This window comes from Pongo pygmaeus, chromosome 3, assembly GCF_028885625.2.
Source record: "Pongo pygmaeus isolate AG05252 chromosome 3, NHGRI_mPonPyg2-v2.0_pri, whole genome shotgun sequence".
Taxonomy (NCBI): domain Eukaryota; kingdom Metazoa; phylum Chordata; class Mammalia; order Primates; family Hominidae; genus Pongo; species Pongo pygmaeus.
The window spans coordinates 171,261,784-171,405,962 of record NC_072376.2 but is presented as its reverse complement, the minus strand read 5'-3'; the positions used below and the strand labels follow the sequence as shown (position 1 = coordinate 171,405,962).

General features: G+C 37.8%; 1 protein-coding gene, 2 long non-coding RNA genes and 1 pseudogene across 12 annotated transcripts; 1 reads left to right on the top strand and 3 right to left on the bottom strand.

Annotated features, from left to right (window-relative positions):
- Nucleotides 1–892: 892 nt before the first annotated feature.
- On the bottom strand, nucleotides 893–6,753 carry LOC134739479 (uncharacterized). Its single transcript, XR_010126163.1, has 2 exons — nucleotides 6,315–6,753; nucleotides 893–1,852 (listed from the first exon to the last, which is right to left on the bottom strand). It is a non-coding gene; the product is annotated as an uncharacterized LOC134739479 (long non-coding RNA).
- A 35,790-nt stretch (nucleotides 6,754–42,543) lies between these two features.
- On the bottom strand, nucleotides 42,544–44,042 carry LOC129035195 (axin interactor, dorsalization-associated protein-like; annotated as a pseudogene).
- Nucleotides 44,043–54,543: 10,501 nt separating this feature from the next.
- On the bottom strand, nucleotides 54,544–131,164 carry TMEM144 (transmembrane protein 144). Of its 10 annotated transcripts, XR_010126161.1 has the most exons (16): nucleotides 131,017–131,138; nucleotides 120,313–120,435; nucleotides 119,113–119,281; nucleotides 116,581–116,703; nucleotides 114,470–114,569; nucleotides 112,496–112,576; nucleotides 91,987–92,068; nucleotides 89,466–89,533; nucleotides 87,323–87,441; nucleotides 84,547–84,666; nucleotides 83,357–83,454; nucleotides 80,623–80,676; nucleotides 71,316–71,524; nucleotides 60,431–60,511; nucleotides 57,722–57,805; nucleotides 54,548–54,694 (listed from the first exon to the last, which is right to left on the bottom strand). XR_010126161.1 is itself a non-coding variant. In XM_063664241.1 (14 exons), exons 4-14 carry the CDS (start codon nucleotides 119,219–119,221, stop codon nucleotides 71,441–71,443), a joined length of 1,038 nt encoding a protein of 345 aa, XP_063520311.1. In that variant the 5' UTR covers nucleotides 119,222–119,281; nucleotides 120,313–120,355; nucleotides 129,008–129,073; nucleotides 131,017–131,164; the 3' UTR covers nucleotides 69,682–71,440. The 10 variants fall into 10 exon arrangements, 8 of the variants coding, with proteins under 8 accessions (XP_063520311.1, XP_063520306.1, XP_063520310.1 ...); XM_063664241.1 differs by lacking the exons at nucleotides 54,548–54,694; nucleotides 57,722–57,805; nucleotides 60,431–60,511 and adding an exon at nucleotides 129,008–129,073 and having other exon boundaries at nucleotides 69,682–71,524; nucleotides 120,313–120,355; nucleotides 131,017–131,164; XM_063664236.1 differs by lacking the exons at nucleotides 54,548–54,694; nucleotides 57,722–57,805; nucleotides 60,431–60,511 and adding an exon at nucleotides 129,008–129,073 and having other exon boundaries at nucleotides 69,682–71,524; nucleotides 131,017–131,115.
- Nucleotides 131,165–131,224: 60 nt separating this feature from the next.
- LOC129035438 (uncharacterized) lies at nucleotides 131,225–133,616 on the top strand. The gene is made up of 2 exons (XR_008502190.2): nucleotides 131,225–131,358; nucleotides 133,370–133,616. It is a non-coding gene; the product is annotated as an uncharacterized LOC129035438 (long non-coding RNA).
- The last annotated feature ends 10,563 nt before the right edge of the window (nucleotides 133,617–144,179 follow it).

Genomic DNA, 144,179 nt, shown 5'->3' with positions numbered 1-144,179 from the left:
CTATTTGATAAGTACAGATGCTCCCTGACTTACAATGGTTTGAAAATTTTTCAGCTTTACAATGGTGCAAAACCATTGCAATCTTGATGTAATGTACAATATTCAACAAATTACAAGAGACAGTCAGTACCTTATTATAAAACAGGCTTTGTGTTAGATGATTTTGCCCAACTGTAGGCTAATGTAAGTGTTCTGAGCACATGAGGTAGGCTAGGCTAAGCTATGACCTTCAGTAGGTTAGGTGTATAAAATGCATTTTTGACATACAATACTTTAAACTTAATGATGGGTATATAGGGATATAACCCCGTCATAAGGTGAGGAGCATGTCCTAAAAAAAAAGAGGTCAGGCATGACTTCCTCATCATTCATTCAATTGCTTTTCCCTAGCTTCAGTTACCTGTTCATGAAAGCAAGCTGGTGTTGTTTGAGAACAGAGAACAAAGGCTTTTGTGGAATTGAATCCATGAATTAATTGAATCAAACAATATGCCCCAAATAAGTGATGGCAGCCTTGGTAAAAGCATGATTGAATTTGTATCGATTGCTTCATATGTAGATAAAGTCCAATGGAGGAGGAGCAAGAGCTGTACAGACACTGCCACCTCCAGCACTGCAACCTTTGTGATAGGGACAGGAGGCAGAGAAATTCTAGGCAGAAAAGGGTAGCATCCCTGCTGAGGGCCCCACCCTCAAGCCTGGAACCACTGCCCAAAGTGATAATTTTGCATCCCCATTTTCCTGCTTGAATATTCCCTTCCAAAACCACCCCTGGCCCACCCCACCCCCTATCCCGTACCCGTAAAAACCCGAGGCTCCACTGGCAGAGGGCAGAGAAGGTGTATTAGTCTGTTTTCACGCTGCTGATAAAGACATACTCAAGACTGGGCAATTTACGAAAGAAAGAAGTTTAATGGACTTACAGTTGTCTGTGGCTGGCGAGGCCTCACAATCATGGCAGAAGGCAAGGAGGAGCAAGTCATATCTTACATGGATGGCAGTGGGTAAAGAGAGAGAGAGAGCTTGTGCAGGGAAACTTCCATTTTTAAAATCATCAGATCTTGTGAGACTTATTCACTGTCACAAGAACAGCACAGAAAGACCTGCCCCCATAATTCAATTATCTCTCACTGGGTCCCTCCCACAACATGTGGGAATTATGGGAGCTACAAGATGAGATTTGGGTGGGGACACAGAGCCAAACCATATCAGAAGGGGAGAAGAGAAGAAGGAGCTGAATGTCAGAGAGAAGCAGCTTAACTTCAGAGGGACAGCTTGATGGCAGGACTTTGTAGAAGAGTCCAGCTGGAGATGGCCAGACTTCCGGGGAAGAATACCTTCCTGCTCCATCCCCTTTTCAGCTCCCCTTCCCACTCAGAGCCACTTCCATCAGCAATAAAGTCCCCCACATTTACTATCCTTCTATTTGTTCGTGTGACCTGATTTTTCCTGGATGCTGGATAAGAGCTCAGGATACAGAGGCCATCACACTGACCCTCTGTCCTTGCAAAAAGACAGAGGGTTTACTGAACTGTTAAACACTTAAGCTGTCTGCAGATGGCAAAGCTAAAAAAGCGCTGCCTGTAACACTACTTCTGGGGCTTTGGGGGTCTTGGGTATGCCCCTCTAGACACTGCTGCAGGGCCCGCACAGAGCTCCTGCTGGCACCCAGAAGCACTTGCCCCAGCTTCTGCACCCACTCAGCTGTGCCCCTCCGCCTGTGATGGGTAGAGCACAGCAGATATGAGTGAGTGAAGCCAGCCAAAGTGGCCAGCCAGCTCCAGTGTCCGCATTCCAGTTCCCACCCTTGAAGAGGTCGGAGAAAATTTCCTGTTTCAGTTGTTTGGTAATCCTAAAGAGTAAAACAGCACAAAATGAATGTTGGCTGAGAAGCAGGTGCATAACACATTTTTCAGCATTCTATGATGTAGCTAAAAATGTTCCTTTTTTTTCCCTCCCGAGACAAGATATTGCTCTGTCCCCAGGCCAAAGTGCAGTGGTATGATCATAGCTCACTGTAACCTTGAACTCCTGTGCTCATACAGTCCTCCCACTTTGGCCTCTTGAGTAGCTGGGACTACAGGCACATGCCACCATACCCAGCTAATTTTTACTTTTGTCTTTGGTAGAGATGGGGGTCTCACCGTGTTGCCCAACCTGGTCTCAAACTCCTGACCTCAAGTAATCCTCCTGCCTTAGCTTCCCAAATTGCTGGGACTACAGGTGTGAACCACCTCGTTTTTATTAATGAAGAATTTGAGGCATACAAAACTAAAGTAATTTGCCAAAAGTTATGCCTCTGGTCAGTGACAAAGCTGGAATTTGAACCTGGATCTGTCTTCAGTCTATGTATATTATTCTTTACTAAGAATGCCCACCAGCAGCCCCTTTGGAGATTTGAAAAATCCACATGCCTGGTAATATCCTTTATGAACTGGGGCAGGGAGACAATTGTTAACACTTATATATAGACTACAGATTATATATTAGTAAGATAACAATATTAAATTTCCTGGTTTTAGTAATTGTACTGTGGTTATATAAGATAATCTACTTCTTTCCTAGGAAATATACATTTAAATATATCTCTCCATATCTAGATACTCTGTATCTATATATATATGTAGAGATAGAGAGGGAAAATAATACATGAGGTAAAATATAAACAATTGGTGACTCTGGGTGTGGCGCATTGTATTTTGTACAAATGCTGACAATAATATATCGCATCTCATAGCTCTTTTACTAAATAAGGGGTTTATTTATTCTGTCCTTGAATGTGGGTGGGCATGTCTGTGGCACAAATTATGCTATATGACTTCCCAGGGTGATAATAAAAGGCAATATAGCTTCTGCCTGCTTCTCTAACATGCTCACTCTTGGAACCCAGCCACTATGCTCAGAGGAAGCTCAAGCAGCCCTATAGGAACTTTCCTGGAGAGGTCCACATGGGAAGGAACTGAGGTCCACAGCTCTCAGCACTGGAGAACCGAGTCGATGACCAGCACTGATTTGCTAGCAATAGGAGGAGCTGTCTCAGAGTTAGATACTCCAAGCCCCAGTTAAGCCACCACACCTGCAGATGCTGCATGAAGCAGAGGTGAGCCTTCTTTCTGAGACATGCCCAAGTTGCAGATAAGTGACTAAGAAATAACTGTTGTTATTTTAAGTCACTAACTTTTGGGTGTTTATTATGCAGCAGTAGATAAACACAACTCTGAATAAAATTAACATGGCAGTTCCTTGTAATATTCATTCATGCAGCTTTTTTGTAAGTTTGAGATTACGTCAAAATGAAAAGTTTAAAAAGGTCATGCCCAGAACCTGTCTCCAGAAATTTTAGTGCATGTGGGTATGTATATTTTGCTTGTTTTGTTTTGTTTTTTTGAGATGGAGTTTCGGTCTTATCACCCAGGCTGGAGTGCAATGGCATGATCTTGGCTCACTGCAGCCTCCACCTCCCAGGTTCAAGCAATTCTCCTGCCTCAGCCTCCCAAGTAGCTGGGGTTATAGGGCCCACCACCACACCCAGCCAATTTTTGTATTTTTAGTAGAGGCAGGGTTTCACTATGTTGTCCAGGCTGGTCTCGAACTCCTGACCTCAGGTGATCTGCCCCACTTCAGCTTCCCAAAGTGCTGGGATTACAGGCGTGAGCCCCCGTGCCCAGCCGGGGCACGTGTATTTTAAATCAACAAACTAAACCAAGATTCCTCAGGAGATTCTGATATATACCTTCAATTACAAATCACCAGTCTAATTGAAAAAAGCAAATTGATGGCTGTTTTAAAAATTATGTGTTTTTAATATTATGGCAAATGAAGTTATTCTAAAGTATTGTAAAAAAGTTAATAAATTAAAAACAATATATAGATGGCTGAATATTTTCTTAATTATTACCTAAAACCAATTTTTTAAATGTGATATTCCTTAAATTAAAGTTTGAAGTCATTCTACTTGGCTTTTTAGTTTCTTTCTAGACTAGGCCTTTTCTTGCCTGACTGCCATGTTTAATAGATATTAACTATCGTATACTGTTTTTTGATTAAAGTTTTCCCATGTTTCCATTATGTGCAGATTCAACTTCAAGTCTTTTTCAGTAATTTTATGGCCCTCCCTCCTCTATATGGTTTCTTCCTACCTTTTCAGTTTCATTTCTTGCCACTTATTCTTGTGAATTTAATGCTTCATTTCTACTAAACTACCTATATTCCAGAATACACTATGCTGTCTCCACACTCCTCTGTCCTCTCTCTCTATTTATGTCCTGCCAACTTTTCAATTTCCAATTAATGTTGCAAGTCTTAATCCAAATACCATCTTCTATGTGTAGCTGTTAAGAAGTTTATGCAGCCCTTTGAACTTATCTCCATTATAGCAATTATAATATTAATTTAATACTCCTCACATGTTTACTGAGTGCATATTGCATGTCTGCCAGTATTTTAGGCACTGGGGATGGGGAATTAAATAAAACATGTCAACAATTTCTGCCCTTGAGGAGCCTAATTGTATTGCAATTGTTAACATACCCTCTGTCTCCCCACTGGGGGGGTACACAACTTGAGAGCAGGGTCTCTGTCTTCATTATTTTTGTATCACCTGCACCAAGCAGTGTCTGGCCCGCAGCAGAAGCAGGATGGTTTTCCATTATTTAATGAATAACCTTATAATAGTATCCAAAGGAAAATCCTTGTTTCAAGTTTTCTCTGTAATATGAAGTAATTAAATAGTCCAATGATCTTGTGTCCTAAACCAATCATTACATTTTTTCTTTCTTTCTTAGCATTTTTATTATTTTATCACTTCTCCTGAGTAACTCAGGCATCACGCTGTTATTTCTAGGAAGAAATATAACTTCTAAGCAGAGATGGTCCCAGGAAAATTGTGAGGAAGATTTTATTTTGCCCGCCTTCAAACTCTCCTCTGTCCCAGGCAAGCCCCCTTTCAAAGACTGTATCTCTTTTCCTCCATAACCAAACTTCCTTTCAGGGAAGGCTCTGATATCATCACATCAGCTAATTATTGACACCTCAGTAAGAATATGTGAGTATATGAAATTATATTAACTTTTCCACTAGAATTTGTTTTGACCCTAGTGGACAAATGGAAAGCTATGATTCTATTAAGAGAACTTCAACTACTGGATATACATTCTTGGTGATTAGAATTCTCCCTACCTCCCTGAAATCAGGTAAATGCTCAGTGCATATGCTTATGACTTGTTACTTGTTTTTAGTGGTTACTCTGGGAAATTTCAAGTATGAGTTGGTGGTACTTAAATAAGGAACTGAAAATGTATCTACCATTCCAACCGTGAAACACACAGTCATACACACAAGATTAGAGGTTTGGACAGAGTCAGTTTGGAGCCATTTGAGAAAAGAGGCTGGGCAGTAGCCCTGGAAATAGTTACTATAAATGCTCACTTTCTAGGAAGACATACCCAGATTTGATTTGCTGAAATGATTCTGAATACCTTTCAAGCAGAAAGAGTCTTTCTTTGGACAAAGCCACTGTAAGTTTATTGTTTCAAAATTTTAGACTGTAATGTTTCTATCCAGGACAGAATTACTTGAAGAAAATGGTCATAAAGTCCTTTCAGTTCTCTCATTTACTAATGCATTTTAGCCATCAAATCTACTAAACTGTAGCTTACAGACAAAAACCATTTTAGAGCGTCTATCATATAAAACAATAGATATGAAAATCCTGCCTGTGGAGCTCTTGATACTATTGTATTTCATTTTTGTGTTGGGAATTTTTTATCTTTTGGGTTTTCTGTGTTTTATTATAAACAAGTACACTGACTTCAAATATTGAAAAGTATGTAACCACACATTTTTTTCTGGGCTTAGTGGATGCAGTCATGCTGAGAAAGTTGAGATGATGCCTGGAATTGATTCACTCAGTGCAACGGTCAGATATTCCTTGTTATTACAAGGAGGGGATTATTTCCTTATCCTGTGACTTTAAAAAGAATTGTAAATAAGCATTTAATATTCAATTATTCATTCAACTATTATGTATTGAGCACATACTGTGTATCCAGTAGACACTGAGTTAGCCTCTGGATATTCAGTGGTAAACAAAAGTCTTTTCCCTTATGGAGCTTATGTAAAAAAAGAAGCATGTATTATAAAAACTCTCACAAATAAACACATAACATAAAAGCTGTGAAAAAATAGAAGCATAAGACATGATTCTAGTGGAAGATTCTTATAATGGGATTGTATGAATACAATCAAGGAAACCTCTTGCTTAAAATCCCCAAACGACTTCTTGTTACATCTTAAATCAAGTTCAAAGCACTTACCAACACGTACAAGGTCCTCAATGGTTTTGTTGCCTCTGTCTGTCCAGTCTCGATTCCCTACCACCTTCTCCCTTGCTTCACACCCTATTCACATTGTATTCTTTCTATTCCTCAATAGTTAAAGCTTGTTTCTGCTTTAGGGCCTATGCTCTTGTGGTTCCCTTTGCTTGGAATGTTCTACTGGAGCTTTTTGGAGTTGGCTTCTTGGCAGTTAAGCCTGAGCTCAATAGCCTGTCTTCAGAAAAGCCCTTCCTTTACTATTCAATTTAAATAGCCTATTACTTCCATCTGTCTTTCTGCCATCACATTATCTGTCTGCTTGTCTTCATAGACCTTAGAGCTATTTGACATTCTTTTTCTGTGCATGTTCATTTGTTTACTTATTTATTTTCTCTCTCTCTCAATGGAAAGTAGGCCCCTCGAGATCAAGTTTAAGACTAAAACACTGAACCCAGAAACTAGAATAGTGTTTGGCATGTGAACAATTCTATTACTCTATCTAGAATGATCTGTGAGTCATGCATGCTAAATGTAGCCAAACCCAGTCCAGTGTTTTCTTGAAGTTTTTCTTCCAGCTTGAATAAATAATCAAGTAGAGGACTCAGCCTCTGAAATATGTCTATTAAGAAATTTCTTGGCTAATCACATGCACACATTTCAAGAAGATGAAATTTAGTATAGAGTCACATTATGGCTAAATCCACTTAGAAAAAGCAATCTTGAAAACAAGCAGCAGAGTTATAGCTTAGTTGAAACACATATTCAAATTGTATTTTTGAAGATAACACATATTCTCTAAAACATCTGTAAGTGGCCCATGTTCAAATTTTAGTGTTTTCCCCAGAATAGAGAAAAGAGTTACTTCAAAGCTTTCTTTTAGGATAGAGAAAAACACAAGAAAAATTCCTGGTGTTCTACTCTCAGTCTGGGCATAATTTTGTTTCTAAAAGATTAATTGGGAGAAATCTCAAGATGGCTGACTAGATGCAGCTGGGAAGTGCAGTTCTCACAGAGAAAGATGGGGATTTTGACTAAAACAACAACATTTGAACAGATCTTTGGAGACAAAATGCTGAATGTGGATGGAGATAAGATGCAGTTGATGAGGCTGAAGAGGGAGAAGCTGGGAAGCTCTCATGGGGTACCTGAACACTGGGGCTGGTTTCTGGCCCTAAATGGCTCCTGGGGAAGGGGTGAGTAAAGGGACTAGGGGACTGCTCACTCTCACTGTGGTCCTCTGAGATCCTAGCTGCAGGCAACCCCATGCCACCCATGGACATTTGAGCTGGCAGGGGATCTTCCCAGAGATTAGATAGAGATGGAGCTCCAGCAGGCGCAGACCTGGGGACCTTTGTGCACAAGACTGCTCTGGGGGAACCCAGCCATAAACACCCATCCCTCAGGGCTCTCAGTCTCCCTCTGAGAGGCTCTGGCACCAGCTAACTGCTGGGGAAAAAGCAGGGCCTGCTTCCCCACAGGATTAGGTCACGCCTGTCCTGTGGGCCCACCAGCCCACCAGCCCTTCTGAGGGTCCCTACCTGGCTGCCCCATAAGAGTGTGTACACAGTGGAGCCTCCACTGCCCATCCTGGGTGTTTGTTCCACCTGAATGTGTTTCAGCAGTCTGGGAGGGCTTTGGATCCCACAACACATCTGGAACCCAACCCTGAGTTTCCGGAGGGAGCCATGACCAGGTCCTGGTGACTTGGGGCTGTGGCCTGCATCTTGGAAGTGCCAAGCCAAGATCTATGCTCAGCACTTGAGTGGGGAGAAGCCTACACTCTCAGAAAATTGAGACTGGCGAGTTGTATGGGTTTGCAGTCTGGTATGGGTCCTAGGCATGCCTCCTTCCACAGGACTGGTCCAGTAAGATTGTGGCCCATTCCCCTATTGGACCTAGCCCTAAGGGAGCAACACAGCTAGAAACACTGAACAACACAACAAAAATTGCAGGCACTGTGCCAGTGATTGGAAGTGGCTCCTCACTGCTCAGGGGCAAGTCTGATGAGGGGGTCACCTCTTTCCCCTCCCACTGCAGAGCACAGCTTCAAATGTGAGGATACACAAAGGAGCCACATGGCTTAGCAAGAGCCTGTCTGTGCTCATTGCTCTCAAGTGCCATCTACTAAATGACAGCCCAAAAACTACACCACCAAAAAACATTTTGCTAATTTTCCTTCCTGTGAACCTAAGGACAAGAATTCAACAACAAAGACCTTGTATATAGCCTTAGTCCTCTGAAAACTTCCAGAAACAAAACCAACTGACTAAACTCAACTTATACCACAGTTAAAGGAGTGCCAGCCCTCCAAGTTGAAAAAGAATCAGCACAAGAATTCTGGCAATTCAACCACCAAAGGAGTCCACTGTCTCCCCAGAAATGGTTCTTAACTAGTTTGAAATGTCTGAAATGACAGACATGGAATTCAGAATCTGGGTAACAAGGAAGCTCATTAAGATCCAGGAAAAAGTTGAAACTCAATCCAAGGAAGCCAAGCAATCCAATAAAATAATTCAAGAGGTGAAAGATAAAATAGCAATTTTAAGAATGACCCAAACTAAACTTGAGCTGAAAAATTCACTGCAAGAATTTTTTTAGTACAATCAGAAATATTAACAGCAAAATAGACCAATCTCAGAAAATAATCTCAGAGTTTGAAGACTGGTTCTTCTAATAAATTTAGACAAAAATTAGGATAAAATAATTAAGAAAAATGAAAAAAACCTCAGAAATATGGGATTATGTAAAGAGACCAAACCCATGACTCATTGGCATTACTGAGACAGAATAAACAACTTAGAGAATATATTTGAGGAAACAGTCTACAAAAATTTTCCTTATCTCACGAGAGGTTGAAATTAACATCCAGAAAATACAAAGAACCTCAGTCAGATTCTATATAAGATGACTATTCTCAAGGCACATAATCATCAGATTCAGCAAAGTCAATATCAAAAAACAGAACAAAACAAAAAAGCCTTAAAATCAGCTAGGGAAAAGGGGCAGGACTTATAGAAGGAACCCCATCAGTTTAGCAGCAGACCTATCAGCAGAAACTTTACAAGCCAGAAGAGATTGGGGGCCTATTTTCAGCATCGCTAAAGAAAAGAAATTCCAACCAAGAATTTCATATCCTGCCAAACTAAGCTTTATAAGTGAAGGAGATATAAAATCTTTCTCAGACAAGCAAATGCTGATGGAATATTTTTCAGCTAGACCAGCCTTACAAGACATCCTTAAGGGAGTGCTAAACATGGAATTGAAAGAATAACACCTGCTACCCCAGAAAACACATTTAAGCACATAGCTTACAGGCACAATAAAGTAACTACACAATCAAGTCTACGTAACAACCAGATGATGATAGTATCAAAATCACACACTAGTATAACCTAGAATGTAAACGGGCTAAACTCAAGTTGGATGAAAAGACAAGATCCAATGATCTGTTATCTTCAAGAAACCCATTTCACATGTAATAACACCCACAGGCTCAAATTTAAAGGATGGAAAAAAAATCTACCATGCAAATGGGAAACAAAAAAGAGCAAGAGTTACTACCCTTGTATCAGATAAAACAGACTTTAAGCCAATAAAAATTAAGAAGGACAATGAAGGGCATTACATAATGATAAAGGCTACAATCCAACAAGAAGCCTTAATTAACTGAAATATGTACACACCCAACATTAAAGCACCCAGATTGATAAAACAAGTTTTTCTTGGCATACAAAAAGACTTAGAAAAACCACACAATAATAGTGGGAGACTTCAACACCCCACTGACTACATTAGACAGATCACTGAGGCAGAGAGCTAACAAATACTTTACTTAAACTTGACACTTGATCAATTGGATCTAACAGACATTTGCAGAACACTCCACCCAAAAACCACAGAATATATATTATTCTCATCTGCACATGGAAAATATTCTAAGATCAACCACATGCTTGGTCATAAAGCAAGTCTCAATACATTCAGAAAACTCAAAATTATACCAAGCACATTCTTGGATCACAGTGCAATAAAAATAGAAATCAATATCAAGATCCCTCAAAACTACAAAAATACATGGAAATTAATTTACTCCTGAATAATTCCTGGGTGAACATCAAATTTAAGGCAGAAATAAAAAATTATTTGAGATTAATTAAAATGGGGACGCAACTTAGCAAAATCTCTGGGATGCAGCCAAAGCAGTGCTACAAGGAAAGTTTATAACCCTAAATGCCTTCATTGAGAAGTTAGAAAGATATCAAATTAGCAATCTAACTTTGCATCTAAAGGAGGTAGAAAAAAGAGAACAAACTAACCCCAAAACTAGCAGAAGAAAAGAAATAACTATAATTAGAGGAGAGCTTAATGAAATTGAGATGCCAAAATTCATACAAAAGATTAATGAAACCAAGAGTTGGTTCTCCAAAAAATAAATAAATAAATAAGATTGATAAACCCCTAGCTGGATTAACAAACAAAACAGAGAAGATACAAATAAACACAATCAGAAATGACAAAAGCAGTATTACAACTGGTCTCACAGAAATACAAAAGGTCCTCAGAGACTACTGTGAACAATAATATGCACACAAATTAGAATATCTGGAGGAAATGGACAAATTCCTAGAAGCATGCAATCTCCCAAGATTGAATCAGGAAGAGATTGAAACCCTGAATAGACCATCATCAACTTCTGAAACTGAACTGGTAATAAAGAATCTACCAACCAAAAAAACCCCTGCACCAGATGGATTCACAGCCAAATTCTACTAAAAGTACAAAGAAAAACTGATACGAATCTTACTAAAACTATTCCAAAAAATTGAAGTGGAGGACTCCTTCCCAACTCATTCTGTGAGGCTAATATTATCCTGACACCAAAACCAGGCAGAGATCAACCAAAAAAAATAACAAAAAAACAAAAAAAAACTACAGCCTATATTAATGATGAACATAGATGCACAAGTCCTCAACAAAATAGTAGGAAACCAAATTTAGCAGCACACCAAAAAGTTAATATATCATGTTCAAGTAGGCTTTATTGATGGGATGCAAGGCTAGTTCAACAAACATGATTCAATAAATGTGATTCACTACATAAACATAATTAAAAGCAAAAACCATATGATCATCTCAATAGATGCAGAAAAAGCTTTTGCTAAAATGCAACATTGATTCCTGATGTAAAAAAAAAAAAAACCAGTAACAGAAAAGACATTGAAACAACATACCTCAAAATAAGAGCCATCTATGACAAACCCACAGCCAGCATCACACTGAATGGGCAAAAGCTCCAACGATTCCACTTGAGAACTGGAACAAGACAAGAATGCCCACTCTGACAACTTCTATTCAACATAGTATTGGAAGTCCTAGTCAGAGCAATAGGGCAAGATAAATAAATGGCATCCAAATAGGAAAAGAAGTCAAACTACCTCTTTTGTGGTGATGACATGATTCTATACCTAGAAAATCCTCAAGACTCAGCCAAAAGTCTCCTAAAACTGATAAATGATTTTAGTAAGATTTCAGGGTACAAAATTAATGTACGAAAATCAGTAGCATTTCTATACAACAACAATGTCCAGGCGGTGAGTGAAATCAAGAACACAATCCTACTTACAATAATCACAAAGAAAATGGAATACTTAAGAATACAGCTAACCAATGAAGTGAAAGATCTCAACAAGGAGGACTACAAAACATGCTGAAAGAAATCATAGACAACACAAATAAATGGAAAAACATTCTGTGCTCCTGGATTGGACAAATCAATATTTTTAAAATGGCCATACTGCCCAAAGCAGTATTATTTAATGCTGTTACAGATTTAATGCTATTCCTATCAAACTACCAATGCCATTCTTCACAGAATTAGGAACAACTATTCTAAAATTCATATGGAACCAAAAAAGAGCCCAAAGCAATCCTAAGCAAAAAGAACAAAGCTAGAGGTATCATACTACCCAGCTTCAAACTACACTATAAGTCTACACTAACCAAAACAGCATGATACTAGTACAAAAACAGACGCATAGACCAATGGAACAGAAGAGAAAACTCAGAAATAAAGCTGCACACCTATAACCATATGACCTTTGACAAAGCCAACAAAAACAAGTAATGAGGAAAGAACTCCCTACTCAATAAATGGTGCTAGGATAACTGGCTGCTATAGGCAGAAGATTGACAATGGACCCCTACATTTCACCATATACAAAAATTTCCTCAAAATGGAAAATGGATCAAAGATTTAAACGTAAGACTTCAAACTATAAAAATCCTAGAAAACTCAGACTTGAAGTGGCAAATCAAAAAAAAAAAAAGATGAAAAGAAAAATTATAGAAGACAAATTAGAAAATACTCTTTCTGACATTGGTCTTGGCAAATAATTTTTGTCTAAGTCCCCAAAAGCAATTGTAACAAAATCAGAAATAGACAAATAGGAACTAATCAAACTAAACGGCTTCTGCATAGCAAAATAAATGATCAACAGAATAAACAAAATAACATGGGAGAAGTTATTGGCAAACTATGCATCCAACAAAGGCCTGATATCCAGAATCTATAGGGAACTTAATCAATAAGCAAAAAATAACCTCATTAAAAATGGGCAAAGATGTATGGCATTATTTCTGAGGCCTCTGTTCTGTTCCATTGGTCTATATATCTGTTTTGGTACCAGTACCATGCTGTTTTGGTTACTGTAGCCTTGTAGTATAGTTTGAAATCAGGTAGCATGATGCTTCCAGCTTTGTTCTTTTTGCTTAGTATTGTCTTGGCTATATGAGCTCTTTTTTGGTTTCATATAAAATGTAAGGTTTTTTTTTCTAATTCTGTGAAGAAAGTCAATGGTAGCTTGATGGGGATAGCATTGAATCTATAAATCACTTTGGGCAGTATGGCCATTTTCATGATATTGATTCTTCCTATCCATGAGCATGGAATGTTTTTCCATTTGTTTGTGTCTTCTCTTATTTCCTTGAGCAGTGGTTTGTAGTTCTCCTTGAAGATGTCCTTCATATCCCTTGTAACTTGTATTCCTAGGTATTTTATCCTCTTTGTAGCAATTGTGAATGGGAGTTTGCTCATGATTTGGCTCTCTGTTTGTGTATTATTTGTGTATAGGAATGCTTGTGATTTTTGTGCATTGATTTTGTATCCTGAAACTTTGCTGAAGTTGCTTATCAGCTTAAGGAGATTTTGGGCTGAGATAATGGGGTTTTCTAAATATACAATCATGTCATCTGCAAACAGAGGCAATTTGACTTCCTCTCTTCCTATTTGAATAAGCTCTATTTCTTTCTTTTGCCTGATTGCCATGGCCAGAACTTCCAATACTATGTTGAATAGGAGTGGTGAGAGAGGGCATCCTTGTCTTGTGCTAGTTTTCAAAGGGAATGCTTCCAGGTTTGCCCATTCAGTATGATATTGGCTGTGGGTTTGTCATAAATAGCTCTTATTATTTTGAGATACATTCCATCAATACTTAGTTTATTGAGAGTTTTTAGCATGAAGCGCTGTTGAATTTTATCAAAGTCCTTTTCTGCATCTATTGAGATAATCGTGGTTTTTGTCATCGGTTCTGTTTATGTGATGAATTACGATCTTTGACAAACCTGACAAAAACAAGCAATGGGGAAAGGATTCCCTATTTAATAAATGGTGATCAGAAAACTGGCTAGCTATATGCAGAAAACTGAAACTGGACCCCTTCCTTACACCTTATACACAAATTAATTCAAGATGGATTAAAGACATAAACGTAAGACCTAATACTGCAAAAACCCTAGAGGAAAACCTAGGCACTACCATTCAGGACATAGGTATGGGCAAAGTCTTCATGACTAAAACACCGAAAGCAATGGCAACAAAAGCCAAAATTTACAAATGGGATCTAATTAAACTAAAGAGCTTCTGCACAGCAAAGAAACTATCATCAGAGTGAATAGGCAACATACAGAATGGGAGAAAATTTTTGCAATCTATCCATGTGACAAAGGGCTGATATCCAGAATCTTCAAAGAACATAAACAGATTTACAAGGAAAAAAACAACCCCATCAAAAACTGGGCAAAGGATATGAACAGATACTTCTCAAAAAAAGACATTTATGTGGCCAACAAACATGAAAAAAAGCTCATCATCACTGGTCATCAGAGAAATGCAAATAAAAACCACAATAAGATACCATCTCATGTCAGTTAGAATGGCGATCACTAAAAAGTCAGGAAACAACAGATGCTGGAGAGGATGTGGAGAAATAGGACCACTTTTACACTGTTGATGGGAGTATAAATTAGTTCAACCATTATGGAAGACAGTGTGGCAATTCCTCAAGGATCTAGAACCAGAAATACCATTTGACCCAGTGATCCCATTACTGGGCATATACCCAAAGGATTATAAATCATTTTATAAAGACACATGCACAAGTATGTTTATTGCAGCGCTATTCACAATAGTAAAGACTTGGAACCAACCCAAATGCCTATCAATCATAGACTGGATAAAGAAAATGTGGCACATATACACCATGGAATACTATGCAACAATAAAAAAGGATGAGTTCCTGTCCTTTGCAGGGACTTGGATGAAGCTGGAAACCATCGTTCTTAGCAAACTAACACAAGAACAGAAAACCAAACACCACATGTTCTCACTCATAAATGGGAGTTGAACAATGAGAACACATGGACACAGGGAGGGGAACATCACACACTGGGGCTTGTCATTGGGTGGGGGTCTAGGGGAGGGATAGCATTAGGAGAAATATCTAATGTAGGTGATGGGTTGATGGGTGCAGCAAACCACCATGGCACGTGTATACCTATGTAACAAACCTGCACATTCTGCACACATATCCCAGAACTTAAAGTACAATAAAAAAAAAAATGGGCAAGGAACATGAACAGACACTTTTCAAAAGAAGGCATACAAATGGCCAACCAACATATGAAAAAATGCTTCACATCACTAATCATCACAGAAATGCAAATCAAAAACACAATGAGATGCCATCTCATACCAGTCAGAATGGCTATTATTAAAAAGTAAAAAAAGAAGAAAAAAATCATATTTGGTGAGGCTGCAGAGAAAAGAGAATGCTTATACACTGTTGGTGGGAATGTAAATTAGTGCAGCCACTGCGGAAAGCAATCTGGAGATTTCCAAAGAACTTAAAACAGAGCTACAATTTGACCCAGTGATCTTATTACTAGGTATATACACAAAGGAAAATAAATCATTCTATCAAAAGGACACAATCACTCATATGTTGTACTATTCACAATAGCAAAGATGGAATCAACTTAGGTGCACATCAGTGGGTATATTGGATAAAGATAATGTGGCACATATATACTGGGGAGTACTACACAGCCATAAAAAAGAATAAAATTGGCCGGGTGCAGGTGGCTCACGCCTGTAATCCCAGCACTTTGGGAGGCCGAGGAGGGCAGATCATGAGGTCAGGAGATAGAGACCATCCTGGCTAACACAGTGAAACCCTGTCTCTACTAAAAATACAAAAAAAATTAGCCACACCTGGTGGTAGGCGCCTGTAGTCCCAGCTATTCGAGAGGCTGAGGCAGGAGAATGGCATGAACCCGAGAGGCGGAGCTTGCAGTGAGCCAAAATCATGCCACTGCACTCCAGTCTGGGTGACAGAGTGAAACTCTGTCTCAAAAAAAAAAAAAAAAAGAACAACAAAAAAATAAAATCGTACCTTTGCAGCAATATAGATGCAGCTGGAGGTCATTATCCTGAGCAAACTAATGCAGGAACAGAAAAGCAAATACCACATATTCTCACTTCCAAGTGAGCCAAACACTGAGCACACATAGGCATGTGCTCAATGCAACAATGGACACTGCAGACTACTAGAGGCAGGAAGGAGGGAGGGGAGAGTGGGTTGAGAAACTACCTATTGGGTACTGTGCTCACTACCTGGATGACAGGATCTGTACCCCAAACCCTGGCATTATACAATATATCCATGTAATAAACCTGCACATGTACTCCTTGTATCTAAAATAAAAGTTGAAATTTTTAAAAAAGATTACTTAATTCTTTAAGTAATGGTTAATATTAAGCAAAACAAAAACACTGTCATTTTACTTTCCAAGGCATTTTTGTTGGTGGTTTTCTTAATTTAGTATTTTATAAAGAGTGCTAAACCATATTTGTTAATATTTTTATTGAATGTCAGCAGATCTGCAATAGATCTGTAACTGGTTGGTGTCAATACAAAGAAAATAATTTTGGAACAGTAATCTTCTGTTCCTTGTACGTGCTAATAGCTTTATTTCATCCTAGTATGGCAGTTTTAGAATATTAGAAAAGAGATAGTTGACTCTTACAAAGAATAAATAACACTTCATCAGAATAGAAAATGAGAAGGGAAACCCTCTATAATTCAAAACCTCAGTACTGTATTAACTTACTGCACACATATGACTAACTGGTAGAAGGAACTCTTAGCACCATGATGGTCTAACTTATTTACTCTTTCTCTTTTTTGAAGGGGAAAATAATGATGACCACTTGATATCATGTGGAACAAAACCTTTCACTGGCCCCCTTCCTTGGGTGTCTATACCTTAGAGAGTTCTCTGCCCATCTGTGATGGCCATACTTCTCAGCTTCAGACAACGTAATGCCAGGGGAGAATCTCAGTGGAGTCCCATTAAGCACCCAGTGGCCCTGCAATTGGCACCTTCATTCATCACATTCTGTGGTTGCCTGCTTTGTCTTGATCAGCTGCCATTGTGAGACTGGGAAGACAAGGTTCTGTGGTGATGAAGCAGCTTTGCATGGGGTCACTTTTGTGTTGACTGAGGAGGATGGAGAGGAGGATGAAATAAAGTGCTGAAACATGAAAAGACGCTGAAGCAATTCTCCATGAGAAATATATTTTCAAGTTATTAGAGATTCCAGCAACTGGGCTTATTTGCAATAGCTTTTTATTTACCAAAGACCTTGGTTATATAATAAAAAGAAATTATTTTGTATACCAAAAGAGCATATCTGCATTCTAACTGCAAATATGTTTGACATTGACAGATATATTTTAACCTCCTCTTGCAAGTAAGATTGTACCAGTAACAACTGAGGGCATATTAATGGGAAGTGAGGTGTAATGGATTCTCTCTCCATCTTCTCTGGGTAGCATCCATCTCCTCCCTGCAAAGTGACAAGTTAAGGTCATCTTAAACAGTGCCTTATTGCAAATAATTTCATTTCATTAAATTACCAGAGAGATGCTGAAACTGCTTTTTGTTTCTTCTTTAGTGTATAGAAAACAAATCAGTGTCAGAATACTTTTTGTTGCTATGACAGACTGAGCAGATGTGAGAAATCCTTCTCAATTTCAACATATAAATTTAGAAAGAAAATATTACAACAAAAGCAACAAACCCTGAAATATATACTTGAACTCCCCAAAAAAGTGGAATCATTGGACAAATAAATGAAGAGGAAATTAAAACTCAGGGCAATGAATAACATGGGATGTAAGGGCCTGACAAGGCAATAAGGATTAGTAGTGGGCGCTATGTCTGCAGGTAAACAACATGAAGGAACACATGACTTGAATGAGCATCAGGTAAAGCAATAAATGGAAGAGTTTGCATAAATGTTGCAGGCAAAAAATATCTGACAGACCATAGGGGTAACAACTAGGCAACATATGAAAGAACAGGTAAGTCTGGAAACAAACTAAAGAGGAAACTTTAAGAATAGTAAAATTTACAGAAACTGAAGTTTTAACAATGTGACTAAAAGATTGATCAGAAGAAATCAATGAAGAATAATTACTGAATTGGAAGATTAAAGAGAAAAACACCAAGAGATAAATCAGAGATGAAAAATATGAAACATCCATAGAGAATAAAATAAAAGAATTCCATTGATAAATGCTGATAAAATTCCAGGGGAAAAGAAAAAAAGAGAATTAGGTCAAGGGAGGTGCTAAAAGAGATAATGGCTCAGATCATCCCAGAACTGAAGATGGGTCTCAGGTTGAAGGAGTATATCAAGACCTAATGGGAAAAGCAAAAAAAAATTATACCTAGAAAACCCAAAGCAGCATTGCAGAATATCAAACAAACAAACAAACAAATCAAAACAAAACTTAGTTTAAACCAGACAGAAAAAACCAGAAAACCTATACAGGCATGAAAATTAGACTGGCAGCTGATTTCTCAGTAGCTATACTGAATATTACAAAACAGTGAAACAGTAGTTTCTATGTTCTGAAGCAAAATCACTATCAACCTATAATTCTATGCAGCTAAACTATAACCTGAGAATTAAGGTAAAATTAAGATATTTTTGGTCATATGAAGACTAAGAGGATATGTTTCAGAGGCATAAGTCACATTAATTTAGGTGTTAGCCTCTTGTTGGTGCTAATATCTTTGTTTGCAAGTTTTAATATTGAGAGATGCTGAATAACAAAAGAGTGGATGGAGATGTATTTGGTGGACTGGGGCTGACCATCCATTTCTCTCTCCTTCTGGTGTGACTTCCTGAATGAGAATTGTATAGGAGCATAAAACCACGGTTCCCAGGCTCCTTGTAGTGAAATTCCAGCATGATTCAGAAACAATCAGATGTGCTCACGCAGGATCAGGATATGCTGGTTTTGCTCCTTTTGGCAAGCAAAGTTATAGAACATTCTTCCTCTTTCTGGAATTTTGGCAGAGGCCTCAGGGACCATGTGGTACTTTTACATGCATATTGAAAGGCAGGGTGGAGAGCATCTATTTTTTTTTTTTTTAATGTAGATTGGAACAATTTGGCTTAGATCTTGAGACACTGATAGCAGAATTACAGTTTTTCTGATTATGGTGGTTCCTTGTGTATGGTCCTTTCCTTATTGTAGTGACAAATTATAGCTGTGAAAGGGTGGTTCTGAAACAAGTGACTTCCTGATTATAGAAGAAGTAGCCACTTTTTGTAACCCAGTTCTGAAGTGTGGCCATAAAATATGCTGCAGTGCCTTGCCCAGATTCCTTTCATTTGGCCAGTACGCCCATGCCCCAGGGGCTATTAGTGTTGGCTACTAACAGCTCATAACTGCTCTTCCTCTCTGAAGAAATGCCCTGAGATGATGGTATGCAGATCACCTGGAAAGTTATGCACCATCCTCCAGGGACAGCCCTCAGCTAATGTCTGAATGACAAGAGGGTATAAAAAGCCAGTCTTCTTATCTCAAGGGTAACCAACTCTGTGGGGGTGACTTGTGCTTAGAGCTCTCTTGTAAGATCACGTTGAAAACAGTCTCCAGCTGAAACTTTATTTTCACTTCATTTGTGTTTCCCTCCCCTAAGCTGCTTTCTTTCCTTTCCTTCTCCACTCCCTGAATAAATTTTGAACAAGAATCCTTTTCTCAGGCTCTGCGTCTAGGGAACCACATCTTGGATAGTTGTGCCAGGAGTGGGCCTATGAAACAGACCATAAAGGTAGGATTTGACTCCTCTCAGCTGGATTGCAAAAAGGATCCAGTTACTGGTGGTAGGTGGAATATTAATAGTGACTAGAATGTTGGACCAGTAAGATTGCTAAGACTTTCCCCTGTGGTGAGCTGGGATGGGATACAGATGAAAGAAGATACACGAGACAGTATAATTTCTTGAGCATTTGAGAAGATTGGGGAAATCATAACTATAAGGACTATGGAGTTGGATGTCTGCTGCTAATCACAAATGATTTGTTGAAAAGAGAAAATGACAGGCTTACATATATTAACAACTTAAAGTTTAGAGTGATATTCAAAGGACCTTTTTGAAAGTATTTCACGAAACTCTCATCTTCCACAGCCAGAGGGCCAACAGAGCTGATGATTTAGGCCCAGGACTTAATTGTAGAAGTGGAAGAGGCTTCAAGGGAGGCTGAATTTTCAGTCTTGGTTAAGTCTCCCATGCTGAAGTGAGGACACTGCTAGGGGAGGAGTGGAACCCTGAAACTTGAGACCTAAGGTGATGCATTTGAGAACCTTGAATCCAGCTTCCCTTAAATCTTTTGCAGAGTGGTTCATTCTCTCATGTTCCAGAATAGAAGTCTCAAAAACAATGCTTGTCAAAAAGCAATCTGCCCTCATATTCACCACTGACCAACAAAACGATAGCAAGTCAAATCTCAGCTTATCTTGATGAGGGATGTGTTGGGGCTGTCAAAGGAGGAAATATAGGACAAAGGAACTGCAGAACATGGTTACCTTGTGTTGGATGAGACTGTCTTGAGGGCTCCTGCTAAACAAAGGAAAGTTTGTCAATAGGGAGCATTCTATGTGACACAGTTTTTAACACTCAGGCATGAGCAGTGGTAATACTTTCTAGATTGGCACCCAGAAGCCTGTAAAGTATGACCTGCAATCAAAGAAGAGGCAAAGAGCTGTTGTGGCCAATTGAGAAGGAAGGGATAGGTTCAGAGAATTGGGAATGCTAATATTTTCTTCAGGAAGACCTAGAGGACATTCTGCTCACCAAGTCAGTAAGAATCTGTGAAGTGGGACATGAGGATCATTGGTTACATCAGTAATGGCTGTTTTCTCTGTTAGAGAGAATGGTTGGAGCTGTTATAGAAAGAACTAGGCTCCTGATTTGCAATGCAAATGGTAGAATTCTAGAATAGCAGAGGATAGGCACTAAACCATCAGATGAAATGAGGAGCACCTGAAATATATTTTAGTATTCTTTTGATAATTACTGAGTACAGTAGGAAAAGGGAAAATCACAAGTCACACTTGTCTATTAAAATACAAAAATATTAAACAGAAATATTAATACATTGAATCTAGCAATATATATATAAATCAATGTGTGTGTATGTATGTGTACATATACATATGCACAACAAATTGAGCTTATTCCCCAAGAAGGTGTTTAACACTAGAAAATTAATGTAATTTGCCACACTAAAAGAATAAAAAAGTAAAATCATGTCATTATTTCTGGTACAGAAAAAGAATTTATAAAATACAAGAAGTATTTAAGATTAAAAAGGAACAGCAAAACCTCAAACAAAAATCAAGTACAAAGTGAAATTCCTTAATCTGTTAAAGGTAAACACCATAAATAATGGTGACATATCGAAAGCATTCCTTTTAACAACAGGAAAAAGACAACAGTAACTGCTAACGTCACTTTGTTTAACATTTCCCTGGAATTTCTATTCAGTGCAATAAAAAAAAAAAAAAACAGGGATTAAAAATGAAAAATATTATGTACTGATGATATGTGTGTGTAGTTAGAAAATCCCAAAGGTTTGTAGCTCTATTTTAGAAATTATGAGCTGGTCAATTTTCTTGGATGCAAAATAAATGTACCAAAAGCAATTGCATTTCTATATAGCAGCAACAAACAGGTGGTAAAGGTAAAAAATATGGCTCAATACAAGCGTAGAAAGAAAGTGCAAGCAATCATAGGGAGGTCTGAAAACTTCCAGACACAGCCCTAGGGTCCTTTTTCAGTTGCACAGCATATGTCAGCTTCAGATAATGAACCACCAAGATATGCACAGGCTATCCTAGTTTTAGGGGAGCCCAGGAAAAAAATATGTAGAGAGGTCTTTCATATACTCCGAGTCACACAGCTAAAGCCAGGCTGTAAAATTGGTCAAACTAGGTGCAAACCAGTAATTTATATATTTTTAAACTAAGTAAGCAAGTTAGTAGAGTCCTTCCAAAAGAGTTTCAGATTTTAAACAGCATAATATAAATCGTTAACTAGTATACCTAATCCTACTTTGGCCAAGGGTCATACCAGACTTCCATGCATCCCTGCAGATAAGCATAATGCTTTCAGTCCAGCTGCATGATAACCCTATTTTCACCAAGTGTTACATCTATTTTATATGAAAACATCTGAAACAAAAGTTACACATTAACCTTTGTTCCTTCTGCATGTTGGATAGAGAAATATTTATTACAGTACTCTCTGAGCTTGCCTGTATTTTTTTTGTTTTGTTTTGTTTGGTTTGGTTTTGTGAGACAGAGTTTCCCTCTTGTCATCTAGGCTGGAGTGCAATGGTGTGATCTTGGCTCACTGAAACCTCCACCTCCCAGGTTCAAGCAATTCTCCTGCCTCAGCCTCCCAAGTAGCTGGGATTACAGTTCTACATTGCCATGCCTGGCTAATTTTTTGTATTTTTAGTAGAGATGGGGTTTCACCATGTTGGGCAGGCTGGTCTCAAACTCCTGACCTCAGGTGATCCCCCTGCCTTGGCCTCCCAAAGTGCTGGGATTACAGGCATGAGCCACCATGCCTGCCGGGTCTGACCTGCAGACTCTGGTGGAGCAACGGATGAAAAAATGTACGCAGACACAGATTTTTTGCCTGGGCCTGTGGCTAGGGGACCAGGCTGCTCACAGACACTGAGGAGGGTGCCACACTGAGGAGGGTACCATAAAGAGTCACAGCAGCCACAGCCCTGACAAGCCAGTGCTGTGGGCTTTTATTTAGTACAGATTTAATGACAAAAGCTTTGAGTCAACACAACTTGTGGGTAATTAACATGGTCATGCCCTCCCCCACCACCCCACCATTCCCCAGAGAGCAGTCCTGTGTGTGGATGATTAAAGGCCAGGTTCCAAGGCCTAAGCAAACTAACTTATCTAAATCAATTCCCTTGCACTTCCTTGTTATCTACCCTGAGAGAATTCAGCTGCCTTCAGCCAAATCCTCTTTTGAAGCTTTTGCAAAGCCTCCTGGCCTTCCAATAAGGTTGGCATCTTTTTCCTATAATTTCTCTCACCAGCCTGGCTGATCTTCTACATCTACCCCTTTTCTGTTTTTGTTTTTTTTTTTTTTTGCATCAGGTTTTGTTAATTGAAGAGCACAGGTGTGTGCAGCAACAGGTTTGTCTGGCGCAGAAGTCACTGCTCATGTTCTGGCTTTGCATCCTAGAATTAGTAAATAACATAAGACAAACATGAGTATAATCAGTAACATTCTTTTCCAATCAAGGAGTGACCCCCCCAGGAGTGGGGGTTTATCCAAGAGAGATGTTCTCACACATCCTTCCATATGGCTGTTTGTTGGGTGTGTAGATCTACGGCATTTAGGGATTCCAAAATTTTAGTTTTAAGTTGCCTTACATCTGCTGTTAAATTATCATATAAGGTTCCCCAGAGGTGTTGTTTCACCTCATCCCAACTATGTATCAATTGAGTCCAAGGTAGAGAAGTGACACAGATATGCTTATGCTCCCAGTCACAGTTTAATTGCTGTCAAAATGCCAATGCATCTTGTCGCTCCCCCACGTATTCCAAGGAAGCCTTGAGGGCTTGCAGACGTGCAAGAATCTTTTGATCTCTACCCTGCTGTAAGAGAAGTTCATTAGACACATTTCTGGCCAAATTATCTGCAAAAGTAGCTGTTTGTACTGATTCAGTAATAGATGGCTATAGCAACACTAGCAGTTGCTAGGATGACTATGGCTGAGACTATAAAGGCTGTCAGTGTGACTGAATCTTTTGTGTCTGATCTGGGATAGGGCATGTTCTAAGGTGGCAAGGGCAGAGGAACCTTGCCAATTGCATGTTAAATTGACTGGTAGGAAAGCCTCAGATTGTCTCCTCAATACCATGACACTAGTAATATTTAAATTAGATATATTATAATTAGTGATACAAGAGGCGAACCAAACCTGTCCATGCATTCAGGTCACAAACGAGGAATTTTGGGGTGTAATAGAAATATTGGCTCCCATAAGGAAAACACATGGATGGGTAGTGTAAATCAGGCACTGATCAGTGTGATTATGAAAAAAGGTCATAGTATTATTGTGACTGGATTATGATATGTCCCATGCCAGGTGTTAAGGGAGGTGCCAAGATGTCCCAGGTGCCATAAAGTGTCCTGGGGTGGCATGGACCTTACATGGGGTCTGGGATATCCCATTCCCCTATTGGCCCAAATTATAGGGGGATGGGACATGGCTATGAAACTGTCATTGATGCCATGATAGACATGGACATCAGTACAATCGCCCTGCAAATGGCTGTGAGGGCTCCAGTCTAAGATGTTATAATTGCCTAACTTGGGGCTATGGGCTTGTCCCTGTGACAGACCTCCCAGCTAAAGTGGAGTCCATTACTTTCCTGACTTTATTCTTTAGCACAGGGAGGAATGTTTGAGAAAGTGGCATTAATTGCATTGCCCTGTTTGAGGCTACCTGCAACTAAGACTGTCAAGGCATTTCCTTTGCCATGATGTAGCCATAATTGTGTTTGGGCAGGTACACAGTAAGGGTTAGAACCTTTATAACTAACACACAGTGGGAAGATAGTGGAGTGACATGTACTGTTACCTGGCACCTTAGTGTGCCATTAATGAGGGACCCCACTGGGGGTAAATCTATCCCTCCCAGCCAAGCAGTTATGTTATTAGAGGCTTGGAAGGGGGTATCTGCCTAAGTAACAGGGCAGAAAAAAGGAGGATTTAGAAGATGGGCTTAATAGAGTGTAGCAGGTACAGGTTGCAGGCAAAGTGAGAGAATAAAAAAGGTCCTACAAGAGTTGCGATGTACAACAGAAAGCATAGCAAGGAACAAATTATCTGGGGTGAATGGTGTCTGTGTCCGGAGCAGGATTCGCTCAGCCTCCTAAGTCATCTTCTTCAGCATCCCCCAGGTGATGTTTGGGGCTTGTGTCATCCGTGGAAGCCACATTTTCCGGGGCTGTGGGTCTTGTAGGGTTAACTCCTTCATTTCTGGTACCGGATTGGGTCCTAGCCACGCCATGGTATGGTTTGATGCATTGTGCTGGAATCCAAAGAGGACCTGAGGAGTTGTGAACACAAGCATATCCTCTTCCCCATTTTAGCAAATCATTTGGACCGCACCATACATTACTATTTACATCTTTCCATAAAACTGCAGGTTTTATGTCTTGAGAAGTTTTAGCAAAGTGCTTTTCTATGGCTGATTTAAATGTATCATCTAAATTTTTAAAATTAAGGATAAATAAGGCTTGTGCTAGTAGTGTTGCAGGATCCTTACTCATATACTCATATTCCCCCTTTTTTGTTTTCTGAGCATATTTTTAAGAGTGGAGTGGGCACGTTCTAATATGGCCTGTCCTTGGGGACTATACGGGATGCCTCCGGAATGTTGGATGTTTCATGTGTGACAAAATTGTTGAAATTGTGAGCTGGCATAAGCCAGATCATTATCGGTTTTAATTTTATGGGCTGCCTCATAAACGCACAAGTTAAGAGAAGATGTTTAATAACATATCAAGTGGACTCTCCAGGAAAAGCATGTGTGCTAATTAGGTAAGAATTGGTATCAATGGATACATGTACATATCTTAGTTTTCCAAATTCAGGGATGTGTGTAACATCTGTTTGCCATAACTGATTAGGTTCTAGTCCTCTAGGGTTAACACCTGTTGAAGGAGGGGCTGTGCCTGTGAGCTGGCAATCTGAGCATTGCAGAATAATTTGTTTAGCTAGTCTTTGGGTAAGTTGAAATTGTTTAGTTAAGTTTCTCCAACTTTGGTGGAAAAATTGATGCTACTGGGTGGCTTGGTCAAGTAGTGACATCATAATTTTCAGGCCTGCTTGATTCTTGCCATGAACTAGTAGGCAAGGCAGTGAGCTGTGGGCTCAAATGTGTGTAATAAAAATAGGATGTGTATATTGATCTATCAATTGATGAAGTAGCAGAAAAAGTACACACAGGGTGGGCTCAAGAGTGGACTTAATGAGGGCTGGTTTAAGGTTCTGCAATAAATAAACAGAGTAAGCAGGGTCACTAACAATGTTGATAGGCTGAGCGGAAAAGGTTTCCAGAGCCAATATTAAGACTCCAACCTCAGCTCTCTGAGGGCTAGTAAATCCAGAACAAATGAGGGAATTATGTGGTTTCCACCAGATAGCCGCTTTTCCATGTTTACCAGAGCCATCAGTAAAAAGCGTTAAAGTGTTTGGTAGGGGAGAGTGAACTTCTTTTGTAGGCACAACTACAGGAGTATGAGATAAGAACTGAAGTAGTTTATCAGCAGGAAGGGCGTGCTCTATATGGCCTGTGTAATCAGAGAGTGCTATCTGAAAATCTAGAGATAGGGACAATACTGCTTCAAATTGCTTTTTGCTTAAAGGAATTCTGATGACATCAGGGTCATAACCTAGCAACTGATTGCATCATCTGTGGCCTGAATAGATGACTTTACTAACTAGCTGGATATAGGGAGATAGAGTTTTAGTCCCTGTATGTGAGCAAATAACCCATTCTAGGAAGTGTAGCCCTGGGGCCTCAATCCTATTAATCCTGTTGGGGAATGTTTAGTAGGAAAAACAAACAATTGAACTGAATATTTTGGGTCTATGAAATCTAGTTGCCTCTGAGAAATAGCTTGCTCTATTTCCTCAATTTCTCTTTTTGCTGCAGGAGTTAAATACCTGGGAAAGTCTAGGGCTGTATTGCCCTTTAGGATAGAAAACAGATTTCGCAACTTATCAGTATTTATGCCCAAGGTGGGATGAAGTCAGTTAATATCTCCTAGTAATTTTTGATAATAATTTAAGGTATGTAAGTTGCTAGTATTTAATGTTTTGAGGTCTTACTGACTGGCAATATCTTAGTATGTATCCAAGATATTGCCAAGGAGAGGACATTTGTACTTTTTCAGGTGCTATGATTAAACCTCTTAACTGTATATTCTTTATGACAGAGGCATACAAACTTAAAAGTACTGGCTTTGTTGGGGCTGCCAGTAAAATATCATCCATCAAATGAATAATCTTGCAATTAGAAAATTCTTTTCTACTGGGGAGCAAAGCCTGGTTTACATGATACAGACACATGGTAGGACTGTTTAGCATTCCTTGAGGAAGCACTTTCCAATGAAATTGGTGAGCTGGCCTTTCATTATTGATAGCTGGTATTGTAAATGCAAATTTTTCTCTGTCCTGTGCAAGGGGAATAGTATAAAAGCAGTCTTTTAAGTCAATAATGACTATAGGCCAATCTTGAGGAATCATCATGGGGGAAGGGAGGCCCTGTTGAAGGGTCTCCCCAGGTTGCAAATTAGCCCATAAGTCATGCAAAAGTCTCCACTTGCCAGACCTTTTGGGAATGATGAAAATGGGCTAATTCCAAGGGCTGTTTGATGGTTCTATATGGCCAGCTTTTAATTGCTCCTCAACTAATTCATGGCCTCGTCATTTCTATCCCTTTAAAGGCTACTGTTCTACCCAAATTGGATCTTGAGAGAATTAGGTCAGGGTTAGGGGAAGGATAATAACAGTGGCCATTATTAGAAAGAGGTCTGCAGAATGACCTCAGTTAACCCTCTTGTAAATGGGCTAGTGGCTCCAGTTTCTCTAATGCTTTTTCTTATCTCTTTATAAGTGTCAGAACAAATGGGTTCATATACATGATTGCCTTGTGATCTTGCATTTCCAGGCAGGCCAAGAGCTCCCCTTCTAATGCCGCTTGCCTAAGACAGGATCCCATTGCTATAGCATATCCCTTGCCTTTTTTCCAGTTTATTGGAGAAGGGTGCTCAGGCAAAACCTTTGTTTCCTGTTTGCTATTTTTGCCTGGTAATCGCTGGGCTGAGGGAGAAGGAGGAGGCGGTAAGGTAGGTGATGGTTTTTTCTCCCTTCCCTTTTTAGGTTCTTCCACCCAGAGCAGGACCAAAGCAGCCCTAACTAAAGCCCATAACGTTAGAGATGTTACTGGGACCCATTGCTCTTGTGCATGATGTTGTTTAACATTTCTCCCCACTTGTTCCCAGAGCTCTATGTCTAGCATGCCTTCTTCTGGGAACCATGGATTAGGGGAAACAACAGTTTGCATTGGGTCACTTAATTGAGCCTACAAAACCAAGGCTCCACTAGCTTTAAGCAGCTGTTTCAATACTTTTATCTGTTGAGCTGATAACTGTTGTCCCATGATGAAACCCTAGCCTGAACAATTCCCTCTAACTTGGAAATCCTGAGCAGGCACCAATGACTTACTGACTGCGCAGTCTCTTCACCTTTGTTTTCGAGGATTCCGTCGCGATCCACTGCAGCATCCCTCACACAGGGCATCACCTGCTAGGTCTGCCCCACAGTCCCTGGCTGAGTGACAGATTAAAAAATCTATGCAAACACAGGTTTTTTGCCTGGGGCTGCGGCTAGGGGACCAGGCCGCTCACAGACACTGAGGAGGGTGCCATAAAGAGTCACAGCAGCCACAGCCCCGACAAGCCAGCTCTGCGGGCATTTATTTAGTACAGATTTAATGACAAAGGCTTTGAGTTAACACAAGTTGTGAGTAATTCACATGGTCGCACCCTCTCCCACCCCACACAAGAGAGCAATCCTGTGCATGATGATTAAAGGCCAGGTTCTGAGGCCTACGCAAACTAACTTAACTAGATCAATTCCCTTACACTTCCTTGTTATCTACTTTGAGAGAATTCAGCTGCCTTCAGCCAAATTCTCTTTTGAAGCTTTTGCAAAACCTTCCACTGTTCTAAGAAGGTTGGCATCTTTTTCTTATAATTTCTCCTACCACCCTGACTGATCTCTTACACATGCCTGGCTGCTTGCCTCTATTTTTAAAAACTCTTCAAAGTAAACAATTAAATGATTGGCAGAATTCTGTTGTGGTTGTTATTTATATGTGTGAAAGTTTGTCTTTTTATATAGAAATATATATATATAAACTATATAAGAAACAATGCATTTGTAATTTTAAAATTATTTTTAAATAAAATATAATCACCATGCATATATAATAAACTCAGTTCATTTTTGACCTTTAATTATAGGCCAAGTACAATTAAGTTGATTTGTTTTTAAAGATTCCCCAACTTCTCTCTAGGTGTCCCTAAAGTGGATTGCAACACATGTCATCCACTTCGGCCCTAGCTGGAGCTCCACACCAGGGAGCCCCCACCAGGAACAAAGCTGGGACATGCCCCACATCAGGCACACACTGACAAAACCAGAAGCAGGGGGCAGGGCAGGGCAGAGTGAAGGCACCACAGGGGACCAAGAAGGGCTCTCCTTGGGGAAGGCCCAGGACCACCTGTTGGGGAGGGAGACTGCAGTCATTTCTTATTCCTCAGTGTCCACCTTGCAACGAGGATAGCCATGAGTCAGCAGCTCCCTGGAAAGAGCAATGTATTTAAAAAAGGAAAGTGAAGCCCACAGAGGGAAAACAAGGGTTTTTTGAGCAAAGGGGGTCTTCTGAAGGTAACTTATTATTTTTTTCCTTCCAACTGTGTGTCACCTATGACCTTTTCTGATGGAGATGTATTTTCTTTTTCCAAGCCTAAGCTTCCTTATGTGCTGTGCGTGCTTCCTACCCACCCACCCTGAGCAGCCTGGCTGGGCAGGACTGGGTCTCCATGGGGACTGTCACCCTGGCCCTGGAGGTGCAGCTGCTGGCTGCAGCCTCAGCAGGCTGGGGTGGGAGGCAGGAGAAAGCAGAGCTGGGAAGCCCTCCACCCCTGCCTGGCCCCTGGAGTCGCTGACTTGCTTCGTCCCATGTCCCATCCACCGCCAGGGCTGCTGACTGCTTAGCCAACAGCTCACTCCGTTGCTCGCCTGCTCTCTTCCCCACTCTTCCGACGCCAGCTCCTGCCCCTGGAACCAGAGAGGACAGGCCCAGGGCAGTGAAATAGCACATTCAGGAACTCTAGGGCACCCAGGCCTCCACCCACTTGCCTCCTGAGGCCTCAGTGGGGAGGAGCAGGCAGGCGCCGGCCCCAAAGGCACAGATGAAGCCACTAGTTTCAGCCCAGAAACCTGGAGAGGGGAACAGCCTGGGGTGGGAGGAACCAATCTTCAGTGCAGCCAACCCCAAGTCTGAATCCTTAAGTGAAGGACCAAACCAGCCTTCAGTGTGACTGTGATCAGGACTGAGGGGTGGACAAGGTGGCCCAAGTGTGGCTCCCAGACCCTGAGGCCCCACGGCCTCCCAGGTACCCGTCATGATGACCCTCCGGTGGCAGTGACCCCATCACTGTACAAGACATTTTCTCCTGCTGAGCAGAAGGCATCATCCCTTGCAACTATGTCTTCTCACAATGTCTTTCTCCTGGTACCAAAAAGAACCCTGTACCTCCTCCTCCTCCTCCCTCCTGCCAGTGCAGTGGCCTTGGTCTTGGAGAAGTTCTGGCCCCCGGGGTGGGGCTCTCCTTTCCCTCCCCCAGCCCCGCTATCGTCACTGGCCCTCTGCGAGGTTTGATACTTGAATGCCCCCTGCCCTGTGCCCTGGGCCTGGGCAAAGCTAGGAGGAGGAAACAGCACAACTCACAGTTTGAGCTGGGGGGTAGTCTTGGCAAGGCTCCTGTCTGCACATGTCCCTAACCTTCTCAAAAGAGGTGCATAGCCTCTCAGGTGACTTGGAAACTCCTGGACAAATTCCATTCTAACTTATTTTGACATGTATACAAACCAACTGTTTAGAGAGTCCACTTGTGCAAAGCCCTACTGTGTTCTTATGTTCCTATTTAAAGGAGAAGTTTACTTAGCAATAATTATAAATAAGTGAATATTCTTTAGTGAGGTGAAAAATAAAAAAGATTCCCCAACTTGTATTTCTTCCTCTGAATATGTAACTATATATTTTCAAAATATGATACCTTAACAGGAATCATGGTTACCAGCAAGAGTTTCATTATGTGACAAAAATACATGGACACATAGAGGGGAACAACATACACTGGGGACTTTCAGAGGGTGGAGGATGGGAGGAGGGAGAGGATCAGGAAAAAAAAACTAATGGGTACTAGGCTTAATATCTGGATGATGAAATAATTGGTACAACAAACCCTCATGACACCAGTTTGCCTGTGTAACCAGCCTGCACTTGTACTCCTGAACTTAAAAGTTTAAAAAAAGAGTTCTGGAGGCCGAGGTGGGTGGATCATGAGGTCAGGAATTCAGGACCAGCTTGGCCAACATGGTGAAACCCCGTGTCTACTAAAAATACAAAAAAAGTAGGTGTCACTCCAGCCTGGGTGACAAAGCAAGACTCCATCTCACAAAAAAAAAAAAAAAAAAAGAGTTCCATTATAATTTACACTAGTCAATTTACTGGAAAAGTAAAAATATGGTAAGAATGCTGAGATTATCAGTAGTTTCTATTTTCTAGTTATATTTTAGTTGCTTCCAAAGAAACTAAAATTTTACTCAAAAAGTTGTATTTCTATGATCTTAGGAAATCACAGTGGTTATTCATTGCTTTTTCATTCTAATCCATTGTATTATAAAAATGTAACTGCATAGTCTTTAGCTTAGATATTTGACTTTATGTACAGTCATGCATCACAGAGGGACATTTTGATCAATGATAGACTGCATATATTATGAGGGTCCTATAAGATTAGATTATTGTATTTTTACTTTATCTTTTCTATGTTTAGACACACAAAAATTTACCATTGTGTTACAATTGCCTACAGTATTCAGTACAGTAATATGATGTACAGGTCCTTGTAGCCTAGGACCAATAGGCTATATACCATTTGTGAAAGTACAACTTATGATGTTTCTATAATGACAAAATCATCTAACCATGCATTTCTTTTTTTTTTTTTTGAGACGGAGTCTTGCTCTGTCACCCAGGCTGGAGTGCAGTGGTGTGATCTCGGCTGACTGCAAGCTCTGCCTCCCGGGTTCATGCCATTCTCCTGCCTCAGCCTCCCGAGTAGCTAGGACTACAGGCGCCCGCCACCACGCCCAGCTAATTTTTTGTATTTTTAGTAGAGACGGGGTTTCACCGTTAGCCAGGATGGTCTCAATCTCCTGACCTTGTGATCCACCCGCCTCGGCCTCCCAAAGTGCCGAGATTACAGGTGTGAGCCACTGCGCCCGGCCGCATTTCTTAGAATGCATCCCTGTCATTAAGCAATGGATGCCATGTATCTTAAAAGAAATATATTACTTAATTCCTACCAAAAGTTACAGATAGTCTCCAACTTAAGACCTCACCTTAGTTTGGCCAGATCTATCTATTCCAATATTCTGAGTATCCTATTTAAAAAAAAAAAATCAATGAAGTATCTTTGAAAGAATTTTTTTACTAAAGCATCAAGTAAATCTCCAGTCCTTCCATGGCATCTTCCTAACAGTATATCAAAAAATAACCTTTCATAATATTAGGAAAATTTTGTTCTTGGACTAATTTCAGGAGAACTTGTATCTTTCTTAGGAAATTAAGTCCTGCATTAATGTACTACTACTTTTTTTTTTTAAGGTAGTGAAATGAACAAGTGGAGTGAAATGATTTGACCTGGTGCTTCAGTACCAGGGCAGTAAGGAGAATACTACTTGGGCTAAGGTCATCACTTAGCTCTCTGAGATGCACAGCAGGATAGGGTTGCTGTATTCCATGACAGCTAGCACGGCACCTTTTGTGGAGTGGGTAGTCAACACTGTTTCTTCCTATCTAATACAGAGAAATGTTCAGGACTAACATTGGTCTCAAATGAATCAATGTGTTTGATCATTTATGATTGGGACGTATTTCATTTTATGCCAAGAATGCAGTAACATGTTAAAAATACAAAATTATTATTATTTGAGTTATCTAGTTTGATCTGTGTATTTTAATCGGTTTTCAAAGCCAGTGCCTTTCTCTGTGTGGACAAGATTTCAGAGTTTATCATGCACAAAGTTTCTTCTAAAAGCTGAATATAATTTTAGACCTTAAAGATTTCAACATATGGAAACAAATTAGGCATCTTCAACACGCTTGTGAGACCTTAGTAGATCCACATCTAAATTGGTACAGTGTTTTGATATCTTTATCCTTCTTGATTGAATTAAGACTATTTTCTACTAAGCCTGAAAAAACCTGGAGGGAATGAAAGTAGCAAGTTTGTACAATGACTTTAACAGAACTTAGTAGTTAAAATGTGCTTTATCATTTAATGTTTAATCTTAAAATGTAATAACAGTAGAAAACTTGGCTATGTGATAGAATATGAGAAACTTTAGCAAAATGTTTACTATTACTTCACAGTAAATACTGTGCTGCAAATCATTAAGGGTCCTCCTTGCCTGCAAATCACACTACCACCACCATCATCACTGCCAAAATGATAAAACCCAATGCTTAACTCTTGCTGCTTCCATTGATCAGTGGAAAATAAAAGTGAAATATTCTTTATACCAGCTGTCTTATGTTTCTGTTCCTTGAAAAATTGTGTTCCATAAATTTTCAGAATCTCCGGGACAAGATCAGAATTTTTTCTTAAAATTCTATATACAATTCTTTTTCTTTAATTTTTTTTTTTTTTTTGAGACAAGAGTTTTGCTCTTGTTGCCCAGGCTGGAGCACAGTGGCACGATCTCGGCTCACTGCAACCTCTGCTGCCTGGGTTCAAGTGATTCTACTGCCTCAGCCTCCGAAGTAGCTGGGATTACAGGCACCCGCCACCACACCCAACTATTTTTTTGTATTTTTAGTAGAGACAGGGTTTCATCATGTTGACCAGGCTGATCTCGAACTCCTGACCTCAGGTGATCCACCTGCCTTGGCCTCCCAAAGTTCAGGGATTACAGGCGTAAGCCGCTGCGCCTGGCCTCTTTAAATTCTATTGTAGATTGAAAGCAAAATTTATGAACTTCCCTTAAAAAAAAAGGCCACACTATTCCAAAAGGAAGACTTTAAAATGTTTCAATTTTATAAAACTTCTGATATTCGAACTTTTAAACGTGTTTAATTTTCATAATATCCAGCAGCTATGAAAGATACAGTATGATAAGGACTGCAATACATTCACTCCACTGGTTCTGCCATTAAAAAATGGAAACCAATTAAGCATAAACTTTCCAGTTGTTTATGTTTATTATGGGTAATTCAACATAAGACCTTATCCCACATAAAATTATTCAATGTAACTAAACTAAACATTTTGATTGACACATATCACATACACATGCATAGAAGGCATAAAAGGCCACCCCGTACCCTAAAATCTATGTGTGTGCCTGTGCAATTGTCTGTTTGTTGTCTCATAGGTATGAGTATCTCTTTTCTCACTAGCAGCTTTGATTACAAACTGCGTTAAGCCAATTTGATCATTCAGAATTTTGACATTATTTTAACATATATTGGTAACCTCCATCAGTTAAATGGTCATTGTGGGCCACAGTTGCCATTAATCTTGCTTACAGGTGAGATATAACGACACCTGTTATCTCAGGTTTACATATTATGTCACATATGTAAACATTTATTACCAAACAGGCAAAAAATGTCACAGAACTTTTCATCTCGTTGAAGTCCCAGCTTACTGTCATTCTAGGCATTCTGTCAAGCACCATAAATGAAAAGTTCATTTAAGATAGTTATTACAATATGCCAGCAGCATCATTTAGCCAAACTTAAGTCAGAGCAGGCAACATAATCTTTTGAAAATGGCTACGCAAAAGACTTAATCTTTAGGTCTAAAAAATAACTCTGAAGGGTATTGACTGTTAGCCTACCTCCATAGTTCTCTTTTCTTCTTATAATAATTAAGGTGCCTGTGTAACATTTCTAATTGACTCACATGTTAAACACCACTTACTTAAGCAATGGATAAAAAAGTCTTACATCCTTATGTTAAATAACAAACCTTTTAATACTTCAGAGAAACAAGGCTTAAACACTCATAGTAACCATTTCTGGAATGTGAGCTTCTAATTAGAGGTTTTCAAATGCTAACTACTCTGAATCTAAATGAAAACTTACTGCATATTTGTATCACATTGTCTATTCTTAGATATTTTAAAGTTTCATACAATAAAAGTCACTTATAAAAGATTATTATGAATGATAACTACCAAAGTCAGAAATCATTTTATATTTTAGTAAGCAAGGCAAAAAGTAATCTTACGACATGTTGTCATTGCAGTTAATATTATATTAATACAGATTAGAAATGCATGTGTTCACATAAAATAAACCAAAATGTCATTTCCTTAACTCTGATGCAACAATTATTTTGAATTCCAGATACATTCCAAGTTCATGTCTAATAAAATTAACTTTTTATTATGAAAATGATCACCAAGCCTCGGTCATTGTGGTCTCAAAATTTCATCTGGTGATTCTAAACTTGGAGTTAGGGGGAAACAAAACATAATGTGAAGTGATTACAGCAATTAAACTAATTAACATGTCCATCATCTCACATAGTTATCTGTGTATGTGAGGTGAGAACATTTAAGATCTATGCTCTTAGCAAATTTTGAGGGTATACAATAAAGTTTTATTAACTGTAGTCACCATGCTGTACATTAGATTTCTAGAGCTTATGCTGATTCCATAAGATTAGAATATTATATTTTTGTGGTATCTTTTCTCTGTTTTGATATGTTGAGATACACAAATACTTCCCATTGGATGACAATAGCCTACAGTATTCAGTACAGTGACATGCTATGCCAGTTTATAGCTTAGGAGCAACAGGCTATACCATGCAGCCTAGGTGTGTAGTAGGCCATATCATCTGAATTAATGTAAGTACACTCTATGATGTTCATGCAATGACAAAATCACGTACAATGCATTTCTCAGAAAGTATTTATACATTGCTTTTGTATTGTGGCTTGTGACTAATACTGCAATGAACATGAAAGTGCAGCTATCTCCTTGAAATACTAATGTCTTTTCCTTTGGATATATATCCAGACATGAGGTTGCTGAATCATATGGTAATTGTATTTTTAATTTTTTAAGGAACCTCCATACTGTTTTCTGTAATGGCTGTACTAGTTTACATTCTCACTAGCAGTGTTCAAGAGTTGCCTCTTCTCCACACACCTGACTCCTTAGCAGTTTGAAATAATCATTCCTGCTCATGCCTCTTCTGCAGCTGTCTCACCTCCACATGAATAGACCTGGCACTACCTCTCACCAACACTTGTTGTCTCTTGTCCAAATAGTAGCCAATCTAACAAGTGTGAGATGACACGTCATTGTGGTTTTGATTTGCATTTTCCTAATGATTAGTGATGTTGAGCTTTTTTTTTTCTTTTTTTTTTTGACAGAGTTTCGCTCTTGTTGCCCAGGCTAGAGAGCAATGGTGTGATCTCGGCTCACCGCAACCTCCACCTCTTGGTTTCAAGTGATTCTCCTGCCTCAGCCTCACGAGTAGCTGGGATTACAGGCATGCACCACCACACCTGGCTAATTTTGTATTTTTCGTAGAGGCGAGGTTTCTCCATGTTGGTCAGGCTGGTCTTGAACTCCCTACCTCAGGTGATCTGCCTGCCTTGGCCTCCCAAATCGTTGGGATTACAGGCATGAACCACTACACCTGGCCGAGCATTTTTCTTAAAAATATATCTGTTGGTGAGAATTCATCTATTTCTTATGTTTCCATAGTCTTTTTTGGTCTCCATTCCAAAATGTCTTATTTTATCATTAGTTATTTTTTCTCCTTCCTTATATCTTCTCCCTGAATTTGAGTTTCTAGAAGACAGGGCTTAAATGTTACTTGTATTTCCTTCTCACTCAGAGCTCAAGAATAGGCTTTGCCCACTAAACATGTTCAACAAAAAACTGGTAATTTATATTGATAGAGCACACAGGTATGCGTCAAAGAAGGGAATGGTTCTTTCTCCATGCATGAAAGTGTGCAGTCCCGTCTGCCTTCACAAATTCATACCATTTGGCCATTTCTTTCTGACAAATCTCATTTTAAACCCAAAATGTAGAGTTGTATCTGTCACATAGTAAACTTGCAATAAATGACTATTAAATATTTGGAAAAATAAACTCTGGAACAGTCATGTGTCACTTAATGAGGATGATACTTTCTGAGACAAGCATCATTAGGTGATTTTTGTCATTGTGTCAACATCACAGGGCGTATATACACAAATCCAGATGTACTACACACCTAGGCTACCTGGTAGCCAATATTGTTCGTAGGCTATAAACCTGCACAGCATGCTACTGTACTGAATACTGTAGGCAGTTGTCACACAATGGGAAGTATTTGTGTATCTAAACATATCAAAACATAGAAAAGGTACATTAAAAATACGGTATTCTAATCTTATGGGACTAGTGTTGTATATGTGGTCCATCATTGACTAAACCTTCATTATGCGAAGTTGATTATGTGAAGTCTTCATTGACTAAAACTTCATGGACTAAAATACAGCATTTAACTGTATTTATTATTTTTCATCTTTACCCAATATTTGGAACTATTTAAAAATATGTTTCCTCTTGTATTTCAAATATACCCACAGGAAGTCTATATAAATCCTGAATGAAAGAATAGGTTTAAGAATAAAACATAGTTAATAAATAAAAATACTCTTTAGGAGGCTCTATGGGTCTGAAGTGTAGATTTTTGGGTAAGTAAAATTTTGATATACTGTTACATTTCCAAAAATAGTTAGGAGAGTACATAGAAATCTGTATGCCCTTTACCCAAATGCCTCAGTTATTAATATTATGTCATATTTACATGCATACTCTCAGTAATATACAATATTCTTTTTTTGTTTTTGTTTTTGAGACGTAGTCTTGGTCTTGTCACCCAGGCTGGAGTGCAGAGTCATGGTCTTGGCTCACTCTAACCTCCGCCTCCTGGATTCAAGCGATTCTCCTGCCTCAGCCTCCCAAGTAGCTGGGATTACAGGTGCCCACCACCATGCCTGACTAATTTTTTGTATTTTTAGTAGAGACATGGTTTCACCATGTCAGCCAGGTTGGTCTCAAACTCCTGACCTGAGGTGATCTGTGCATCTCGGCCTCCCAAAGTGCTGGGATAACAGACGTGAACCATTGTGCCTAGACAGCAATATACAATATTCTGTTTTCATTAAACTTTCACCCATTGGTGTTTCTCATCTGAATCAATTATTACTATGAAAATTGCCCAATGGCAATTTGTTAATTTGGGTAATTCTAATTTTATCATTCTTTCTATATTTATTAGTAGAGCTCTAAGATAAAGCATTTTTTCTTTGTTATTTATATCAGTATGGATTCATTGATTTTTATTTTATTTGATGAGTTCTGATTCATTTATGTTCTTATTTAATTTTATTCTCAAATTGGCTTAATTCGGCCAGTTAAACTCTCTCCAAACTTTCTTCTGGATCCTTTTCACAGGTCCCCATCATTCCTGAGAATTTCCTTATTTCTTGGCACAAGTTGGCCAAGGTTAATCTTGTACTTTTCCTGCCCCAACTCTGGATCGGCCGTTTCTTTAAGAATACTTGGTTCCTTTTTAGTGGATAATCATATTTAGAAATTGTTTTGTGGATATTAATCAGTCGTCCATTCAAAAATCTTACATTTATTTTAGCATTGCTGTACATGATTTATCTCACATTTACTCTGCTTGCACATTTCTTAATGAGAGACAACCTCTAAGAAAAACTTAAAAATATTCTATGTAGTTATTAAAATTTAAAATAATTGGTAAAATAAGAATATTTTATATTTAAAAGTCTTATAGATTCTGATTAGCTTAATAATACTCATTTTTGTGTGTGTGTATCATGGCTAACTTATTGAGGGGGAAAATGGTATCTTTTTTTCCCAAAAAATTCAGGCCATTGTACATTTAGAAAATAAAGATATAGGATAGTTAAATATATAATTTTTGCTTTTAATGTCATTGCTAGTTCCAATTTATTCTACATTAGTAAATGCAAAACAATTTACCGACTTAATAAAAATATACCTTCGATAATGAAAATTGACAGGTAAGATTTGCTTATTCCATTTATATTTGTTGCTCAAGCATCTGTTTTCATCGATGTGTTTCTATGGGAGACTAATGCCTTGGAATTTTTGAAAAGTGTAATTATGCTAATATGATTCATGGCACCTTTGACATCTGTTTAGACATATGAAAAGTAGATTCACTTTTCCAGTGAGTATTTTTGGCAAGGGTAAAATTTTCCCCAAAATGTATTTTCAAACGTAGTCAGCTAACTCCTGACTTTGATAGAACACAGAGTACAAGTGAAAATCTTTCTGACTTTTTTCGCTGCAGGGATACTCTAAACTAAGTGCAGGCCACTTGATTCTCCCTAACTTCAACCCAGCCACAAACTCTGGGACAATCATGGGCTATGAGTCCTAGAGGAGTGTCGCAGTGGCTCATGATTGCATCAGCCTTCCCGCTAACATGGGCCTGACCAATTTCTCCCAATTACTGGACTTCTTTCTTAAAAGCAGGAACCTGCTAGGTCTGTTAATGGACATTTCTCTTATCCCCAGAGCTGAATATCTTCTTTAATTCTTCTATCATTGTAACTTATACACATTTAAATAAACTTAAGACTAAAGCATGTTTTAAAATTATTTGGCAGATTTCAGCATAAAAGCTATAATAGCTCTGAACTTCAGAGCCAGTATGAAAGCTTCATGATATGGATATATGTGAAAGAAAATTCATCAATAACTGTGTATTTTGGTGGGAGGCTCACAAATAAAGTATAGTCCAATTTCCTCACATTATAGATTTACAGATGAAGTGGAGAGGTGGCTTTATTTATGTAACTTACTCACTCTTATTTTGAATGAAGTCTAAAGTAACCCGCAAATTCAAAATCAAGACATGACTTTGCTTCCTCTGACGCTAGTTGTCCTACTGTGTAACATTTCACCTTCCAATTCCACCTTTTCTTCTCTTCCAAATGGAAGAGAAGAACAGTGGAAAAACAGTCCACTATTCTCTGTTCACATATCTTCTGATCAATAGCTAATTAATTTTAATGACATTCTTAATAATCTTGCTTGCCAATAATACCATTTTCTGGATTTTAGAATACTAATTAAAAAGGAATTCTACTTAAATCATTTAAATTTTCTAGAACCTAAGAAGTATTGTGGGGGTTGCGAGTTAGCTTAAGCTTTGCTTTCACACTCCTTGATAGATTGCAATTAAAGTAATAATTTATAGGTTATTTAAAAATTTAGTGTAACTCTAATTTAATATATAAAAGCTCTGAAGACCATGTACCTACCTTTAAAAAAACTGAACTGAGCATAGTATTCAGGTAGCTATGGAACTTTTTTTTTTTTTTTAAATGTTGAGGGAAATCCAAATAAGTCACATGCATTCTGTTTTTTTTAAATACCTCCTTTTGTCTTAATAACTTAGGTCATATAAAATAAAAAATTTTAGAAATAAAGCAATTGATGGAAATGTTTGAAAAGGGAAAATATAGGAATTGCACATAGTATTACTGACAAAATATTTGAAGATCCTAAGTTTTTACTGAAGCAATACAAATGATTTATAATGAACTTGGTCTTAGAATAATTAAAAGGTATAATATATTTTTCTAATATCCAGGAGTTCAACATGATTTAAAAGGGTATTTTAAATGACATTAAAGTTTAAAATGTAGAATTTCTTTCAGTCTTATTCCCCTCCCCAAATACTAAGCGAGTACATATCTCTAATTTCTAGCCAGGGGACGATTGCTTATCCTCTGACTTTGCCCCAGCCTCATCCCATACAGCTGCCTAATTATTGCCAAATCTAATTTTTGTGAAACGCTCCCACAATGACTACTGATAGCTCCACTGGCCTGTCTAAATGTTGACAAACTGCTAGCTTATTATTCAAATTACTGAGAATAAAATGAAAAGAAACACTTCTTTTCATACAACAACATGTCTTCCAACAGTTTTCAAACATTAGAACTACTTATGTATGGCGTTTATATCTATCTTCAGAGATGTTTTTGCAGAAAGTTAATTGTTTGGGCTAGTTATAATAAAATGTCAAAAAGGAACATTGTGTTAAATGTGTTGTCCAGAAAAATCTTGAATATCCTGATACCTTAGTAGACAAGTCAAGACTTTTTGTGCAAAAAGTCAGGATGGAACAATAACGCTTGTAGACACTGCCCATATTTATTAGAAGCAAAAGAAAAAATTAGAATTTAGTGGCCCATGCCTAAACATGATTGGCAATTTTAATATCATAGACAACCTAAGTATTTTTGTTTTTTTTTTCAATTTAAGCTTCTTTAATATTGGTGAAAAGTATTTGTAGTTCATATAAACCTTACTTACGTGAAGGATAGCAGATGCTTCATATAAATTATCACTTTGATATACATATCTTGTGGTTTATGAGAAAAGAGAAAAAATAATACATCGGTTTTGCTACCTTTTTTTAAGGGATTGTTTTATAGGTCTTGTCAGCAACATCAAACAAAAGGTACTGAGTACTCCACAGGGTACACAAGCACCTTAGAAAAATTACATGACATGGAGAAAATGTGCTTCTTGCTCCTTGAAGAGCTTACAGTCTAGGGATTTGACAACTCACAGTCTTAGGAACTGAGTGAACAACAAAGTAAGGCAAATTCTTCATCCCCTGGAGCTATTGTGGACTGTATCATTTTAGAGTTTGGAATTAATCCAATCAAGATGAGAGACAAGACTAAATTTGGCCGAGAATTCGTTCAGGCTCACATAGTTTTTATTAACATCCGTCTAGTAAACAGGTCCACCTAACAGACAACTGAAAGGAAAGACTAAATCTCTTGAAGTGCAAGGGCTAAAACAACTTAATTGTGGTTACTTATTTTAAAAAGCAAACATACTGAATGGTATGACTAGGGTGATTACACTAGTTTAAAAATAGGCCAGGTACTGACACTGCATTCCCCTCATGCATTTCTCATTTAAAATAGTGAATATTAAAATATGCGGGCTTTACATCTAACCCACAGAAAGCCCACCACAAATGTTCTGTGTATCAAATATCCACCTCATGTGTACTATGAAAGTTTTATTTATGCCCCATTAAGTCAAAAGTAAATAGTCAAATTATAGTAAGCTAATGACCTGCATATTTTCATATGGATGAATGTCAGTATATCTAAATAGGAAATAAATGGTGATCCTATCTACCTATATAAAAACATAGAATATCTTTCCAGATTTTGCATATTCCTCACTATAAGAAGAGGTATGCAGGTTTTAAGGTTCCATAATCAGTTGCCAGAAAAACAGCAGTTATGCCTGCAGTATCTTGTTAGCATCTGACTCAATTATTTTTAGATTACATTGTTTAGAAGACATTGTAAACCCATCTAAAAATTTGTAATTATTTTGAGATGGTTCCAATGTTAAACCTAGAATCATCATCAGAAAGAGTAACGATGTGATGTAGAAGAACAGCTAATCAACATGACTAAAAATATGCTCATTTTCAGAAAAACAATCTGGTCATCTGGAAACAATCACGCTACAACCTAGGGAACACTCCCATGTGGGATACTGATCTGGCCAAGGCACACTTTCTAGGCAGGAAAACTATCAGATCAGGGTGAATTTAGGCCACTTCAGAGGAGCTGCCTATAAACATCCAGACAGAGCTTTTTAGGCAGCAGATCTGGTCCAATTCCTCTCAAAGCAGTTTGACACTACCCTACCCACATCAACCCAAAGCTGAAGTTAAGTCAAAAGAGCATACTGGAGCAAAAGTGAACAGATTTGTAAACTCTAGCACATTCTTATTGCTGTATTAAGTCTGAAGATGAGCACATCCTACCCACAACAGTATTGTTCCAGGAAGCAGGGTAGGAGTAGTGGTAAATTAGAAAATAGACTATTCATTGCACAATTAATAGAAAAGTAAAAACATGTTTCAAAATCTACAATAAACCTGTATCCAAAGGAGTCCTATACGTCAGTGATGTGCTGGACTTTGAATTCTGTGGTACAGCTTTGCATTGAACTCCCTCCGGCCTACTGGTCTGGGTACGGCTTGCTTCCTGCCTGTTGAAGGGTTAATACGCTACACAGAGCTATGATGGTTTCTACTGAGTGGTAAAATTCACAGACGTTCCAGGTTCATCATGTCAGAATCATTCCTTGTGCAAAGTTTGATGTAGATAAATATAAAGTGGTTTCTTGGTCAATAATTGCAGTTTCTTTCTTTTAAAGTCAGTGGGTTTCTTGTATAGTTCTATTACAATTGGCCCAGGTTTAATTTCATCCATCTCCATGAAAGCAAAACACTTGGTGCTGGTAAACCTTTTTTGAGGCTTGTAGTGTTTGAATTCAAAGAAGATAGCTGCACCTTTGGTTAATTTTTCAACATGCTTCTGGAGTTCAATGTCCACATTAAAATGAACATATGTATCTTCTTTTCTTGAAGCCACAGGAGTATCTTGCACAGGAGTTAAGTCTATGCCATTCAGATCCTTTACCCTGTTATATAGGGATTGATGCACTGCCCAGCGTCTTTCAAACCAATTTTCTCAATTCTGATAGTGAGTAATGTCATTCCTGGTTCCAATGGCAACCTTGGCATCTAAAGTATTAGAAACTCTAGCAGGAAAAGAATCAGGAGACCCTGCTCCAGCACCACCTTCTTCTTCATCTTCTTCAAATTCCAAATTCTCTTCTTTACCCGGTGCCAAAATTCTTCTTAATGGGACAGGCTGAACATCAAATGGGAATTCTTTATTATATGTAAGAATATTCTTTAGGATTGGTTCTAGCTTCTTCAGGTCCTCCAGTTTAAATTCTTCTTGAGACTGTGTGGACTGTAAAGCTGCACTTCGCAATTCCAAGCATGTTGCAATTTTGCCTATGGTTTTCTTTTGTTCTTCTGTGAATTCAGAATTATTGTGTTGAGCTTGGGGCTCTTTTTGTAGATGTCTTGCTAATATCTGATACTCATCTATCGCCTCTACTAGCTGTCCCCAAAAGTCGAAGTCGGCGCCTCTCCTAAAACTGGCACCCCAGTGCTGCAGCAGACTCCGGGTCATCTCCGACATGGCCGGTCCTCACCCCATCCCCTCCAGCCCCTACCCCAGCAAGGCCGGGTTCTAGGGCGCCATCCTTTCCGGGCCTGACCCCGACATTAACAGGGCCAGGAGGAACTGCTACAGCCACCACCACCACCTGCCGAGGAGCCGCCCAAGCCCATTGTCAAGGCTATCTTGGGTGGTAACGGCTTCCCTCTATAGACCCAACCAAGTAGCTTTGGCTTCCAGTGCAAAAACTCGTATCTGTGGATCAAGTCCTTTGAAGAACCGTCATGGTTTTTAGTGCTATTATCTATGCACTATTCTACTTTCAAATAGTCATGATGGAAAGTTTAATAACGAAACATTTCACATGTTCACACACTATGACTAAAGGATATTATCACAATATATATTACTAATTTTTATATCTATATCTGCATCTGCATCATTATCTAGGATATCTATAATACATTTTTAATACCTGTATTCTTAGTATGCATTTCTGGGCAAAGGCAGATTATTACTACTTAAAGCAATAACCACATCAGTTCCTCTTTGCAGTTCTTTCCCTTTCTCATCACATTGCCATAGAAGGACAGGCCTGTATGGGCAAAGAGTTTTTTTTTTTTTTTTTTACCATGGGAAGGGAACCTCAAAAATTGAAACCCTGAAGGCTATATGGGAGCAGGACATCTCCCCCTCCCCTCCAGAAAGACAAAGAGAAACCCTATCTCCCTAATGTAAACAAATGCTTTTGGAAAGAGAAAGGGAAGGTGTCTGATTTCTTGCCCATTGGAATAGAAAGAAATGCCTTGGGGTTGGGAAGGGAGATAAAATAAGCATTTCAGAGTTTCTAATCCAGAGTTTTATATTTATATGTAATCAAATGAAAATTTGGTATTTTTTCCCTCCAGAGAATCATAGAATGTTAAATTTCCATAGGTCTTTAGAAATTACCTTTGCTTTCAAACAGCTTCAAGCGTTGCCCAGGTGGGAAGAACATGTTTGGGATTGGAAGGAAGGTCCAACAGACAGGATTCTAGGCCTCTTACACTGCACTTGCAACTAATACATCTGTATTTTTATCTGCTGAAAAGAATTGAAAGCCACACATTTACTCCCCAACCCCAGGTCCATGGACCAGTACCAGTCCATGGCTGTTAGGAACCGGGCTGCACAGCAGGAGGTGAGTGGTAGGTGATCCAGTGAAGCTTCACCTGTATTTATAGCCAGTCCCCATTGCTCACATTACCGCTTGAGCTCTGCCTCCTGTCAGATCAGCGGTGGCATTAGAGTCTCATAGGAGGGAAAACCCTACTGTGAACCGCGCATGTGAGGGATCTAGGTTGCGTGCTCCTTATGAGAATCTAATGCTTGATGATCTTTCACTGTCTCCCATTACCCCCAGGTAAACAAGCTCAGGGCTCCCATTGATTCTATATTATGGTGAGTTGTATAATTATTTCATTATATATTACATATATATAATAATCATAGAAACAATAATAATAGTAATAATAGAAACAAAGAAACAAAGTACACGACAAATGTAATGCACTTGAATCATCCCCAAACCACCCCCGCCCGCCACATCCCCAGATTGTAGAAAAATTGTCTTCCACAAAAGTAATCCTTGGTGCCAAAAAGTTTGGAAACTGTTGCCCTAGATGAGAAATCAGCCTAAAACCTCTGTGGCAGTTGGAACTAATGTGATACAAAGGGGCACACTGTCTATATACTGTGGCTTTCCCCATCATTTACACAAGACATTTTCATTTCTGAAAGCCAGCTTCCTCCTTTACAAGTTAGTTCTTGCCGAACATAACTTACAGGACTGTTGTGAGGATTAAATAACATAAGGTAGATGAATGCTTTCTGTAAAAAACATACAAACAACCAACCACTGTATTAACATTGCAGGATATTACTAATAGCAAAAATCTGAAGATTGAAACTCAGGTCTGTTTTTGCTGTATCTTTTTCTCTTCACTTCTCTTTCAGTTTCTCATGTAGTAAGCTTTGTGACTTTAGATTTTACTCTCCTAAAAATGTCCCTTGATTAGGGTCATCTCAGGTGACAGGATAGAAACAATTTCTGTTCTTTAGGGCAAGTTTGGTGATTACAAATCCTGGAATAATTCTCAGCCCTAAAAAAAATTTGTTTTAGGCCATTGTGCTTCACTTTGTCATTTACCTGGTGAATGTATTATTCTATTCATCCATTCCTGTTTGAGAACTCTATATTCCAGTTCTTACTGAATTTGAAGGAAAAGTAGATTGAATTTCAACCTGCGTGGGCCTTTTTGTGACATTCAGGGATCCATTAAACATGACCTGGATCAACATGAGTGAAGTTTAAATGAGTAAGTCATTTTTGGATTACTGGTGACACCAACCTTATTCTCAGGATTGAAAACAAAATGGCTCTCTCATTCTTCCAACCTACCATCACACCCCTTTATTTCATTAGTAAATTCACTGGAAGAAAAATGTTATAGAATCCTTGAGTTGGATTTTCCTGTATGGTTCCCTAATTCTAATGAAAGGGACTCAAGATCCAGAGTTGCTAAGTGATTTTACCAAGACTGTGCTCTTTTAATCAAAATGGGGTTTAGATAAAATAACCTAGATAATTTTAAATCAGTGTTTTCGAAACACAACCTGTTGCTACTTTGGCAGAATGTTCCTTCCAGGATAGTGTAATTAGTTGATATTATCTTTCCAAATTCCCAGTACTAATAACAGAAAGTTTTATCGAATAAAAAAATGAGTTATGTGTATTTCAAAACACAAAAAATTACTGTGACTTAAAATTCAACAATATTTTAGGATGCATCATAGAGAGTATCCTCCAATGGCTTTGCATGAAGAAAAATTTCATACTTCTGTAGGTGTGAGTGGCTGCTCCTCTGCTGATTCTCATTTCTTGGGTTCCACTAAAGTCATTGTTTGCCACATATCACTAGTTTGATCAATTCCTGTTGGGCAGATTTGGTCCTAATTATTCTGTTCTCAGTATCCTTGCCTAGTGTAATCCACCCCCAGCCTGAGGCATTTGCACCTTAAGTACTGACAGTGGGAGACTGAAGCCTATTCAGTTGGGAGCTCTCCCAGCCACTTTCAAAGATCTTGCTTCTTTTTGGAGGCTTATTCTGCTGCTAGGTCAGTTATCTTCTGTTCATAGAGTTTCTTGCCTCTATGCCAGCCACTGATTTTTTTTTTTTTGAGACAGCGTTTCGCTCTTATCACCCAGGCTGGAGTGCCATGGCACGATCTCGGCTCACCACAACCCCCACCTCCCGGGTTCAAGTGATTCTCCTGCCTTGGCCCCCTGAATAGCTGGGATTACAGGTATATGCCACCATGCCTGGCTAATTTGTATTTTTAGTAGATACAGAGTTTATCCATGTTGGTCAGGCTGGTCTCGAACTCCCAACCTCAGGTGATCTGCCTGCCTTGGCCTCACAAAGTGCTGGGATTATGGGCGTGAGCTACCGGGCTTGGCCCTGGATTCTTAATTATTAATTAATACAACAAAGGCTTTAAAAAGAAGATGTTCCCATTTAGAAACTGAAGAAATCCAAAGGCATGGTTTGGGTGTCGGAGCTGGTGGCAAAGGTGTTTTAGCAGCTGCAGAAGTGGGAGGAAATAGTAAGAGAGACCATTATTAGTTACAGCTTGGAAGAATGTTTCCACATGAAAATGATAAATGTTTTTTACCTGTGACTTTGAAATGTAAAAAATGCCTTTCCTTTGGTGCCTTAGTCATTTCCATGTCTCTCTCCTTGTCTTTTCTTAATAGAAGTAACGAAGGAGCAGGAACAAAGCATTACACATATACTATGAATATAAATATATCTGAATCCTTTCCTGCAGCTCCTACAAAACTCCTTTAATATACTTTTCTCTATCTTCATAACCCTGTAATCAGTGGGAATATTTCCACATGCTGTCAAAATTTCAGAGATTCTTCTCTTAGGCTGACAAAGTAGTAGCAGCTGCAGAGAGATGGACAGTTTTAGTAGTAACTGACATCAGTAGGAAGACTATCATGAGATGGTAGACAAAATTTGACTTTTATTTCTTTGAGGGTAGAGTAGGGATATAGCCAAAGATAAATTCATGGCAAGGGAAAATAAAATTAATGAACTAACATTTATTGAATAATTACTAACAGCCAGGTAATGTGAAGTAGATATTTTTATAAATTCTTGACCATGTCATCAAAGAGTGCACCAAAAACCACAAAGGGAGAGAGATAAGTCTGCCTTTTGAGAGCTACACAACACGACTGAAAAAATTATCCTAAAAAAGAATAGGACTACAAGACTTGGTTGTAAAATAATTGAAAGTTATATGCCTTTATTCTGAGCAAACTATCACAAGGACAGAAAACCAAACACCGCAGGTTCTCACTCATAGGTGGGAATTGAACAATGAGAACACTTGGACACAGGGTGGGGAATGTCACACACAGGGGCCTGTTGTGGGATGGGGGGAGGGGGAGGGATAGCATTAGGAGATATACCTAATGTGAATGATGAGTTAATAGGTGAAGCACACCAACATGGCACATGTATACATATGTAACAAACCTGCACGTTGTGCACATGTACCCTAGAACTTAAAGTATAATTTAAAAAATAATAATTAAAAGAATTTAAAAAAAGAAAAGCTGAGGAATTTCAAACTACTGTTAATTAAAATTGTAATCATTTCCTAAATAGGCATAAATAAAAAGGATGTTCTTGATGTTAAAGAAAAAAAGAAAGTTATATGCCTTTCTTCAAATATTGTGTCCATAAATAGGGAAGCTCATAAAAGTAGGGGCTTAGAGAAAGACAAAACATGGAGGCAAATATCGAGAATGCCCATCTAATACTCTTAAGCAGGAGCCCTCCAGACTGACCGGAGTATTATGTCCATATGACAAATGTAGCTATGTGGAGAAAGCTAGAGTTACGTTATACACCTAAATAAATAACCAACTTTCCTTGTTCAAATTCCTCACTCAGCAAGAACCTTTCTGTTCAGTTGACTTTCCATGTAGCTCACCTTTAGGGAGAGATTGCAGCAGACAAGTTCACATGGAAGAAAGCTCTCCTTAAAATTAATGGATAGCATGGTGACTGCAGGTAATAATACTGTATTACATACTTGAAATTTGATAAGATAGTAGATCTTAAATGTTCTCAACACACACACACACCGGTAATCATGTGACGTGACACATATGTTATTAGGTTGGTGCAAAAGTAGTTGTGGTTTTGCCATTACTTTTGATTAATGGCATTAAGTACATTGCAAATTACAGTTACGTTGAAGGTCTTGAACATGACTGCACAGTGCCTTGTGTTACTTCTAATAATGATGCTTCCAGTGTTCAACTAGATCCTCAGCTGTAACTTTTTCATGTCAAAGACAGAGAACAGTAAGATTTAGTAAATTGTCAAAGCAACATTCTAAATTGAGTCCAAGGATCATTTGCATTCTCACTAGTTAGTTCCTCAGGAGTTAGAAACATCATCACAACATGGAATATTTCAATGGTTTTGCCTATTAATTAGCTTGATGGCAGTAATCATTTCACAATGTGTACATATATCAAAACAGTACTATGTATATCTTAAATATATATAATTTTTATTTGTCAATGATATATCAATAAAGCTGGAAAAGATTAATTTTAAAAGGGGAAAAAACCTTAACCTACAACAATGTATACTTGTCTACTGTGTTTTGATAGCTTGATTCTGGATTGTTGAGGCCAGTCTACTCTGGGGCCCTGGTGATTTTTCCTTTCTGAGCTTTCAGGACTGAAGATCAGAACTTGAGTATAGCAGAATCATTGAGGTCAAAGCCACTTGTGGATACGTAAGGGGGAAGCTGGTGAGGATTGACCTGGTGACGACCTCCTTTGTCTTATTTCACTCTTTCTTTGAACTTCCATAGGTATGATTTTCTCCATTTTACAGGCAAAGAAGATACTGAAACTTGGAAATATAATATGGCAAAGTCTACCCAGATAACAAGTGGCAGAGCTGGAGTTTAACCAATGTCTATAAAATATGAGAGCTTATTCTTTCAGTCACTACACTGTGCACCCTTCCGTAAATGGTACTGAGGTATCCAGAAGCAGGAAACAGCTTTATGTCACTACAAAGTATTATTCAGTGTGGCCAACTTTGTCATATATTATTAATCCTTATTGAGTGTAACAAAAGCTCAGTTAGTATATATTATAAACAAATCGAAATGAATATTCATCAGAGAAAATATAATATAAAAAATCCTAAACAATACACACAGAGATGCTATGGCTTCATGCTTAATCCTAATACATGCAGCAAAGATAGAACGTTGCTTAGAATAACCATTAAGTTGTGCTACTTACGTTTATATTTTCTAGGATAATGAAGTAAGTAAAGCCTTTCTCCTAAGTATACTTGATTAGAGCAGTGAGCACATACTAATGAGTGCTCTATGCTACAGCACATTAATTTACATAATAATGCTTTTATTTGCATTATTTCCCTTGTTACTCCAAATAACCCTGGGTGCTAGGCAGGGTTGGTATTTTTCATTTTCATTTTACTTTGTAAAAACTGTTTCAAAGTATCAGAAACGGTTCTCAGACCTTTTAAAGAATCCCGGATGTGGAATATGGCACAAGGCAGTCTGAAAAATTGTTTTGAGTACTGACAAGTACATTGTCTTTCTTCTATTGCAACTTTAACATGCATCTGACATTATTTTTATCATTCCAGCTGTTGCTTTTGCTTTGTTCCTGCAATGCAGTTAACCCAATTTGGGATCTGGCCTTTTGTCTTCTGGGATCGCAGCTTAAGCACTCATCTTCTGCCTGTTTATATGAAAAGTCTCTGGGACTTTCCCATTCTCCTTTTTGTTCTTTTCAGCTGTCTGGCAAATACCGCACCTTCATAATAGATGAAGAACCCAAGGCTGAAAGAGGTTAATTAAATTATCTAGTGCCACGCTACTAATAGGTGAGAGGATTGAGACTTTAGCTTTTGTTTCTCTGACACAGAACCCTGTGTTCTTCTCATTAACTACACTGCAAATTATAGTGGTGTCCAAGGTCTTAAACATGACTGTCTGCACGGTGCCTTGTATTAGTTCTAATAATGATGCTTCCAGAGTTCAACGAAATCCTCAGCTGTAACTTCTTCGTGTCAAAGACAGAGAACAGTAAGATTTAGTACATCATCAAAGCAACATTGTAAATTGAGTCCAAGGATCATTTGCTTTCTCACTAGTTAGTTCCTTAGGAGTTTGAAACATCACCACAACATGGAGTAGTTCAAGGTTTTTGCCTAATGCAGATGAACTCAGAACATGCAGCGTAGGCAACCCTACTGCTAAAGGAAGATGTACTTACAGTGAAACAAGGTGTCTGCAAATAAGTGCTGTTAATTAATTTCCCCGACACTTAATTTTTCTTTTTCTTTTTGTAAGTCTTTTAAGTGTTTAAAATTTTAGCAGTACTGCTTTTGGAATTATATATTAAAGAAACATAGTTCTCTTTTCAAATATTTTTTCTACTCTGAAGAAGTTTGATCCCCATTCGATTTTCCTTGTGATTGCCTTCATGTTGAGTCAAGTTTGCAGATTAGTTTTGTGCTTTGGAAAACTATAGAGTAAAAGGGTCAGTCAATATATTCTGATCACTAAACACACATTTCACATGAGAAAGTGACATAACCTTAATAAAACAATCCTCTGAGAGCAAAGCTTTGAAATATTTATCAAACACAACTTTCATAAATCCTGCAGAGAAAAACTGCTTGAGCAGGACAGATACCACAAAGCACTGCTGCTATTTGCCTCACCCAGTAGAAGTTAAAGGCAATTCTTTGTAAAAAGCTGTCAGTCTTTTAGACTTATGTTCTGTGAAGAAAAATGCTGTAGCGAATGATCTAATCGCTAGTTCTATTCATGTGTGTGTTGACTTTCTTTCTCTTTTTTTTTTTTTTCTTTTGAGACAGGGTCTGTCTCTGTTCCCTAGGCTAGAGTGCAGTGGCACAGTCATGGCTTACTGTAGCCTTGACCTCCTGGGCTCATGTGATCCTCCTGTCTCAGCCTCCTGAGTAGCTGAGACTACAGGTGTGTGCCATCATGCCCGGCTAATTTAAAAAATTTTTTGGAGAGACAGAGTTGGTTTGCCCTTTATTAAAGGCATTTTGGGCAATAGCATATATGATTTTATTAAGTACAATAGATATTATGTATCCATAATGCCTATATGCCAAGAGCAATACATGGGTAAAAGCATAGATTTTGGAGCCAGACTAGCTGGCTTTGGGCTTTATTAGCTATATGTGCCTAGTCAACTTACCTTTTTGTGCCTCAATTTTTAATCTGTAAAATGGAGAAAATGAAAGTAGCTATGTCATAGGCTTATTGTGAAGATTGTATTAATAAGAGAAAAGCATATGAGACACACCCTGGCACATTGTAAGCACTCAAAATGTTCATTACTATTATAGTGAATGTGCCAGGTTCATATCATCACAGCAATTAAAAAATAACAAAGACATGTTGAGTATATCCTATATGTACTCTGAGCTGGCCTCACACGATGTAGTTTGTCCGTTGATTGTGTTGTTTTTTTCCTCTTGCTTATAGATTTAGTAGGCCAGGAATGAAGCCAAGGCCTCCCATTTCCTGAAACAGATAAATTGCTTGGAGCTGTGCTGTCAAATATGGTAACCACTGGCCACACATGGCTCTGAAAAATAAAGTTTATATGAACTAAAATGGAATAAAATTTAAAAATTCAGTTCCCCAGTCACAGTGGCCACAATTTCAGTGCTCAATAGTCACTTGTGGCTAGGGACTACCATATTTGATGATACAAAACACTTCCAACTTTGTAGAAGGTTCTGACAGCAGATTTGGTACTGGGTTTTCTCTTTCATCCCAACATATACCTAGTATAATTAGCTTCTAACTTTCAAACGAGATATGTTTTGAAAGTTCATTTGTAAGTTGGTAGGAGCTTTGAATAAACCTCCTTATGAACAAATTATATTAAGATTATGGCAACATGAAGCATATGAAGAGAAAATGACTAATAAGCATAAGAAAATGTTCAATCTCATTAGACATGGAAATTACAGCAATGAGATTAGTTTTGCTTTTCCAACTGGAAAGATTAAAATAACTATCAGGTACAATGCTGGTGACTGTGCAGTGAAGCAAGTGCTTGTGGGTGTTTAAGTTGGTAACACTTAACTGTAAATCAACTCGACAATACATATTAAAAGTCTTAAAATTGTTTGTATTCTTTGACTCTGTAGTTCATCCTCCAAAACTCTAATATAAGAAAAGAATTAGAGATGCTTACAAGATTTGGTACAAAGCTACTCATGACAGCATTATAGATCATGATGACTGGAAACAATCTAAGTGTCTTATGACTGGGAAAGTGCATTACTCTGCTCTCACGTTGCTATAAAGAAACACCTTAAGCTGCTAAGGTTAATTTGTACAGAAGAAAAAAAGAAATACCTGAGACTGGGTAATTCATAAAGAAAAGAGGTTTACTTGGTTCATGGTTCTGCAGGGTGTACAAGAACCATAGCAGCATCTGCTTCTGGGGAGCCTCGGAGAGCTTTTACTCATGGCCGAAGGCGAAGTGGAAGCAGACCCATCTGACATGGCTGGAGCAGGAGCAAGAGAGAGAAGTGGGAGGTGCTACATACTTTTAAACAACTTTTAAAAGTGTGAGTTCTCACTGCACACTTTAAAAGTGATAGAGCGATATTGTATGTAGTACCAAGCAGGGATGGTGCTAAACCATTCACTAGAATTCTGCCCCCATGATCCAATCACCTCCTACCAGGTCTCCCTCCAACATGGAAGATTACAATTGAATGTAAGATTTGGTGGGGACACAGATGCAAATGACATAAGAAAGGATTAGGGCAATTATGACTTTGATATATTGAAATGCTGTATATCCAACAAAACATTTTGTAGCATGTTTTATAATATAGAAAATATTTATATAAAAATAAAGATATATTGAATACTGTATAGTATGATTAAATAACTAAAATATACTTAGGAAATGCTTGAAAACAAACTAAAATGTTAATAATGATAGGCTCAGTTTGGGGGATGATATGTGGTAGCTTTCTTTTTAATACTCATTTACACTTTCAAATTGTCTATAGTATGCCTGTGCTGCTTCTATTATCAGAAAACAAATGAACAGAATTACAAGAATGCACCAAAACCATTGAGTGCAGGTTATTGATAAATGGTGAATCTAAATAGTGAATCTACTATCAATATGACTAATCAGATAAAAGAAAACATTCCATAACTATTTATTGAACATATAATCTATACTATGTCCTGCATAAGATACTTAGGTTAAAAAATGAATTAAGTATTGCATAAAATAAATTAATCATAAAAATTAATCTGCTTAGGATTTTCAAATCACATACAGACATATCCTACCAGGTTATTATATAGAAATAAATGCATCACGAATTGTAATTGCTTACAACAAACATTTATTTTTGTTCATGTTACACGCCCTTTAAGTGTGGCTGTGGCTGTACTCCATGTCCTCTTCACTTGGGGATGTAGGGGTAGAAAGTGGATGATCTCTTTCCTCTTCATCGTAACGGTCACGGCGAACACCTCTGTAACAAAAGGCAGGTTAACAAGAAAAAGCATGACAAATTTATTTGAGTGTAGCTTTGCATGACACGGGAGCCTTCAGAATGAAGACCCAGAGATACAGGGAAAACTATCTATTTTTATGCTTAGTTTCAAAGAAGTGTGGACAGTTGTGTAGAAATGTGATTGAACACAGGGGTACAATCTAACGCGAAGAGACAAAGTGGGGAAATTCAGCAAGGCCCATCTGTTTAGATTCTTCTTGGTCTCTTTGTGCAGCATTTCTTCCTTCCTGGTATGGGGTGGGACCCCTCAGGAATAAGGGATTTAATTTCTTTATGGCCAGCTTTTACATAGAAAGGCTGGGAAAGATTGGAGTAATATTTTTACTGCAGCCTTTACTCCGATTTTTATGGCTGGCTTTGGGGAAAAGGGGTTCTGGTTTCTATGACCTGCCTTGGTGAAGAGGAATTCTAGTTTCTATGGCTTGCCTCAGGGGAGACGGAAGGGTGAGAGACGGAAAGGCAGGGGAGGATGAGAGAGAAACTTTGCCTCTGAGTCCTTCATTTTGGGGTATCATTTTCTGAGCCCAAACAGGGACCAAGGCTAAAGGAGTAGCCCTTATCAAAAACATTGCTGATCTTCCTGGTGGAGGGAAAACAGAGACAGGGGAACCCATAATGGCTCGTATAATTTATGCTACAACTAGACTTCATTTACGTTCCATCAATCAAAGCAAGTCATATGGCTAAACTTCATAGTGGGGTAGGAAGGACAAAATTCCTGCAGGAGTGGCCAGAAGTGGAGGTGATTGGTATGGAGGAACATTGATTGCTTTGATGTTAATGCACTCTGCCACACACATTCCTGGACATTTTAATTCTATAGATAAGGTCCATGGAAGCTGTACTTGTAACAGCTCTCTAGAATCTTGATGAGTCCGATGAAGGGACCCCATGCCTGGGAATCAATACATTAAAATATAAAAAAATTAATACAGTCTATGGCATTGACATATAAATAGAGCGACTGTAGGTCCTGATCAGCTAAGGCTTACTTGTTGGTCCAATATAATTATCAAGAGTACTCCCCTTTGTTCTCAAGAGTATCCCAGTTCATGTGATAAAGAATATAGTCACCCTAAGAATAAGTCATCCTTTATGAAAGTAGGGAATATGGACACAGTTTTCACATGGACTTAGCTCATTATATTCAGCATTCCCCTAGGCCAATCATATAAACATGATCTCTTTGGCTCTGATGGATGGTATTCCAGAGAAACGCTCGTCCTGATCTTTTACAATTCACTGACAAACTTTTTCTAGGAGTCTGTAGAGGGAGCTCACATCTGCTAAAAAAGACAGCTCTTTTTGTCCTTTTAATTATGTATTAAAGGCAAAACAGTTGTTGTGCCTCTTTATTGGACTGTTTCCCACCAGGTACCTCTCTACTCACCTGTTCCTGCAGAATAAATATATGTTTTACCCCACTGATGTCAGGGTTGACAACCACACTTGAGTTGATCCATGAAAGATAAATGAGTGGAAATAATGGTGCCTCTTTAGAACAGGCATTTCAAGCATTATCACATGGTTCTGCCTTCTCTCTTTTCCCTCTACCTCAAGAATAGAATGTGTCAAATGAAAGTTGCTCCCTCAACACTGGTACCAGAATGAAGATGTGGAACAAGGTGTAACTAAACCTCAAAGGACATGTAACCTAAGGAACACATGGACTTTTTGAGTAAACTGCTGTGATTCTGGGATTACTTGATAATGTAGCATAATTTAGCCTCTGTATTGAAGATCTAGTTGGAATGAATCTTTCTAGACTAAGTAATATAATGTAAAAATTCAAGAAGCAAACCTACAGGGAATACAAAAGCAAATTTAAAAATTCAGGAAATATTAACTGACAGATGAAATTGAAAAAAGTTTGGTTTAAAGCATGTGAAAAAGACAATGAACAAAGTTAAAAGGTATGTACTAAGTTTAATAATCTAAGAACACTTAATATAACCTTACTTCTAAGCTTCCATTAAACATTTGTAGAAATTTATCTTAGTGCACAAAAGCTGCTTCAATAAATTTAAATAAATAAAAATATATTAATTATATGAAAAATAGAAATTATAAAATTAAAAATTTAAAATCTCCAGCCACCTGGAATTTTTTTAAAGCTATCTTAATTATTCTTGTGTAAAGCAGTATATTAAAACTAATAATGCAGAATATCTAGAAAACGAAAACAAACTCTATACACCAAAACTAATAACTTGTCTAAAATTATATTTGTAGAAAAATTAATAGATCTAAGTACTCACATTTACTAAAATATGGAATATTGAATTAAGTACTTAACCCAGGTAGATGAAAAATAAAAAAAGAAGTCCCAAGACCAATAGAGAAAATCAATGAAAAAGTTGGTTCTTTGAAAGATCAATAATATCGATAGGTGGCTAGCCATGTTAATTATGAAAAAGAGGACACAATATTCAAAATAAAAGAGAGGATAATTCCAGAGCCTATAGACATTACAAGGATACCAAGGAATATAATTTGAACAACTCTTATGACCACAAATTTGATAACCTTGATGAAATAGCTAATTCCCTGAAAGATATAACCTGCCACAACTCACACAAGAAATAGTTATGAATATTTGAATATCTATTTGATATATTTGAATATGTTATTTATGTATTTAATAGGCCTGAATAGGCCTGTATATATATTAAAGAAATTGAATTAATAAATAATAACTTTCCAAAACAGAAAGCACCAGGCCTAAGAGAAAACACTGGTGAATTTTACCAAACATTTAAGGTAGAAATCATACCAATTCTCTACAATATCTTTTAGAATACAGAAGCAGGAGGAATAGTTCTTAACTCATTCTATGAGGCCAGCATTGCCCTAATACCAAAATCTGAAGAAGAAATTACAAGAACAGAAAATTACAGGTCAATATCTTTCATGAACATAGATGCAATAATCCTCAACACAATGTTAACAAATTGAATCCAACAATGTATAAAAAGAATTACATACCACAACTAAGTGGGATTTATCCCAGATATGCAAGGCTGGTTCAACCCATGAAGATCAATTAATGTAATCTATCACATTGACAGGCTAAAAGAGAAAAATCACAAAATCATATCAACAGATGAAAGCATTTGACAAAATCCCAAACCCATTCATGATAAAAACTCTCAGTAAGCTAGGAATCAAGGGGAGCTTCATAAACTTGATAAAGGATATTCACAGAAACCCTACAGCGCACATAATAGTTATGAGAAACAAATTTTTCTGCTGAGATCAGGAACAAAGATATCATTTTTCAGCACTGCTTTTCAACAAAGCTAGACCTATGGGAAGGTCTAGCTAATGAAATAACACAAGACAAGGAAATAAACAGTATGCTGATTAGAGAGGAAGAAATAAAACTCTTTGTTTGCAATGATATGATCACCTATGCAGAAAATCCAAAAGACTCAACAAAAACAAACTCCTGGAATTAATGATTATAGCAAGGTTGCAGGATATAAAAATCAATATTCAAAAGTCAATCACTTTCCTATATACCAGCAATAAACAAGTGGAATTTGAAATTATAAAACAATAAAATTTATATTAGCACCTTCCCCCATGCCCCAGAAAGTGAAATATTTAGCTATAAATCTAACAAAATATGTATAAAATCTATATGAGGAAAACTACAAAACTCTGAAGAAATAAAAATCAAATAAATAAGAGATATTCCATGTTCATCAGCAGGAAGATCAATAATATTAAGGTGTCAGTTCTTAACTTGATCTATAGATTCAATGCAGTCTCAGCCCAGATCCCAGCAATTTATTTTGTGGATATTGATAAATGGATTCTAAAGTTTATATGGACAGGCAAAAGACCCAGAATAGTCAATGCAATAAAGAAGGAAAGAACAAAGTTGGAGGACTGACACTACCTTACATCAAGACTTACTAGAAAGCTATAGTAATCAAGACAGTGTGGTACTGGCAAAATAGTAAGCAAATAGATCAATGGAACAGAATAGAGACCCCCAAATAGACCCACTTAAATGTAGTCCAATGATCTTTGGCAAAGGAACAAAGTCAATACCATGGTGAAAAGATCATCTTTTCAACAAATCGTGCTGGAACAACTAGATATCCTTAAAATAATTGAATCTAGACACAGACCTTACCCTTCACAAATATTAACTCAAAATGGATCATAGACTATTTTGCAAATGTAAAATGCAAAACTAAAGCTCCTAGCAGATAACATAGGAGAAATCCAAATGACCTGGCATTTGGTGATGACTTTTTAGAAACAACACCAAAGGTATGAACCATGAAAGGAGCAATTGACAAGCTGGACTTTATTATAATTAAAAATTTCTGCAAAATTTTTCAAAGACACTGTCAAGAGAATGAAAGGACAAATCAAAGACTGGAAGAATATTTGCAATGGACATAATTGACAAAGAACGGCTATCCAAAGTATATAAAGAAATATTAAAACTCAAGAAGAAAACAAACAACACAATTAAAATATGGGCCAAACACCTGAACAAACACCGTACCAAATAAGATATACAGACTGCAAATAAGCATATGAAAAGATGTGCCACAGCAAATGTTATCACGGAAAAGCAAATAAAGAGAGCAATGTGATGTATCACCACACACCTATTAAAATGGCCAAAATCCACAACACTGACAACACTAGATCCCGGTGAGGATGTGGAGTAACAGGAACTCTCATTCATTGTTGGTGGGAATACAAAATGGAATAGCCACTTTGGAAGATAGTTTGGCAGTTTCTTACAGAACTAAACATACTCTTACCATGTGATCTAGCAATCACACTACATGATATTTACCCAAATGAGTTGAAAACTTATGTTCACACAAAAACCTGCACTTGGATGTGTATTGCAGATGTATTCATAATTGCTAAAAATGTCCTTTAATAAGTGAGTGGATAAATAAACTGTGGTATAATGGGATATTATTCAGCACTTATAAAAAGAGCTATCAAGTCCTAAAAAGACATGGAAAAAACTTAAATGCATATTACCAAGTGAAAAAAGGCAATCTGCAAAGACTACATACTATTTGATTCCAATGATATGACATTCTGGAAAAAACAAAGCTATAACAAGATAGTGATGGGTGGTTTCCCGGGGTGAGGGGGTGTGTGGCGGGGGAGGAGATGAATAGGTAGAGCACAGAGGATTTTTAGGGCAGTGAAACTACTCTCTGTATAATGGTGGATACATGTCATTATAACTTTGCCCAAACGTATAGAATGTACCACATCTAAGAGTGAACCCTAATGTAAACTATGGACTTTGGGGGATTAGGATTTGGTAGTGTAGGTTCACCAATTGTAACAAATGTAACACTCTGGTGAGAGATGTTGACAAAGGGGGAGGCTACACATATGTGAGGATGAAAGTATATGGGAAATCTCTGTACCTTCTGTTCAATTTTGCTGTGAACCTAAAACTGCTCTAAAAAATAGTCTTTCAAAAAATGGGAGTAATTACAGTACTGAGTCTCAAGTATCAAACGAGATACTGAAGTGGTCATGATGTATATGCTGTAAAATAACAGAGAAATGTTGGTATGGGTATTGGAACTTCATGATTTTCTCTGGGATAAGTGTTGCAAGCAAAAGAGATAGGATTGAGGTGACCAGATCCCTTTTACCAGGAAGACCTTCCCCGCCAGATGTGAATATTCTTACCTCTGAACCCTACAGCCTATTTTACACACTTTTCCAACTCATTTGCATGAAAGACATCTCTCTTCCTGTGATATCATTAGACTGAAAGACAGGGAAGAGGATTTTTTAGCATTAACCACGATGTGCCAAGGACTGCGATGACTTTTAAATATATTACCTTAGAAAATATCCCCATATTTCTGTTAGAAAAATTTGTATATGACTTTGAAATGGAAAGAAAAAGAGATGATGTTGGGTGTCCTTTCTAGTGCACTCTGCAGTTTATCTGATTCTGTTGGGGCCTGTGCCTTTCATGGTCTTTGAGCTGTCTTATAGCTCTGTAAGTTGCAGAAAACTGACATTAACACAAATGATACTTATCTTTAGAGATGCAAATAAAGTGCATCTGGTGGAGATGTAGTTGATTATTGCCCAATGATTATTGATCAGTTTTGCTGATAAGGTATTTATAAATTTATATCAGTTTTCCTTTGCCTATATATGTTAATTCTTCGAATTCTCACCTTCGACTGGATCTTCCTGGTTTCCTCATTAGCTAAGGAGTTAAATAAAACCTTTCACATGCAGTAAAAAAAGAAATGATTAAAACAGAAATATAAAAATTAGATAAACAGTAGCACTGACAAATGAAATCAAGAACTGGTATTTTAAAATAATAGTAATAATAGAAAACTATGTGGTAGTATAATGAAAAAACTAACAAAAATGTGGAAAGATATTGAGTACTTTTGAATAGGAAGACTCAGTAGTTGAAAGATGTCAGCTGTCCCTAAGTTAAATTTGCAAATTCAGATGTTGTCCTATCAAAAAACCAACAGATGTTCAGTTGCTCTTATGTTTGTCTGTTTGAAATTTTAATTGTCTTATTTTAAATTCACTGGAAAAGCAAACAAGTAATAGCCTAGAATAACCTGTAATAGAAGAATAATGATAGTGGAAGAGGTAAACAATTTTTAGACAGTATTAAGACACAATAGGAGCCGAATACAGTGACTTGCACCTGTAATCCTAGCTACTCAGGACGCTGAGTTGATTGCTTGAGGCCAGAAGTTCAAGAGCAGCCTTGGCAACAAAGAGAGACCCTAATCTCTTAAAATAAAAATTAGCCATGTGTGGTGGTGTGTGCCTACAGTCCCAGTTACTTGGGAGGTAGAGGCAGGAGCATCACTTGAACCCAGAAGTTCAAGGCTGCAGTGAGCTATGGTAATGCCACTGTACTTTAGATTGGGGTGACAGAGCAAGACGCCTCTTAAAAAAAGAGAGAAAGAGACAGAATATTTATAACTGTATCATCTTAGCACAAAAAATTACACAGTCCAGAAACTGATTCAAGTACCTATAATAATTTGAAATACATTAAAAACATTTTTTACAACACTGAAGAAAAGCAGAGTTATTCAATAAATGGTGCTTGGTTAACTGACTAGGAGTTTGGAAAAATAATAAAGGTAAACTTTTATTCCTTATTCTAAAATTAACTCCACATAGATTAAATATTTAAATATAAAACATGAAAATAAAAGTATTAGAACAAAATAATAGAGATTAAAAACATAATTATCTCGAGAGTGTGATCAAAACCTGTCTGTTAAAAAGGAACATTTGATACATTTTACCATATAAGAACTAAATGCATGGTAACCATCAATGGAACCAAAATAAAAAACAAACTGGGAGAATATTTACAAAAAATCGTATCAGAGGTAAAGGAATAACTCTTCTTAATATACAAATTAAGTATAATTTGTATATTATACAATTTGTAAGTTTAATATACAAATTGTAAGTATACATTCCAGAACTTCCTAGAAAAAAATATTGAGGTGACCCAAAAAGTTACAAAAAAAGGAAATACAAGGACCTGATACACATAGGAAGAACTGATGATTCTGATCACAAATTAACATACAGACACACTTAGGTGCTCAGAAGCCATTTAAATCACATCACTTTGGGAAATAATTTTTAAAAATCATTTTAGCAAGTGTGTGGAGAATCTGTTAGCAGAACAAAAATTTAGTTACAACTTTTTGCAGGGCATTATGGCAATAACTATCAAAATTTAAAATGTGTATCATTTTGTGATACACATTTTAATTCTAACAAGTTACCTTGTAAATATATACACATGTGTATAAAATATATATGCAAAGATATTAATGGCAGCATTTAATTTATTTTATTTTTTAAATTGACAAATATTGCACATATTCATGGGGCACATGGTGATGTTTCAATACACATATAATATATAAGCATTTTTAATTTTAGTAACAAAATATAGAAAACAATCTCTAAGACCAAGCATGTGTGTGTGTGTAAGAAAGATAGAAATTGAGAGAGATGGGAAGAGAATGAGTGTGGTGTTTAATTTTTAGTTTTATACTTTTGTTTTTTCATTGTTTTTAAAACAAACTTGTTTTACTGATAAACAATAAACAAACCTACTTTAAAAATCTATGTCCATTCCAGAGATAATTTGGATGGAGAATATAAATTGATGATAAAAAATTAAAAAGAGCTAGCATCTTGTTCTCTAAGGAACTTTCTTTTAACATAGTTTTGAACTTCAATCAATATGAATGCATTTTTGTTGATGTGCTTTTCTGTATCATGGGCAAGTGAATTGCATAAGAATAGGCCATTTAGGCCCTGCTGGATTTCCCATAGCCTTTTCTGAAAAGTTTGCCTGAATGAATAGTAAGCCAAACAGCGGGGGCTGCAGAACCCAGGAAAATCACATAAAGGTTAAGGAAAATGACATTTTCTTCCTTTTATTTACGATCTTGAATCATCTTTTCAGGAGGATAAATCAGTCTTACAAAGCATCGAAGATAAGCGATGATTAGGTATTTAGAATTTTTGCAATAGCCATAGAAAAGGTACATATTTACTTAAAATAGTATAGCATGTAGAGTCTTTGGTGTTTGCAAAAAAAATCCCTCATATGAAAGTGTCCCATACCAAGTTGCTTTCCCGTCTCTCTACTCCTCATAAAATACACACAAAATATATTAAAATATATTGTGAGATTTCGTTTTATATATTTCCTGACCTCATATTTAATATGTCACATTCCCATATTAAAGTTGATGGTTTTATTACCAATACAGCACATACATAATATGATTTTGAATTTTAGACCTGAGATCCTCAATAAGAAGCATCATGAGTAAGATGATATAAGTGAGGTGACAGGATTCTAAATGACCTTTAGTGTAAAAATAGAGAGAAATAAAAATTCTGCAAAATATCTCAGCTTATGATTTGAGCACGTTAGACATGTCCAATTTTCCTTTTTTGTGGAATTTGTCTCGTAGTGATTTTCCATTAGGCATTTCAGAGCTGAAATAAACAACAGGCTCGTGTGCTATCCCACTTTATGTCAAACCTTTACCGTAGTGAAACATCATTCTGTGCTCAGGAAATAGGAACGCATCTTCCTCAATTCAGTCTACAAGTGATGGCAAATGCTGTAAGAATCCATATTCAGTGAGCATCCAATTACAACAAATGATTGACATAGTAGGCTATTGGGAAAACATTTCTGCCTCGTGCTTGCAAAAAGTCTTCAAAAATAACAGGGCAAATAGTTCCAGGTCTCTGTGACCTAAAAAGTCTAACGAAGCCAAAGAATTACTAGAGCATCTTAGAGAAACCTGAGGCCATTCAGCCTAATGATTTAGTGATGATGTCTTTGTTTTTAGGTCAGAGAAAAATGTGGCTTCTAGCTTAATATTTATTCAGCAGCACTCATTAATGTTGGTAGCACTGGCTGTGAGCCTTCTTCTATGTCCTGAATATTCTAGGGCAAGAACAGACTCTTCTGTTTAAATAAGTCTAAAAATTGAATTGTTTTGTGATGTCTTCAACTTCTAGGAAATTATAAAGTCCAAATATAATAATAAAGTAAAAGAGTGATGAAAACTCAGTGACTGAAAAGCAGATGTCACATTGACAATTAGACTGATAGCATGGGAAATAGAAGGTAGGTTTCTTTTTTTATAGTTCAGCTTTTAAGAATCTATAAATGGCAAAATATGGTCATTTGAGAGCAGAGATACAGGAGAGAGAAAAGAAGGGAAGGAGGGAAGGAGAGGGAGAGAGAGAGAGCCCAAACTTAAAAAAAGTTTACTTTATAACATAGACCACCACAGACTATCATAATTAACCCTATACTTCCCTCTGGTGGTCAAATTTGAAAACGTATTTACAGATGATTAAATGAAAGATTAATATACAGTAATAACTAAAGGTAAGACAACCAGATACCTCATTTTGTGTGAAGATTCCATTTTAACCAACTACCTGACTCCAACATTTCCCCTAGTTATTAAAGTTGAATGACTCTTCTGTGGAGAGGTCCCAATTGTCATAAACTTTCCTAACTTGTGGCAGAGACTGTACATAGCAAGTTGTATTGCATGGTACTAATTATATACGTAGGATGTGGATATTCATTTATGCTATAATTTATGCAAAAATAATAGGAAAGAATATTTTCCTGGATTTCTTAAACTACTTAAATTTTAAGAAAGTAGTCTATGAATTATTTCATGCTGTATTGTGTCATGCACGTTAAAATAAAAATTTTAGGAACATAGAGACATATATTATTAAGATTAAGATTCTAAAATCAGAATATCAGATTTTAGAATCTTAATCCAGCAACCAAACCTGGTGTTTTTGGGTGGTTACTGTTTGTGAATGTCAGATACATCTTACAGGTACTGATATTTTTTTTTCCTTAAGGGAGCAATGTATAATTCATTACAGCTTTAATGAATTTAATATTTTAAATTTCAAAATTGCTTAGAATATTAATTTTTCTATTTAGAGAAAAACCAAAGCCTGCACCAACATGTTTTTCTTGGCTGTTTAGTTTTAATGTCATCCCTGATAATTTCATATGGGAGCCAATATAATTTATTTTTGTGAATGTACTCCTTGGGCCTCAAAGAAAAAAAAACAAGAAAAAAAGAAAAATGTAAGTAATTTTATTTGGCTCCTTTTTTTATTGTAACTATAAAATATTCTTTTAACTGAGGAAGATGTGACAGGAATTACAAGTTTTACTTTTGTTCTTTCTGACAACTAAAGAGTATTTAAAAGGGTTTCCCATTACACTTTTTAAGTTTTATCCACTGTATTAATTGGATGTGCGCTATTATGAAAATGATTGCAGAGTGAAAGTGTAAATTGTCTTGAATTTGAATGTCTTTTAATTAAGCAGTTTCTCAAACTGCTTCTTTCAGTGTGAAACCTAAATAGGAGACACAAGATAATTTTAGCACCAAATGAGGCCTTTAGGATTTAGCTTACTTGCATTCATTCAGTAAATGTTCATTGTACTTCTTTTGCAAAAATGTTGTATTGGCTACCTAAATCAGTGAAGGGAAACTACAAAGGTAAATCAGAAATGCACTGTGAGATCAAGAAGCCCATAGCTCTGAGGAGAGATAAAAGTGTTTAAAATAATGAGAGTGTGAAGTGGAGAAATGGGCTAGTATTGTAGGAGACAAGAGGAGGAGAAGCTTAATCAAGGAAATGACATCATAAGCTGAATGTAGGCTCCTTTTTAGGGGTAGCGTAGAGCCCTGTCTCTGTAGTTCTTTCTCTATCCCCCATGCCTCACACATGGTTGACATTTCATGAATATTAAATGATTACAGTAGAAAATCCGGACTCAAAGTTCTGATTTTGTCACATACTTGCAGCATGGCTAAAAATAAGGCACTACAATTTATTAAGGCTCAGTTCCCTTACCTACAAAATAATATGGATTTTAAAATGAATATCAAATGCATTTACACATGTAAAATGCTTAACTTGAACACCTTTATAACACACATGATACTGTTGAATTAAGGTAAGTGGATGTGGATTTTATTAGTCCATATGTGAGTAGGGAACCCACACAAAAAAGTGTGGACCTATTTTGAGAGTCACATGTTAAAATGAGACTTTTCCTATTTTATCAGTATTGGGGGCCTCAATTTAAAGGGTTGTAAGTGCCCACACTTAGGATTTCAAAAAAGAGAGTGCCAGACCACCTTATCAGTTTGCAAACGGGTGACTCTATTCAATGTTTGGTGGGTCCCATCCCACTATGTACTTCAGGAGTGGGATACAAATATATAAGGTGAACCTTGAGGCAACTTGGGATACTATTAAATTATACCACTAGAATGTGTCCATAGTAACAAAGTTTTATGTTTGCATAAATTTAGAATTCCTTTAGTTGAAAACAACCATTTTACAAATATGAGGAAGTTAAAATACCTCACAAAGTGATGTTACCTACCAGAGGCAAGGCCAGGAGGACCATCAAAATTTTTTGGCTCTCAGATCAGTAATCTCATTACCATATCCAATGCATCTGTTTGCAAATTTGAAACCTTCTAAGACTCTAAGAGTGGGAATAATATGAGAAAACACCAAGTTTGTTTCTTTGTATAAATCCAGAACAAAAGTTGTATTCTTTCTAATGTACCCAAAGAAGAGGAAAAACAGGGGTAGCAATGAGATAAATAAGTGATATGTGGAGTTTGAAACTTTCTAAGTTTCTATAAGATGTAAAAATATTACATTTACATTGAAAATTATTATTTAAAAAGTCATGTAACTCTGTATTTCCATTGCTAATGTAACAAATTATCACAAATTTAGTGGCTTAAAACAACAGAAATGTTGTTTCTTATAGTTCTGTAGGTTAAGAGCCTGTCATGGGCTACTGGCAAGGCTGTGCCTTTCTGGAGGCTGTAGGGGTGAATCTGTTTCCTTGTCTTTTCCAGCTCCTAGAAGCTGCCCACATTTCTTGGCCTGTGTTCCCTTCCCTCATCTTGAAAGTCAACAATGCATGGGTTTAGTCCTTCTCATAGGACATCACTCTGACCTCCGCTTCCATCATCTTATCTCCTTCTCAACTCTGATTCTTCTCTTCCACTTTCAAGGACCCTTGAGATTACAGTGTGACCACCTGGATAATCCAGGGTCTTCCCATCTCAAGGTCCTTATTGACACATGCAAGTCCCTCTTGCCAAGTGAGGTGAACACTTCTTTTTGTGTATGTGATGAATACTATATATATATAATATATATATATAAAATATAATACATATATTATATATAATGCCACATATTATATAGTATATATTATATATAATATATATAATGCTATACATTATATATAATATATAATGCTATACATTATATATAATATATAATGCTATACATTATATAGTATATATAATATATAATATAGTATATATAATATATAATATAGTATATATATTATATAGTATATATTATATAGTATATAATATATATTATACAGTATATATAATATATTATATATAGCATTATATAGTATATAATAATTATACATAATGCTATATATTATATATACTATATACTATATAGTACATATACTATATAGTATTATATAATACTATATATTATATATTATATATATTATATATAATACTATGTAATATATAGTTTATGTATTATATATAATACATAAACTATATATTATATATATTTTATATAATAGTATATATAATATATAATATATAAACTATATATACACACTAGTCTATTTTATCATTTACTACCATAAAATATACATAATCTATTATATATAATATACGTAAATCTATTATACATATACATAATCTATTAAAATACACATAAATCTATTATACATATACATAATCTATTAAAATATACATAATCTATTATACATAATATACATAAATATACATAAATCTATTACAAAATCTCCTGTTGCTATTTTGGTGAGCTCTAGCATTGCAACTATCCACTTAAAGCACCATGTGGTGCTAATCATCTTCAGGTGAGCCAACTGTCTCTCCAGTCAATTGCCTCTGGTGGTTATGATCTCTTGCGGTTCTTGTATATTTTTCATCATTTTTTATTGTAATAAAATTAAACCTTATAAACCTTAGGTAACACCATGGGACCCATACAAAGCTCGACTAGTGATGCTGGAAGTGCTCCCAAGAAGCAGAGAAAAATCATGACATTATTAGAAAAAGTTGAATTGCCTGATATGTACCACAGATTGAGGTCTGCAGATGCAGTTGCCCAACGTTTCAGAAGATTCTTCTTGTAATCACATGATGAAAACTTATGGTACCGATAAATATAGTATAATACTGTAAATGTATTTTCTCTTCCTTATAATTTTCTTAACAATATTTTCTTTTCTCTAGATTACCATAAAAATATACTGTATAATACATATAACATACAAAATATGTGTTAACTGTTTATGTTACAGGTAAGGTTTCTGGTCAACAGTAGACTATTAGTAGCTAAATTCCTTTTTTTTAAGATAAATATGTATTTATAGAAAGTATTTATTATTTTGGTTACTAAAAATTTACCTAAATGTTATGCTATGCACATGGTTCTACAACTTGCCTTCTTGCAATGTGTTTTTTAGCTCTATCAATATTGAGACATATAAGTCTAGTAGTTAGTAACTCTGAATATAAATAAATCAGTATATCAGGAATAAAAGGAGATTTTGTAGTTCGGATTAATAGATGCTGTACTATTACTCCTTTAAAATTTATTAGTATTTTCTGTTCCTATGGTAGAAAATTTCCATAATCTGATACCAGCCTTATTGGCTGCTACTTCTACTGAATGTAGTTCTGTCTCTGTACACAAGATGGCAGGATCTCTTTAGTACAGATGGGGTTGCCATTTGATAGAAAGCCATGCCAGGAAAATGTAAAATAAACACTAGAATTTAGCCATACTAGATGAGGAGAAATAAAACCTAAAAACCTCAAGACAGTTAGGCATTCACTTCCTAAGGCGAGCAAACAAAATGCAGATTTGGCAATTGCACATTTAGACTAGCCTCTAAATAATAAGTTGCTTTTTGGTAACCATTTTGAAAAAGCTTGTCTGGTACCAGAAACTATATACTATATAGAGGTCTGTGTGTGTGTGTGTGTGTGTGTGTGTATACACACATATATAAATGTGTATATATATACATATATAAATGTGTATATATATATATACAAAGTATATATATATAGAGAGAGAGAGATAAATTATATAGAGGTAATAAGACTGATTTTTCATTTTTCTTCTGAAACTGCTTTACTTCAGATTTAAAATTTTGCATATAAATTGGAAATCCCAACTAAAGAATAATTAAAAGTTATCCAATATAAAATTCTAAAATATATTTAAATAAGAAAGATAGCTTTTGTATCACAATTTATTCAAAGTTTATCAGCATAATTTAATGACATTTCAGGTTAAAATTAAAATGAGTATAAGAAGTTATAATCAAATATTTATTTGTATTAGCAATTCAATAAACAAACAGAAGCTCCATCACTTTTAAGTAGTATTCATTTAGAGGAGTTATAATTGTTTGGATGGGAAGGTAGTGAGCTTAGTAGCTCTTACATGGTATTCTGCAATCTACAAAAACTTTTTTCCCCTTCAAACAACACATAATAATAAAAGCTAACAATTATATAGTGTTTGCCAAGTAGCAGATACTCATCAACATACTTTACAGATTTGAACTAATTTCAACCACACAATAACCATGTGAGGTAGATGCCATCATAAACTCCATTTTGTAAATGAGGGGCCTGACACAGAGGGCTTAGGAACTTGTCCAAAGCCACACAAATAAAATGAAGCAGAGGTGGGATTTAACCCATGCACACTGACTTCAGAGTATACACACAAATAAAAAGCTGTTTTGTTTCTCTTACATAGCAAAGTAATAAACAGTACTATCAGGTGGGAATGGGTAAAATTTGCATTTGAATACGGGTTTTGTTATTTCAAAGTTTTGGAAACAATTGCAACAAACATTGTACTAGCAGTTCTGTTTCAGTTTTTTTTTTTCTTACAAATTTAAATTAAATTTCCTTTTTAGAGATGGGACCTTGCTATGTTGCCCAGGCTGGCAGATTTGCACTCTTGGGCTAAGTGACCCTCCTGCTTCAGCCTCCCCAGCAGCTGGGATTACAGTAGTGTGCCACCCTGCTTGGCTTAATTTCAGTTTTCTTAAAACAAAAAACAAACAAAAAAAAACCTAGCATGCCTGTCATTTTATTTTGCCTACTGGAAACTACCAGTTAAAACAAGAAGAAAACAGGAAAACCTCCAGTTAAGAGGGTTTTAGAAAAGTGTATTTCAGAAAAAAAAAATTGTACATTCAAAAGAGTGGTTGTTTCCTTTAAATTGTTACTGACAACCTACAATCTCACTTTAGCAACATATCTGTGTGTATTTATGTACGTGAATATACTTGTGTATGTATGTATTATGTTATGCACATATCCTCAATGATGAGATTTTTGTTCTCTTAGAATGGACTTTATCTGGCGATAATCAAAAGCATTACGAGCTAAAATGGGTAGATGATGTAGAGTTGGGCGATATTAACTTGAAATAAACATAAGTTTTGGCTAAAAATAATAAAATGGCCTTTTTAACATTTAGTTACCAAGTATGCATTTACTTTATGAAACAAAGGATCCAAATATCTTTGGAATCTAATTCCATTAGAAGGTAAGGCTCTCCCTCCTCACCCAAGGTATTTCTGCCTCACTTCACTGGGGTAATAGGTGAGAAATTTGGACTGTAACTTCTTTGTATATGGACTCTATACTGTGTTCTAGATTATGCAACACTAGGTACATACTGTGGTAAAAAGCGCATCCTCATATGTAATGCTATAATAATGTAGACATTTTAGTCACCCAGTAAAGTACTACCTTCATAAACAGTTCATCAGAAGAAATTTTCATTTTTATACTTGAATGAAACTCAATCTTCCTTCATTCTCACATTTTTGGGGAAAAAAATCATTTACCCACTCCAACAGTGGCTGAGATCCATTTGCTGTATGAAAATGCACTCTTTTCTCAGCATAATCTCTCTGCTGTCGGATAGACGCATTCTCTTAACTACTGCTGCCACCTGCTGGTCTTGTCATTGTTAGATTTTAGAAAAAGCAGTGCATAAGGCTCCAGTCAAGATGATGCAAAATGCAAGTATCATTAATAGGTAGTTTTGTAGACCCTGAATAAGAAAAAAGAATAACAGTGATGAATAAAGCCTGAATCAATTACACAAAATGGACAGACTCTCAAGATTGCTAGGGACCTGACTAACCATCTGCTCTACCCACCTGTACTCTTTTTTGCTACCCCTTCCAAGTAATCAGGTTCTCACAAAATCCTGCAGAGCCTTATGAATTCACCCATTAGGTAAATAAATGTGGGCACCCACTAAGCTTCAACATGTACCTTTATGCAAACAATCATATATTATGGGAGACAGGAAGTAATCACAGAAAAGAATGTTATTACGTGAGAGGGGTGTTAATAATAAAGCAAACCACCATGGTTGTTTGAGAGTGTGTTACAGGAATCTTAATGATGCTGGTTTGGAGGGTGGGAAGTGGAGCTTCTAACTACAAGTATCAGTGAATTGGCCAGGGGAATAGGGCAGCAAGTAGACATTCCAGGTAGAAGGAATTTTATGTGCACAGTCCTGTTGTAAGAAAAAGCAAAATATTTCCCAGGGACTGAAAGGAGGTCAGTGTGACTGGAGCAATCAAAGTTAAGTGGAGCAAGATGAGGTCGGAAGACCATGGACCTGAGCACTTGTTATGCTTTGGGTCCTATTTTTTTTTCTTTTTTTTTTTTTGGAGACAGAGTCTCGCTCCATCGCCCAGGCTGGAGTTCAGTGGCGCGATCTTGGCTCACTGCAACCTCTGCCTCCTGGTTCAGGTGATTCTCCTGTCTCAGCCTCCCAAGTAGCTAGGATTACAGGCATGCACCACCACGCCCAGTGAATTTTTGTATTTTTAGTAGAGGCAGGGTTTTACCATGTTGGCCAGGCTGGTCTTGAACTCCTGACCTCAAGTGATCTGCCCACCTCTGCCTCTCAAATTTGGGTCCTGTTTTTCCAAGCAAAGAGGAATACATTAAAAAAACAGGCAGCTGGCTGTGTTAAAATTTCAGACTTGCATTGTGTAAAGCTCACACTTTTCTGCAGGATGGCAGACAGATTGGAGGGGCCAGAATGGATGCAAGGAGACCAATTAGGAGGTGACTGTAGTCTTCCAGGGAAAAGATGATGAAGGGCAGATGGAGAGATGGAGATGGATCTGAAGGGTTAGGAAGAAACGCAGAGAGCGTGTGAAGAATGACTTAGTTGGACTTGCCCAGTTATGTATGGGGTCACTGGTCTTAAAGATGGGAACTACTGAGAACCACTTCTCTGTGTTGCCCAGCCCATCTTTGAATTAACAAAGAAATATCTTCCTGTGTTAAGTAGAAATATTTCATTTCCTATAAGTTCCATCACTAGGAGTACAGATAGATCGATTTTAATATCTCTCCCACAAGATAAATCCTCAATCATTGAAAAATAACTCTCATATATCCCCGGAGGCATCTCTTTTCCTGGTCAGTGTTTTAGCTCTTTGACCATTTTTCATATGGAATGGTTTCAAGCTTCCTTACTGCCCTGGCTGCTCCCCTCTGAATGACTGCCATTTTGTCTATATCCTTCTTTATGTTTAAAGAGTCTCATTTTTTTTTTTTTTTTTTTTAGTGAAAGTACAGAGACTTGTTGCAAAGTGAAAAGTACACACTCAAGAAAGGGGAGTGTGGACATACTCAAGAGAGAATCATACAAGGGGGTTGGGGTTCCTATTTTCATGGTTTCTTTAACTGAGAGGTGGAATATTCATGAAGATTCCTAGAAAAAGGTAACAATTTCTCAGAACTGTGGTGTCACTCATTTTTACACCAAATATGGGTGTTCCCGGAACTGTCATGGTGCTGGTGGGTGTGTAATTTGTATGTTAATGAGTGTATAATGAGATCCTAGGTGAAACCTAGGGCAAATCCAGTGCCATGTTGGGTTCAGTTGGTCTTAGCCAGCTTGATCCACACCCTGTTTTTCAGGGTCTTATCAGCCCATGGCCTCTGCAGCTATTTCAAGTTTCCTTTTGCTAGTCATGTGAAACTGCTGCCTGGGATTTTCCTAATCTGTGACCACCCTGTGTTATTCCTGTCTCATCCCCACCACTTAAAGATTTCCATCCCTTATCCTTAAGGCTTGATGTGGGAGGAAGTCAGTCTTCTGTATCTACTTCCTGCTGATTAAGGATACTGGCTCTGCCAATGAGGGCATGGCAATCTCTGGCTGCCTGGTCTAAGGGTCTCAAGGGTAGGTCATCGGGAGAGTCTGAATCCAAGGCAGAAGACTCCAGTATTCTAAGGGAAGGTTTGAACATTACAAAGTAAAACAAGACTAGCACCTCTCTAATTTTAGATATATCTAAAATTACAATCAGATAATCTAATTTAATAATACTATTTAATAATACTATTAGATCCTTTTTAAAAGGAAAAATAACAATGGTTTATGGGTAAGTCATTGTAGAAGACACATAAGGGTTCTGGAAAAAGAAAAAAGGAATGGAGAGGAGGCAACTCTAGGCAGCAGTTGGTATCCTGCCGGCTTCAAATCTGCAGGGAATAGGGCTGGTGGCCTCCCTCTCTGGTGAAAATTCTGGCCACTGGGGTCCGACAGGTTAATAGCCTCACACTACCCAAATTTGGGCAAAACTTCAGGAAAGGTAGTGGTAATAGAATGCTGTGTTTCTGGTGCAAGAGTTGACTGACTTGTTGTGGGGAGTGGGTTCACAAAAGCAGGACCCTGGGCTGTTAGAGGCTAACCCTCAGGGCTAATCTGGATTCATGAGTATCTTGCCTAATGTTCATTCAAGGACTCAGTGAAGAACATGCACCAAAACTTGGGTTCCTACAGCCAGGCCATGCAAAGTGTAGGCTTAGGGAGACTCATTTCCCCCTGCATAGATGCAAGGGGTCAGAGGGTAGAGGGTGGTTCTGTCTTTGCTGCCTTGCAGCCAGGTCAGCTTTGAGGGAAACCCAGAAAGGGAAGTTCTAACTGGGCTCCCACAGGAAACAGGGTCGGGGCAGGATAGACAGGTTGACAGTAGGAACACGTGGCTCTCCTGGCTCCACAATGAAATTCTCACTTCAAAGAGTGGACTTTTGTCTGGTTTCATTTTGCCTACTTCCCTCACACTTCCTTAAAGGTCTTGTGTTTCCAGTTTACTGGAAGAATGCAGAGATCAGAGGTAAATTTGTGTAGTAAATCTGAACAGAACAGAAACAAAGTCCAGGATGGAGGGAATGTGAAAACGGTCAAGGAAAGTTCTTTTGTATTATTAGTTTATAAGATTAATGCTAGCTAATACATAACATATATATATATATCTATGTTATGTATTAATTAACAAAATCAAATAACTATGTTACTAACTAAATAATATTCCCTGTCTTCAATTTAAAGAATCAGAGTAGATTAATTTGCCTCTGTTTGATGACCAGAGATAGGTCTTTGTAAGTTAGGTTGGGGCCAGTTGAATTGTCTGATTCAGTGTGACCCTTAGCACTGACAGAAGCCACTCTAATCCCAAATTCTACAAGTAGAAGTACCCAAAAACCTTGCCAAGTGCAGAACAGCTTATTTAAACACACACACACACACACACACACACACACACACCTGGCAGTAGGCTTTGGATTTCCCAGCACCTTTTTTTTCTTAGTTTTTAAGACTGCAATTCTTACCTAGATGCTGGTACTAATGCAGAATAGTATTCCATAAATATTTGCTCAAACAATAAATACACTAAGGTGATTTCCACATATACTTTGTGAATTTGAAATTGATGCAATTACTTAAATTAAAAAATGGGTCTTCAATTACAAGCACTCTACAATCTAATTATGTGAATACATTGCTAAGTGCTATTTTATTACCTATGTAGACAGAAGAATAATGTTCTCAGGGAACGAAAAATTTTTTTCCCCTTCAATGTTAAGATTTTGCCAAAACTGCCCAGTCTCCTAGAGAAAAAGACTGATTATAGTTGGGCAACAGCAATGGTTTTCCTTCATCAAAGGTGGATGTTAACTCTTGGAAAGAGCACACTAACATTCTTCCCAAAGCAGAAAGTTTTTTAACTTGGATTTCTGAGGTAGCTACTAAGATAATAGATCATCTCATTCTTCACTGAGGAGTAGCTTACTGACCTATACATTGTTGTGGTAATAACTGCCTGTGTTGACATCACTGTAGACATACTGACTAAAGTGTGTTGGTAAAAATATAATTTATATCTAGCTTAAAGATGTAATAATCTAAAACGAATTTCCCAATGAGTAACAGATATCAGATATAAAAGAATATCAGGGCCGGGCACGGTGGCTCATGCCTGTAATCCCAGCACTTTGGGAGGTCAAGGCGGGCAGATCACAAGGTCAGGAGTTCGAGACAAGCCTGGCCAACACTATGAAACCCCGTCTCTACTAAAAATACAAAAATTAGCCAGGTGTGGTGGTGGGCGCCTGTAATCCCAGCTACTTGGGAGGCTGAGGCAGTCGCTTGAATCCGGGAGGTGGAGGTTGCAGTGAGCCAAGATTCCATCACTCCACTCCAGCCTGGGCAACAGAGCAAGAGACTCCGTCTCAAAAACAAACAAACAAACAAACAAAAAACAAAAAAGAGTATCAGAAGTACGAAAACCTCCAACTGATGCACTGATGGCATTAAAACTAAATGGAATCATTAAAGTCCTTCACACAAAAGGTGCTTGGTGCTCAGCTTTATTCCTCACAGCTGTAGGTTGTAGACTTTTAAATATGTGTCTTCAAGGACTGCTTTAAGATATATAACTGACAGTACCTATGAGTCCTGCAGATAACAGGTTTGCTTTTGTTTTCTTCTTTAGAGTTTAGGGGGTTTTGTCTTGTTTCTACAAAAATACTTTAAAAATTATTCTTATGAGATTTAGGCTTTAGTGTTTAGTTGATGATGCTTTTCTAAACTGATTGGCATGTAGGTATTTAAAATTTTTCTTTAAATCAGCTGTCAAGAGGCAATTACGTGTCTGCATTGAATAAGTACCACTGGACATCCATTAAATTTTTTTTGTAGACGACATATAAGATTTTTGGTTTATTTATTTAGTTAGTTATTTTGAGACAGAGTCTAGCTCTGTCACCCAGGCCGGAGTGCAATCTTGGCTCACTGCAATCTCCACTTTCCAGGTTCAAGCCTTCTTCCCATCTCAGCCTCCCAAACAGCTGGGAGAAGAGGCACGCATCGCCACAGCAGGTTAATTTTTGTATTTTTGTAGAGACAGGGTTTTGCCATGTCGCCCTGGCTGGTCTTGAACTCCTGAGCTCAAGTGATCTGGCCACCTTAGCTTCCCAAAATGCTGGGACTACAGGCATAAGCCACCATGCCTGGCCCCAGGTTTTTTTTTTTTAAAAAAACTTTGCTTTCAGCTTGGCCCTCTCTCTTCTTTTAATACTTGTAATCTTATCTTAGTCATTTTTTAAAATAGAAAAGAGCAAACAGTCATTTTCTTAAGTTTAGAAATCCTTATTTTATAAGAAAACTGGCCTAGCTAATCTAAATTGCACATTTCAGAAATATGGTACATGTGCTGTCATGCTTTTTTTTTGCCTATTTTTACACAAATAATTAGCCAAACTTTAGAACCTACTCTAAAAATTCTAGAAAGAGCTTCACTGGGATTTTACAGGAATTATACTGAAGGTAATTGGAGAGAACTGCCTAATTATAACAGCGAGATGTTCCATCAGAAATGTGACAAGTCTCCCATATTTGTTCTGATCTTCTATGTCCTCTAGTACATGTTTGTAACAAAGTAAAATACAGTATTTTAAAAATCTGGCACATTACTTGTTAATTCTTTAATTAGATTTATGTAATTTTCGTGGTTATTATTAATAGCATTTATTTTCCTCATTTTAACTGGTTGTTGGTGATATATTGGAAGGCAATTGATTTCATATTTATTTTATATCTCAAGCCTTACTAAATGATCTTATTGGATCTTAAGTTTTTCATCTGATTCTTTTAAATTTAAATTTAAATTTTTAATTTTTGTCACCAATAAATTGAAATCACAATGTGTACATTTTTTAAAAATGTAATCTGCAAATGATAATTTTCTCATTTCTTTTCCTATATTTATTCATTTCATTTCTTATTCTTGTGTTTCCAAACTAGCTAGATCTATAGGAAATATTGTGTAATAGTATGGAGAAATCCTTGACTTCCAATATACAGAGAATTCTTATGTTTCATGAAACTCAGGTATACAATTGCTATTTTGTTTTGATAGACATACTGTACCACTAAAACTTCCTTTTATTTCTAGCTTATTAAGAGGTTAGTATAGTATTATTTTGTCCTTTTCATATTTGATATGGTAGAGTAAATGAGATTAATTAATTTACATATTATGAACGATCCTTGCATTCCTGAATTAAACCTATTGGGTCATAGTATATTAATCTTAAAAGTTACTTTTCTATTCAGTCTGAGGTGTCTTTTTAAAGATGTCTTTACCAAAAACAAAACAAAACACTCCTCACTGTTTTTCAGTACTCCTTTAAATAAAGGACTCTAAAGAATTAATACTAGGCTTTTTGGTTAGGGATTCTCTCTTTGAACAGGGTTCTTATATGTAGTTAAGAGGATTTTCAATTCAGTATTATTATTGCAGTCATGACCAAAATAATTTTCAAATGCTTTAATATAAATCTATACTTGGTTTGTACTTCTTCATACCTATAATTACTAATAAACTATGATCACTAATTTGTAATTTTCTAAGGCTTCAGCATCTTACATGAGATAATAACCAATTCTTTAATATAAATAAATCATATTTTGTGAGGTAGATGAAATATATGCAGAGAGATTTACAACATATTTTGGGCACAGAGTTATTTTTTGTAGAAAAGAACTCCAACTACAATAACTGAGAAATGTTCACGAAAGTAACTTACAGGTTTATAAATGTTTCAAGTTGTTCTTGTGTATTTAAAAAAATAAAAATTCTGATCATAGTCCACATATTTTTGAAACAAGTTTATTATTTTTTAAATCTGAGAATGTTACTTGTATTATCAAATAATGGATTTTAAATCAAAATATTTCATTTACAATGATTGAAATGATGTTTTACATCTAAAATTGAATAATCATTTTAAAGATCAGGTAGAAGTACATTCACTTTATGGTTCTTAGAGATTAGCAACATCAATCTCCTTAGAACCAGGAATTATTTGCTACTACAACTGCATATTAAGACAAGTCTTTGATGACTTGACGGAGGAGGGGTCTTTGGATCAATATTGTCTTTAATAAAAATTCTTAATAAAGAGTATTTGCATATCTTCCTCAACTGAAGACTTTTTCTACAAGTAAAGGTAACTGGGAAAAGTTCCAAAGCAATTTTTTAAAAAAAGATTAAACATTTTAAAATCTTTAAATTGTTAGGGAGACAGGGTCTTACTGTGTTGCCCAGGCTAGACTTGAACTCCTAGGCTCAAGTGATCCTCCTGCATAGTTGGACTACAGGTAGATGCCACCATGCCTGGCTAGAAAGGGAGAAGTTCTCTGATTTTGTGAGTTTTCTTATTCTTTCTTTCTTTTTCTTTTTCTTTTTTGAAGAGACAGGGTTTCACTCAGCTGTCCAGATTGGAGTGTAGTGGTATGATCATGGCTTGCTGCAGCCTTGACCTCCTGAACCCAAGCAATCCTCCCTCCTTAGCCTTCTGAGTGGCTGTGACTACAAGTGTTCCTCACCACACCTGGCTAATTTTTAAATTGTTTTTGTAGAGATAGGGGTTTTGCTATGTTGCCTAGGCTGGTCTCAAACTCCTGGGCTCAAGCAATCCTCCCGCAAGTGCTGGGATTACAGGTGTGAGCCACTGCTCCTAACTTGTTTTATTTTGCTATCGACAGTTTGGGCTAGGTTATATGACCCTCACCCCCAAAAATTAACTGATCATTTATTGTCTTCTTGGTAGTGTTTTTAGCACTTTACTCATATTCTCACAGCTCTCTTGGTTGGTTATCTCCATTTTCAGATAGGGACTATACACACAGAGAGGTTAAGAAACTTGGCCAAGGTCACACAGCTAGTATGTGACAGAGCCAGGATTTGAACCCAGTTGGACTCTTGAGACTATACCTTTTGTTGTCGTTGTTATTGCCCAGGCTGGCATAAAACTCCTGGGCTCAAGTGATGCTGCGATGCTGCTGCCTCAGCCTGCTGAGTAGCTGGGACTATAGATGCATGCCCCCATGTTCGGCAAAGTGATTTTTAAAGAAAACGCAGACACACACACACACACACACACACACACACACACTCTCTCTCTTACTAGAACTATTTGATGAATGCAATTTTAAATTCCCATCATTTACATTTGAAAAGGAAATGGCAATAACCTCCTGTTACCATGCTGTTTTCCTACAAAATTGCTGGTTTGACATGGAGGCCTTTGGGAGACATAGGAACCAATATAAACATCTATTCCCAAAGACGATTTACCTCAGGGGATACTTTAACCCTTAGGATAAAAAAAAAAAATCTTTCATCTTGTTTATCATATTTTAAACAAATTTCCCTCTCTCATATTTCATTGGGTTATTTAAAATCACTTCAGGGAAATTTAAGTCAACGACAGCATTTTTCCATTGGAGATGGGGTGGAGAGAGACACGATGTTACATTATAGTTATCACAGCTCTAGTATTTTCTTTCCTAATTAGGTATTATCACATTCTGAACGTTTTATCTGTCAAATCCATTCATGGGTTGTTGGCCCTGGACCTAGGCACCACAGGCAGTTTTCAGAAAACAATGCAAACATTAAATACTTTAGCCACCTGGATGCATTCCCATTTTCTTTTCTTTTTTGAGATGGAGTCTAGCTCTGTTGCCCAGACTGGAGGGCAGTGGTATGATCTTGGCTCACTGCAACCTCCGCCTCCCGGGTTCAAGCAATTCTCTGCTTCAGCCTCCCAAGTAGCTGGGATTACAGGCGCAAACCACCACACCCGGCTAATTTTTTGTATTTTTAGTAGAGACGGGGTTTCACCATCTTGGCCAGGCTGGTCTTGAACTCCTAACCTCATGATCCACCTGCCTCAGCCTGCCAAAGTGCCAGGATTACAAGCGTAAGCCACCATGCCCGGCCTACCCCATTCCCATTTTCTAAGTCTGCCCTTTCTTGTACATACCTTTATTTCCTTAAACATGAAGACACCCCACATTGCAGCTATAAATCCTGGACCCTTAAATAAAAATATAAATTTTAATTAAATTGGATATTTACCTATGACTAGATTCTATATAAATATAGTAAGTTAGAGACAATATAAACATTTTCAGGGAAAACTACCCATAATGTCAACCCTAACTCCACACTAAGCTAAACTTTAGGTGATATTAAGTAAAAAAATGAAGACTTTTTTTCATTTTCTTTTCTTCGTGGTCTTCATTTTTATTATTTTGATGATGCTATAATATTTTGTGCCACATAATACTTTAATATATTTGGTATAAATTATTTTTATAAGCACATAGCTTATTTTTTCCATTGGCCTAGTTCCTTAGGATACTAGAAATGGGATTAATAAGAAAAAGTGTGCACAAGCGTCTAACTTTCTTTGGCATGAGATAATCCCGTAACTGAAGAAATTTTGGCATATTCTTTTTGGCCTAACAAATAATGTACATGTGGAAGTAGCTTGTGCTTTAAAAAAATTTTTAACTGATATTACTACAGAGCAATCAAATCTGGCTAACATTAAACACCAATGAATGCTAAAAAACGGTTTATGGGAAGATTAAAATAAACATGTAAGGAAAAACAATAGGGGTTTCTAGGCAGCAGACAAAGAAAAGAATGAAATAATATAGGACAGAGGAAATGAGAAGAAATAGGTGAAAAAAAGGAATGATTCTGCAATTTATAAACTTTAAGCTATTCAAGTTTGGTGGTAATTCTTCTTAGCTGAGAAGGAAGAAAATTGGAATGTGGGTTAAGTGTGGTCTTTGTGGAGAAGGTATATTGTATCAACATTTTTATGATTGCTCTTCAATCTCCGAGAAACTCTGGAAGAGTTTCAAATAGATTCCAAAATGTTTTTCCCCTACCACTACTCCAACTGTCTAAAGGACTGAGTCAATGAAGTTTGATTCCACTCTTGGTATGTAAGTGAAGCAAAAAAATTTACACTCCTCTCTGTTTATCAGTATCTGGAAAGTCAACATCAAAAGAGCCAGAGAAATAGGTCAAAGGAACTGCCTTTTATCAATGATGTAAGTTCCTAAGCCTCAAAATCCAAATCAAACAAGAAGCATATGGGTCTTTTAGGCAACCCACGCTGACTTTCAGCAGAATGAGAGGAAACAATAGAACAGAGGATACCATATTAATGTTATGCCAATCACTCAAGAATTTTTAATCTGAAAATCCATTTCCCTTCAGAGAACATGGTACAGGACAATACCACAAGGTATCATTGACCTTTGAAGATTCTTGTCTGATTGTTTTCTAAATATGAGTTTAGGCATGGCCTAAGAGTTATCGTGAGTAGTGTGGTTATAGAAAGTGTGCTTTGGTAAAAGTAATGCAAGCATAGGTCAAAGTATGTACTGACTGTTTGATTCAGGCCAAGGAGAGCCAAATAGGAAGGACATCTTCATAGGAGATACAACAGTTTTGGTAATTTGGATTGTATATTTTCCTTTTGTAAACTAATGTAAGTTAGGTGTAAATCAGCCTTTGAAAACAAAGTGAACTCGCTCCTATCTTGAGATTAAGCAGATTCAGTTTAGAATTATCAAGGAAGACATGGAGCAGAGGTAACAGCTCCTGCTAGATGACTTTTTTCTTTCTTTCTTTTTTTTGGCTTTTTAATGGAATGTTATTTGCTAATAAACAAAGTGGATACTACTTTCAAGGAACTCAGTCTAGTTACCACTGGATATATAACTATGGGAATATGTATACCTGAGAAGAACAGCACTGCTGGGATATTTAAAATGTATTCTGATAAAATTGATTGACCATATTCATAATTGTTGAAACTAGGTGATAGGTTCGTTTGACATTTTAAGTTTAAAAAAGTTTAAAAAATCTAGCCCTACCAAAAAAATGAAATAATGAAGAATGTAACATTGTTGAGGGTAGGGACTAAATCTTTTCTGTGTGTAGATAAGGTTGTCCTTGGATAAAGTGACTAAAATAAAACCAAGCAAGGGCCTGGTAGCAATAGGGACCTACTCCCTCACCAACTCCAAATACCTGTCCTTCCCAGATAACAGGCACCAAGCACACAAGGTAAGAAAGTTACACCTGGTGAGTGAGAAGGCTCTGCTTCCATTACAGTTTTTCAAGAATAATCTCTGTGATGGGCAGGTCGCCAAAAGCCACAGTGACCACTTTCACTGATCCTCTGCCCACACTCACCTACTTCAGTGGTTTATTTCCTTTGAATTAGGCTTTCACTTTGTCCTCAGTCTTTATTCTAACTCAAAACAAGAAACAATGGTAGAAAAACCAACTCTCTGTCTACTATAAAAGTTTTGTGAAGGATATTGTTTATTTGTTTTTCAATGTTCCCTTTAAGAGGTCCCATATTTATAAACTTTTACATAAGGAGAGAATAATAGTTATCAATAGCAAATTACAATGTTGCTAAAATTACGTTAAACCAATCAAACCAAAAACTGAAAGGATATTAAAGATTAAGGAGTGACAGCCCTGCTAAAATGAGGTGAGAAATGTTCCTTAGCAATCAAGCACATGAAGATTCAAGAGGGTCAGTTTATCTATCTGAATCCATTAATTGCACTCCTAAAAAATCAAACTCTATGACAGTCTTTAGCGATGCCCTAACAGTGCTTCAGAAAAATTGGGTTTACATTTATAAAATGAAAATTTGGAAAAACAGTTCAGCTACTTACAGCAGTGATTATTGGAAAACTGACCACAGCACTCAGAGAGTGATTTGCTATGAACCAACAGCAGGTAGCTATAGCCCAAAGTACTCCTGACAGGAATCCTGAAATACAAAGACAACACACATTTGCAGACCATGTTCCCCTCCTGAAGAACTCACACTGAGCTACAACAGGAATATCAAAGTGCACATATAAATGCATTCCGATCAATGTTGTTGGCCAATATAGAATTTTGAGCTGTGTTTTATTGTTATTTTAGAACCAAGTAATTTCTCTACTCTTGTCTGCTATGGGTAGAGTGACCAATGCTTTCACATTATCAGCATTAAAGTACCCATAGTAGTAAAACAGGTAGAGACTGGGTGATGAAAAGGGGACTAGGGGACATGCTGAACCCGAACATTCTCTGCAAATACCATTTTCCGTAAACCATAGATATTAATAAAGTGGATCAGAGTGATGCTACGGCTAAGAAAAAAAAAAACCTGTAGTATTTAAGTAAAAATACCAGCTAAAACTTTCACAGTACTTTAGCTAGGCATTCAGTAAAGTATTCTAGCATTTTCTACATGGTGGCATTCTTTAGCATAAATCTGTTAGGCATTCAGAACAAGTCTCTGACTTATGCTTTATTTTTGCCTTTAAAAAATTTTACTTGTGGACCTACATTCCAAATTGAATTATAATAAACTCTTAAATGAGATTTTTAAAAAAGATCAATGCCTAATGAATTAAGTCCAAAAGCATGTATGTTTAACATATGTCTTTTTTGAAGTCATCACGATCTCTTCTTACATTTTGTAGAAACTGTTTACCCAAGTTACTGCATATTCCTATTTGTTGATATATGAACCTTTAGATAGTGAAAAAGAAATAGTAAAGAATGATGATCAATACAGAAGATGTTTGGCACAGGAAAATATCTTAATAGATTTATTGTTTAAGTTTTAGGTTCTATAATAATGGCCAACATTTCATATTCAGTTTCAAGGATTTAAAGTACTTCATATTTGGTGGTGAACTGGGCAAAAGTAATTAGGGGGAATGAACATGCACACACACACACACACACACACACACCCCACATATACAACACAGAGGATGGCTTTGTTTCCAGAAGAAACTTATTCAAGTTAAATGAGTTGTAGATGACACTTTCATATAGTAAGAAGATCTGTAGTACATATTCTTACCTGGTAGGACTGCTTCAGGATATAGTTTAGGACTGTTTTTCATGGCTATGCAGTAGGCCAGAAAGTAGACAGTACTTGTAAGAAAGATGCCACTGAAGTGCGCAAAAACATAGTCTAAATCTGAAAATAGAGATTAAAAACTCTCAAACACCATTTTAATCATTCCAGATATATTTAGATTTCTGAAAATAAACTCACCAGAATTAACCTTAAAGGCAAATAAACCATTAATTAGGCAGAGCGCGGTGGCTCACACCTGTAATCCTAGCACTTTGGGAGGCCAAGGTGGGTGGATCACAAGGTCAGGAGATCGAGACTGTCCTGGCTAACACGGTGAAACCCTGCCTTTACTAAAAATACAAAAAATTAGCCAGGTGTGGTGGCGGGCGCCTGTAGTCCCAGCTACTTGGGAGGCTGAGGCAGGAGAATGGTGTGAATCCGGGAGGCGGAGCTTGCAGTGAGCAGAGATCATGCCACTGCACTCCAGCCTGGGCAACAGAGTGAGACTCTGTCTCAAAAAAAAAAAAAAACCCATTAATTATATTTAATCATCCTAGTTTTCTACATGCTGTTCATATAGAATTTTAATTAATATATTTAAAATCTAGATACATTAAGTAGTAAATTAGTTACTATAATCAAAACTAAAGGCTAGTTTTTATGATCATCTGATAAAGCTAAATAAGAAACAATGAATTATGTAACTATGATGTTAATACCTCCCTTTTAAAAATAGGCATTCAGGCCTAATTTTACTAATGACAATAGCAATTATAGCAAATCCTCAGGTTGACCACAGTGAGAATGTGAATGAAAAAAATTGGAGGTGCTAATTTTATAGGATCCATTGATCAATCTGGAGACCAGCATCTCTGTTGCAGATGACAGCTGTACAGAGGGCTGTTCAGGAAGTTAATCCAGAGAGGGCTTTATTCAATTGTTGATTATAAAACTAAGTACATGGGGGAGTTAATATCACATGATGGTGGCCCAGTCTCAGAAAAATCCCAACTCCACTGACTGTTTAAGCAGATGGGACTGTGGCCACACAGATGGGTGCACTACAGGTTCTTGGCTGGGAAAGCCGTGTTGGACTCAATGTTTCTGTCCCCTAAAATTTTGACAAAGATGAGTGGCCATGTTTAGGAAGAAAAGTTTGACAGAGAGTTTGTCTGTTGCTCTAAGTCTTAAATCCTATTTCTGGATCATGTAAGGGCAATACATCTGTATATGGACCACCACAAAAGAAAGCAAAATATAGTGATTAAAAGTATGGACCACCTGGGTGCAAATCCTCATTTCAATACTCACTAACTTTGGGACTTGGACAAATCATCTCATGTCTCTGTCTTAATTTTCTCAATTGTAAAACAAAGAAAGGGTATTAGTTGCTATGAGAATTAACTGAATATTTGTAAAATACTTAGGACAGAGCACATACTACATATGTGTTGTTAAATAAATGAAATAAAAAATAATCCCCCCTAATTATTTTTGAATAAACTGGGATAAAGTGTTCCCATCACATTACATTCAGAGTTGTCACAAGCAAGATCCCTAAGAAGCCATTGTTCTCTTTGTGTAGAGATTGGTAAGGACACTGTTTATTATGTCCCTGTACCAAGAACATCTGTGCTCCTGAACAATTAGTTGTTTTTATCTTGTGCTCATTGAATCATGAAACTGATCTGATTTCCCTTGTGCCTACAAGGACTCTAAGAGCCAAATTTATGCCTCCTTTCTAGCAAATATACAAATGTAGTATAAAGTTTTTAGATTCGTTTCTGGTTCCTTTTATATACCCACTCTTGTTTTTCTTTCTTTAGTGAGACCTTGTTTTAATTTATTCTATGTTATTCTATTTTTATTAATTTTTATCTTTTTGTAAAAATGCAAAAAAGTATTTGTATAAAATTTTAACAAAAGAAAGACAGAAGTCAGTAAAAGGTTTGAGTAATATACATGGAGCTAACTATAAAAAGGAAGATGGAAATTATGGCATCTACTCAGTCTATCCATTCTGTTAAAGTTGAGTTCAAATCTCAACTTCTTTAACAATCTTTCCCTCACGACTTTTGCCCTCCAAATTCTCCTTTATCTGAACAGAGGTCACATTAATTTTCTATGCCATCTGATTTAGAACTTTATTTTATGAATGATCTTATTATCTTATCATTTCATGGGTGTAAGCCATGCTTCAACATAATTAGTAGATCCCCAAAGTAAACACTCTTTCATCTCCTTTTGAACCTGTACAAGGCTATTGCATATAGTATTAAGTTTACTCCTGGGAGATTAATTCTATCAATGGAAACTGAGATATTAACAGGAAACATTACATTGGGCCTTCCAGTGCATGACTCTGTGCTTGAAAAATAATATCCTCTGATCAAGTAGGCTATACATTAACCTTTACCTGATTTTAAAGTACTATGTACTACACTTTAGCCTTTTTAAAAGAGCAGAAGTATACATATTTTCCCGGAGATCATCTAACTGGAAAATAATTTCCAAATCTTACTGGAAAGTCAGAAACCATGTGTTGAGATCCAAGTAGTTGAAAAGAGTCCTGACTAAATTTGGTTGCATTTGTATGTTAAAGATCATATGAAAATACTCAATCCTTTATTATTTTTGGTGTTCAATGCCTTTCTAATTCGCCACTTACAGGGACAAAGAAAGATTGAATCGATTCATCAATATTTACTATTATCACAATTCTTTTTATATTCATAAAAATAGATATTAATAAAGTAAGATAACTTTTTATTCTCACCATATTGGCTTGCCCCTGCATATATACTATCATTTCTTTTGCTGTGGTCCTTGATATAGATGATTGGCACAAATGTAGATCCATAGAGTACTCCAGATATCACTGCAAGACTGCAGCCCCTTACAAAACAAATAAATCACTATTAATCTTGGCCCAAAGCAGTATTTGTGACAAATGCACAAATGGAATCATAAACATGCTTCAAAAGGCAAATCACAAACAAGCAAAAAGCATCCATTTATCTCAAGCTCTGTGACTGGCGGAAGTCACAGAAATACCCTGCAGTATTAAAGTGGCATCAGGACTAGGAGGACAGTTTCAGTCCACCAGTGTCTAATTTTAGAAGTACATGATTTATAGAAATTAAAATGGATTATAATTATAAGTTGTCATTACACAGATGAGAATATTGCTACAGTTATATTGTACAGTCTACATAAATAAACTTGGCATTCTAATTAAATTGAGATATCTATATACTGACACCATGCTTTATGCTTTTTTAAAAATTTTAACAGGCCATGCTATCCAGCCCAGAACTAGGACAGACTAAGTACTAAATGCATGTTTGTTGAAAACAACTGTTGAAATCCATGAACGTGCCTATGCCTTAGTTGACAATGCCATAGTCAAGAGGAAGTGCTGATTTAATTAAATAATCTGGGTATTTCAGACAAAACATTCCTTTTTATAAAAATAAAATGTTTCATTTTCAGCACTGGAGTCAGGCGGACTCCTCAGACTTGGGCCATATCTGCATGAAGCAAGCATTTCCAATGATTGTAGGGGGAGGTGATTCATATTTTGGAACAGTTCCTTGAAGTTAACACAAAGGACAATGACAGAAAACAGAAAACAGGCCAGGCGTGGTGGCTTTCGCCTATAATCCCAGGACTTTGCCACTGCACTCCAGCCCAGGCGACAGAATGAGACCTTGTCTCTAAAAAAAACAAAAAAATCACACAAAAAAACTCGCCAAACAGAAAACAGTTTTAGGCAAAAACAATTCCCTCCAAAGCTTAAAAACTAACTTAGTCAATTTAAATAGTACTATAAGTAACATGAGCCTGTAGAAACTCACAAGACCACCTTGGCAACATGTTCTACTCATCCTGGAAATCCCTGTGTCACATGAGGTCTGGACTTCATAGCTGTGGAGCGTCCCAAACTCAGACAAGACTAATAGACTAGGCCTAGCTAATTACAAGACAACTAACAATATTTTTCTTAACAAACATCTTAATGAAGGGGAGGCTTTGTGAAAAAAAATTTGAAAAAATTTTTTGTTTGAAAGATTGGTTTTATTCTGATGCAAAACCAGCAACATATTTATTTCTTCCAAAGGTTGTTTGTTATTCTTTCATTCATTCAAATTATTCAAATATTTATTGAATATCTACTATGTGTCAGGTGCTGCTCTTTCCCCCATAAAGATAGTATACACACTATCAAAAAGAAGGCTTTATATTCTTGAGTCAAAAGGTGTCAGCACATGAAGTTTAAAGCAGCCATCAAATGTAAAATGCAAGCTATATACTAGTATGTATTTTCATATTTATTTGGAAGTCCAAAAAACAAAACAGAACAACAACAACAAAAAACACCCTGAAGTAGAGGGGCTGATGTTGAGCCCAACTCTCTGAGTTCTTACGGAGATAGAGGGAGTAGGACCCACACGGGCACAGAATGTTCCACTATATTTGACAATGAATGTCTGGAATTATATAACTGTCTAAACACAGGAGTGTGGGGATTCCTAGCGCAGGGTGGGCATCCTGGGTGGTGCAGTGCTAGACAAGTTTATTGCCTAATCTGACTGTGACTGCTGAGGGCAGGTTGGTCACAATACTACCTCTTTTACTTTAGCTACACAAGTCATGCAAAATTAGGTTGCTTTTATTATCTACTTATCATTTGGAGATAAATGCAATGATTTAGTAATTACTCAAAGCAGTTGAGCTCAAGGGCATCTGTACCTAGAATTCAGCAGGGGACAAAAAAACCTCGCCGCATGGAGATAGAAGTCAAAGTTTGCATTACTATTTTCTTCTTGAACTCAGATGAACATTACTTCATGCTGGTAATCCCCGCTTTAACCAAATATAAAACAGAGTAATAGAGCAAAGAAGTAACCTCTCCTTACACTATGCGGTGGTGTACTGTAGAAAGTTTATCCACCCAGGAACAGGGGTCTTGGGTTGTGTTGATCACCTATTGAAAACATTGGCCCAAATTAAAACAAAAAGAGCATTCAATTGATAATCACACTGGTGACAATATTTCTAGTGCTTTCCTCTTCTCTTTCAAACATGCTTTAAAATATAATAAACATGTCACCTATGCATTCTGATATCTCTAAACTCAACTGTTTCTAATTGTTTCCTCTTTCATTTAGGATGACTTGGCAGTTGGCAAGTCCTCCATTTCAAATTCTCACATTTAATATGTGGCTATTGTGATACACCCATAAAAACTAATAAAACTTATTATCTCGTGTTTCATTTGCATATTTTAATGGTCTGTATAATCTGTAAGGAAATTAGACTCTCCTCCTATGGAATGCTTAAGATCAATGAGCATTTCTTATACTGATTTTTTTTACTAAATTAGTTAATAAAACATTCTAAGCCATGTTTCAATATTAGGCTGATATTCTAAGTCAGGAAAAATTATGAGCAAATTCATATTTCTACTATGGAATTACAGTATCCCTCCCTTATCTGTAGTTTCACTTTCTGTGGTTTCAGTTACCCACTGTCAACAGTAGTCCAAAGATATTAAATGAAAAATTCTGGAAATGAATAATTCATAAGTTTTCAGTTGCACACTGTTCTGAATAGTGTGATGAAACCCTGCATCATCCTTCTCCATCTCACCTGGAATGTGAATGATCCCTATGTCCAGCCTATCCATATTGTATACACTGCCTGCCCCCGAGTCACTTAGTAGCTGTCTTAGTGATCAGATACAAAGACATACTATATATAGGTTTGGTACTATCTGTGGTTTCAGGCATTCCTTGGGTGTCTTGGAACATATCCCCTGTGGATAAGGGGGGTATATTATAATACTGTCTCTTAGCTGAAGTGTTTTTTTTTTTTTTTGAAATGGAGTTTCGTTCTTGTTGCCCAGGCTGGAGTGCAGTGGTGTGATCTTGACTCACTGCAACCTCCTCCTCCCAGGTTCAAGTAATTCTCCTGCCTCAGCCTCCCAAGTAGCTGGGATTACAGGTGTGTGCCACCATACTCAGCTCATTTTTTTTTTTTTTTGTATTTTTAGTAAAGATAGAGTTTCACCATGTTGGACAGGCTGGTCTTAAACTCCTGACCTCAGGTGATCTGCCCACCTTGACCTCCCACAGTGCTGGGATTACGGGCATGAGCCACCACGCCTGGCCAACTGAAGTGTTCTTGATGTTATAATCCTATTGTTTTTGTAAGAGACAAGAAAGTGGATTTGAATTCCTTGTCATGTGCTAAGTCAAGTTTTCCTTTGGCAATAACGGTTTCTTTCACCATAAGGAGCTCATGATGCATGGTTGCATACCCATCAATCATGCTGTTTATGGATCTTTAAACTTATTGCCTAGAAAAATCTCAGGTAGTTAGCCTGCTGTGTATCTTTTACCAAGCTGCATTTATTTTATTATTTTGTTCCATTGTTTTGGAGGATGGTTGGGCAGGAGGCATCTGGATCCCTGAAGCAGGCAAGGAACTCTTTCCCAAAGCCAACTCCTCCCTTCTCCCTGAAACACTTCCCTGATTAGAGATGCCTGTGGATTAATAAGCCTCTTCTCTTTACACTTAAGCTAATTACTATTCAACTTTAGTGTCAATTTAACTAAGGTTTTAGTTGATAAAAGTTTTGATAGGGGAAGAAGTAAAGGAGAAAAGATTAATTTTGAAGTAAGGGGTAGATAAGCACCCTGCCAAGGGGCAATACCCCACTGGGGGTGAGAAGCGCTGGATTCAGAGGGCAGCTGGATAGCACTGGCCTAGGGCAGACAGGAGAGATTTCTTGAGATGAGAAGGATTAGGGCCTGGGTTCATGGCAATGAGGCTTTGCCCTGAAGTCACTTTTGTATATGTAGCTACTGACACTTGTGCTTTATCAGGTCCCTTTTAAAAGTTGCTCCTATTTCACTCAGATTTACTATTCCAGACTGATTTAGATTCTTCAAGGTCAAAACAGTGACTCCTATGATATTTTCTGTTTTTCACTTCGGGTGGAATGGGATACCAGTTCCTATTCTCATACGACTTCACTTACCTTTCTTGGCCTCCTATGGTCTATTCTCCCCTGGACCAACTTCAAAACCTCCTTCCTCCACCTTTCTAAAGTTATTTTCACATTCCTCTACAGTATTTAGGGTTCCTCTATTGTAGGTATCTTTAAATCATTACAAAACATGGGGTTATATATATATCACCTAGTAGAGATCTGTTAATCAAAATAAATAAACCCATGTGCTTGCTGAGAAGCTCAACTGCGGAAATATTGATTGATTGCTACGTACACCTAGCCATAATAAATAAGCTAAGATATTTTACATAGCCAGGAGTGATGAGCAAACACCACTTTTTCATCTGTGTTTAAAATTTATGTATTTTCCATTTATCTTAATTTTATGTTTCAAATCAAGTTGTCTCTCATACTATACTCACATGCTCTGTTATTAATGGAGTGGTATCCATGGAACACGTGTTATTTGGTATTTCACTTTTGATGAACAAAAATATGAAAGCACTGTAAGGAAAATAAATTTTAGTGATATTTATCATAATACTGGTTTATATCAAGCTGCTTGATTTTTAAGAAAAAAAACACACACCTTAAATAATCAGATCCTAATGATATGATGATTACTTTCAAATTGCCCCTTCAGTGGTCCTGCCGTTTTGCCAGAACTCCTATTCTCTTAGATGTTTCTCGTTTTCCTTAATTACAACAGGCTAAAGGCTAAACTCAAAAGCTTTCCTTCCACATCAGATCTTTCCCTTAACTTTGAAATCACATTGTAAAAGAAACACAAATGAAAACTACATTGAAATAATATTTCTTAGCTATTATATTGACTAACTTCAAAAGCTGAACATCCTCAGTTGGACAAACGCTAGGGGACAGATACTCTTAGACACTGCTGATAGAAGTGCAGAACTGTATAACTCACACAGAGGAGAATCTGGGGTGATCTACTGAGGCCACCGGTGTGTCCCCTCCTGACCTTACCAATCCTGCCAGAGGCCCATTCACACAGGTACACTCAAACTCAGGTGAGGTGGCCTACATGGTCATGCAATGGAATACTATGCAGCTGTAAAAATGGAATAATGATGATCTCTATGCTCTGATATGGAAAGATCTCCAGGATACAGTTTAAGAGATAAAAACATACATTTAAGTCTAGTGACATTTTTCCCTTTAACATCTCTCTCATAATACACTATTGATGTCCTGTATCTTTGCAACAAATGCCTCACTTACTCTTGGCTTTTAAGCCATGCAAATTTGTTAAAATGTGTCAAAAGATTAAATTAACTTGAGAAAATGAACAACGTTGGGATACTTTTAACATCTCTTTTGAAATACTTTAAAAATACATTTGCATGGTTCAACATTTCAAACAAAATAAGAAGCTTTCAAAGCATATATGAAACTGAAATAGGGTAGGTAGCTAGGTACAGAAGAGTGTCTATCATATGCTATCTTTTGTGTAAAAATTAAAATGCTCTAGTTAGGTTTCCTTGTTCAATGTCTTACTTGCTTTAAAACATGAATAGTTTCATATTCCTTTCCATATGAGATTTAACTTTCCTTTTTGATTTTTATGGCTCTCTGCATTATGTTCCACCCAACCTATCTCAACATAAATCCTTGTACTGGCTTCTATGCCTGACCACTCCCTGCTCCAAGCTCTCTACCAACCCCCCTCCCCAATTTTTCACAATGACTTGCACTTGCTTCTCTTTCTTCCCTAGCTGGACACCCTACATACTCTTTGTCCTAAAGAAGAGTTGAAGTGTTGAATGTGGTTTAAAAAAAAAGCTTCCCCTTGGGCCAGTCCTCACTGAATCTTCCTCTTTGAATCCCCACAACACTAAGAATACTGTAACTAACACTAAGAATAGTGTAACTAAGAATAGTTACCACACAATCTAGACCATTTGCCACAATGTAATCTTTTTTTCTCTAAAGACTTTCTAATTCAATAGAAGCCAATGTTGGGGTCAGAAAATGATACCCCAAATTATGGCACTTCGGTGTGCTGAGTACTTTGAACTATAGGAGATTGGAAGGCCTTAGAAGCAGCCTCAGAAGGAAAGTCTCTCTCTGACTTCCTTACGCCTTGATGGCTTCCACTCACCTTTCTCCCACAAAGCAGGCCACAGAAATTAGAATTCCTCTTCTCCAAGACGAGTCATGGACACTAGAATCTCTCTTCCTCAAAGCCAGCCATGAAACCTAGATCAATTACTCCAACAACCCCCAACCCTCCACGTTCTGTGTAGGAGCTGGCTATAAAGAAATTCTCTGACCTGCCTTGTCTAGATCATAAGACCCTCATTCCAGAGGGGTCCTGCTGTATATCAAGGAAGAAGAAATACTATACAAAGAGACCAAGAAGAATCCGAACAGGTGGGTTTTGCTATGTTTCTCCCCTCAGTCTATTACCATTAGATCATACCCTTTGTGTAATTACATTTCTACATGGCTGTCAAATCTTCAAATCTAAGCAGAAAAACAGATGTTTTTTCCCTGGGTCTTTGGGTCTTCAGGTTCCCATGTCATGCAGAACTTTGATTAAATTTGTTATGTTTTTGTCTTGTCAACCTGTCTTTTATTACAGGAGTGTCAGCCATGACCCTTATGATAGGGAAGAAAGTTATCACACCTTTCCAGCCCTACAGTGGAAACCACATCTTATATCTCCTTCAGGGTCCTCAAGATATTTAACATGTAGTAAAATTGAATGCATAAAGCCTAATTATATGAGCAAATTTAAATGAGTTACATATGTGTGTGTTTTATATATATTATATATATATTTACACACATATATTTGTGTAAATATGTGTGTATTTCTGTGTGTGCATATATATATATTTGTAAGGTTAATATTAGACATCAATTGGCATTTTGTTCTCAAAATTATACAACGAAAATCCTCTACTCTGTATAGACCTGTGTGTTTTTCTAATAAACAATACAGAATGATATGTTAGAAAATACTTGAAAGCTACAGATAGGATGGGTGGGACCAAGATGGCCAACTAGCAACAGCAGCAATCAGAAGCTCACATCAAAAAGAATGATAATTAGTGTGTGAATCCTTCACTGGCAACCAAGGTATCCAGATTCTCTCATCAGAACTGACTAGGTGGCTGACGTAATAACGGTCAGGAAGGAAAAGCAGTGTGGTCTAGTGGCCCACCTGAGAGCCACACAGGGCTGCAGGGCCCCTACCCCACAGCCAAGGGAATTGGTGAGTGAGCATGCTACCCAGCTGGGGAAACCATGCTTTTTCCACAGAACTTGCAACCTACAGATTGGAAGATCCCACTTGCAAACCTACGCCACTGGGGCCTAGGGTCCCAACACTAGAGCCATGCAGATTCTCAACAGCCTCTCTGCTGGAATCTGCCTCAGCCTGCTGAGCTCCCGAAGGGAGGGGTGACCAGTACCCCAGCTGTAGCTGCCTGCTGCCTAAGCCGTCTGAGCTCCTTGGGGAAGGGGCAGCAGCCCGCACTGGGGCTCATTACTATCCAACACGCTAAGCTGCCTGGGTGAGGGAAGGGTAGCATCCAGCTCTATAGCTCCAGGCCATGCTTTTCCATTGCTGGAGCCAGGGAGGCTGGAGAGCTTGGTCCCCAAGAAGTGTTCCCCAAAGCCCAACACACTGGCTGTGGCAGACTGTGGCAAGAGCACCTCTTCGGGCCTGACCCTGACCCATCCTTTCTCACTGGGCGGGGCCTCCCTGCAGGAACTCCAACAACTCTAGCCTGAGGCTCAGGGACAGAACCTGAGCCTCCCTGGGCCTTCCTTAGGGGGAGGGTTGGCCATAGTCTCTGCAGACCAGCAGTTAGCCTTTCCTCCAGTAGTTCTGAGGAATCTGGATAGACTAGATGAGTGGGTTTCCCCCCAGCGAAGCTCAGCCCCTCCAAAAGGGACAGTCAAAGTGCTTCCTTAAATGGGTCCTGTTCCCCATGCCACCCAACTGGGTGAGATCCTCTGACAGGGGTTGTCAGACACCCTATACAGGAATGATCCTACTGGCATCAGGTTGGTGCCCCTTGGGGCCAGAGATCCCAGATGAAGGAGAAGGCACCCATCTTTGCTGTTCTTCAGCCTCCTTGAGTGACATCTCTAAGCGGAGCGAACCAGATGAATAGGGCCTGAAGTGTACTCCCAGCAAACCACAGCAGCCCTACAGAAGAGTGACCTTGAGAGAAGAGAGACAGACCTTCTCATATTGTTTTATACTCAGAAAAGGAAAGAGAAGCAAAACTAAAGGCAGGTAGCCCAGCGCCTAGGAACCAGACCCGAAACCAAGGAACCAGACCTGAAACCAGGCCTGGGCCTGCCTGACCTAAGCCTGGTAGTTAGAGATCGACCCCTGGCCTAACCCGTTATGTTATCTATAGATTCCAGACATTGTACAGAAAGGCTCTGTAAAAATTCCTGTCCTGTTCTGTTTGGTTCTGATTACCGGTGCATGCAGCCCCCAGTCACATACCCCCTGCTTGCTCAATCGATCACGACCCTCTCACGCGGACCCCCTTAGAGTTGTGAGCCCTTAAAAGGGACAGGAATTGCTCACTCGGGGAGCTCAGCTCTTAAGACAGGGGTCTTGCCCGATGCTCCTGGCCGAATAAATCACTTCCTTCTTTAACTCAGTGTCTGAGGAGTTTGTCTGCGTCTCATCCTGCTATATTTCTTGGTTCCCTGACCGGGAAGCGAGATGATTGGCAGATGGTTGATGCAGCTCCTTAGGTGGCTTAAGCCTGCCCTGTGGAACATCCCTGCGAGGGACTCCGACCAGCCCAAGCGACACAGATCCTGAGAGTGCTCCCGGGTAGGCATTTGCCCCGGTGGGACGCCTCACCAGAGCAGTGTGTGGCAGGCCCCCGTGGAGGATCAGCGCAGTGGCTGAATACCGGGAAGGAACTGGTACTTGGAGTCCAGACATCTGAAACTTGGTAAGACTAGTCTTTGGAACTTGCCTACTCCATCCATTTGAGTGGAAGTGTGGCCTGATCACCCACGGTGTGTCTTTATCGGCACTTTGGTTTAGTTTTGGTTTTGGTTTTGACTTGGTTTGAATTGCTTGATAGCACCAGTCTTGGGAACTTGCCCACTCCATTTGAGTGGAAGTGTGGCCTGATCACCCATGGCGTGCCTTTATCGGCACTCTGATTTTGGTTTTGGTTTTGACTTGGTTTGATTGCTTAACAGGACTGGTCTTGGGAACTTGCCTACCCCATTTGAGTGGAAGCATGGTCTGATTACCCACGGTGTGCCTGTACTGGCAGTTTGGTTTTTCTTTTTGGCTTGACTTGGATTGCTTGATACTTTGGTTTTGGTTTTGACCTGGCTTGGATTTCTGGGTACTCTGATTTTGGTTTTGATTTTGGTCTGGTGTAAACTGCAAAAGTGTGTGTGTGCCCTTTTTACCCGTTCTTTGTTTTGTGGTGTGCGTGTGGTGTGAGAGTGGTGTTTTGCCTCGAAGAAGCATAGGTCAGGCACAAATAAGCCCACTCTACTAGGAAATACATTGAAAAATTTCAAGAAAGGATTTAAAGGAGACTATGGAGTACTATGACACCAGGAAAACTTAAAACTTTGTGTAAAGTAGACTGGCCAGCATTAAATGTAGGCTGGCCATCACAAGGAAGCCTGGACAGATCTCTTGTTTCAAAGGTATAGCCCAAGGTAAGATGTAAAGCCAGGGCACCCAGACCAGTTTCTGTACATAGACGCTTGGTTACAGCTGGTTTTAGAGCTCTCCACAGTGGTTGAGAGAACTGCAGAATAAGCGAGAAGAGAGAGAGGAAGAGACAGAGGCAAAAGGAAAGTCAAAGAGAGAGAGACAAAGTCAAAGAGATAAAGAAAGAGAGAAAGAGAGATATATACAAGTAGTTAAGAAAAAAAAAAGTGTACCTTATTCCTTTAAAAGCCAAAGTAAATTTAAAACCTGTAATTGATAATTGAAAGTATTCTCTGTAACCCTATAATGCTCCAATACCACTTCATTGTCGGTTTAAACAAGGGCATATCCTGAAAGCACTGAGGGCTTCCTACCAAAAATCCTTAACCTAGTAACCCGTGGATGGCCCAAATGTATTCAGTCTGTAGCGGCAACTGCTTTGTTAACAGAAAAAAAAAAAAAATAATAACTTTTAGAAGAAACCTCATTGTGAGCATACCTCACTAGTTCAGTTCAGAACTATTCTAAATCAAAAAAGTAAAAAAGTAGCTTACTAACTCAAAAATCTTAAGGTATGAGGCTATTCCGTTAGGAAAAAAAAAAAGTCATCTATACCAATTCTAAATTAATTTGGACAAAACAAGGTCTTATTAATAGCAAAGGATAATTAAAATCCCAAACTTAACAAGGTTTTCAAGAAAAGTAAAGTTTGCTAAAAGTTAACAGTGTAACATGTATTATACTAACTTCTATTCTTGTGGCCTCAGACAGCCTAGCCCACAGACATAAAAGAAGTTCACTTTAGAAAAGAACAGTTATCATCTTCAAAAAAAAAAGAAAAAGAAAAGAAAAAAAGGGGGAGCGGAATTTATGTAAAAAGAGTATTATATGGCAAATTCTTGCCCTGAAATAAATTAACTGGTTGTTTACAGAAAAAAATATTTTTAATAAGTCAGAAAGTTAAAGCATGTCAAAGAATTGTCTGCGAAAGTTGTGAAAGAGAAAAATGTTATAAAAAGGAATTTATGCAAGAAATGTTGTATAATTTAAAAGTAACTAGGCCTCCTGAATGTAAAACTAAAAAAAAAAAAAAAAAAAAAAAAAAAAAACCAGTTTATGTGCAAGGTGTATAAAGAAAATAAAATATACTTTTGATAAAAGAATTATGAGGCATAAAAATATAAATTTTTACCTACATTAAAAAGTTAAAAATATGTACATTTTGTTTTAAAGGTTTAATCAAGTTTTAAAATGTTAATTAGAAAGAAAATTCTGTGTGTAAACATTGGCTAAAGTTAAAGAGGTATCAACCAGTTTTCCTGTAAACTGGACATTAAAATAAAAGCATAGCAGGCTTTTCTTAAAGCACCAACCTGCTCTTTAGCAAAAATTATAAAAGGTTAAAAAGAGTCTATAAAATCTTACCTTATGCTCAAACATTAAAAATTGGATAAATATGTCTACAAGATTTTATTAAAATTAAGTTTAACATTAATAACACACTAATATAAAGGTAAAATTTAGCTTATCTGGTATAAAAATCATACATTCATTTTACTAGAGGATCATAGAAGTTAAAGACTTAAAACAAACTTTAGCAATTAAGACAGGATACCAAGATGCAAATGCCTGGTTAAAATGGATCAAATATTCCATCTGCACGTTAAACAAAAGCAATTGTTATGCTTGTGCACATGGCAGGCCAGAGGCCCAGATTGTCCCCCACTCCACTAAGGTGGTCCTCCAGTCGACCAGGCATAGGCTGCATGGTAGCTCTTTTCCAGGATTCTATAGCCTGGAGTAATAAGTCATGCCAAGCTCTCTCTGCTATATCCCGAAGTCCCGCACCCTGTGGGTCAGCCCCCGAGGGCCATCCAGCTTCCGTCTCCCAACACTAAATTCACTTTGTGTCTCTCACAACAGGGAGGAAACTTAGCATTCCTTAGAGACCTGAAAGGATGTGATGAGCTTAAGAATTTTCAAGAGCTTATCAATCAGTCAGCCCTTGTTCATCCCCGAGCGTATGTGTGGTGGTATTGAGGTGGACCTTTACTGGGCACTCTGCTGAATAACTAGAGTGGCACTTGTGCTTTAGTCTATTTGGCTATCCCTTTCACCCTGGCATTTCATCAGCCAGAAGGAGAAAAAAATAAGACATCATAAAGCGAGAGAAGCCCCTTATAGGTCTTTCAACTCTCACATCTATTTAGATGAAATTGGAGCCCCACAAGGAATACCAGATCAATTTAAAGCATAAAATCAAATACCTACAGGATTTAAGTCAATATTTTAGTGGGTGACAGTTAATAAAAATGTAGATTAGATAAACTACATCTATTACAACCAACAGCAACAAGCTTTTCATGAGTTAAAAGAAAAACTCATGTCGGCCCCAGCCCTGGGGCTAACTGAGCTGACAAAACCCTTTACACCCTACGTGTCAGAAAAAAAAAAAAAAATGGCAGTTGGAGTTTTAACCCAGACTGTAGGGCCCTGGCCAAGGCCAGTGGCCTATCTCTAAAAAAAACAACTAGACGGAGTTTCCAAAAATTGGCCCCCATGTCTAAGGGCCCTAGCAGCAATGGCCCTGTTAGCACAAGAAGCAGATAAGCTAACTCTTAGGCAAAACCTAAACATAAAGTCCCCCCATGCTGTGGTGACTTTAATAAATACCAAAGGACATTATTAGCCAACGAATGCTAGACTAACTGGATATCAGAGCTTGCTCTGTGAAAATCCCTGCATAACCATTGAAGTTTACAACACCCTAAACCCTGCCACCTTGCTCCCGGTATTAGAGAGCCCAGTTGAACATAACTGTGTAGAGGTATTAGACTCAGTTTATTCTAGTACGCCCAACCTCCAAGACCACCCTTAAACATCAGTAGACTGGGAGCTCTACGTAGATGAGAGCAGCTTTGCCAACCCCTGCAAAGTGACTCTGAAGAAGACAAGCCCTGCTCCAGTCACACCCAGAAGCTGACTGGTCCACGCACGGCCGAAGCATGAGGAAACTCATCGCAGGACTCATTTTCCTTAAAATTTGGACTTGTACAGTAAGGACTTCAACTGACCTTCCTCAGACCGAAGGCTGTTCCTAGTGTATACATCAAGTCACTGAGGTAGTACGAAAGGTTGCTACGGTCTTATTATTTTACAGTTATTATAAGTGTACTAGAACTCTAAAAAAACTTATTTGTATAATGTTATTCTATACAAGGTATGTAGCCCAGGAAATGACCAACCTGATGTGTGTTATGACTCATCTGAGCCTCCCATGACCACAGTTTTAAAAATAAGATTAAAAACTGAAGACTGGTGGAGGCTCACAAATGATACAAGTAAAGTGTTAGCCAAAACAGAAAAAAAAGAGGTGCCCAAACAAGTCACCTTAAAATTTGATGCCTGTGCTGTCATTAATAATAATAAGTTAAAAATAAGATGTAGTTCTAATTAAGAAAGAGGCTATATGACAGAAAATAAGTACATTTATCATAAATTAAGACTGTGTAAAAATAAATGTAGATACTGGTCTTGTGTCATTTAGGCTACTGAAATAAAAAATGAAAAAAAAATCCTGTCCACCTTCAAAAAAGAGAAAAGTGGCCTTTCCTGTACCAGTAATCAGTGTAACCCCTTAGAACTAGTAATAACCAACCCCCTTAATCCTCGCTGGAATAAAGGGGAACGTGTAACCCTAAAAATTGATAAGGCTGTACTGGATCTTCAAGTAAATATTATAGTTTGAAGAAAAGTTTATAAATACACTCCTGAGCCAGTATTTCAAACCTTCTATGATGAACTGAATGTGCCAGTACCAGAAATTCCAGGAAAAACAAGAAATTTGTTTTTGCAATTAGCCAAGCATGTAGCTCAGTCTCTCAATGTTTCTTCATGTTATATATGTGGAGAAACTGTAATAGATCAATGGCCATAGGAAGCCCGAGAATTAGTACTGACAGACCCAGTTCCTGATAAATTCCTGGCTCAAAAAAAATCACCCTGATAACTTCTAAGACCTAAAAGCCTCAATCATTAGACAATACTGTATAGCAAGAGTGAAGAAAGCCTTCACCCTTCCTATAGAAAGACTCAGCTGCCTTAGGCAAAAACTGTATAATAGTACTACAAAAACAGCCACCTAGTAAAGTTCAAAACATACTAAGAAAAATCCATTTAGTAAATTCCTAAAGTTGCAGACCATTTAGGCCCACCCAGAATCCCTCTGGGACTGGACAGCCCCCACTAGGTTATACTAGATATGCAGACATAAAGCCTATGCTAAGCTACCTGACCGGTGGACAGGTAGTTGTGTTATAGACACTATTAAACCATCTTTCTTCCTAATGCCCATAAAAACAGAGGAACTCCTAAGCTTCCCTGTCTATGCTTCCCGTGAAAAGCAAAGCATAGCCATAGATAATTAAAAAGATGATAAATGGCCTCCTGAAAAAATTATACAATACTATAGACCTGCCACTTAGGCACAAGACGGCTCGTGAGGATACCAGATCCCCATTTACACGCTCAACTGAATCATACGGTTGCAAGCTGTCTTGAAGATCATCATTAATAAACCTGGTAAAACCTTGACTGTTCTGGCCCGGCAAGAAACTCAGATGAGAAATGCTATCTATCAAAATAGATTGACTGTCAACTACTTGCTAGAAGCTGAAAGAGAAGTTTGCAGAAAATTTAACCTTACTAATTGCTGTCTACACATAGATGATCAAGGGCAAGTAGTTGAAGACATACTTAAAGATATAACGAAACAGGCACATATGCCCATGCAAGTGTGGCATAGATTTGATCCTGAGGCCATGTTTAGAAATTAGTTCCCAGCACTAAGAGGATTTAAAACTCTTATAATAGAAGTTATAATAGTAATAAGAACCTGCTTACTGCTCCCTTGTTTGCTACCTGTACTCCTAAATGATAAAAAGCTTCATTGCTACCTTAGTTCACCAAAATGCTTCAGCACAAATGTACTATATGAATCACTATCAATCGATTGCACAGGAAGACATAAGTAGCGAAAATAAGAGTGAGAACTCCCACTAATAAAAAGTGAGTCTCAAAGGGAGGAAATGAGAGAAGAGAGGCAGACCCTCTCATATTGTTTTATATTGTCTTATACTCAGGAAAGGAAAGAGAAGTGAAACTAAAGGCAGGTAGCCCGGCGCCTAGGAACCAGACCAGAAACCAAGGAACCAGAACTGAAACAAGGCCTGGGCCTGCCTGACCTAAGCCTGGTAGTTAAAGATCAATCCCTGGCCTAACTGGTTATGTTATCTATAGATTCCAGACATTGTATGGAAAGGCATTATAAAAATCCCTGTCCTGTTCTATTTCGTTCTGATTACCAGTACATGCAGCCCCCAGTCACATACCTCTGCTTGCTCAATGGATCACGACCCTCTCATACAGACCACCTTAAAGTTGTGAGCCCTTAAAAGGGACAGGAATTGCTCACTAGGGGAGCTCGGCTCTTAAGACAGGAGTCTTGCCCGATGCTCCCAGCCAAATAAACCACTTCCTTCTTTAACTGGGTGTCTGAGGAGTTTTGTCTGCGGCAAATCCTGCTACAACCTTACCACTGAAAGAAAAACAAACAGAAAGCAACAACAATAGCATCAACAACAAAAAAATGTCCCCACAAAAACCCCATTCAAGGGTCAGCAGCCTCAAAGATTGAAACTAGTCAAACTCATGAAGATGAGAAAGAATTGACGAAAAAATGCTGAAAACCCGAAAGGCCAGAGTGCCTCTTCCCCTCCAAATGATCACAGCGCCTCTCCAGCAAGGGTGCAGAATTGGATGAACTGACAGAAGTGGGCTTCAGAAGACGAATAATAAAAAAATCTGCCGAGATAAAGGAGCATGTTCTAACCCAATGCAAAGAAGCTAAGAACCTTGATAAAAGGTTAGAGGAGCTACTAAGAAGAATAACCACTTTAGAGAGAAACATAAATTACCTGATGGAGCTGAAAAACATTGCATGAGAACTTCGTGAAGCATACACAAGTATCAGCAGCCAAATCAAACAAGCAAAAGAAAGGATAGCAGAGTTTGAAGACCACCTTGCTGAAATAAAGCATGCAGACAAGATTAGAGGAAAAAAGAATGAAAAAGAATGAACAAAGTCTCTAAGAAATATAACACTACGTAAAAAGACCAAGCCTATGATTGATTGGAGTACCTGAAAGAGACGGGGAGAATGGAAACAAGCTGGAAAACACACTTCAGGATATTATCCAGGAGAACCTCCCTAATCTAGCAAGACAGGGCAACATGCAAATTTAGGAAATACACAGCACACCACTAAGATACTCCATGAGAAATCAACCCCAAAACACATAATCATCAGATTCTCTGAGGTCGAAATGAAGGAAAAAATGTTAAGGGCAGCCAAGAGAAAGGCCAGGTCACCTACAAAGGGAAGCCCATCAGAGTAACAGTGGATCTCTCAGAAGAAACTCTACAAGCCAGAAGAGACTGGGGGCCAATATTCAACATTCTTAAAGAAAAGTATTTTCAATCCAGAATTTCATATCCAGACAAACTAAGCTTCAAAGTGAAGGAGAAATAAAATCCTTTCCAGACAAGCAAATGCTGAGGGATTTCATTACCACCAGGCCTGCTTTGCAAGAACTCCTGAAAGAAGCACTATATATGGAAAAGAAAAACTGGTACTAGCCACTGCAAAAAACACACCAAAATATAAAGACCAATGACACTATGAAGCAACTGCATCAACAAATGTGCAAAATAACCAGATAGCATCAGGACGACAGGATCAAATTCACATATAACAATATTAACCTTAAATGTAAATGGGATAAATGCCCCAAATAAAAGACACAGACTAGCAAATTGGATAGAGTCAAGACCTATCAGTGTGCTGTATTCAGGAGACCCATCTCACGTGCAAAGACACACATAGGCTCAAAATAAAGAGATGGAGGAAAATTTACCAAGCAAATGGAAAGCAAAAAACAGCAGGGATTGCAATCCTTGTCTCTGACAAAACAGACTTTAAGCCTAAAAAGATCAAAAAAGACAAAGAAGGGGATTACATAATGGTAAAGGGAACAATTCAACAAGAAGAGCTAACTATTCTAAATATATATGCACCCAATACGGGAGCACCCAGATTCATAAAACAAGTTCTTAGAGACCTACAAAGAGACTTAGACTCCCACACAATAATAGTGGGAGACATTCACACCCCACTGTCAATATTAGACAGATCAACAAGACAGAAAATTAACAGGATATTAACAGGGATATTCAGGACTTGAACTCAGCTCTGGATCAAGTGGTTCTAATAGACATCTGCAGAACTCTCTACCCTAAATCAACAGAATATACATTCTTCTCAGTGCCACATGGCATTTATTTGAAAATTGATCACATAATTGGAAGTAAAACACTCCTCAGCAAATGCAAAAGAAGTGAAATCATAAACAGTCTCTTAGACCACAGTGCAATCAATTAGAACTCAGGATGAAGAAACTCACTCAAAACCACACGATTACATGGAAATTGAACAACCTGCTTCTGAATGACTCCTGGGTAAAAAATGAAATTAAGGCAGAAATAAAGAAGTTCTTTGAAACCAATGAGGACAAAGAGACAATGTACCAGAATTTCTGGGACACAGCTAAAGCAGTGTTAAGAGGGAAATTTATAGTACTAAATGCCTACATCAGAAAACTAGAAAGATCTCCAATTGACACCCTAACATCACAATTAAAAGAGCAAGAGAGGCAAGAGCAAACTAATCCAAAAGTTAGCAGAAGACAAGAAATAACTACAATCAGAGCAGAAATGAAGGAGATAGAGACACACACACAAAAAAACCCTCCAAAAAATCAATGAATCCAGGAGCTGTTTTTTTTGAAAAAATTAACAAAATACATAGACTGCTAGCTAGACTAATGAAGAAGAAAGAGAGAAGAATCAAACAGACACAATAAAAAATGATAAAGGAGATATCACCATTGACCCCACAGAAATACAAACTACCATCAGAGAATACTATAAACACCTCTATGCAGGTTGGGTGCAGTGGCTCACACCTGTAATCCCTGCACTTTGCGGGGCTGAGTGGAGTGGATTACTTGAGGTCAGGAGTTTGAGACCAGCCTGGCCAACATGGTGAAACCCCATTGCTACTAAAAATACAAAAATTAGCCAGGCGTGGTTGCAGGTGCCTGTAATCCCAGCTACTCAGGAGGCTGAGGCAGGAGAATCATCTAACCCAGGAGGCAGAGGTTGCAGTGAGCTGAGATTGCACCGCTGCACTCCAGCCTGGGCAACAGAGTGAGACATCGTCTCAAAACAAAACAGAACAAACAAAAAACCCCACCTCTATGCAAATAAACCAGAAAATCTAGAAGAAATTGATAAATTCCTGGACTCATACACCCTCCCAAGACTAAACTAGGAAGAAGTTTAATCCCTGAATAAACCAATACCAAGTTCTGAAATTGAGGCAGTAATTAATAGCCTACCAACCAAAAAAAAAAAAAAAAAATTCCCAGGACCAGACGGATTCACAGTCTAATTCTACTAGAGGTACAAAGAGGAGCTGGTACCAATATTTCTGAAACTACTCCAAACAATTGAAACAGAAGGACTCTTCACTAACTCATTTTATGAAGCCAGCATCATTGTGATACTAAAACTGGGAAGAGACACAATGAAAAAAGAAAACTTCAGGCCACTATCTCTGATGAATATTGATGTGAAAATCCTCAGTACTGGCAAACTGAATCTGAATACTGGCAAACTGAATCTGAATACTGGCAAACTGAATCCAGCAGCACATCAAAAAACTTATGCACCATGATCAAGTCAGCTTCATCCCTGGAATGCAAGGCTGGTTCAACATATGCAAATCAATATATGTCATCCATCACATAAACAGAACCAAAGACAAAAACCACATAATTATCTCAATAGATTCAGAAAAGATCTTTGATAAAATTCAACATCCTTTCATGTTAAAAACTTTCAATAGACTAGGTATTGATGGAACATACCTCAAAATAATAAGAGCTATTTATGACAAACCCACAGCCAATATCATATTGAATGGTCAAAAGCTGGAAGCATTCCCTTTGAAAACTGGGAAGGATTTCTTTGAACAAGACAAGGATGCCCTCTCTCATCACTCCTATTCAACATAGTATTGGAAGTTCCGGCCAGGGCAATCAGGCAAGAGAGAGAAATAAAGGGTATTCAAATAGGAAGAGAGGAAGTCAAATTGTCTCTGTTTCCAGATGACATGACTTTATAGTTAGAAAATCCCATCATCTCAGCCTCAAAAATCCTTAAACTGATAAGCAACTTCAGCAAAGTCTCAGGATACAAAAATCAATGTGCAAAAATCACAAACACTCCTTTACATCAACAATAGACAAGCAGGGAGCCAAATCATGAATAAACTCCCATTCACAATCACTATGAAGAGAATAAGATACCAGGGAATACAGCTAACAAGGGATGTGAGGGACTTCCTTCAAGGAGAACTGCAAACCCCTGCTCAAGGAAATAAGAGAGGACACAAACAAATGGAAAAACATTCCATCCTCATGGATAGGAAGAATTGATATCATGAAAATGCCCATACTGCCCAAAGTAATTTATAGATTCAATGCTATTCCCATCAAACTACCACTGACATTCTTCACAGAATTAGAAAAAACTACTTTAAATTTCATATGGAATCAAAGAAGACTCCATATGGCCAAGACAATCCTAAGCCAAAAAGAACAAAGCTAGAGGCATCACACTACCTGACTTCAAACTATACTACAAGGCTACAGTAACCAAAACAGCATGGTACTGGTACCAAAACAGATATGTAGACTAATGGAACAGAACAGAGAACACAGAAACAACACCACACATCTACAACCATCTGATCTTTGACAAACGTGACAAAAACAAGCAATGGGGAATGGATCTCCTATTCAATAAATGGTGTTGGCAAAACTGGCTAGCCATATGCAGAAAATGGAAACTAGACCCCTTCCTCACACCTTATACAAAAATTAACTCAAGATGGATTAAAGACTTAAATGTAAAACCCAAAACCATAAAAACCCTAGAAGAAAATCTAGGCAATACCATTCAGGACATAGGCATGGGCAAAGACTTCATGACGAAGATGCCAAAAGCAATTGCAACAAAAGCCAAAATTGACAAGTGGGATCTAATTAAACTAAAGAGCTTCTGCAAAGCAAAAGAAACTATCATCAGAATGAACAGGAAACCTACAGAATGGGATAAATTTTTTGCAATCTGTCTGTCTGACAAAGGTTTAATATCCAGAATGTACAAGGAACTTAAACAAATTTACAAGAGAAAAACAAACAACTCCATCAAAAAGTGGGCAAAGGATATGAACAGACACTTCCCCAAAGAAGACATCTGCATGACCAACAAACATGAAAAAAGCTCAACATCACTGATCATTAGAGAAATGCAAATCAAAACCACAATGAGATACCATCTCAGGCCAGTCAGAATGGTGATTATTAAAAAAACAGAAACAATAGATGCTGGCGAGGCTGTGGAGAAATAGGAATGCTTTTACACTGTTTGTGGAATATAAATTAGTTCAACCATTGTGGAAGACAGTATGGTGATTCCTCAAGGATCTAGAACCAGAAATACCATTTGACCCAGAATCCCGTTGCTGGGTATATACCCAAAGGAATATAAATCATTCTACTATAAAGACACATGCACATGTATGCTTATTGCAGCACTATTTACAATAGCAAAGTCATGAAACCAACCCAAATGCCCATCAATGATAGACTGGATAAAGAAAGTGTGGTACATATACACCACGGAATACTTTGCAGCCATAAAGAGGAATGAGGTCATGTTCTTTGCAGAGACATGTATGTGGCTGGAAGCCATCATCCTCAGCAAACTAACATGGGAACAGAAAACCAAACACTGCATGTTCTCACTCATAAGTTGGAGTTAAACAGTGAGAATATGTGGACACAGGCAGGGGAACAACACACACCACGGCTTGTTGGGGGGTGGTGGGCAAGGGGAGGGAACTTAAAGGATGGGTCAATAGGTGCAGCAAACCACCATGGTACACGTGTACCTATGTAACAATCCTGCACGTGTATCCTGGAACTTAAAGTAAAAAAAATAAAAAATAAATGAATAAATAAATAAAAGGACACTATAGATAAGGCTCTTGATTGTTTTACTTCAAACAAGTGTACAACCCTCCAACAAATCACTCCCTGAGACTTGACAGTTTTCATCTAAAAAATGGGGATATACACTCATCACAGAGCTGTGATGAAAATCAAATGAGAATGCATACACAATTCTCAGTGTACTTCTGGCACAAAATAAAATCTGAAAACATGTTAGTAAAGAGAAAGCCTTAATTACCAAATGGATAGGTGACAGGGTGCTGAGCATGAAAAAGAAATTAGGCCTACACAATGATTTTGAGCCTGTGCAACTAATGCTAGTCATAAGAATAGGTAAATCAGAAAGAAGAGTCCCAGTCAGTTAGATCAAGGGAGTGGGTGGCAGTAAGTAAGGAGAAGGTAATCAAATTTATTTTATGTATATGAACATAAAACTGAATAAATCACAAGGTGTTTTGGGCTACAGACTTAAAATAACTTGGTGCAGTACATCAAATACAAAGTTCCATGATAAGGTCTATGAATGCCATCAAAGGCATAGGTAACTTAAAAGGAAACTTGATGTTTTACCCAAAGATTCTTCTTTACATTTTCAAGCTTTCCAGCTTCCCTAGATTTGCAATCCCATACATGACATACTTAGTAAAAACTGTGTGTGTGCATGTGCAGTTAGGCCAACAACTGAAGTCAACAAACATTTACTAAGCATCAATTATGTGTGAAACACTATATATGAAAGTTTGATGGTGATGGTGGGAGGACTGGTGTATATAGAAAATAATGGGCCTTATCCTTCAGGAAATCATAGTTCAGGAATAAAGAGGACTGTATAAATAATACAAAGTAGACTCTGATCGTTTCAATAATGGAAGAAGCATAAAAAGTTTTGGTAGTTTAGGGGAAGATTCTAACTAGAGAGAAGAAAATCAAGAAAACATCACACGGGATGGAACAATCTCAAATGATATTAAATGATGGTCAAGGAGGCTGAGGAAAAGGCCTTCAAGGCTGAGGGAGATGTCTGGAGTATGGTGTAATCCTGGGTGAATGAATGCACAATACAGGAAGAAAGGTAAAACATGTATAGAAACACTGGCTGGATAGATGTACTGTAAGGGACAAACCAGATTAAGAACACAGGTTTATTCTGAATTCAGTGGGGAACATTCAAAGGTTTTTAAACAGGACAGTGACATGCCCTGATGTAGGGCAGATGTAAGCTATCCATACTGGCAAAAGGGAATAATGGAACCAGGGAAACTAGATGTGAGATTTTTTTACAATCACATGTATACAAGTGGGTAAGTAGGATGGGACCGAGGGAAAGCAGAGGAAGAACTTGTGAAACATTCAAAAATTTTTTTACAGGAATAGACATAGCATATAAAGGGAAAAAAATAAAGATGACAGGTTTTGAATTTGAATGACTGTGGCCTTCTATGGAGAGAGAGAACTCAGGAAGAGGAACCAGTTTGCAGGGAAGGGTCCAGTAAGAAAAGTAATTCTGACTGGGAAATGTTGAGGACAAAGAGAAAGGAACAAATGGTTTAGTGTTTTCAAAGTGCTGATCAGCATCATTCCCTTCCGTGTGTTATCTCAGATAAGACTGAAAGGAGGTACCTGTAGAGCATGTGTAGAGATGTGTAGCTTGGCCCGTAGTTTAGAAATAAGGGCTGTGGCTTGAGGAAAGGTGACAGCTAGAGACAATGATTTGGGTTTCCTCACAATGTAAAATAATAGATGAAGCTGTGGAGTAAACATAACCTTCCAGGGAAGGCATGTTAAATGAGAAGACAAAAGAAGGGAGAGCAGGTCCTTAAAGATAATCCAAATCATATTATTATTTGAATTGAAAAGGACATCGATCTTGTTATATAGACCTCTGGCTCCTGGATCTTTAAGAAAGCAAATGTTTAACAGAGTGTTCTGAATATTGTTTCTTGGTGTCAGCTCTGCTCTCACCCTTACATACTCTCTCCTGAACCATGGAGCATGGAAGACTGAAAATTACATTTCCCAAACTTTATTGGCAGCTAGGTTCTGCCAGGGGGAGGCACTTGCATCATTTGAGAAGATGGGAGAAGACATTATGTTTTGGTGGTGCCTCCAGTAGTTTCAGCAGGAGCAGTCGGTCAGGCAGAGGCAATTCAGCAGTACTGTGTGGGCTTCAGGGTTATGGGTGACACCACCTTTCTTCTTTTGCTCAATTGGGTCTTGTAAACAATTCCCTGTGTTAAATCCTCTCCTATTTAAAATACCTGGAGAGGTTTTGTATATAGACTGATAGACACTTTGTATATCATATAAAGAAAATGTAAGACTAGAAATTAACCAACCTTTAAAAATTAGACTATACAGAGGATAGAAGCAATAATTTTAATTTTAAAAAGAAAAGCAATATCCTAAACGAATGCAACTCTGTTTCAAGTGTCTTTACATGGACCATGAAGCTCCAAGTTTATTCAGTGAATACCCTTCAGAACGAACTGATTTAACTAAGTTAAAATAATGAAATGACATATTCCAGAAATTCCTCTTAGCAGAGAAACATAGAAGGAAGCCTAGATGCACTACAGGAAGAGTTCTTGAATTTCCCTGCTACAGACCAAGTTCAAATTGAGCTACAGGGTTCCTCAGGTGCACTGCCTACTGTAACACAAAGTTGGGCAACAAATACCCAACAGGGAAACAGTAATTGAACCTCAATGTTATTAATAAAATAATTGTAATGGCAACTAATATGTAGAGCATCAACCATGTAATTAGCACTATATGAAGCACTGAACATATTTTATTTCATTTAACCCTCAAAATACTTTATGAGGTTGGTGCTATTATTATCCCTCTTTACAAATGAAGAAACCAAAGTTTGGAGAACTGAAGTTATTTGCCCATGGCCACACAGGTGGAAGTGGTAGAACATGAATAACTGATTTGCAATTTTAGAGAATGTACTTTTTCTAAACAAAGAAGAAATACGGAGGAAAACAATGCCTAATAGACTGGGTAAACTGGCCTTCAATTGTCATTAAGTCAAAACTAAGCCATGCTATGTTACAATTTTGGTGTGTAAAGAAATTGTTTTTGAGAGAGCTATTCAGAGCTAGAATTCTGTGTGAATTATACAAAATACATAAAATTGCCTCTAACCAAAAAAAGTCAGGAATCTGCTATTTTAGAATAATTTGTTATCTTTTTCTCCAATTGGCCTGGGACTACTCTCTAAGGCAACATTTCAATGACAAAGAGATTGTTTCTGAATGTGGCTGGGGAAAAGCCGTCATTGCTGAAGGAAGGCAAATATACTGTTCTTTCCCTGAAGAATAAAAAAGTACTAAAATCTTTCTAGGCAGTACTATCCATTATGTGAAGAACTGACAGGGAATATAAATGGAATCCAGAGGGGAAAGAAGACTGAATTTAAGGTGACCCAGTTCCTGTTAAGTTTTATGGACTGAACACTGCCATATAGAGATTCAAAGTCATTTTCACCCTTATTCGTAGAGTGTATACAGCTAGACACAGATGCAACCAAACATGGGCATTCAAAAGAGTATGTGTTCTCACAGGTGAAAGAGGAGCTGTCCAGCTAGGTTGAGAAGAGTGAGTGAGGAGACAGGGAAGTGGAAACTAGGTGAGATAGGAAGTGAGTAGTACATAGAAGAGAGAATCAGTGGCTACTCCAGGGGCATCAGGAAGCCAGCAGAACGCTTTTTTTGAATAGCATGTTTTAGTTTGCAAAATATATGATTCTCATTGATAAGCTATGTGTTATGATTTTCTACATATTATAGATGATAAAACTAAGCTTAAGAGCAGTTAAATGATTTTCCAGGCTCTCACAGTTTTGGAGAGCTAAAGCTGGGGCTCCTGCCCCCAAATGTGGCACTTTTTGTCCTCTAAAACCAGTCATTGTAAATGAAGAATCTGAGGAACAAGCATGTGGATTTTATGAAATGTAGGTTTAAAAAATGTAAACATATCAGGATCCTTAAAAAAGCACTCTCCATGTTTTGAAGAACAGCAAAATCACTAGAAATGACTGTGTACCTTACTACTGATAGCCCAGCTCCAATGTAATTTAGCAGCGGATTTGATACTTCTTCTGCATCCAGTCCAAACCAGCCAAACCTGAAAATCCAGAAAGTCACATCAAATTAAATATTGTTAAGATGTTTCACCATAATGTTTAAGAGCATGGACTCAGGGCCAGATTCCTGGGTTCAAATGCTAGCTCTCTCACTTATTAGCTGTGACTTTGGGAAAGTTAATTATCTTCACTGTGCCTCAATTTCCAATTTTTTTAAATTTAAATTTTTTTTTTTTTTTGAGATGGAGGCTTGCTCTGTCACCCAGGCTGGAGTACAGTGGTATAATCTTGGCTCATTGCAACCTCTCTCCTGAATTCAACCTATTCTCTTGCCTCAGCCTCCCAAGTAGCTGGGACTATAGGTGCCTGTTACCATGGCTGGCTAATTTTTATATTTTTAGTAGAGACAGGGTTTCACTGGTCTTGAATTCCTGAAATCAAGCGATCCACCCACCTCGATCTCCCAAAGTGCTGAGATTATAGGCGTTAGCCAATGTGCCCAGCCTCCCATGTTTAAAATGGGATAATAATTATACATACCTTATAAGTTTGTTACAAAGATTAAATGAGTTAGTACACATAAAAGTTCTTGTGAGTGTCTCTTTCCTAAGACTAAAAAAGAAGTAGGTAAAAGTAGTTCACCTGACTTATGGAAGGTTAATTAATTGGTTACAATATTGTATAGTGTTTGGAGTAGACTTTTAAAAAACTTCTAGGTTAAATATCCCTACTCTGTCATCACCACAATTTTTTTTTTTCCCGCCTGACATTGCCGTGATCATTACCAAGAATCACTGAGAACCATCCAGGGGCAAGAGGAAAGGAGAAAAGAAGGAAAAGAAAAAGAAAATAGCAGGAGGTGGGGAATGGGGAAAGGATGGGAGAGAATGTATTGGAAGTTAGTAAGTTGGTTTGTTTTGTTGTTTTGAGGTGGTTATAATGCTTTGAGTGGAAAGGGAGTCCAAAAAGGTAAAGTGAGAATAACACCCTACATTGTACTCATTTTCCGAAAATTGATTTGAATGTTAATCTTACTGCTGACCAAGGGCACCAGTCTGATAGAACTTTGTGTAATGATGGGACTGTTCTGTATCTTCACTGCACAAAAGAGTAGCCTCTCCCCATATTAGCTACTGAGCACATCAAATGTGGCTAGTGCAACCAAGAAACTGGAGGTTTAATTTTATCAACTTTTAATTAATTTAAATTTAAATATACATGGCCTCCTGTGGCTTCTGGCTACACTACTGGACAACACAACGCTAGAGCTGGGACTGGCAAACTTTTTCTCAAAGGCCAGATCATAAATAATTTAGGCTTTGAGGGTCAGTTATTCCCTTGCTGCTCAACTCTGCCACTGTAACATAAAAATAGCCATAGACAATCCTTAAATAGATGGGTTTGGCTGTGTTCTGATAAAACGTTATTTATAGAAATGGCTGGGAAACCAGACCGTGCTTTGCCAACCCTGCTCTAGAGGGAAGAATATGTGCTCTGGAACTAGAAGACCTGGGTTTGAATCCTAGCTTCTTAGTTCTGTGACCTACAGTAAATTACTTAATCTCTTTGTATATCTACTCTCTTATAAGATAGTGCTTACCTCACGTATTTGTGAAAGTGAGATGAGAATGATGCATAGAACATGTCCAGCAAATTGTCACACAATAGAAAGGGACAATAAACATCAGTTTCCTTTTTCTCTCTCTACCTCTGTTTCCCAGATTTAATGCTACACTATATCTTGATCAAATATCTAGATCACTTATTAAGAATTTAGGGCAAATAGCAATAGAAGGTGGCATATTTGATGTGTATGTTTTACCAGCTATAAACTCTGTGAGAATAAGAATCATATTATTCCTCTCGGTAAGCACTTGCCTTACATAGAATATGGATGCAGGAAATCTTAGTTGAACTAGTTTGACTTGAATTACCTTGAGCTTGCCCAGCCAGTTAAGGCATTAAATGATCCCCAGATTAAGATTCCAAGGCCTAAACCAATGGTTTTGATAATTGGGACAACAGCAATGTTCCCTGTAGATGTAATATACAGAAGAAACATGTTATTTCCATATAGAAAATAATTTATAAATAGAATTAGTTTTTATTCTAACTTCAACTGAAGTGCATGGGATTTGGACAAATTTAGTAAAGCACAGTTCCTTATTTTTTAAGTAAAATAACCACATTTTTGGCATTAAATTTATGATTATGACTGCTAAAAGAACTAGGCTTAGGAAAAAAAGTCTACAAAGAAAAATGTTGAATTCCTAATTGTACAGAGGTTTCTCACCCTTAGCATAGCTCTCTATTCTGTGATTCTTCATGGAAGCTGTCAGTGATAAATTATCAGTGACCATCCTCTTAGACTTGAACTAGGGCCAAATACTGGCAGAAGTATTTGGCCATAAAACAGGCCCAGAATTTGCTCTTCCATGATTGCTGATTTGTCTTCTGGATTTCTACATTCATTCTCTTATGTTTTGAGGGTCACTGAGGGCCAAATCCATAATTTTTTTTTTTTTTTTGTCTCAAGTCCTACAGTCTCTTCTTAAAAGGTTACCTCTTTAGGATTCCATGATGTCTTCACCTTTTGATTCTCCTCCTGTTTTTCTCTTTAGCTCTTTCTCTGGCTACTATTTTTCATCATTCCTTCTGGAATAAGGTACCCCCTAAAGATTTTCCCTTGAACATATTTGTCCCCTTGCTTTATTGTCTTTTGGGTACTTGACCTAATTTCATGGTTTCAGCTACCAGCTAAAGGTGCGTGTTCCCAGTGCTACAGTTCTAACCTGGACCTACTTTAGGGTTTTAATATTATTCTCCAGACCGTCAAGAAGAAATCTCCAACCAGATGTTCTCTATGGTGGAAACATCAGGATGTTCATGCGCAGAAAGTGCCAAGCTGAACCCATCATTTTCTCTTTCAAACATGTTCTTTTTCCTATTTCCACACATGTGTCAATACCACCACCCTACTAATCATCTATAATTAAATCTCTACATTATCATTGGCTCCTCCCATTCTGCTCTGTCCTATATGCTATCAGTTGCTCCAACCTATAGCATCCACATCTGCAACATATCTCAAATTGGACTCTTTCCCCACTGACACCCAGTGGAATCTGCTGGGTGAACAGAAATGCTCTGGTGGCTATAAAGAGCTGCAGGATGGATGGATGCTTAGTCTGTTGCTCTCCCCTTGTTAGATATGACAAGCAATCATACTGAGGTATAAGTGAGGTATAATAATGTAAATCCTGGTGACAATTTAAAAGCTAACTCTTTTATCTTCTAACTTATGAACTTCACTAAATCATTTAACTCCTCAGAAACTCAAATTAAGTGGGTAATAAATAAATTTTCAATTTTTTAAATAAAGTTTTAACATTTTAACATTTATTTGCTTTTAATGCAAATTATTTCTAAAGATCATTGATACTTGGAATTCTCTTTGTTGAAGAAAAAAAGACCTCCTGGGGTGTATTTATATTAATTGAAGGGAAGCATTTCTTGATTGACCAAGCCAAGGTATGAATTCTAATTATATAATTTCAGGTACTGATAAGGCAACAGAAAGATTTTTGTTTGCTTTGCTTTTCTGTTAACCAGCCCTTTTGAAATGACAGTATCTTCGCATTGGCCTAATTAAGTCCTAAAAATGATATTAGTAGATATTACTATTTAATTTTTAATTTAATTTAATTTTCTGATAAACATGCTAGAAAAAAGGGCCAGAACACATTAAAATAATATATGAGCTATGCTTGAATAGATGGAGAATAATTAAAATGTTTTTACTATAATAATTTTCTACCAGGAACTTAAAAATAAATCATTAAGAGGAATAAATTAGGTGGAACAAATCAGGTAAGGCACCAAAAATATTCATTCAGCATGTGAAGGCAAGAAACTAGTTAATTTCTAGTATCTATGACAAAGGGTTATTCAGAATCACTGTTTGAGCTATTTCCTCCTATTGTGAACGAGTATTATTTTTATCATTATGTTACATAATAAAAGTATAAGTTATACCAGACATTACCTGTTGCCCAAATGCAGCCCCCAAGCATTGCAAAAGGCCAAAACTTTGGGCAATGTAATATCAGGTTGACCACCAAGGCAACCAACCATATGGCAGCACAAAGGACCCACTGGAGAAACATTCCTAGAAATAAACAAACTCAGTGTTATTGGTTTAAATTGAATTGAGTAAATTTGTGCTCAGGAATATCTATGAGGTGATATTACAGGAATGGCCACAATTTATTAAATGCCATATGCCATGGACTTTGCACATTTCATTCTTATGACTACCCTGCAACATAATTAACCCTAGCTCAAAGACAGAGAAAATGAATCTGCAATTAAGCAACCTGTCCAAACAGCTAGTAGTTTGTTGAGCTGGAATTTAAACCCAGGTTGACTCCAAGGCTTAGACACAGTGTGCTCTGGCTTAACATTCTTTTTTTCTCCTATTAGACAAATCAAGAATTTTCTGCCAAAGAGTGATGGCAAGACCGAGTGTATATTCTCATTCAGATGCCACACTGAGTACTCTTGCTTCCCAAAGTACGGCAGTAAGTACTTCGGAATAGCACAACAGTAATTTAATCCTTCAGGGACCATTTATGCCACCTCTGGGATAAAAATAAAGTCATTTATGGTCACACATAGGCCTCATACAGTTAGAGTTCAAAGCCTGTGATGAGTCGGGCATTATAAACCTGAGAATTAGCTATCTAGGTCAAGGTTACTCTACTTTCTATACTTTGAGTTGCCATTTTCCAGTTATCTGAAGATAACCTGGTGATGAGGTGTATCTGTACCTTTTTGAGGCTTCTGCATCATTAAGGATTTAGAGATTAAAAGGATGAGGAAATTGTTGACACTGAAAGAAATACTGAGGCAGTTAAAACTCAATGTATTACTTCTGGCACTAACTTTGGAAGATTGTTGCCCCTCTTGGATTCAATCTCATGATGGAGGAGAGAGAAAAAATGGCTGCTAATCTCCATGACAAAAGAGTAGAATCAGCCAGGCGTGGTGGCTCAGGCCTATAATCCTAGCACTTTGGGAGGCCGAAGTAGGTGGACTGCCTGAGCTCAGGAGTTCGAGACCAGCCTGTGAGACTCCATCTCTACTAAAAATATAAGAAATTAGCCGGGTGTGGTAGTGTGTGCCTGTAGTTCCAGCTACTTGGCAGGCTGAGACATGAGAATCACTTGAACCCTAAAGGCAGAGGTTGCTGTGAGCCAAGATTATGATACTTCACTCCATCCTTGGTGAAAGAGTGATCTCCCCCAAAAAACGAAAAATAAAAAATAAAAAGAGTAGAATCACAGAGATGAAAAGAAAGTTCATTTTATAAGTTGTTTACTTTACAAATGAGAAACTGAAAACAGCAGAGCTGGTAATATTTGCCCAGGATCACAAAGCTAATAGTGGAAGACTAAAAGCTAGATCCTCTACCCATTTTTTTATTCTTCAGGTAGTTCCCATTCTTGTCCTAACTCCAGAGGAAAAGAGAAGAAAGGCTCTGGAGGAAAACAGTTTGTAATCCTATTTTCTAAGTGCACGAAGTCAAAGAATTGGGGAAATAACACAAATGCTGTCAGGTGATAAATACTACCAAGGAAGTAATTCCCAACATGTGTTCACCATAAATCTCAATTCCTTCTCCTGGCTTCAATATGGAAGTCAGGCAAATACAAATAACTCTTGCTTCTCCTTCCCCAAAATTCACATTAGTCAGTTCTGCTATAATGTAACATGTGCATTCCTTGAAATCACTGCACTATGCAAAATCATGCAGTAAAAACTACAGAGCATAATGGGAAAAAGGGGCTAGGAGAACAACACTCAACCTAATTAAAATAGTAGTAGTTTTAACTGGTTAACTGGTTAATTACATGAATGCTGTAATAAATAGGGCATTTTAATTGAAAAAGACCAGAAGTTTGCTCCTGGAAGTGGGCATCCAAAGGGTTGCAGCTTACGAGTTACTGTGAAGGTGTTGGGCGAGGAGTTGGGACAGGAGATGTGGTTGGGTGGAATACATCATAACCACATGTGATGAACTTAGGGAGCTGGTTGATATTTGAAGATTGTGTGTGTGTGTGCGTGCATTGTGTGTATTATCACACATCTTTATTCATCTAGGTGCAGCTTTCTGTGCCTATCTAGAGGTTTCTCAGGGACAAAATTGCACATAAGCAAGCCAAAAATCTGTTATGCTTATGTTGTTCTCTAATATATCAATCATGTTGAAGATTCATGTTTTCAAAACAAGTGTTATTAGTAGAACTGACTATAAATTCCTTCAATTCATATAATGGCCCAAGAGCTTTCCTGACTGTACCCTCCCTAGCTTTACCATGAAACAACCTTAATGATTCTCCTATTCCGACTTTCAGACAAACTGGTATGAGCACTGTCAAATGACTAATTTTAAGCTCTATTCACTAGGTAGCAAGATCAACATGACTTATTTTTGTAGCTACACTTTTAAAAGACCAAAAAAGGAACTTCATTTTAAAAAATAATATAACATTAAAAATCAAGGAAAAATAATTACCATCACCAGTATCAAATTTTTTAAGTGGCACAAAATTTGAGCCAAACAAAAGGATAGCTACAAAACAGGAGATGTAACCAAAGGTGAGGTCTGCTCCATTATTGCTCATGATTCCAGTCTTGATGAGTCAGCTGGTTCAGTTTAGACTTGATGTACTTTTCAGGAGCTTCTGAAATAAAAGAAAAAATGAAACAATTGAGATGTGAATCTGTGACCAAATTGTGATTAACGTATTATATTTATTGAATTTTTCAAAAGCATGCTAAGACTTTTTGCGGATAGGATATTACACAACTATATATAATGTTTGTACTTCACGTTAATTTATTCTATCAACAAATATTTTTGATCACTAGCCTACAATTTAAAAAGAACAAGCCCTGAAGACAAATTTTTAGTACATTACAAAAAAAAATTCTCCTGTGTAGGTTCCATCACTGCAGAAAGTTTTAGTGGATAACACTGCTAAACTTATTTAACAGCTTTAGCTTCTCTATGAAGAAAGGACTAAAACCACAAATAACCAAGAATTAGACATTTTTTCATAAAGTTACCATTCGGAAAAGGCCACTGAATACAATTCAGATTTTTAGTTTCCCGAGATACATGAGAAAAAAGCACCACGAAAGTAATTTTTATCACAGGAGGTACAGCGTCTTTCCACAATGCCACCTTGGATTCATATTTTGCACACTGGCCCTTTGGAATAAGCCCTCTGGAATAGAAGCAGAATAATCCAGTGGTTTCTTTTTTCCTGCAAATTAATGTTATAGTAATAACTTCTTGTATATATGTATTGAATAAAGTACACCTGAAATCACCTTCCCTTGTTATTTTATTTCACAATGACAAATATTTAAAGATCCATGTATTGTTCCTTATGTGTTCTTGCAGAGAATATTAAATATACAACAACCTACAAAATATGTTATTTACCATTATTAAAGATAGTTTAAATGAAAACAAGGATCACTTCAAAACTGGTCAATAAACTTTAGTAAAGAAAATGTGTATTTGAAATTGTGTGGACTTTCTTAAAACAAAAACACATTGCTATTAAGAAAACATCCTCTATAGGAATGTGGTTGAGGAAGACACACTGAGGCACATTTCAACATTGACACAATAACACTATTCAATAAAAATAATAATTGTTCTACTGTTAGGCTCAAAGAGAGGTTCAGCCCTGCAGTGACTTACATGGGTTATGGCTCAAGGGTCAGCTGAAGCTTGCTGCTTGCTGCTAAGATAACAGAAGTGCCAAGATAACAGAGGTGCAACAGGTCAGAGATGCAGGAAGTGTCTTGAAAAGCTAACCTATGACTAAAAAGACATATGACTGGGTGATAGCTAACACATCATTTTCTCCCCATTTTAAGTAACAACAAGCAAAGCAAAACAAAACCTTTATGTGTACATTGATAAGAAGAGAATGTCTAACCTTCAAGAGTGGCAAATTATTTTATTGAGAAGGCTCCACAAAAGCCCTACACCTCTGAAACGGAGAGAATAATTTGACGTGCTAGTTAGAGTGCATGAGCTGCATTTCGACTACTGAATAAACATCAATCAGTTATTACCTATAGATAAATGAAGTTTATTGCATGCAGCTCTTGTACATTTCAGAGCATATGATCTTATTTCATTTTGAATTGGCAATAACTTACTGTCTTTAAAAAGGCTCTACCGCTCTCTAAAACAATGAAATTTTTATGGAAGAGAAAAGCAGTATCACTCCATTCAGCACATTTTTCCCAATTCTTCCTGCACAAAACCTAAAAAGTCTCAAACATTATTTTAATGTTTTCTTTTCAGTGTTCGCTGATATTTTGTCAAACTATATTAATTCATTTTTATTTTATTACTTTTGTTTCCTTTATTAGTAAATACTTCTCCTTTACATTTTTCCTAGTAATTTAAACTTCTACGCAGACTTTGAAAAAATTCGTATTTGGTATGTTCTGATCAATACTGCTTGCTCCATTCCAACTAAAATTTCATTTTTAGTTTCATGTTGATTTCCCCAAATCTCCAGGCAAGTATCGCCTGTCTTTGCGCTAAAATTAACAGTGCTTGAATGTATTTATTCCGAGCCTTGATTTTTCTTTTTAACCATGAGCACGTTTTTGAAAAATCATGAGACGCTCCCCTGCAAAGCGACTTGGCTTTCCTTTGAGTGGCTGTACTCACTGCGTTCCGGGCTGGCGGCTGAAGCTCCTTCCTACTCAGCGCCGGCGCGATCCGCCCACTACGTGCCAGTGTGGAGCCGGAGCCTGACTCATTCCCTCTACGTGCTGGGGGCGGCCTGGCCAGCCTTTACTTTCTGCGGGGACAATTTCCCACACACCGGCCGGGAGGAGAGGGGAGGGCTCTAGCACACGTGACCCAGACTCCCGTTCCCAGGGTGCTCGCGAAGAGCGCCAATCCAGCCTTGACTTACTGCTGGGACGTTTACCTCCACCTAAGGAGGGTGGAGAAAGGAGGGCTTTAGCACCCGTGACCTAGAGGCCTTTACAGGACAGCAGGTTGGGGAACGCCTTCGTTTAGTTGCTGTGCTGGACTGAATTGTCAGGTGGCTCAAAAGGAGTCGTCAAGCCCTGGGTCGGTCAACCAGGAAACTAGAAGACTTTCATGTATTTCAAGAGGTGATTATTCAGGAAACTCTCAGCATGTCACCCTCTCTAAGTGTCACAGAGGGAGGTATTATTTGTGCAGTTTACAGATAAAACAAAAGGCTGAGGAATTTCACACCATTGTAAAAGATTATCTCAAGTGAATTTTTCCACTTGGTATTAAGAAATTCATCTGCACCACTGACGTCATTAACATTTCTTGTGACATCACAAGATTTCACTTGTAATCACTAATTCTTTATAGATGCACCTAAGCCATTTATCTGTACAGGCCATTTATCTGTATATATATTTTTTAAGATGGAGTCTCACTCTGTCGTCCAAGCTGGAGTGCAGTGGTGCAATCTCGGCTCCCTGCAACCTCCACCTCCTGGGTTCAAGCGATTCTCCTGCCTCAGCCTCCTGGGTAGCTGGGACTACAGGCGCCCACCACCATACCTGGCTAATTTTTTTGTATTTTTAGTAGAGACGGGGTTTCACCGTGTTAGCCAGGATGGTCTTGATCTCCTGACCTCAGGTGATCTGCCCGCCTCGGCCTCCCAAAGTGATGGTATTACAGGCGTGAGCCACGGCTCCAGGACTGTATTTTTATTTAATATATACTTAGTGTCACATGAGAATATATGTTCTAGGTTTCTAAAGCTTGGCTGCACATAATGGCCCAAGGAGGTGGCCTTAAAAAACAAAATAAAACAAAACTAATATCTGGATCCAATACCAAAGCAATTAAAATAAAATCTGTTGGGTATGTGACTCAGGAGTCATTTCCTTTTAAAAGCCTTCCCCGGGTGACTCCAATGTGAAGCTAGGCTCAAGAATCATAGTCTAATCAATACTTGTCAAATTGTATTGCCAGTAAGAATCGCCTGAGGAATGGGTTAAAATGCAGGTTTCTGACATCTTTATTTAGATTTTGAGGAACATTGTTCTAGTTCTCTACTGTCCAATATGTAGCCACTAGCAGCATGTGGTTATTTAAAATTAAATCATAATAAAATATTTAGTAGTTCACTTGCACTGGACACCTTTCAAGTGCTCAGTAGCCAGATGTGCAGATTATAGAACATTTCTGTCATTGCAGAAAGTTCTACTGGAAAACACTGCTCTAGACTGTTAGCCATGGCAGTACAGTGGTGACCTAGATAAAATCATCTCTTCAGCAGGGTATGGTGGCTCACGCCTGTAATCCCAGCACTTTGGGAGGCTGAGGCAGGTGGATCACGAGGTCAGGCATTGGAGACCAGTTTGGCCAATATGGTGAAACCCTATCTCTTCTAAAAATACAAAAATTAGCTGGGTGTGGTGGTGTGTGCCTGTAATCCCAGCTACTCGGGAGGCTGGGCAGGAGAATCGCTTGAACCCGGGAGGCGGAGGTTGCAATGAGCCGAGATCGCACCAATGCACTCCAGCCTGGAAGACAGAGCAAGACTCCATCTCAAAAAAAAAAAAAAAATCTCTTCATGTGGGTTCGCATACACCAAAGGATGCAAACTTTAAGTTGGAAAGGGGAAGTGTAGGTTCTGTGCTAGTCTGAGTTCAAAGAAGCCTTCTCTGAGGAAGTGCTATTTAACCCGAGACCATCCAGTGGTTGGTAATGGTGTAGCATTCACAGGAAGGAGAAAACACAAGGACTGTTAAAAGATGACATTTCCTAGAAGGAAGTTCTGCCTTAGACATTAATCACATTCATAGACTATCATGTCAGATGAGCAGATGGGAAGGCAAAATAACATTTCATTTAAAGAATTAAAGCAGCAAAGCTTTTTCACTTAATGAAGAGGATTAATTTAGCAGTTCAGAAAGATTTTGAAGAAATCAGTTCCCCTTTCCACACATGCACACCTAAGACACACACGCATACACAAACTTGCTTCCAAAAATATAGGGCCTAAATCCAACCTAGAATTGTTTCACTTCATGGTCACAAGATCATGTGGTTTATTCTTGCTTCACTCACATGGAGAAGCTGAAGCTGTGTCAGCATTTGTTGAGAATTTCTGAAGTCTAAAAGGGAGTTGGGGGCTGAATTAGGCCTGAGAAGATTCATTAGGGATATGCTAGGCCATTGCCTTTTACATTATGCCACAGAGCAAATCCAAGCATGGATGACTCTATTCTTAAACTAAAATTTTTCTTTCAAATTGTTTCATATACATGAATGCCTAAACAGAATGGTCTGTATTGGAAGAGTCCTGGCAGACAATAGAAGATCCAGGTTCTGACTTTAGCTTTATCTATTAGCAATATTTCTCATGGAAACTCATTTAATCTCTTTAAACCTTAGTTTTCTTATATGTAAAATGATAATAATAAGACCTGTGCACGTCCCCCTTTTATGTGGTGAAAAGATTATTACTAGGACTTCTGGTTTCTGCTCTGACATTTGAAAGGTGTGAAAGTCTCCACTTCCATCATCACAACAAGAAAAAGATGAGCAAATCAAAAATCAACAACTCTTTTTAGATCTGCAGAGAATTGATGTCATAGGACATGCCACCTCTTTGCAAACTGAAGAAATAGGTGAATATGGAGAATTAAAGCTTATCAGGACAGCAAAAGCCACTGGACCCAGTAAAGGATAGGGGGACATTTATACAGTATTTGGCCTATTGCTGAAGGCTGAGTGTGGACTAACTTGAGAGTTGAAAAATCAGAGACAGTGGGAGTCATTCATATGGGAGCATCCACACATTAATGAGTTTTACTTTCAGAAGGTAGGACAAAAGTTTCCTCTTTTTTCTGGCATGTGGGAGGAAAATAATAACTATTTGAAATATACTCAGAAACAAAAGCCTGTCCTCAAGGTAAACTTTACCCCAGAGCTTTATCTGAATTAGAGAAAAGGCAACTAGACAGTTTGAACACCTTCTACACTTTCTTTCTCACATAAGGAGAAAAACAAAAGAAGAAACTCTTATGAAGTTCACAGCTCAGGGATTCTGGACAACTAGAAAACAGAGTTTTAGATGTTGGCGAAGATACAGAGAAAAGGGAATGCGTATACACTGTTGATGACAATGTAAACTAGTAAAACCCCTATGGAAAACAGTATGGGGATTTCTCAAATAACTGAAAATAGAAGTACCATTCGGCCCAGCAATCCCACTATTGGGTATCTACTCGAAGGAAAAGAAATTATTATAATCAATGACACTTGCACTCATATATTTATTGGGGTACTATTCACAATTAGGAATCATCCTAAATGTCCATCAATAGTTGATTGGATAAAGAAAATGTGGTATATATAAACTATGGAATATTATGCAGCCATAAAAAGGAGTGAAATCATGTCCTTTGCAGCAACATGAATGGAGCTAGAGGCCATTACCCTAAGTGAAATAACTCAGACAGAAAATCAAGTACTGCATGTTCTCACTTATAAGTGGGAGCTAAGCAATGGGTACACATGGACATAAAGGTAAAATAATAGATACTAGGGACTCCAAAACAGGGAAAGGCGGAAGAGGAGAGCAGGTTGAAAAATTATCTATTGGCTGTAATGTTTACTATTTGGGTGATGGGTTTACTAGAAGCCCAAACCTCACCATTACAGAATCTATCCATGTAGGAAACCTGCACATGTGCCTCCTGAATCTAAAATTGTTTAAAAAGAAATAAGAATAAAAAAATAGAGATTTTATCATAACATTATAGAATGTATCAACTCTCCAATATCTTATGACCACATAAATAGTGTTTTGGTATAATAACTGTGGATCACAACTAGAGAGAATTGCAAGACACAGACTCTGCTTAAAAATGAGTCTCTAAGAAAACCCAAAGACAACAAATAGGGGAGACAAAAAGAAAGATATTAGAGAAAATAGAAGCCTCTGATACTTACACCTACAACAACCATTAAGCACAGTCTAACTTCTGGCCCGATAAACATAAAAACTAAAGGTCTACTTATCTTGTTTTCTATTATCTGATACATCATGCCTTGCTTTCAGTGAACAATTATAAGGCATGCTAAAAGGCAAGAAAAAACACGGCTCTGAAATGTCAAAGCAAGTATCAGAACCAGGTTCAGATATGGCAGGGATTTGGGAATTATGAGACTGGAAATTTAAAATATGCTATGACTAATATGCTAAGAGATCAACTGGGAAAAGTGCAAGAACAAATAAGCAGAAAGATGAAAACTCAAAGAATCAAAAGGAAACGTTAGAGAACAAAAAATATTACAATAGAAATGAGAAACACTTTTGACAGCTGCAAAAGAATCAGTGAGCTTGAAGGTATGTCAGTTGAAACTTCCCAAACTTAAATGGAAACAGAAAACAGAATATGAAAAAGAAACAAAATTTCCAAGAACTGTATGAAAATTACAAAAGGCATAAAATACAGGTAATAGCAATACCAGAAGGAAAAGAAAAAGCAGCAGAAGATACATAAATAATAGATATCTAGTTATCTAATAATGGTGGACAACTTTCTAAAATTAATAACAGACATCAAACCACAGATCCAGGAAGATCAGATAACACCAAACAAGATAAATTAAAAGAAAACTACATGTAGGCATATTGTATACAAATTGTGGAAAATAAACAAAGAGAAAATATTGAAAGGAGTCAGAGGAAAAACTATCACCTTACTTATAGAGGAACAAGGATGAGAATTACATCAGACTTCTCAGAAACCATGCAAGCAAAAAGAGAGTAGAGTGAAACATTTAGAGTGTTGAAAGAAAAATCCACCAACCTATAATTTTTTTCTTATTCTTAATTGATCACATAGATAACTGTTCAAAATAATAATGTCAGTAATATATTGGGTGATATTAGTTTATGAATAAATGAAATAAATGACAGCAATGCTTTAAGGAACAGGAGAGAGGCACTGGGAATAATCTTTTATACAGTACCTGCAGTACCTGTGAAATGGTATAGTGTTATTGAAAAGTGGACTTAGTTGTAAATGTGTACTGCAAACTCTAGGGCAATTTCTAAAAACATATTTTTAAGTATAATTGATATGCTAAGAGAGGAGAGAAAATAGAATCATATAAAATGCTCAATTAAAACTAAAAAAGGGAGCAAAAGAAGTATGTTAGTCTATTTGCACACTGCTGTAAAGATACTACCTGAGGCTGGGTAATTTATAAAGGAAAGAGGTTTAATTGACTCACAGTTCTGCATGGCTGGGGAGGCTTCAGGAAACTTACAATCATGGCAGAAGGCAAAGGAGAAGCAAAGGCATGTCATACATGGCAGCAGGTGAGAGGAAGCAAAGGGGGAAGAGCCCCTTATAAAACCATCAGATCTCGTGAGAACTCACTCACTATCACGAGAACAGCATGGGGGAAACCACCCACATGACCCAATCACCTCCCACCAAGTCCCTCTCTCAACAGGTGGGGATTATGGGGATTACAATTCCACGTGAGATTTGGGTGGGGGCACAGAGCCAAACCATATGAAGAGGGGAGGACAAAAAAGGGAAATAATCACAAGGGCAACAAACAGAAAACGATTAACATATGGGAAATATTAATCCAACTCTATCAAAAATCACTGAATATAAACGGTCTACCAATTAAAAGACAAGGACTGACAGAATGAATAAGATACAGGCATCAACTCTATGTTGTGTACCAGAAATCCATGTTAATTATAAAGACACAAAAGGAATGGAGAAAGTTACATTTTTCTTTTCTTTTCTTTTCTTTTTTTTAACCTTTGAAACAGGGTCTCACTCTATCACCCAGGCTGGAGTACAGTGGCACAGTCATGGCTCACTGCAGTCTCGAACTCCTGAGCTCAAGTGATCCTCCCACCTCAGTCTGTTGAGTATCTGGGACTGCAGGCATGTGCCACCACAACAAGCTAATTTTTAATTTTTTGTAGAGATGAGGTTTCACTATGTTGCCCAGGCTGGTCTTGAACTCCTGAACTCAAGAGACCCTCTTCCCTCAGCCTCCCAAAGTGCTGAGATTACAGCATGAGCCACCATGCCCAACAAAATATATTTTTCTAACACTAATCAAAGGAAAGCTAGAATAACTATTTTAACTTCAGACAAAGCAAACTTCAGACAAGGAAATTATTAAGAATAAAGAAGGCCATTACATAATGATAAAGGGGCCAACTGTCCAATAAGCCATAACAATCCTGTGTATGCACCTCACAACAGAGTGTCAAAATAGGTAAGGCAAAAACTGGTAAAACTGCAAGGAGAAATAGACACAAATAGACTATTGCAGTTGGGGTCTTCAATATTCCTCTATTAGTGATTGGCAAATCGAACAGGCAGAAAATCAGTAAGAATATAATAGAAGTGAACAGTACCATCATCACCTGGGTTTAATTGATAGTAATATCTCATTCAACTGCAGCAAAATACACATTCTTCTCAAGCTCGTATAGAACATTAACCTAGATACGCTACATCTGGGGCCTTTTGCATATGTCAGAACCCATAGAGCTATACAGCATACAGAGTGCACTCTAATGTAAACAATGGACTTTAGTTCATAATAATGTCCAATATTGGTTCCTCAACTGTAAGAAATGTACAACTCAAATGCAGATGTTACTAATAGGAGAACTGGGAGAGAGTAGAGAGGGGTTATATGAGAACTCTACTTCTATCTCCTCGATTTTTTTCATAAATCTAAAACTGCTCTGAAAATAGTGTGCGAAAATGTCATTATTTTAAATTTGTGATTATTTTATGGCAGTTAAACTATTTTCTCAGCCTGGTGAAGGAAACCAACCCCCTAAATGATCTCATCATATTTGCATATGTATTTATATATTTAATATTGTATATACATTTGAAATATAAATATATTTATTATTTATTAAATATATGTCTTTATCAAACATATATTTAATATTGATCAACATATTAAATATTAAATATATTAATGTAGAATATTTATATATTAAATAGATATTTAAATACAATGAGATTATTGATGCGGTTGGTTTACTTCACAGGCTGAGAAATAGATATTATATATATTTAGATATGAAATCATTGATGGGGTTGATAATTGATAACTGATAATATATATTTGCCCATTTATTTAAATGTATATTTAACTCATTTGACTATCTTTTTAGCCATTCACCAAATACAAGAATACTTAAAAAGTGAGAAATCTATTGCCAAGTGGTATTTTATTCTTGTCTATAGAATCAAAACCAATACCAATATTTTCCATATTTAATCTCTGAACACTTGTTTATCTTTTTATGATCTTTTGAGATGTTTGGGTGTGGGAACTTAAAAAAATCTAGGCTACTTACCCTCCTTCCCCGAGCTGCTAAATGATCCTACAGACTGAGTGTATCTGCTCCTCGTTTTGAGGATCTCTGTGTATAATGAGAAATGATGACTGGTGAAGGCAGAAAAAAACCTGCTGATTCATTGGATAACGTAATCAACTACTTTATTGTTTAAAATAACCCTTCCTCTGTTTTTTGGAAATGGAGAAGGAATCAATTTAACACATAATTTTCAAGTAGAATTTTATTATATCATAGAAGCAAACAAAATTTTCCAAGAATAATCTGAAATTAGGAAAAATGTGCCATTTTACTGAGAAGTAAATGATGCTGTGTTGAAATGTTTCTCTCCTGATTCAAAGTATATTTTTCATGTAAAATGTTTTACAATAAGAATATCCCAGCCTGGGCACGGTGGCTTATGCCTGTAATCCCAGCAGTTTGGGAAGCTGAGGTGGGTAGATCACTTGAGGTCAGGAGTTCAAGACCAGCCTGACCAACATGGTGAAACCCCATGTCTACTAAAAATAGAAAAAATTAGCCGGGCGTGGTGGCGGCGACTGTAATCCCAGCTGCTTGGGAGGCTGAGGCAGAAGAATCGTTTGAAACTGGGAGGTGAGCTGAGATTGAGCCACTGCACTCCAACCTGGGTGACAAAGTGATACCCTGTCTCAAAAAAAAGAAAAAAAAAAAAAGAAAAAAAAAGAATATCCCAATTAATAATAAAAATATTACCTTTGTTGATTAAAGATTTATTCCTTGAAAAGTTTACAATTCTGTAATTACAATAAACTGAATCAAAGATACCTGTAATAATTTGTTGTGAGCTTAAGAAAAGACTAGTATACTTACTTATATTTGTATTTATAATTTACTTAATTTCATAAAGTCTTTGAAGCAATATAGAATAAAAACAATAAAATAATAGGAACAAAGGAAAAAACTTAGGAAATTAAGAAAGTCAAGATGAAACAAAACAGAGTTTAGATGCCAGGAACATGTAGTTACTATAGATGACTTTCAATTTTGGTCTGAGTTTCACAAGGGAAAAGGCAAACGGTTAGGATAGCTTCCTATTTAACTGCTATTTTTGTGAGACAGTTCTTCAGGAAAGAAAAGGTTTTTCTAGTAGTAAATTTTAGAAGTGGCTAAAGTGGGGGTAGAGATCTAAAAATAAAGATAAATCAAAAGATTTATCTTTGAGGCATTTTTAAAGGTACTATTACACTCTTATACTCTTAACACTGGTGTATTCATTTGACAAATTTCATGGAGTGTCTACTGTAAACCAGACACTCTTCCAGACATTGGGAACAGACAAAAACCCCTGCACCAACTTAGCTTACATCTGAGAAAGGGAAACCATATAATAGATGACAAATATGGTATATGAAATAGTGATATGTGCTAAGGAAAAAAAAATTAAGGAGCTAGGAAGACTAGAGACTCTGTGTGTGTGTGTGTGTGTGTGTGTGTGTGTGTGTGAAGGTTGGGGGTACTGCATTTTAGGAAAGGAAGTCCTCACTGAGAGGGAGACATTTCAGTGAAGGCCTGGAGGAGGGAGTGGGAGTAGGGAGAGAGTGTCCAGTACAGAGGCCCTGAGGCAGATTTGAGGAAGGGCAAAGAAGTCACTGAAGCTGTGGTTGAGGTGGAAAGAAGGAGAGTGGTAGATAATGGAGTTAGAGAGGTAATGGGGGGTGGGAAGAATGTGAGGGGCCTCATGGGCCTTATGGACTTTGGATATTTCTCAGAGAGAAATGGGGAAACTCTGAAGTGTTTGGATCACAGGAGATGTATTAGTCATCTGTTACTGGGTAATAAATACAGCCACCCAAAATGTCGTGGCTTAAGAGAACACTAAGTATGTATTATCTCTCACAGTGTCTGTGGATCAATAATTTGGGAGCAGCTCGAGCAGGGCTTCCTACTCAGGGTTTCTCATCAGGTTGCAGTCAGAGCTGGGCTAGGGCTCTGGCCACCTGAAGAGGTGGTTAAGTCGAGAGGATTCATGTCCCAGGTGGCTTACTCACATGACTGACAAATTGGCTGTAGCTGACGGTAGGAGATCTCAGGCCTTCTTGACCTGGGCCTCACCACAGGACTGCTTGTCTCATGGAATGTCACTGCCTTTCCACAGAGTGAGAAATCCAAGAAGGTGGCTGTGTCCTTGTCCTCTATGACTTCGCATCTGAAGTCACACATCATCCCTTCTGCAGTGTTCTATGAGTCACACGGTTCATCCCTGATTTAGAGTGTAAGCAGATTGCATCATGGTGTGGATACCAGGAGGTGGGGATCACTGGGGGCCATCCTAGAGGCTGACACAAGCAGAAGAAAGGAGATAATTACTGGAACAATGTCTCCTCAAAGGCGTGAGTATATGGAATTTAGTGCAAAAGGAGAGGAAATAACCTTTGTTAGGGACACAGAGGGATCTTTGATAGTAACAGTATATAGGTGCAGTTAGAGGAGGTAGGAAGATCTTATGGTGAGAGCTTGTACACATTCTCATCTATTTTTTTCTCTGTTTCTCAGTGAAAAGGAGACAAGGTCATAGGTCAAGAGTGAGGATTGGGAAGAAGGTGTTTGTTAGAGGTTCATCAGTATTTCAAGTTTTTCAGTATCTTTTAAGTGATGCAGTGTTCATTGCCACTAACCCTTGTTTGGTCATATTATAGAGGAGGAAAAAAAGCTGTAGTTTTGATCATTGTTCTATTGTAAGAAGCACAGCCTGAGCTTTAGTAAAGTGAAAAAACCTCAACTCTGTGCATATATTTTTTTCATTTTAAGGACAGTAATTTTTTCTTTTTGATTTCAAGAACTTTCTATGTTTACAGCATAGAAAGTTTTATGCTATAAGCATCTTTTGGTGCAATTAGACTACTTTGTTACTTCTGCTTATGGAATAGAGTAAAATACAGATAATAACATTTGCTTAAAGGAGACATTTAAAAAATAAGACATGGTTTGTCTTAGCCCAATCAGCCTGAAACCACCAGGGACAACCTGTAAACAAACCAATTGAGTTTACTGACTCATTGCAGTGTGGGGACTGCACAACAGAGCATTTGTGGTGTATCTCATCAAACAAAGGAAAATATAGAGTTAACATAGGATTTTGCTAAAGAGTGGAATTTAGGTGTGATGTAAATGAAGTGATGTTCTATGGGCTCTAAGAAGTATGGTTGTGTATAAAAAGGGTCAACCTCAGCTCTGTACTGTGAAATGGACCTAAGGTTCTTGTCTTAGTCCATTTTGTGTTGCTCTAGAGGAACATTTGAGGCTGCGCAATCTCTAAGGAAAAGAGGTTTATTTGGCTCACTGTTCTGCAAGCTGTACAAGAAGCATGGCACCAGCATCTGCTCCTGGTGAGAGGCTCAGGCTGCTTCCACTCATGGCAGAAGGTGAGGGGAGGTGTTTTTGCCGAGATCATACAGTGAGAGAGAAAGCAAGGAGGGAGGAGAGAGGAGGGAGGTGCCAGGCTCTGTTTAACAACCAGCTCTCTTGAGAATGAATAAAGCAAGAACTCACTCACTGCTCCCTACCCCAGGGAGAGCATTAATCTATTCATGAGGGATCCACCCTGATAACCCAAACATCTCCCATTAGGCCCCACCGCCAACACATTGGTTTGGGGGAGACAAACATTCAAACCATAGCAGTCCTGTTTTCTTGGAAATGAAGTCAAAATAGATGTCAAATGTTGTGTCCTGAGACCCATTCTCTGAAGCTTTGCACAGGAGCTGTAAATCAAGGCTTCACTGATCACAATGACTTAACTCCTCCAGATAAGAGTGAGATGTTTCATTCTTATTGCAATAATTTTAAACAGCAATGCATCTGATAGTCTGTGATTTCAGAGAATAAAATTTTTCAGTAAGTAAGCAATAGTCCCTCTAAGAACTGGGTTTTTAGGGCATTTTATGGCTGCAATATGTATTTGGGAAAAATATTGTTTTCTGATAAATTTGCACCTAGCTTAATCTGCAGCTCTGGTTCTAGATTGATGAATGTCAGGGACATTGCTTTCTTGGTCCAAGTAATTTTTTCAGACTATATTCTATAACTTACTCTAATTCTAAACATTGATGAATAGGTCACTGTCCCTTCCTAGGTAATCTGAGTCAAGACACATAAAGAGTTTGTATTTCATATTTTAAATTTATAATACAAGGTGGTTGGAAGAAGTCTTCAACGGAGTATGTATATAGAATTAGATCATTTTTAAATGTTAATGACTAAATTACCGTGCCTCCCACAGCATGTTTACCAGAACTCAGCATCCAAGTGTCCCACAGTTAGGTTTGCCAGTTTCCAACAGGAGGCCTCAAGGTGCTCAGACTCCCACTGTGGCATCTTCATTGTTTTTCTTTCTGGTTCTAGCTTGCTCTGTCTAACAACCACTATCATCAAAGTTGTCTGAGGAAGACCTCCTGTTGCTGTGACTGACGGGACTCTTGGTGGAAGCACTATGCCCATGTGCCCATGGCTGCAGCTCCCCAAGGGAGCAGGACATTGTTGGATTCTCTAAGAAGCTCAGAGGAAGTTACTTCTCACTGTGGTGCCATGTGGGATTTGAAGTCGTTCTACTCATGCTCTGTTTTTCAGTAAAGCTGCTTCTGCCTCTGTCTTCTCTGCCGTGTCTCTTGTAAGGAATTCCCAAAACTTAAAGCAAACAAAACTAAAACCCAAAGCAAAAAGTACGTAAATAAATAAATATACCAAAAAAATCAACTAATTAAAAAAAAAGGAAGAAGAAATGAAGTCAACATGCTTTGAGATCCAGCTCTGATTCTGCCTTACACAATGATCAAACCACAACACTTAACTTCAGCCCACAGGTCACCACATGGCTGTTCCTACCTTGCTTGTTGGCACAGCCATGTGATTTTCTTAAACAATGTTCCTCAGTCAGTGGATTCACAGGGTGAGAGCTGGCATAATACCTGTGGTGAAAATACAGAGGAGAAAGGTAATTGAAGGTACTGATGAGAGTATCATTGATGAGATTCTTCAAGGGCCCTAAGAGGGCTGGAGAAATAAGTAAGAAAAAAAAGGTACTGATGGAAAAGTCTTCTAAAGAAAGACTTCTCAATGATATATAATAACACTAACCATAACTACTAATAATTATTGAGCCTTTATTTGGGAAGGCACTGCAAAAAGAGCCTTATCTGCATTATCTTGTTCAATTCTTAGAACAGCTTGGTGAGTTACATACTATTATTTTCTCCATTTTATGAATGAGGATTCTGAGTCTCAAAGAGTAACTTGCTCAGATCCATGTGGCTAATAAGTGGTAGTGCTAGTTCTTAAACCAAATTTTCTCTGACTTCAGTGCTTGTGTTATTAGTTCTTAATATGCTTTCCAAAATATTGTGAGATATGCACCTTATTCTGAAACTTCAATGAGATCTGAAATACACATGCAAATAAGTATCTATAGAAGGTGAAAACTGTAATGTGTATTTTTACATGCACTTTCAAAAATTATCTAAGCCTGCTTCATCCACTACCTCTTCTCTCTCTCTCTTTTTTTGTTTCTAGCTCCTGAGTCCTCTCATTTTGACTCTCTTCCCATTATTCTTCTACTTTTCAGGTGGATGACCCATTTTCAAACTTATCCTGATTTTTACCTTTAGGATTTTACCTGGATATTATTCAATTTCATGAACCAAAATCACCAGTAAGATACAGCTTAACAGTTGTCAAATATTGACGATTGTAAGAAAAAATCAGATATGCTTGAAAAAATTATCAAGCATAAGCTATAAATTGATATGGGAAGTTTACCAGTGAAAACATAATAAAAATTTGACCCACATGAGGGTTAAAGATTTAACACAGGTAACACATCCAACATGAGGATAAAATATAGTTGTATTAGTTTTGTCATAGTTGATTTGTTCTTTCTCTACACCTGCTGGTAAAAAGAAAAAACATTAACTTTGATTTAAAGCTTAGTTTGATCTGTTAATTTAGGCAGAAGCTTTACCAATAGTCTGCCTTGGCAAAAAGTAAAACACAAACAATGCTTAGTTTATTACACAGCCCTCCAACTCCCAAGTTATCTCCCTCAGGCAGTGTCCCTGTGTCTGAGGGAAGGGGTGGAGCTTACAGGACATTATGAACATAGATGAGTCAGAGTCCTAAGATGTTAGATGCTATGTCTCATAAATTCTCTAGTTTCCAGGACAATGACCCATCTAATTTCTGCCTTGTCTGCTGGCATTTGTGGCTAAAGTGTAACTCTTGCCTTTTGCTCTTCTTATTGCATAGAAACTGTCAAAATCACCAATGGCAGCCAGTTTGCTAAATCTAATGGTTAATTCTCTGTCATTATTTGTGTCACTCTTCAGCAGCATCTGTCACAATTGATTTTTCCCTTCTCTTTCATGTTTTGCATTCACATGGCTGCTAGAACACCACATTATCTTGGTTATTCTCCTTTACTCTCAAAGCTTCTTCATCAGTCTCCTTGGATGGCTCTTCCTTTTATTCCTAACCTCTTAATTTTGGAGTTCCCAGATCACTCTTCTGAAATCCAGCCCCATATATCTAATACCTTACTCAGTATCTCCACTTGGATGTCTGAGAGACAACTCAAACTTACCCCAAACCTGCCCTAGACATATCTTCCCTTTCTCAGTTGCAATACTACAGTTTCTCAGACCAAAAATCTTGGGGTCTTTAGGCTCTGCTAGTCCATAGCTTTGTCTCTTTCCTCATAGGGGAGAAACATAGATCAGGATTTTTTTTTCTCCTAAGGTCTTGCCTCTGTGATTCACAACCCTTTCTCTTAATTGACAATGTCTACTGTATTACAGTGCATAATCATTTTACATGTGCAAAGTTGTCTTGAAACCTAGAGACCTAGGTAAATTTGGGGTAAAACCATATATGGAATTTGAAATTTATAATCTGAAATAATCTCTTTCATGAAAATCAGATAAATGCATAAATTTTCTCTTGCAGGCTTGAGTAATAATTTCAACTGGCCGCATTTCCTTGACCTCCTTTTGGCCCTCCATGGGGTCTCAAATTCAACATGTTTAAAATATCATCTTTCCTACAAGAGGCACTTATAGCTATATTTGTCATTCTTCTGGAAATAGAACCTCTATTCTTCTTAGAATTGTTTCTCTCCCTGGTCTAATTTTACAGCTTCCATGAGCATTGCCATTTTCTTACATGAGCCCACCACCCTGGCTCCCATTTGATTGGTTCAGGAATGCCAACCTGGCCCAGGCTAAGCCAATCACAGTATTTTAAGACCCTAGTTACAACTGGTTGATCCATTATGTAACACAAGATGGGTCAGTTACAATCATTCCTTAGAATATTTGAAATTGGAAGCACAGAAAATAAAAGGCAGTTGCCTTCGGAGATAAAACCTATCAGAAGTAAAACTTGGGAGCTGTTTGTAGTCACATTTCCGACTATAACAAGGAAAACAGTCTGCAGTGAGAAAGAATAAAACTGACATCCAGAGAGAGGTACAGATGACAGGTAGATAACTAGATTCTGGTGACATTCTGGTGGCTAGATCTAGTTTTTCCTGGGGCCCAGTAGGCTATCCTTTCAATAGGTATTAATGAAGAATCTTGTACTTTATATTACGGATACCCTTGCTAACGATACTAAGAAGGAAAAAAAGTATTCATTTTCTTATATAATTGGGAAGGACATCAAAGTAGCTAACATAATCAAATAGCTGCAGTAACCAGGCCTCTATTTATGCTTCTGGCACTTCAGGACAGCTAGTTTTCTGTTTTTATATATCTCCCATTTCTGCTTATTTTAGCTTTTGAATTAGTCTCAACTGGACTTCATGCAGTTATGCTTTTTCTAGGGCACTGAGGAAGATGGCTGCAAGCTGCTCCAGTGTCTTTTCATCCTTCCTAAAGGATGACCCCAAAGACAAAGGCTTTAGGGGAAAAGTCTAATGAAGGCTCCTAATTGGTGTAGTTTAAGTCTCATGACCACCTTTGAACCAGTCACTCTGGCTAGACCCAGCTCATATGCTACTTCTGTGTCTGTGGATAGGTCAGAGTCAGACACAGCTTTACAGAAAACATGAGAAGTAGAGGGTACAGTTACTATAAAGGATATTGTAATATATTCTGAGAAGACAACACTATAGCTACCACAGTCCATTGTTTGTTGGTTTAATTCTTTCTTGGATTTGGTGCAGCAATAAAAGTCATTTTTTGCCTAAGGCAGCTGAGTTTCCTCTCATTTGCAATCAAGAGTCCTGATGAACACACATTTTCCCATCTCTCTTTTTCTTCTTAGATTCCTATCTCCCTGAATGACACTGCTTACTGAGTCATTCTAGTTAAAAATGTGGGAATCCTCAAGTTTTCTCTTTCACTCTCTGTAGTCAAAAATGTGGGAATTATTCTTAATTTCTGCCTATTCCTTCTATATTCAATAGATATCCATATCCAGATATCCTGCTATGTCAGTTCTAACTCTAAAATAGCTCTATAATCAGCCTTACTATTCCATTCCTATTGTCACAGCCATTGTTCACACCCTCATCATCTTTTGCATGATGTGCCTCCTTAATTAGTTCACTTACTTTCAGTCTTGCTTATTTGCATTCTATCTTCCACACTACTGTAAAAGTAAATCATCATGTCATTTCCCCGAATGGTATTTTCTCTTGGCACCCATTGCCTTTAGAATAAACTTAAAAAATTTCTTGGTGATGTGTACAGGACGCTTTCTGAATTTTTGCTAAGCATGCTTAACTTCTCTCTTGGTGTTTAGGGCTCAGCATCAGTTCTCACCTATGTATCCCACCTATGTATGTCACTGCTGTGTCATCTTCATCCTGTTCTTTTTAGTCAGTGCTGTTCTGACCCTAAACTCTACTCTTATCATTAGGTGTCCTTTATTTGCTCTTGGGACTCCTTGATATCCTGAATCCTTCTGCCTTTGGTACTTACCAGGTTCCCAAACCTTATATTATACATAAATCACTTATGGAGCTTTTCCTTGACCTGCCCTGGACACACTGCTTTGGAAACATTTTAAAAATTTCCTCCTGGATCAGGCGTTTTGTAGGAGCCGTCATTTAGCAAACACTTGAGTGTTTCTGCTACTGCCTGATATTGAAGTTCTCAAATGCTTCTTTTCCTCACTGATTGGAGCAATAAAAGTCATTTTTGCACCTTTACCTACTTCTGAGACTTCTGATTAGCTGACCTGACTTTAAATCAGATTCCATCATAGTCATCTCTGCTCCCCACCCTCATGACATTAACGCAGAATCGGCTATTTCTTTTTTTTCTTTTTTATTTTATTTTATTTTATTATTATTATACTTTAAGTTTTAGGGTACATGTGCACAATGTGCAAGTTAGTTACATATGTATACATGTGCCATGCTGGTGTGCTGCACCCATTAACTCGTCATTTAGCATTAAGAATCGGCTATTTCAACTATTTTGCTCTCCTATAGTTATGCAGCCCCTCCATTATTCCGTCTCTTTGAATTTATTCTGTCTATACTTCCTTTATCATACATAATTAAAACTCTAGTTCAAGCGCCTAAATTATTTTTTCCCAGCTACTTTGGCTATGTCTCCAACCATAAATTCTCCTTCTCACTTGAGAGCCCTGACATACCATTTCTAGATATTAACTAGGGCTTTAAAATTATTGTAGTGGCTCCAGTCATTGGCACGCTACAGCAGAGGGCAGATAGTGTGCATCTCTTCCAACATCCATTTTTAATAACATCATGGTGGTTGTATAAAATCGGCTATGGTGTGAATATTTACACCACCCAAATCAGCAAATATTCAGCAAATGCTAGATTTCTTTTCCCTTGGAGGGCTGGTTGTTACGCATTTACCAGCATATCACTAGTTTCAGTGGATGACCAAGCTGTGGGACCCCTGGTGCCAGCCTAGAGTACCTGATATAACCACTGCAGGTAAGAAGTATACACCATGGACTAATACCAGCTGAAAGCAAAAGTTGACTGAGCCTGGACAGGTGAGTTGCTAGTAGTCTCTAGACCTTAAAAAGTCTAAAACTAAGCTCCTAGTTCTGCTCCAAATCTGTTCTACTCCTGTACTGATTCATCTCGATTAATGGCAACAACATTCACTGGGAACTTGCACAAATCATTTAAGCAATCTGTGCATCAAGTTTGGGCACTCTAGTAGCATGTATCTCATAGGCTGTTTTGAGGATTAAATGAGTTGCGATTGGTAAAGTGCTTAGAATTATGTCTGGCACAATCATGATTTCCTGAAACACTATGTAAGTTTTTAAATAATTGCTCAGACCCAAACCCTTAGAGTCAGCTTTGCCTCCATCATTTCTCTCATACCCCATATCCAATCTGTCAGGAAATCCTTTTCTCTCAATTTTGAAAATATATATCTGGATCTGACCTCATCTTGGTACTTCTACTGTGACAACTTGGATCAAGCCTCCATCACGTCAATCTGAATTATTGTGCTGGATTTCCTACTTTCACTCTTGCTCCCTCTGCTGTTTATTTCTAACATAACAACCAGAGTGATCCCTTTTCATTATTTTTAGACCATGTCCACTTCTCAGCTGAAAACCCTTTAATGCAGGGGCTTCCAATCTTTGGGCTTCCAATCTTTGGGCTTCCCTGGGCCACAGTGGAAGAAGAAGAATTGTCTTGGATCACATATAAAATATACTAACACTAACAATAGCTGATAAACTAAAAAAAATTGCAGAAACATAATGTTTTAAGAAAGTTTACGAATTTGCGTGGAGCTGTGCTGAAATCCGTCCTGGGCCGCATGTGGCCTGTGGGCCACAGGTTGGACAAGCTTGCTCTAATGGTTTCCCATTTTTCTAAAAGTAATAGCCAAAGTCCTCCCAAAGGCTTACAAAGCTTTGGCCCAGCTCTGAGCTTTCCTCTGACATCATCTTTTATAATACTGTCTCACTCAGATCTAGCCCTCCTCGAATTCCACCATAGAGTGAGTGAGGGGAGTGTTGTAGGACCGTCAAAACAAGAATGAGTGAGAAAGCAACAATGGGCACAGTGAGGGCAAGGGGTGCAGGGCTGGGTGTATGGTTTAAGCGGTACAGATCAAAAAGTAAGAGTCCACGTAGGAGCAGTTCAAGAATTTCGTCCAAAACAAAACAAGTGAAAACAAGATCTGTACCCAGCCCCTTGGAAATAAGCCTAGTATGAGGAAGGCAAGAAAACAGCTCCAAGTGCCCGGCATAGATCTTGCCAGCCTTGAATACCCTTGAGTCCTAAAATTAGGCCAAATGTGGTCTGGCTCTATTGTAGCAGTATTTGGTGCTAGGAAGCCTGTACATGTTTTGACACAAAAAATATTTCTAAACCTGGTGGTATGTGGAACCAACTCCTGTAATAACACTGACCTGATTTTCTCCTAGAAAAGTGATGGGATGGATCCTATAACTGTAACTGAAAGTTCCTTGGGAAAAGCTGGGATGTGGCTGACATGAAGGCAAGCAAAAAAAAAAAAAAAAAAAAAAAAACAAACAACTGTGGCAGCCAGGACAACTGGGAGAATTGGCTGTGATCTAGCTCATGGATAATCTTCCTTTTATTCAGAGACCAAGAATACATAGATCAAGAGCAGATATACTGATTGCTATCTTTTAAAATACAGTCTTGATAGGGCCATATTGTAAACCAAGCAAGCAGATAATAAAAAAATGAAACAAAACCAGAAAGAAGCCTTTTGTCTGCCCACTTTAAAACATTGTACTGGGAAAAATCTACTGCCATGAAATCTACTGGGTAGGATCCCAACTGTTGTCTTACAGCCCAGCCTCATCATCTGCCTCGTCCCTTTTTCTGATACTGATCTCAGTTTACTAATCCTTTTCCAGTCTGTACACATACCTTTCCAGTTTTGTTTCTGGCACATTAGCTCATTGTTACCTGCTTGTTTCTGGGATTCAATACTGCTTTTATGATGACTTGGCTGTAGCTCTTCTATTCATTACATCTGCTTTGCTTGGGTCCCTATGCTTTAGGTTCCTGTGGGTATAGTTGGCCCTAGTATTATAACCTTCCCCGATCCCAACTCCCCTGGCCCCTTTGTCATCTGTATCTGCCTTATCCTGGCTTCTCCTAGATGATGTCCTTGGTTAATCCAGGCTACCCTCAGAGATATACAGGCTACTCTATGCAGACATCTCATTACATGATAGAAAATTTCATCATAGCACATCCAGCCACCAAATAAAATATTCCAGCATGCTGACAAGGTTAAAGATTGGTCTATTTAAATTTGTCCTAGCTGAGAATTTAGGACCTGGTCCTAGACCCTTCTGTAACTAGACCCTCCTGTGAATCGTTTCCATAAAGGCCTGATGAACGTGATAAAAAATTTGGTAATTAATCCTTTACACTTATATGTAATCGATGCTGTTGGTTTACTACAGAGTTGCCCATGTAGCCAATATACACTTCCCCCAGCTGCTGAAAGTGCAGAAGCTGAGGCCTAGGCCAGCAACTTTCTCCAAAGGTTCTCCCTTGGCTGACAGAGCTATCTCATCCAGAGATGCTTGGGAAGTTACTCCCTCCCCCTACCCCCATTCTACCTGGATTAGACTCCAAATCCAGTTTTTTGTATAGGGTGGAGCTGAGGGAAATGAGGCTTCTTCCCACATAATCACCGTATGGGACTCTCTGAGAAAGGCTACTAGTCTGTGACTTTGTGCTGTATGAGTGGTGCCAATTAAAATTATTCTTCCTCCCACCTTTAAATAAAATCTACCTTGTGACTTCACATTTTTAGTCAATTCAAGCATTAAAACCTTTCTCTTACACTGATTAGGGCATTATTTCCAGATGAGAGCTCTGATACATCTTTTTGGACAAGTTGTCAAATCCTTGCATCATCAAGTATGCTTTACCCCAGTAATGACTTGCATCTTTTACAGGAAATAGATCTTCAGACTTATAAAATACAGGTACGAGAGAGAGTGTTAGTTCCTCTCATCAAATTGCATTGATGTGAGGTTTGAGAAAGAGGCACTGGATTCTGTTTCCATGACAACCGCTTCACTGCTCAAGAGGAAAACAGGACAGTGATTGAAATCTGTGTTAATGGCAGCTCTAAAAATAATCAGCAATGTATTGAAGTCAAATGAAAGACCCAGGAAACAATTAATAAAAATTGTAACCATGGAGAGTGAGATTATTACAGTTATAATATTCTTTAAGAATTACAGAAATGGCTGGTGACAAAAATAGTTTTGGGGAGAATCAATTATTATTTTGTTTCAGGTGGCTATCGATATATTCATTATATGCCAGCCATAGGTTAGGACCTGAAGATACAGAGGTGAATCAACAATGTCTCTATCTTCCAGGACCTCATGGTTTTATCTTCTAGGATCTCACAGTTTTATAAAAAGAGAATCCACCATGATTATAATGGACATTTTGTTTGCATACCCAACATCTAACCATTTTCCACCGTGTAGCAGCCAGGCAATTCCATAGCCAAGTCCAGGGACAATTCAAAATCATTTAGTATAGTTATTGGTTCTTCAGTGAGCATGCAACCAAGGCATAAACCTATATGACACACTTTTATTAAGAGTGGCTTCTGCACAAAGCTCAGAAATGTTGAGTGGCAGTGGGATGTTTATAATCTTTTTTACTTAAACATAAAAGAGGGAGCAGTAAGGTCTGCTGCTTCAGGCAGCTACCTTGTGATTAGGGGGAAAATCAGCCTGAGGATGAAACCAGCCCTTGGACAAGGGCAATGCCAAGAGAATCACAGAGAAACACAGCCAGACCTGACTGAACTGCATGAACGTACTCTACCTCTATATGTTCTAGAGATCACAACCCACCAAATTTGTTTTTGTGGAAGCTTGAGTTGGGTTTTCGTGGTTTTTTTTCACCTGAAAATAAAAAAAAAGCATACAGCTAATAATAAATGTCAGTGTCATGAAATAAGTGTAATACTGCAAATAAGCAGAGGTAACTATTGGATGTACAGGGAGAGAATAAATCAGAGGGAGAAAGAGGAGGTAACAGTGAACTCAATCTCGGAGAAAGGAGAGCAGAGAAGATCATGAAGCATCTTATATTGTGAAGGCAGAAAATTCAGCTTTGTTGTCAGCATAGTTCCTGACTGTCCAACTGTCTAGGATTGCCGGTCAATGGCAGAATGGGCCTATCTTAACCCAAGCTCTATGCAGAGGTGGATGTATCATGAACCTAAAGAAGCTTAAGCTCATGTGCTTGTTACTTATACTTCCCCTTTGGGGAGGAAACAGCAGCCATGGCTGCACATTAGCAAATGGGCTGCCCCAGCTTAAAGGTTATATACTCTTAGGCCTGGTGGTGTTTTTCCATTGTGGATGGAGTTTTTGAAATTGTGATGTTTATGGTATTCATCAACTTTTAAAATGTTGTAACTTGGTTTTATGTATTTTCTAAGTAAATATTCTCTTTAGTATCTAAATTTGTATTCTTTTAGTTAAATAGAGTGCTCCAAACTGTGTGATTGTCAGACCCACAAAACCTACATCTGTCACCTGTTTTATGAGTCGAATATTCTGATTCTTCTTCAGATGATTCGGTTTTAACTAAAGCTTATTTCTCTCTGGCATCTTCCTGCAATCTGTAAGAAGTATGAACATGGTGAAGTATCTGCCTATTTCTCTATTTTCTAAAATTTCAGACATAGCAGGCATGTTGTCTGAGAGAGCGGGCTATCAGGACTATTTCTACATTGTCCTGGCCTCCAGGAACAACCATTGGTGAACCCAGTCAAGTATCTGGGCCTTATCTTTTTTTTTTTTTTTTTTTTTTTGAGTTGGAGTCTCGCTCTGTAGCCAAGGCTGGAGTTCAGTGGCACGATCTTGGTTCACTGCAACCACTGCCTCCCGGGTTCAAGCAATTCTCCTGCCTCAGCCTTCTGAGTAGCTGGGACTACAGGTGCGTGCAACCACACCTGGGTAATTTTTGTATTTTTAGTAGAGACGGAGTTTCACCATGTTGGTCAGGCTGGTCTGGAACTCATGACCTCAGGTGATCCACCTGCCTCGGCTTCCCAAAGTGCTGGGATTACAGGCGTGAGCCACCGCACCTGGCCTCTGGACCTTATCTTTAACCCCAATGAGAAGAACCTGAACTACTCCTTGCTCTCATCTCTGACTGGGGAACTAAGAATTAGGCTTCATAGCT

What these genes read in the sequence shown, in the direction of transcription:
- TMEM144 (XM_063664241.1), bottom strand. Translation starts at nt 119,221, where the DNA reads ATGAGCAATAATGGAGCAGACCTCACCTTTGGTTACATCTCCTGTTTT. An exon ending in AAAATTTGATACTGGTGATG is followed by an intron (nt 116,704 to 119,112) that starts GTAATTATTTTT and finishes GTTTATTTCTAG; the next exon opens with GAATGTTTCTCCAGTGGGTC. An exon ending in GGGCTGCATTTGGGCAACAG is followed by an intron (nt 114,570 to 116,580) that starts GTAATGTCTGGT and finishes TTACATCTACAG; the next exon opens with GGAACATTGCTGTTGTCCCA.